This window comes from Oncorhynchus masou, chromosome 20 (genome assembly GCF_036934945.1).
Source record: "Oncorhynchus masou masou isolate Uvic2021 chromosome 20, UVic_Omas_1.1, whole genome shotgun sequence".
NCBI classification, from domain to species: domain Eukaryota; kingdom Metazoa; phylum Chordata; class Actinopteri; order Salmoniformes; family Salmonidae; genus Oncorhynchus; species Oncorhynchus masou.
In genome coordinates, this window is record NC_088231.1 from 16,256,877 (window position 1) to 16,399,970 (window position 143,094).

General features: G+C 43.0%; 10 protein-coding genes across 18 annotated transcripts in view; 7 read left to right on the forward strand and 3 right to left on the reverse strand.

Moving 5' to 3' along the window:
* coro2aa (coronin 2Aa) overlaps positions 1-9,883 on the forward strand; it is a 59,934-nt gene extending 50,051 nt beyond the window's left edge. For 2 of the 3 annotated variants that reach the window (XM_064926543.1, XM_064926545.1), the window contains exons 10-12: positions 3,371-3,461; positions 6,144-6,406; positions 6,629-9,883. In XM_064926543.1, coding sequence (XP_064782615.1) covers positions 3,371-3,461; positions 6,144-6,406; positions 6,629-6,760 — 486 coding nt within the window. In that variant the 3' untranslated portion in view covers positions 6,761-9,883. The remainder of the gene's footprint in view (positions 1-3,370; positions 3,462-6,143; positions 6,407-6,628) is intronic. The other variant, XM_064926546.1, reaches the window with a different exon arrangement.
* Positions 9,884-19,480: 9,597 nt separating this feature from the next.
* LOC135507036 (acidic leucine-rich nuclear phosphoprotein 32 family member B-like) lies at positions 19,481-24,311 on the reverse strand. Of its 2 annotated transcripts, none has more exons than XM_064926547.1 (7): positions 24,081-24,311; positions 21,629-21,778; positions 21,206-21,328; positions 20,762-20,948; positions 20,002-20,102; positions 19,845-19,908; positions 19,481-19,729 (listed from the first exon to the last, which is right to left on the reverse strand). In XM_064926547.1, the coding sequence occupies exons 1-7, from the start codon at positions 24,132-24,134 to the stop codon at positions 19,644-19,646; spliced, it is 765 nt and encodes a 254-aa protein (XP_064782619.1). In that variant the 5' UTR covers positions 24,135-24,311; the 3' UTR covers positions 19,481-19,643. The 2 variants fall into 2 exon arrangements, with proteins under 2 accessions (XP_064782619.1, XP_064782620.1); XM_064926548.1 differs by having other exon boundaries at positions 19,481-19,726; positions 24,081-24,310.
* Positions 24,312-27,900: 3,589 nt separating this feature from the next.
* hemgn (hemogen) lies at positions 27,901-33,287 on the forward strand. 2 transcript variants are annotated; one of them, XM_064926550.1, is made up of 4 exons: positions 27,901-28,055; positions 31,384-31,474; positions 32,082-32,560; positions 32,734-33,287. In XM_064926550.1, exons 1-4 carry the CDS (start codon positions 27,992-27,994, stop codon positions 32,847-32,849), a joined length of 750 nt encoding a protein of 249 aa, XP_064782622.1. In that variant the 5' UTR covers positions 27,901-27,991; the 3' UTR covers positions 32,850-33,287. The 2 variants fall into 2 exon arrangements, with proteins under 2 accessions (XP_064782622.1, XP_064782623.1); XM_064926551.1 differs by having other exon boundaries at positions 31,384-31,462.
* A 293-nt stretch (positions 33,288-33,580) lies between these two features.
* On the forward strand, positions 33,581-41,370 carry trmo (tRNA methyltransferase O). Its single transcript, XM_064926549.1, is given in 7 exon segments — positions 33,581-33,847; positions 33,995-34,140; positions 34,451-34,625; positions 34,893-35,050; positions 36,949-37,713; positions 39,925-40,013; positions 40,015-41,370. Coding segments are annotated over 7 exon segments (1,563 nt in total). The 5' UTR covers positions 33,581-33,761; the 3' UTR covers positions 40,159-41,370.
* A 4,124-nt stretch (positions 41,371-45,494) lies between these two features.
* LOC135507039 (acidic leucine-rich nuclear phosphoprotein 32 family member B-like) lies at positions 45,495-69,632 on the forward strand. 2 transcript variants are annotated; one of them, XM_064926552.1, is made up of 7 exons: positions 45,495-45,978; positions 54,513-54,662; positions 66,843-66,965; positions 67,232-67,403; positions 69,053-69,123; positions 69,207-69,249; positions 69,352-69,632. In XM_064926552.1, exons 1-7 carry the CDS (start codon positions 45,583-45,585, stop codon positions 69,507-69,509), a joined length of 1,113 nt encoding a protein of 370 aa, XP_064782624.1. In that variant the 5' UTR covers positions 45,495-45,582; the 3' UTR covers positions 69,510-69,632. The 2 variants fall into 2 exon arrangements, with proteins under 2 accessions (XP_064782624.1, XP_064782625.1); XM_064926553.1 differs by having other exon boundaries at positions 45,496-45,978; positions 69,355-69,632.
* Positions 69,633-73,718: 4,086 nt separating this feature from the next.
* LOC135507043 (acidic leucine-rich nuclear phosphoprotein 32 family member B-like) lies at positions 73,719-87,595 on the forward strand. The gene is made up of 7 exons (XM_064926556.1): positions 73,719-74,211; positions 82,198-82,347; positions 82,639-82,761; positions 82,876-83,053; positions 83,363-83,469; positions 83,570-83,609; positions 85,682-87,595. The coding sequence occupies exons 1-7, from the start codon at positions 73,816-73,818 to the stop codon at positions 85,828-85,830; spliced, it is 1,143 nt and encodes a 380-aa protein (XP_064782628.1). The 5' UTR covers positions 73,719-73,815; the 3' UTR covers positions 85,831-87,595.
* Positions 87,596-89,214: 1,619 nt separating this feature from the next.
* On the reverse strand, positions 89,215-99,833 carry LOC135507044 (acidic leucine-rich nuclear phosphoprotein 32 family member B-like). 4 transcript variants are annotated; one of them, XM_064926558.1, is made up of 7 exons: positions 99,275-99,829; positions 95,586-95,735; positions 95,153-95,275; positions 91,003-91,174; positions 90,577-90,656; positions 90,438-90,480; positions 89,215-90,332 (listed from the first exon to the last, which is right to left on the reverse strand). In XM_064926558.1, exons 1-7 carry the CDS (start codon positions 99,674-99,676, stop codon positions 90,262-90,264), a joined length of 1,041 nt encoding a protein of 346 aa, XP_064782630.1. In that variant the 5' UTR covers positions 99,677-99,829; the 3' UTR covers positions 89,215-90,261. The 4 variants fall into 4 exon arrangements, 2 of the variants coding, with proteins under 2 accessions (XP_064782630.1, XP_064782629.1); XM_064926557.1 differs by having other exon boundaries at positions 89,215-90,335; positions 99,275-99,828; XR_010450591.1 differs by having other exon boundaries at positions 90,259-90,335; positions 90,956-91,174; positions 99,275-99,833.
* Positions 99,834-105,748: 5,915 nt separating this feature from the next.
* Positions 105,749-109,444, forward strand: LOC135507041 (uncharacterized). The gene is made up of 5 exons (XM_064926554.1): positions 105,749-105,815; positions 106,371-106,431; positions 106,570-106,698; positions 106,798-108,947; positions 109,114-109,444. Exons 2-5 carry the CDS (start codon positions 106,393-106,395, stop codon positions 109,442-109,444), a joined length of 2,649 nt encoding a protein of 882 aa, XP_064782626.1. The 5' UTR covers positions 105,749-105,815; positions 106,371-106,392.
* Positions 109,445-109,460: 16 nt separating this feature from the next.
* LOC135507042 (sperm-associated antigen 5-like) lies at positions 109,461-116,440 on the forward strand. The gene is made up of 17 exons (XM_064926555.1): positions 109,461-109,769; positions 109,883-109,975; positions 110,092-110,226; positions 110,372-110,465; positions 110,609-110,756; positions 110,865-110,915; positions 111,748-111,922; positions 112,135-112,268; positions 112,466-112,784; positions 112,862-113,093; positions 113,302-113,440; positions 113,887-114,019; positions 114,307-114,387; positions 114,551-114,700; positions 115,005-115,079; positions 115,876-115,956; positions 116,279-116,440. Exons 1-17 carry the CDS (start codon positions 109,461-109,463, stop codon positions 116,348-116,350), a joined length of 2,421 nt encoding a protein of 806 aa, XP_064782627.1. The 3' UTR covers positions 116,351-116,440.
* Positions 116,441-122,481: 6,041 nt separating this feature from the next.
* foxe1 (forkhead box E1) lies at positions 122,482-124,618 on the reverse strand. Its single transcript, XM_064925896.1, has one exon. The coding sequence runs from the start codon at positions 124,248-124,250 to the stop codon at positions 123,132-123,134; it is 1,119 nt and encodes a 372-aa protein (XP_064781968.1). The 5' UTR covers positions 124,251-124,618; the 3' UTR covers positions 122,482-123,131.
* Positions 124,619-143,094: the final 18,476 nt, after the last annotated feature.

Below are 143,094 nucleotides of genomic sequence, written 5' to 3' on the forward strand. Positions count from 1 at the left end.
AGTCAATCTACTGAGCACTTTAACAGAATGTAGTCACAATCTACTGACACTAGAGCACAATGTAGTCACAATCTACTGAGCACTTGAACAGAATGTAGTCACAATCTACTGAGCACTAAAACACAATGTAGTCAATCTACTGAGCACTAGAACACAATGTAGTCACAATCTACTGAACACTAGAGCACAATGTAGTCACAATCTACTGAGCACTAGAGCACAATGTAGTCACAATCTACTGAGCACTAGAGCACAATGTAGGGATGAGCACTACAATGAGCACTAACAGCACAATGTAGTCACAATCTACTGAACACTAGAGCACAATGTAGTCACAATCTACTGAGCACTAGAGCACAATGTAGTCACCCTCCACTACTGGTATCACTAGAGCACAATGTAGTCACAATCTACTGAGCACTAGAAGCTCACAATGTTGTCACAATCTACTGAGCACTAGAGCACAATGTAGTCACCTCTACTGAGCACTAGAGCACAATGTAGTCACAATCTACTGAGCACAAGAGCACAATGTAGTCACAATCTACTGAGCACTAGAACACAATGTAGTCAATCTACTGAGCACTTGAACAGAATGTAGTCACAATCTACTGAGCACTAGAGCACAATGTAGTCACAATCTACTGAGCACTAGAGCACAATGTAGTCACAATCTACTGAGCACTAGAGCACAATGTAGAACACAATGTAGTCACAATCTACTGAGCACTAGAGCACAATGTAGTCACAATCTGAGCACTAGAGCACAAGCACTACTGAGAGCACAATGTAGTCACAATCTACTGAGCACTAGAACACAATGTAGTCAATCTACTGAGCACTAGAACACAATGTAGTCACAATCTACTGAGCACTAGAGCACAATGTAGTCACAATCTACTGAGCACTAGACACAGTCACAATGCACAATGTAGTCACAATCTACTGAGCACTAGAGCACAATGTAGTCACAATCTACTGAGCACTAGAGCACAATGTAGTCACAATCTACTGAGCACTAGAACACAATGTAGTCACAATCTACTGAGCACTAGAGCACAATGTAGTCACAATCTACTGAGCACTAGAGCACAATGTAGTCACAATCTACTGAGCACTAGAGCACAATGTAGTCACAATCTACTGAGCACTAGAGCACAATGTAGTCACAATCTACTGAGCACTAGAGCACAATGTAGTCACAATCTACTGAGCACAGAAGAGTCACAATGTAGTCACAATGTAGTCAATCTACTGAGCACTAGAGCACAGTCACAATGTAGTCACAATCTACTGAGCACTAGAACACAATGTAGTCAATCTACTGAGCACTAGAGAACACAATGTAGTCACAATCTACTGAGCACTAGAGCACAATGTAGTCACAATCTACTGAGCACTAGAGCACAATGTAGTCACAATCTACTGAGCACTAGAGCACAATGTAGTCACAATCTACTGAGCACTAGAGCACAATGTAGTCACAATCTACTGAGCACTAGAGCACAATGTAGTCACAATCTACTGAGCACTAGAGCACAATGTAGTCACAATCTACTGAGCACTAGAGCACAATGTAGTCACAATCTACTGAGCACTAGAACACAATGTAGTCACAATCTACTGAGCACTAGAGCACAATGTAGTCACAATCTACTGAGCACTAGAGCACAATGTAGTCACAATCTACTGAGCACTAGAGCACAATGTAGTCACAATCTACTGAGCACTAGAGCACAATGTAGTCACAATCTACTGAGCACTAGAGCACAATGTAGTCACAATATACTGAGCACTAGAGCACAATGTAGTCACAATCTACTGAGCACTAGAACACAATGTTGTCACAATCTACTGAGCACTAGAGCACAATGTAGTCACAATCTACTGAGCACTAGAGCACAATGTAGTCACAATCTACTGAGCACTAGAGCACAATGTAGTCACAATCTACTGAGCACTAGAACACAATGTAGTCAATCTACTGAGCACTTGAACAGAATGTAGTCACAATCTACTGAGCACTAGAGCACAATGTAGTCACAATCTACTGAGCACTTGAACAGAATGTAGTCACAATCTACTGAGCACTAGAACACAATGTAGTCAATCTACTGAGCACTAGAACACAATGTAGTCACAATCTACTGAGCACTAGAACACAATGTAGTCACAATCTACTGAGCACTAGAGCACAATGTAGTCACAATCTACTGAGCACTAGAGCACAATGTAGTCACAATCTACTGAGCACTAGAGCACAATGTAGTCACAATCTACTGAGCACTAGAGCACAATGTAGTCACAATCTACTGAGCACTAGAGCACAATGTAGTCACAATCTACTGAGCACTAGAGCACAATGTAGTCACAATCTACTGAGCACTAGAGCACAATGTAGTCACAATCTACTGAGCACTAGAGCACAATGTAGTCACAATCTACTGAGCACTAGAGCACAATGTAGTCACAATCTACTGAGCACTAGAGCACAATGTAGTCACAATCTACTGAGCACTAGAGCACAATGTAGTCACAATCTACTGAGCACTAGAGCACAATGTAGTCACAATCTACTGAGCACTAGAGCACAATGTAGTCACAATCTACTGAGCACTAGAGCACAATGTAGTCACAATCTACTGAGCACTAGAGCACAATGTAGTCACAATCTACTGAGCACTAGAGCACAATGTAGTCACAATCTACTGAGCACTAGAGCACAATGTAGTCACAATCTACTGAGCACTAGAGCACAATGTAGTCACAATCTACTGAGCACTAGAGCACAATGTAGTCACAATCTACTGAACACTAGAGCACAATGTAGTCACAATCTACTGAGCACTAGAACACAATGTAGTCAATCTACTGAGCACTAGAACACAATGTAGACACAATCTACTGAGCACTAGAACACAATGTAGACACAATCTACTGAGCACTAGAGCACAATGTAGTGACAATCTACTGAGCACTAGAACACAATGTAGTCACAATCTACTGAGCACTTGAACACAATGTAGTCAATCTACTGAGCACTAGAACACAATGTAGTCACAATCTACTGAGCACTAGAACACAATGTAGGTACAATCTACTGAGCACTAGAACACAATGTAGTCAATCTACTGAGCACTAGAACACAATGTAGGTACAATCTACTGAGCACTAGAACACAAATAGTCAATCTACTGAGCACTAGAACACAATGTAGTGATAATCTACTGAGCACTAGAGCACAATATAGTCAATCTACTGAGCACTAGAACACAATATAGTCACAATCTACTGATCCAAATGCTTTATTGCAATGTAGTGAAAACATGACAAACTCGGCATCAACTGTGTGTATTTGCATCCTCTGTAGTCGGAGTCGTACCAGGATGACATCTACCCCATGACGGCGTCGAGCGCGGCCGCCATGTCGGCCGAGGAGTGGCTTAGCGGCATTGACAAAGGTCAGAGGTCACCACCACAGAGAGAGGGTGGTCGTGGGGATAGGCAGGGTTATCGTATGCTGTTTCTCCATAGTTTAAAAACATGAATTATGCAATGGGGAAACTGCAATAGAAAAGCACAAGTAGCTGGCTATACTGAGGAAACGAAGAACTGTATTCAAAAGGGATTTGTACATTATCAGTAATATACGTATATTCAAGGGATATTTATACATTATGTATCAAAAAATGTATTGTGTATTTCAATATGATCAGAATACAGATTATCAGTGTAAGGGGTCAGCCATCAGACATGCAGGCTCTTTCATTTACAGCAAGGTCACATTGCTGTCTCTCAATCCAAGGTCCTAATAGGGCCTAATGCTGATTATTAGTTCTCTGTTTGAGATAACATGGATTCCATTTGCTGCCCCCTACAGTGAAAAGGTCAAAGGAGGATCAAGATGTCCCTTTAGCTGACCATGAAATCTGTTTACCTACAGTAGATGCAGACCTGGGTTCAAATATTATTTAAAATCTTTCAAAAATATGGAGCATTTTGCTTTAGCCTGCCTGGAGTACCAGATGGGCGGGGTTTGCAGTTTTGATACTATTCTATTGGTTCCATTGCCCCTGGCAAACTCAATTTAGCCCAGTTGAAGTATTTCAAATAGTGTTTGAACCCATGTCTGCCTAAAAGCCTCAGCTGCATCCTATTTGCTCCTCTACGAGATGTGATATTCTCATTTGTCATGTGAATGGCCAGGAAGTTGCCAATTATGCACCATTCATACAATATATACTACCCTGCAATGTCCTGTGCAAAGAAGACCCTGTAGAGTTTATATTCCATCGTCCTCTATCATGTCTTTGAACCTTGATTTGGTTATAAATTGTGTTTGTAATTCAAATGTTCTGATGTAAAAGAATATACAGTGCCTTGCGAAAGTATTCGGCCCCCTTGAACTTTGCGACCTTTTGCCACATTTCAGGCTTCAAACATAAAGATATAAAACTGTATTTTTTTGTGAAGAATCAACAAGTGGGACACAATCATGAAGTGGAACGACATTTATTGGATATTTCAAACTTTTTTAACAAATCAAAAACTGAAAAATTGGGCGTGCAAAATTATTCAGCCTCTTTACTTTCAGTGCAGCAAACTCTCTCCAGAAGTTCAGTGAGGATCTCTGAATGATCCAATGTTGACCTAAATGACTAATGATGATAAATACAATCCACCTGTGTGTAATCAAGTCTCCGTATAAATGCACCTGCACTGTGATAGTCTCAGAGGTCCGTTAAAAGCGCAGAGAGCATCATGAAGAACAAGGAACACACCAGGCAGGTCCGAGATACTGTTGTGAAGAAGTTTAAAGCCAGATTTGGATACAAAAATATTTCCCAAGCTTTAAACATCCCAAGGAGCACTGTGCAAGCGATAATATTGAAATGGAAGGTGTATCAGACCACTGCAAATCTACCAAGACCTGGCCCGTCCCTCTAAACTTTCAGCTAATACAAGGAGAAGACTGATCAGAGATGCAGCCAAGAGGCCCATGATCACTCTGGATGAACTGCAGAGATCTACAGCTGAGGTGGGAGACTCTGTCCATAGGACAACAATCAGTCGTATATTGCACAAATCTGGCCTTTATGGAAGAGTGGCAAGAAGAAAGCCATTTCTTAAAGATATCCATAAAAAGTGTTGTTTAAAGTTTGCCACAAGCCACCTGGGAGACACACCAAACATGTGGAAGAAGGTGCTCTGGTCAGATGAAACCAAAATTGAACTTTTTGGCAACAATGCAAAACGTTATGTTTGGCGTAAAAGCAACACAGCTCATCACGCTGAACACACCATCCCCACTGTCAAACATGGTGGTGGCAGCATCATGGTTTGGGCCTGCTTTTCTTCAGCAGGGACAGGGAAAATGGTTAAAATTGATGGGAAGATGGATGGAGCCAAATACAGGACCATTCTGGAAGAAAACCTGATGGAGTCTGCAAAAGACCTGAGACTGGGACGGAGATTTGTCTTCCAACAAGACAATGATCCAAAACATAAAGCAAAATCTACAATGGAATGGTTCAAAAAATAAACATATCCAGGTGTTAGAATGGCCAAGTCAAAGTCCAGACCTGAATCCAATCTCGAATCTGTGGAAAGAACTGAAAACTGCTGTTCACAAATGCTCTCCATCCAACCTCACTGAGCTCGAGCTGTTTGCAAGGAGGAATGGGAAAAAATGTCAGTCTCTCGCTGTGCAAAACTGATAGAGACATACCCCAAGCGACTTACAGCTGTAATTTCAGCAAAAGGTGGCGCTACAGTGTATTAACTTAAGGGGGCTGAATAATTTTGAACGCCCAATTTTTCAGTTTTTGATTTGTTAAAAAAAGTTTAAAATATCCAATAAATGTCGTTCCACTTCATGATTGTGTCCCACTTGTTGTTGATTCTTCACAAAAAAATACAGTTTTATATCTTTATGTTTGAAGCCTGAAATGTGGCAAAAGGTCGCAAAGTTCAAGGGGGCCGAATACTTTCGCAAGGCACTGTATATATGTGTTGACCTTCAAAGAAATCTCGACAATGATAGCATTGTGTTGTGTTATCATCAACCAACCATATGTGAGACAGTAAGAAGGTAATCATTATATTAACATCATGTTTGCTCTCTCACCTTCCACCTCCACTAGGCCCGGTGCTCCAGTCTCTGAAGCCTGGAAGTCGAGTACCGGACTCCTACCCGGAGCTGAGCTCCGGCCTGGGCAGTAAGGGGCTGGGCAACTCCCTGGGCACTCGGAGGTCCCAGAGCCGACCAGGCCAACTGCAGCTGGCGTACATCCAGGACCAGCTTGGCAACAAGGAGTGCAGGAGTAAGACGTCTGTCAGCAACGGACAGGACCCCACACTCTGCTCGCCTCCCAAAACAGAGAACGAGGTATGGGGCGGTTTTGATGTGAGTTACCCAGCTTGGCTGTATACCATTCTACCGTGGGCTGGGGAAGGTTTAGTCTATGGAGGCTGTACTGACTGTATCCCATCATGGGTAGGGTAGGAGTTTTGTAGGTGACTATATAGGGTCAGAAAATATGCTGGCCCTAGTCTTGCACTCACCAACATTCTTTCTCAATGTGTGTTCCGTGTGTGTGTGTGTGTGTGTGTGTGTGTGGGTGTGCAGCTGCGTCTGAAGTTCCACAAGCAGCAGGAGGAGATCCGGCGTCTGCGGGAGATGCTCAACCAGAGGGACGTACGCATCAAGCAGCTGGAGCTGGAGATCAACAACGTGAGGAATTCCCAGGACTCGCACTGAGAAGAGGCTCCTCTTGCCCCCCCCCGTCGTACCAAGCCACCCTCACCTCTCCCTGGATTACTCTCTGACCACCCCCTCCCCCGCTCTCTCACCCTGGGGGTCTCACTGTAATTAACACCCCTCGACCCCCACCTTCCTTACCCTAAAGACAAGGGCCCTTCCCAGGGGCCTCGCTGTCTCATAGCAGAACACTATCTGTCTCTGTGGATGGGTCAAAGCCTCACCAGGGCTTCTCATGTCCCCCATATATGTACATACACCCATAGACTCTCAGTCACTCCTCAATATGTATCATATTTTAATGCTACTGCATCAACATACATGTAAGCCGCTTGTCCCTCTCCCTGCTCCTCTCCCCAAAGTCAGTTTTCATTTTTCCTTTTCTACACTTCAGAGCTATGCAAGTTTGATGTATTTTAGTTTTGTTTTTGTGGTAAAAAAACAAAAACATGTTTATGCCCTTTTTATTTGAAAACGAATGAAAATAAGATGTACGTGCCTGTCTTTAAAAGATGCTGTGGTTGTCTGCTGGTTATATTTGAATGTTGTCCGGATGGGAGCAGATGTCACACATGATTGTAAGATACACTAAATTGATTTCCTATGCTTTGTGATTTTGCATATTTAAACAACTGTACATGGATGGATGCTGGTAGAGATGTCTGCGGTGGTCTACATCTAGAATGACAGTATATGTGTGGGTGAGAGAGAGAGGGGGAAAGAGACGTGCGTCATTTTGTATATATTGAGTCAATTTGTCTCTTTTCCATTTAAAGGTAGACTCAGCGATATGACGTAGATGCAGAAAGTAAACATAGTGGGTCAATTTCCACAACAACTAAGGGCGTTGAAGCGCGAGGCGAAACTTCTCCGCTTAATTTTGTCCCGCTACCGTTGTGTGAACAGCGTGAAGCGAACCCGTGCACATGCGCAGATAGTGTGTGACTGTGTGAGAACGAAGTCTTGCATCTCACTCGTCACAATATCTGCGGTGCTGCTCGTGGCAACGTCATTTCACTGAGTCCAACTTTAATGAAGCTGCGTTTTGTTTTAATGACTGGTGAACTGGTGAAAGATCAATCAACTGAAAGAACAATCGTTGCCCAGCAGCTTTTAAATACACCATTTATTTTTCACGAAAGCAGCACAGGGAATCTCACTTGTCGTTTTTAAAATTGCATTTATTTATTCTGTTTTTTTAATTTGTTGACAAAAAAAGGTAGTATGGAATGATGACCAATTACAGAGGCATGTTTTCACACCAGTGGTCACAGCCATGCTTCAGGCACATCATTGAGTATGTCTAACACTATCAGATAACACACACACCACATCATGTAGGGAGTAGGTTGGTAGGGCACACAAAGTTTTACTGTTTGGTGCTGGTCCATCTGTTTTCATTGTTCCGAAGCCACTGTGTAAAAGTAGGAATGATTGTTTTAAAAAAGGGATTGAATGAACCTCAAAAAGCCATTGTGTAATATATGACTTAACAGGGAACTTGATAACTGTGTTGTTAATTTGTAAGTGCTGACCCAAGTGATTGGGTTGTCTCTTGAAAACAACAGAGGAAACTGTAAAAGGGAATATATGTGTTTGGAGCAGGCTCATTTGGAACGTTCAGGATAACACTAAGCCTTTGTTTTTGATATGATGTCCATTGCTTTTGTGATGCACTACAGAGGAGGCTGGTTGGAGGATCTGTAGGAGGACATGCTCATTTTAATGGCTGGAATGGAATGAATGTAACAGAGTCAAACATGTGTTTGATATCATTCCATTTATTCCATTCCAGCCATTTACAATGAGCCCATCCTCCTATAGCACCTCCCGCCAGCCTCCTCTGCAAGTACTTACTTGGTGGTTCATAAATTTTGAAATGGAAATACTATGGCAAGAAATGGGATCGGAACTGCTCTGTAATTGTGCATCATAATATGTTAGTTAGACAATCAGAGACCCACTGCCCCTGTCCAAAGAAAAGCAAGAGGCCAACGTTTGACTGTATTTGAATATCGACATTTTACACAAGCACGGCACACATACGCCAAAATATAATTGTGAGCTATTCAACACTTGTGAGGAGGCATCTAGAGAACACATCCCCTATCCCCATAGAGAACCGTGGTCAAAGAGCAGCATGAGGGCAAGCCAACCATTGTCACCGCTAGTATAGATGTATTAATAAAACATTAACATGTAACTGCGTATGCTTGGATAATATTGCACTAAGTGGGCACCTGCAATGGGTTTGGTTTTAGCCTTATTTGTCAGCTCATAAATGCTGTTGTATGTAGGCCAATGTAGCTCAGTCAGAGTATTGCCATTTGAAGGGTAATACTTCTAAATGGTACTTGACTGAATGGAGTCACTACTTAGCTAATGGCACCTTAGGGAAGACAGTCTCAGAAACAATCCGAAAAGTGACTGTTATTGTAATCCAGATGGTCATTGTGGAGTGCATGTAGTCTATCTTGTCTAGCCAGCTTGGCATGTGTACTTTAGCAATAAGTCTCTAGGTCTTTTGTAGGCCTTTTGCATTTACTGCCAACTACAATGGCTAGATATCTGGCAATCACATCCCTGTACTACTACTTTGGTGCTTGGGCCTCTTTAAGCATTGTAGACTTCACCGACTGCTGTATCCCATTTTTCTTCAGAAAAGATACGTTCAAGACCAAATCACAAAGTCCATTCCAGGGACTTGATGGCATTTTAAATCCCCAAACTGTGTGTGTCCCATTTACATTTTTACAGAAGCAATATTTTAGCAGTAGAAAGAGCAGTAGTTTGAGGGACATACACTACGATCACTAGCATTATCTTGCTCATTGGAAACAATGACATCTGTATAAATAAGTTGAAAATGGAGGGTTTCTGCTGGGCAATATCATGACTGAGCCTTACTGTGCCTAAGAATCAAGCTGCAATTTGAGTTTTCTTTTGTATAGGTATTATGATGTCTTTCAGAACGAATATTATTATTGGTGTTCACACAACTCACAAATACAGTGAACAATTTATGAAATGATTCTAATTTTGTTCCTGTTATGTTTAATATTGTTTTTATATATATCAAGAACTACATCAGGTGTAGAGAATAAAAAATAGGTGAAAACATTACTTTGGATAATTTACGTCTTTTTTCAAGTCTTTTGATACACATTTGAAGTCCCACCCAGTTGACTACTTCAAAATTGTGAAAGTCCTCAATGGCACTTCCCATGCTAAAACAGGCTTGTGTGCACTAGTCCTCCATCTATCTCTATGGTTCAGGTGCATTATGACAAAGAGGAAGAGGGAGATCCAACTACCGGAAAATCTGAATCCCTCCAGCTGGTGGCATTTTTTGTTGTTGTTTAAGCACACCAAGCAAGGAGTTTTTGTATGGAGGTCAATGAGAAAGTGTCACATTTTGTCAACAAAACAATGAATGGCTTATTTGCTATGTTTGTTTTAAAATACGTTTTCGTAATGCTTAGGTGGTTGCAAGTGTAATGATATAAGACACGTGACATCCCGGCTACTTTATATCGGTGTTGTCTCGAGATGGCTATGCACATTCATGGCATGAGGCTAGTAGCATAGCATCTTTCTCCATTAAATACAGGTGGTTGACGTCAACATAATGAGATGTATCTACCAATCCAAAGAAAGGATAGGCGGGAGCTAGACACCACCGGGAGCTAGACACCCAAGCTTTGTGGACGAAGACTCCCATTGTTAGGGCGGACAGACAACTATCTTATCCATACTCTTTAAAAAAACATTGTACCCCTTTTTCTCCCCAATTGGTAGTTACAGTCAGAGGCGAAGGCCGAGAGCCGTGCATCCTCCGAAACACTTCTTGATGCAATGCCCACTTAACCCGGAAGCCAGTCACACCAATGTGTCGGACAAAACACTGTACACCTGGTGACCCATGTCAGCGTGCTCTGCACCTGGCCCACCACAGGAGTCACTAGTGCGCGATGGGACAAGGACATCCCTCCCGGCCAAACCCTCCCCTAACCCGGATGACGCTGGGCCAATTGCGTGCCGCCCCATGGGTCTCCTGGTCGCGGCCGGCTGGGACAGAGCCTGGACTCGAACCCAGAATCTCTAACAGCACAGCTAGCGATGCAGTGCCTTAGACCACTGCGCCACTCGGGAAGCACCCTGTATATCCATAATCTTTTATGAGGAAGGGGAGGGCCTTGCATTCAGGAAGTTGTGGGGACAAACCATAGAGATTAATAGGGGACACATTATTTGATTTGATTTATTAGGATCCCCATTAGCTAACGCCAATGGTGACATCTAGTCTTACTGGGGTCCGGCACATAACGAAAAAGACATTACAGACAAAATACTTGACAATTTACATACATTAACATGCAGTGTGTGTGTGTGTGTGTGTTTGTACATACATGTCAGTACATACACACAACAAGTAGGTCACATGGGGGAGAGGTGTTGTGCCGTGAGGTGTTGCTTTATTTGTTTTTTTAAACCAGGTTTTCTGTTCACTTGCTCTATACAAGATGGAACGGAGTTCCATGCACTCAAGGCTGTGTATAATACTGTACGTTTCCTTGAATTTGTTCTGGACCTGGGGACTGTGAAAAGACCCCTGGTAGCATGTCTGGTGGGGTAAGTGTGTGTTTGTCAGTGCTGTGTGTAAGTTGACTATGCAAACGATTTGGAATTTACAACACATTAATGTTTCTAATAAAAACAAGAAGTGAAGCAAGTAAGTATTTCCTTAACTCTTAACCAAGAGAGACTGGCAGCATAGTATTAATATTAGCCCTCTGATTACAATGAAGAGCAAGACGTGGTGCTCTGTTCTGGGCCAGCTGCAGCTTAACTAGGTCTTTCTTTGCAGCACTTGACCATAGAAAATAATCAAGATAAGACTAAACTAGAGCCTGCAGGACTTACTTTGTGAAAAGTGTTGTCAAAAAAGCAGAGCATCTCTTTATTACGGACAGACCTCTCCCCATCTTTGCAACCATTGAATCTATATGTTTTGACCATGACAGTTTACAATCTAAGGTAACATCCAAGTAATTTAGTCTCAACTTGTTCAACAGCCACACCATTCATTCCCAGATTCAGCTGAGGTCTAGAATGTAGGGAATGATTTGTACCAAATATAATGCTCTTAGTTTTAGAGATGTTCAGGACTAGTTTATTACTGGCCACCTATTCCAAAACAGACTGCAACTCTTTGAAAAGGGTTGCAGTGACTTCATCAGCTGTGGTTGCTGATGTGCATAGGGTTAAATCATCAGCATACATGGACACATATGCTTTGTTTAATGCCAGTAGCAGGTCATTGGTAAAAATAGAAAGAGTAGAGGGCCTAGAGAGCTGTCCTGCAGTACACCACACTTTACATGTTTGACATTAGAGATGTTTTCATTAAAGAAAACCCTCTGAGTTAAATTAGATAGCTCTGAATCCACGATATGGCATAGGTTAAAAAGCCATAACACATACAGTACCAAGTTTGGACACACCTACTCATTCCAGGGGTTTTCTTTATTTTCTTCATTGTGGAACATTAGTGAAGACATCAAAACTATGAAATAACACAAATGTAATCATATAGTAACCAAAAAGGTGTTAAAACCTCTCTAGGGTATGTGGGACGCTAGTGTCCCATCTGGCCAACATCCAGTGAGATTTCAGAGTGCCAAATTCAAATACAGAAATACTCATTATAAAACACATTTTACATAGGTTTAAAGATTAACTTCTTATGAATCCAACCATGGTGTCAGATTTTTTTAAATGCTTTATGGCAAAAGCATACCTTATGATTAATTTGAGAACATAGCCCAGTTGACAAATTATTACAAACAGTAACCAGCCAAGCAGAAGTGTTACAAAACTCAGAAATAGAGATAAAATTAATCCCTTACCTTTGATGATCTTCATATGGTTGCACTCAGAAGACATTCATTTACTCAATAAATGTTCCTTTTGTTCGATAAAGTCTCTTTATATCCAAAAACCTCAGTTTTGTTTGCGCGTTTTCTTCAGTAATCCACAGGCTCAAACGCCGTCAAAACAGGCAGACAAAAAAATCTAAATTGTATCCATAAAGTTCATAGAAACATGTCAAACGATGTTTATATTCAATCCTCAGGTTGTTTTTAGCCTAAATGATCTATTATATTTCAACCGGACAATAACGTTGTCAATATAAAAGGTAAACAAGAAATGCACTCTCTCGGGATTGCGCATGAAAAAGCTCTGTGACACGTCAGGGTCCACTCATTCAGACTGGTCTTACTCCCTCATTTATAAGAATACAATATATAGAATACTGAAACAATTTCTTAAGACTGTTGACCTCTAGTGGAAGGCATAGGAACTGCAAATTGAATCCTAAGTCAATGGATACTGTAATGGCATTGAATAGAAAACTACAAAATCCCCCAAAAATACTTCCTGAATGGATTTGTCTCAGGTTTTCGCTTGCCAAATCAGTTCTGTTATACTCACAGACACTATTTTAACAGTTTTGGAAACTTTAGAGTGTTTTCTATCCAAATCTACCAGTTATATGCATATCATATCTTCTGGGCCCAAGTAGCAGGCCGTTTAATTTGGGCATGCTTTTCATCCAAAATTCTGAATGCTGCCCCCTACCCTAGAGAATTTAAACAAATCAAAATATTTTGGGGTGGTTACAAAATGATTCCATATGTGTTATTTCATAGTTTCGATGTCTTCATTATTAGGTTGCAAGTTCAAATCCCCGAGCTGACAAGGTACAAATCTGTCGTTCTGCCCCTGAACAGGCAGTTAACCCACAATAATAATACAAATAAAATAAAAAATCTAGAAGTTAGAAAATAGTAAAAATCAAGAAAAACCCTTGAATGAGTAGGTGTGTCCAAACTTTTGACTGGTAATATACGTTTTCAAAATACAGGTTATGGTCAATAATATCAAAGGCTGTACTGAAATCTAACAGTACAGCTCCCACAATCTTCTTGTGATCACTTTCTTTCAACCAATCATCAGTCATTTGTGTCAGTGGAGTACATGTTGAATGCCCTTCTCTATAAGCATGCTCAAAGTCTGTTGTTAATTTGTTTACAGAGAAATAGCATTGTATTTGGCATTTGGTGTAACACAATATTTTCCAACAGTTTGCTAAGAGCTTGCAGCTAGCTGATTGGTCTGCTGTTAGAACCAGTAAAGGCCGCTTTTACCACTCTTGGGTAGCGGAATGACTTTGGCTTCCCTCCAGGCCTGAGGACAAAGACTTTCCTTCCTCTAGGCTCAGATTAAAGATATGACAGATAGGAGTGGCTATAGAGTCAGCTACCATCCTCAGTAGCTTCCTGTCTAAGTTGTCAATGCCAGAAGGTTTGTCATTATTGATCAATAACAATAATATTTCCACCTCTCCCACACTAACTTTACAAAATTCTAACTTGCAATGCTTTTCTTTCATTCTTTTTTTAATGCATTAATACGATGGCTCACGGTTCTTTGTCGGCATTTCCTGCTTACGTTTGCCCACTTTGCCAATAAAGTAATCATTAAAATAATTGGCAACATAATCATTTTTGCTCATAATTTTATTTGAAGTATTCCAAAGTTTTTTTTCCATCATTCTTTATGTCATTAATCTTGGATTCATAATACAGTTTCTTCCTGTTGAGTTGAGTCACATAATTTCTCCATTTGCAGTAAGTCAGCCAGTCAGATGTGCAGCCAGACTTATTAGCCACTCCTTTTGTCCCATATCTTTCAACCATAACGTTTTTCAATTCCTCATCAATCTATGGAGCCTTAACAAGTTCTAACAGTCAGTTTCTTAACAGGTGCATGTTTATCAATAATTGGAAGAAGCAATTTCATAAATGCATCAAGTGCAGCGTCTGGATGCTCTTTATTAATCACACCAGACCAACAAATATTTTGAACATCATCCACATAAGAGTCACAGCAAATTCTGTGTACACTATTTTAAGGCCAGTTTTTGGAACTTTGCCTTTCCTGGATACAGCTACTATATTGTGATCACTGCATCCAATGGGTACGGATACAGCTTTACAACAAAGTTCTACAGTGTTAGTACAAATGTGATCAATACATGTGGATGATCTTGTTTCTGTAGTGTTTGTAAACACCCTGGTAGGTTGATTAATAACCTGAACCAGATTACAGGCACTGGTTAAAATGAGAAACTTCCTCTTGAGCAGACAGCTTGATGAAACCAGTCAATATTCAGGTCCTTGAGAAAGTAGACCTGTTTACATCACATACTGTACACTATCAAGCATTTCACACATATGATTTAGATACTGGCTGTTAGCACTTGGTGGCCTAAAGCAAAACCCCAAAAGAAAAGGCTTTAGATGTGCCAAGTGAACCTGCAACCACAACACTTCAATAACACTTGGCATAAGATCTTCTCTAAGCATTACTGGGATATGGCTCTGAATTTATATAGCAACACCTCCCCCATAAGCATTCCTGTCTCTTCTATAGATGTTATATCCTTGCATTGCTACTGTTGTATCATAAAATTGATTATCTAAGAAATGGCTAATATAAATGTTATCTGATGTTATTGATTTCATTAACCTTATTTCTAAGGCTATATATATTAGTACGGGATATTTTCAGCCCTTTCCTGGGTAGTGTTACATTTGGATATGTTACACCCATTTTCCTAACCAGGGAGAAGTCTGGTTGATAGTGGTCTGGGGTCTAACTAAAATGAAATAACCCCAGGTGTGTTCTCATTCTCAGCCCCAGGTGTGTTCTCATGCTGCCTTGGCAGCAGATAATGGGGATCCATAATAAATACAAATACAAATTCCCTATTCAAATAACCTTAGTTTAACCTGACCCGTTATCAGACACACGGAAAGAAAATGCACACAGCAAAATGTCTCATTTCAGAAATGATATGAAGTATGGAAAAGCAACACCTCTCTCAGCAAATAGACATATTCATAAATCGTATAAGATATTCAATTGCGGGTAAACATAAACCAGTCAGTATGGCACCAAGTCAACCAATAGATTAAAACCATATCACTGTCATTCACCATATATGTAAAAACATACACATTCAATAACAGTCAAAACGGCAGCAACCTTTAAAAAACGGGTACCCCTTAACTATCAGAGCTCTGTAATGTAATAACTTTTACTACGTTGCAGGCCTGTGCTTCGTGTTTGTGTGTGTGGCTTCTGGAGCGGGAGTCCCAATGCAGGCGAGAGCGGTCCATATTCAGTGCAGTGTTGAGAAACAGAGGGATCACTTTTCTAATTAGCCAGATGATGTTTCTTCACGAGACTCAGAGGAAACCCTAGTATTTCCTGTAATCTAGTGTCGCTATCTGAGCTCATCCTAAACTACTTTGACACATGGTACTCACTATACAAATGTCTCTGCCCCACCATAGTAGGGGAAGTGTTCCCTTCACTTCCCCTACTATCCCTCTGATTGGCTAAGGCAGCAACAGGGATTACCTCTGGGTTACAGATATGACCTCTTTTCAACATGGACATTGCCATTGAGGGTGTCCACCATTTTAAAGTAGCCAACTGGCTAGGGTTTCCTATAAGTTGGGAGCAATCAGCCAATGCAGAATAAGAAACCCTCTCCTTATTTCCCTATTTCAGCATTTCTTCATATCAAATGGATGCAGAGAACAGTTTGAAGTGTGAATGGGCATCTGACCCTGTGGAAAGGCTGGTCCCCCTGGAGCACAAGGTTGTAGATTCATATAAACTCAGCAAAAAAAGAAATGTCCTCTCACTGTCAACTGCATTTATTTTCAGCAAACTTAACATGTGTAAATATTTGTATGAATACAACAAGATTCAACAACTGAGATAGAAGTTGAACAAGTTCCACAGACATGTGACTAACAGAAATTGAATAATGTGTCCCTGAACAAAGGGGGGGTCAAAATCAAAAGTAACAGTCAGTATCTGGTGTGGCCACCAGCTGCATTAAGTACTACAGTGCATCTCCTCCTCATGGACGGCACCAGATTAGCCAGTTCTTGCTGTGAGATGTTACCCCACTCTTCCACCAAAGCACCTGTAAGTTCCCGGACATTTCTGGGGGGAATGGCCCTAGCCCTCACCCTCCAATCGAACAGGTCCCAGGCATGCTCAATGGGATTGAGATCCGGGCTCTTCGCTGGCCATGGCAGAACACTGACATTCCTGTCTCGTAGGAAATCACACACAGAACGAGCAGTATGGCTGGTGGCATTGTCATGCTGGAGGGTCATGTCAGGATGAGCCTGCAGGAAGGGTACCACATGAGGGAGGAAGATTGCCTGCAATGACAACAAGCTCAGTCCGATGATGCTGTGACACACCGCCCCAGACCATGACAGACCCTCCACCTCCAAATTGACCCCGCTCCAGAGTACAGGCCTTGGTGTAACGCTCATTCCTTCGACGATAAACGAGAATCCGACCATCACCCCTAGTGAGACAAAACCGCGACTCGTCAGTGAAGAGCACTTTTTGCCAGTCCTGTCTGGTCCAACGAAGGTGGGTTTGTGCCCATAGGCAACGTTGTTGCCAGTGATGTCTGGTGAGGACATGCCTTACAACAAGGCCTACAAGCACTCAGTCCAGCCTCTCTCAGCCTATTGCGGACAGTCTGAGCACCGATGGAGGGATTGTGCATTCCTGGTGTAACTCGGGCAGTTGTTGTTGCCATCCTGTACATGTCCCACAGGTGTAATGTTCGGATGTACCGATCCTGTGCAGGTGTTGTTACACGTGGTCTGCCACTGCGAGAACGATCAGCTGTCCATCCTGTCCCCCTGTAGTGCTGTCTTAGGCATCTCACAGTACGGACATTGCTATTTATTGCCCTGGCCACATCTGCAGACCTCATGCCTCCTTGCAGCATGCCTAAGGCACGTTCACGCAGATGAGCAGGGACCCTGGGCATCTTTCTTTTGGTGTTTTTCAGAGTCAGTAGAAAGTTATCTTTAGTGTCCTAAGTTTTCATAACTGTGACCTTAATTGCCTACTGACTGTAAGCTGTTAGTGTCTTAACGTCCGTTCCACAGGTGCATGTACATTAATTGTCTATGGTTCATTGAACAAGCATGGGAAACAGTGTTTAAACCCTTTACAATGAAGATATGTGAAGTTATTTGGATTTTTACAAGTTATCTTTGAAAGACAGGGTCATGAAAATGGGACATTTCTTTTTTTGCTGAGTTTACAAGCAGGGCAATGTGGTGGCATTCACGCTAAAAAAATGGTTATGAATACCTGGGGTCTCCTCTCCTGAGTACAGCAGAGGTCACGGTGGAAAATCCCTGAAAAAAGTAGACTTTGTTCTTAAAAAGAGCGCTTTTTTCATATTAAAACTAAGTGTCAACTTTTTTCCAGGGACTTATCCCCATATCCACTGCTGGTTAGTGTTCAGGCACCACAGGGGGGAAATCGATCATTTATGGCACCCTACCAGCCAACATCACCACTTTCTGGCCATCTTATGTTAAGCAGCCACTCCCAGTGGCCTTGATGTGCTCTGTGGCAGTCCTCAGTGTTAAGGCAGCCCTGCTCCAGAGCCAGGGCTGGGTTCAACTTTAGAATCCCTTGTTTAGGGGGGAGATCCCTATGCCAGAGCCAGACTCCTTTACATTCATTATACTTATTTTCTTAAATTTGACATCTTTAAATATACACTAGAAAACAGGAAATGGGGGTTTGAACACATAACCTCATAGATTGAAGGCACATACTCAACTGCACAGCCATGTTAAGGTTGGCAATTTACTACCATCTTCAGTTATGGAATGTTTCCTCACAAGTCTAATTCATTGGCTGATTCCTCCTGGTGACCTGGATGGAATTATGTGAGCTTTCCTTAAGCCATAGAAAGTCCCGCCCAGTTGACTACTTCAAAATGGTGAAAGTCCTCAGTGGTGCTGCACATGCTAAAACAGGCATATGGGCACTAGAATCCTCAAAACTCTAGGAGCACTCAAAGCAAAACAAATTAGAATTGAACCAATAACCTCTTTTGCAACTCTCAAAGTCAAACATACAAAGAGAAGTGCGAACACATGGCAGCTCTGGGGTTAAAGTGGATTTCACGGCTTCCTATTTTTTCCTTCCCTCCCATTCAAAATATTAAAATGATGAGGTGCAACATGTCATCTTGTAGACTGACTTTGAAGTATCCATTCTGGGGCCTTAGGAAATTAATATTCTATGTAATATAAAAATGAGTGTTACAGAATGTTCCCACTGAGGCAACCTATTGCAATCAGCAGGGGGTGAGACAGACAACTTGCACTTAACTCAGATTCATTCTGGCAGGAAGAGAACAAAGCGCAAAATTGTAACATTTTATTTACAAAGTAGTTTGGTCATACAGGAAGTAAAAATGTAGCTACAACCTTGATTTGTGCAACAGGCGGCCACAAAATCATAGCTCGCTCATCACACAGCTGCTATAGCAATCATTTTATTGGGGCGGGATAAGGAACGGAAAATAAAACAAAGACAAAAGAAGAGGGGGAAGAAATAATAAATCCAACAACATAAAATATAAATTCAGAGTTCATCCAACAAAATATTAAAAGCACAGACCCAAAACTAGATACCAGTCCCAAAGTCCTCACACAGGTATACATAAAGGGGGAGTTGACAGTGAAATTGTGGAATGCGGAGTGGTGCGCTGCTTGAGAACCTTGGGAATGGCTCTCGGTTCCATCGGGAGCAGGCAGCTCCACTCGGACCACCCATCCGGTACAGTCTTTCCCCACACGGGGACTCAAAAGCTGGGGGGGAGAGAGGAGAGGCGTGGCGTAGGCAGGGTGTAAGGGTGGAGAGGGAAGGGGTTGGTAACTTGACAGGCTCTTGTTTTTTGCTCTTAATCGTCGTCCTCGTCGTCATCATCATCGTCATCTTCATCATCGGGTTCTCGCTTTCTCTTCTCGCCTTTGACAGCCTCAACTTCTAGGGGAAATGAGAAAGAGTTATTACACTGTACTTAGTAAAGTATCCGAAAGTTTAACTTTTTAACATGAGTTTCAGACATGAGCTCGTGACAAAAAGTATGACAATGACATACCCTCTTCGTCGTCGTCCTCATCATCCTCATCTTCAACTTCACCTTCAATGCCAAGGTCTTCCTCCTGGAGAGAAGGGACAGAGCAGGTCAGAATCAACAATATGCCCCCTGTTGATCTTTTAAACTATTGAGTCAAACTAACCAAAAAGGGGTTTACCTCCTCATCTCCGCTGACCTCATCTTCCTCCTCTCCTTCTACTCCCTCTTCATCATCATCATCCTCCTCATCCAAGTCTTCCTCCTCTCCCTCCTCATCTTCTAAAAAACAAAATGAATGCATCAGTTTGATTCAGAGCAATTGAATAATTTATCTGAGCAAACCAAAAACCTTTCAATATAGAAATTCAAACAATACGTTAGAACCATGTAGATATAATAAATTGGAAGGTTGTGCAGGACTATGGTAGATGAAGGAATCAATCTCTATTTTCAGACTTAGAGTATTTATCGGGTCAATGTCCGTGTATTATGTCGGTTTGCAACAGTGCGTTATGGGAAAATGTGATAATATTATAAATTGTATTTGAATGTTTAAGGACTCTTGGTAGATTCGTCTAACTGAGGACTAAAAGAGATCCTAATAAAAATCTAATCACATCCATTGTCAGTTATCACACAGTCACATGCCGACAAACAGTACAAATACACAATAAAATTCCCTTGCACGACAAAACACCCACGATATACTATTATGGATTCTAATATATATTGTAATATATGCCATTTAGCAGATGCTTTTATTCAAAGCGACTTAGTCACGGGAGCATACATGTATGGGTGATCCCGGGAATCTAACCTACTATCCTGATGTTGCAAGCGTCATGATCTACCAACTGAGCTACAGAAGACCCCCATTCAACTCACATCTGCACTTCCTCATATTTTTCCCTGAAAACACAAAAAAAATGGATGCCCACCCTCATCATCATCATCGTCCACACCGTCGACCTCTCCGTCCGAGTCGGATGCCTCTCGGTCCTCCACGTCGTACCCGTCCAGGTAGGTGAGCTGAGGGAGCAGCTTGAACACACTCTCCCTGTAGTCGTTCAGGTTGGTCACCTCACAGTTGAACAAGTCGAGAGACTTCAGGCCATCCAGCTTTTTCTGTGGGATCAAATGGGTGGAGGTTAATTAGGGGGTGAAAAAAAACACTGGCCGAATAAATCTCTAATTCGATTTTAGAGCACACCTTTGCCCATATAGGCTAGCAAACTAATTTTGACTAGAGCCACATAGGGAAACAAATCAGAAATGAGTCTAAAACAGTTGCCTGCCAACTATACAAGGAACAGTGTCATTTGAGGCATAGACTGAGACAGTGTCGCACTGTATTGTGCTCTACCAGGAGTTTGTGTACCTACCAAAGGTTCCAACGTGCTGATGTCTTTCAGTTTGTTTCCGCTTAGATTTAGATGTGTGAGGTTGGGGAGTTTCTCTGCTAACACGTCAAGGCCACCAGAGATTCTGTTGTCGCTGAGTTCCAACTGCAACATAATGTGAAGATGTCAGTCACTTCTGTCCACAACAACAAAAAAACTCCCAAGTAAGTAATAGTCTTTCAGAAAACAATGACTATGCCCTAAACGGAACCCTATTCCTTACACAACAGTGCACTACTTTAGACAAGGGCCCTCAATAGTGCACTATATGGGGAATAGGTTGCCATTAGGAACGCACACAATGGCTCTTTCTATACCCCCCAGGCAGAACTTACAGTATCTTTTTTAAGGAGTCAACAAAAAATGTTTATACTGTAAGTAACTTGTGTAAAAAAAAAAAAATACCTTTTTGAGTTTCCCAAGTTTGGGAAGGTTGGAGACTGAGATTAAGCCAACGTTAATCAAACTGAGGAATTCCAGATTGACGAATTCTGCTGTCAGACCTTCGATTTTCCCTTCATTTGATCTGCAGTTATCCAGGACAAGTTCTCGTACCTATAAAAATGTGTAAAATTGTAATCCAAAGAAAAGCATATGTATGCATTGTTTACAGATGCACTACAAACTATAAAATTGAGAATGCACACATATTAAAAAAGCTTTATTTTACGCATATATGCAAAATGATGTGGGAAAATATGTTAAGAATGGTCACATGTTGGCAACAACAACTTGCGGCATCAATACAACAACCAAACTACAATCGAATCTAAACTTTATGATTGAAAAAGGTCAATATACAAAATATGGACCTCAATGACAGGAGTGGTTGTTATTCTGACGTTTTCCTGATTTATGTATGAATACTTGCAACATTTCAATTCCTCACAACAAAATCTCACTGTTTAAAAAGTTCACGTGAGGGAGTCGTTACGCAACCAAAAACTCGATAAAAGGGTTGAAGAAAGTTAACGCTGAACGTCAAATATCATGATTCGCACAGTGGAAAAGTGAAACATTGATGCAAAGTGAAACATTGATAAGGCTGTCGAGTGGAGCCATCAATAAAGGTATTTGGTTGCATGATGTTTTATGTCGAGGCACCGCGGTTGTTTCTTTAAACCAGCTGCCACGAGGAAGAACCGCACAATACAGTTCTACCTTCACTTGCCCGCTGTTCAGTCACTAATGACACATGCAATGCTTTTTGTTAGCAAGCTCGCTACAGGCTAGCCATTGCCCTTTTAAGCGCTGCCGTGCAGTTGAGGACCTGCAAGAGAAGCCTGACTGCCCGCCATTACCTACCCCTACAGCAATGGAAAGGATTGCAAATATACCCTGTAAAGATACACTTTTTTATTTTCAAATCGAATTTATTGGGGAAATGGATCGCCTAGCCGTCGAGCGAACGACCGACATAACAGTTTGTTACATTAGATCACCGTTTCGTAAACAACGTCGAAGGAAATATTCAGAACGGAAATTAGTCAAACAAAGATGGAGCCTCCTTTCTCCAGAGCTTCAAAGACGGCAGAATGACAACATGGCGATTCCTGAGATACAGTATGCAGAGTTCTCTAAACTCTCCGGAGATGGATGACTGTTTACATGCAGTAATTACGTAAAATCATCCCTTAAAATGAACTTTCAATGTAGAATACTTTTATCAATGTTTGCATGAAAACCAGAGAGCGTCAACGTAGAGTTTTAGCAACACACGCACCGAACGCAGTTTCCTCTGTCTCGTGTCATTCAGGCAGGCTATTGCACGAGCCGACGACCAACACGTTATTCGGAGATTGTCGGTAGCCGAAGCATTTGATATTTTAAATGATTAACATACAAAATACCGAATCTGAACGTGGAGGTTAGCCAGTTTCAATAAGTATTTCGTTTGCTTTCGTGGTAGTTGTGGTGAATAATATGGCGGGAACCAAACATTCACTGACTGCTATGAATTAGCAACGTTAACAAATCAGCTTTAATTTGCGGGAAATTATTTAGTTTATGAATCTCAAATCAAACAATAACATTTGACGGAACGCGAGGGTAGGCATGTAACGTTAGATCATCGGCGACATTGTAGCTGGCTAATTTCCTCAACTTCAGTTGATTCTTAGCAAGTAAAGTACTATAACGCGTTTATTGTTAGCTATCGAAAGGGGGGTGTAATAGTAAGTTTTAGCCTACAAGATGTGGATGGCTCGTGAGAACAAACGTTAATGACTAATGTTGTTTGCTTGCTAGCTAGCAAACTAGCTATCTAATGTGTCCCTACCCAATTTGTGGAAAATGTCGAAAAGAAGCCATCCGCGATCTCATGAATGATATCACAAAAGTAGGGGTATGGTATAAACTTAATTTTGGATTATTGTTGTGGATATAAGTGCATTGTAATAAAGGGCGCCCCATTTTAGAATTTATGCTAGCAACAAACATGGCTACCAAGGTCTATATAAAATAAACCATTCCGTCAATGTCTAACGCATCGTGGAAAAACACGTCTCCTACAACACAGATGTAGAAGTTAACAAATAATTGAGACAACGTTGTTGCATTCGAACCGTGTGTGTGCAACATCTACCCAGTGACTGTGAAACTGTTAACACTGCAATAATGCCAGAAAGCACAAATAATCGGCTTTCGAAAGTAACGATTGAATATTGTCTTGTTCCCCCTCACGCCCCAACGGGGACAGTGTAATGTAGCTTGTTACAGTTAAGTCTTTTCCGCTCTATTAATAAATGAGAAACATTAAGCCCATGTGGTCACCATTAGCTACACAGGTCACTTGGAAAGCAAAAAAGTAGCAAGCTAGCCAGAAAACTAAAGGTTTGGTTTAAAAGGCACGACTTACATCAGATGGGGTCCTGTTTCTTAGTTCCAAGTGGATCCTCTTCTTCATGTCCATCTCGCCCTACGAAAGTTGAACTTTTCTCTTGGGTGTCGGTGTAATTTATATTCAGTGCAAAGGCAGAGAGATGCCCTAATGGAGGAAGAATATGGGACTGTATAATGAACTGAGCCAAACGCCAAGTTACCCGCGGAGAGGAGAAACCATGGAGGGAAACGGGACTAAAACAAAATATATTCTCAATAGCGCCATCTCTGGTCAGAAACGCTCACTGCCGTTAAACAGGCATTGCAGTCACAGAACATGACGCTGCCATGAAACAACTGAGGTGCGATTTATTTCTGGGGGGAAAAGTGATGTATTATGTACAATTCTAAGTTCAAACAACTGTTTTTTGTCAGTCTTTATTTGATTATTTTTATGAAAATAACCCGTTTGTAACATTCTGTAATTCGGAGATGATTTGAAACATATTTATTAAATCAATTGATTACATAATCAGAAATCATTGCAAAATTGCTAAAGAAAAAACAAATGAAATCAGGACTATTATTTACTTAATTCAAACATCTACAGCAGAGATGTTTGAGCTCCCCTCCTCCCAGCCTTGACCCCACACTTCGAGGGTGTCTCATGAGGATTTGGGATATGCAAAAAGTACATTTCCATTTCACACGTGTATAATACACACTGGTACATCTGTGTAACAGGTCAAACCCAAGCAACCACCTAATTGTTGTATTTAAAAGGCCTTGTTTTGAAATTAATAAAATACCTGTTGACAAGGCAGCAGCAAATTAATTTCATAGCATTCTTTGTTTATCAGTACATTTCAACGTAACCTAAGCACATGACATTGTTGTCCTAATGTACATATGCTCAATAAACATTACACCCTATTTAATGTGTGTACACTTATTTCATAAGCAGTATGACGATGCCCGATAATCTCATAACATTTGCCCTTTTATTAGAACCGGTAAGTAGAGTGCGTTTATTTGGTTTACAGTGAAGGGAGCATTGTATATGCACACCGTGATGGGGTACTTCTCCCTTAGGCTTCCTGCATAGAGACGCAAGATCCCCGAAGCAGAACACACCAGTGTGCCTCCCGCTACCACCAAAGATCACCTTCTCTCTGTCAGGACAAGAAACACTTACACCTATGGCAATTATGAACCAGCAACAAATTACCTTAGTGACAATTGATATTCATCAACAAGCCTATTTATTTATTTACATTTGTTTCAATGAAAGAGTCTTGCATCTCTAGGTGCATCTCTACAAAAGCCTTTCGTAGGATCTAGTCAGGTCACCAATGTGTGTCCTATTCAAGACTAACGGTACCTATACAATTACTATGCTTGAGATATGTGTTTCTATTTTGGTATGGATTTGAATTAATATGGTGGTAACATTTGTAAAATCGCAATTACAGCTTTTAAATCACAATATATAAAACATGAACGTTTTGTGTGTTGGATATGAATGTAACTATCTTAAAATCAATGTTCTAAAATAAATACCATTACAGGACCTACTGTACTATGCTGTACATTTCAACCATGTTTTGAACATGGTAATCGGTAATAGAAAGTATTTACCAGGAGAGGGCACTGCAATGTCTTTGTACAGCCTCCTCAAACTCATGAGGTTATCATGCATTATGGGTGTGTGTGGGTGCCTTCTCTCTTCTGACTGCTTATCTAATCGATTGCTTAGAAATATGTGCAAGCCTTTAAAGGGGCAATCAGCAGTGGAAACACTGTGTTTTTTCACTGCCCCTGTTTTAGTAAACGGCTGAGGGAGTCATGTAACCATTCTCAATTCATAGACAGAGGTATGGATGCAAGGACTGACCAGCCATGAAATCAAAATTATAATTTTAACCATGTTTTGAGGCTACTTTGTTTACAAACATTGGAGTAAAAAAAGCTTATATTTTGGGTTCTGATGAGGTAGGATAGTTGAACTAAGCTCATGAGGCATTTATAAATTATAATCTTCAAGAATCAATGGGTACATATCATTAATTTCTACATCCAAAAATGGAAAATGGATGTAGCAAGTGCAGATTTCCCCTTAGAGACAGAAGGGGGCACATTATTGTGAACCGACTCAGTATAATATCCACAGAAGTGTTGGTGTGTTCGTTGATTTGATTCTGACAGCAGGATCCTTCTGCAAATTGATTTTCCTCAACACACATTTTTCAAGGTAGTTTTGTGTATATGTGTGTGTCCTCATTTGTTGCACATTGAGTTATTATTTTGGTAACCTACTATTGCTTTGCAAATTGTTCTGCATAAGTGTCATTGTCAAACTCCCCTCCAAAGCTGAAGATGAAAATAGAGGAGGTGTCACATATCTGGTAGTCCATAGATTATTTGTAGGGCAGTACTCTTTGTGGCCTTGCATTGGAAATTGCTAGTGTCCCAGAATGAACTGTTTAGGCTATGGCTTACTTAGTTTTTTCAATGGCTAACAAAGTACTTGGCTGTCTACTAAGTTGATGTACAATTATTGTTTGAGAAAAATTCTATTTGACACAAAATTCCAAAGCCAGAAACTAGGCTAAGTACAGTAATCAAGTATAGGGCCTCTTAGTAGCACTGTGCCTGACTGAAGACTGATAGGCAGTTGAGTCTTATTTGCTCTAGTGAAGCAGCGGCTTCCAGAGAGGCTCACTGGCTCAGACACAGCAGGCTGAGGCTTCAATGTGCAGGGAGAAGATTGAGAACACACCCAGAGAATGAGCAGCTCCCTTGCGATGAGATAAGATGGTTATGCCTCCACTCTACTGTAGAAGACCCTGAGTCGCAGGGTAGGGGTGCTACTTTTGCCGCCTGATTCAAAAACAAAACATGCCGGTATTTCAAGGTTTTTTGGCTATGTTCTTCCTTTGTGAGAAAGAAAAACAACAGCCATAAAGTTATCTTTTTGTCAGACTAAATAGTATTCAGTGAATGGATTGGAGGACATTGTGTTTACTTTCCAACTTATAGGAATGTATACTGTAGTTCCAGTGAATCTGGTATATAGGATATATTTTCTCTGCACTGTAGTTCTCGAAAGAGAAAAATACATGGCCTAAAGTATGTAGACTATGTATTCAGTGTTTGACTTGGGCAGGAGCTCCCCAGAGATGAGTATCGGCACCTCAAATGTTCTACTGCTGGAGCTCCTGTTCCTCTTAAAGAATATTAGCTCAAAAGTATTGTGGAACTCCTGCACCTAAATATAAACAGTACCGTCACCCAAAATGAGTACCGGCGGCACCTTTTTCAGTCCAAGTCAAACACTGTATGTATGTAGGGCCGGTGTGGAGCCTTCCGGAATGTGTGCATGTCTATGGCTATACCCTTCTAACGAGCTGCACACAGTCAATCCCAGAAGCGTTGACTCACAGCTAGCTAGCCTACCTACACTGTCTGCCTCAGTCCCTCTGGGCTTTATTTTCTCTTGTTGAACCCTACTGTGCTCCTTCTCATATCACTGACTGGATATTGCATAACACCAAGAGAGAAATTGCCTGAATTCGGTCATTCTCTCTCCTGAGCACCAGTGACACACTCCGCACCTTTTATTTATACTGTGCTGCTATTCTCAGACACACACATCTGTATAGGCAGCCCCATGACAACTCTCTCTCTGTCTCTCTCTCTTTCTCTCACACACACACACAGCAACATGGCCTGCTTTTTTATGCCCGTTTTGTGCCAACTCCTCCACCTTTACAAATACGATAAGAGCTGAGCCATAAGAACTCTTCCAGGGCTATGGTAATGGTTAACCAGATAAGGATTTTTGTGGGGCGGGACTTGCAATCAGACATCATTTTTTATCAACGTTTTTACTCCTCTCTGCTCGCTTGCCCCTCTCAACAAGTTACATTAATTTCTACAGGAGGCAAAATGGAGGGGACGTTCGATAAAGAGAAACCAGAGTTGGAATATAAAAATCCCAATGATAACCAAGGTAAATGACCTCTGAACATTGTCTCTATTCTGTGTTTTATAGTGAAATATCCAATTATTTCTCAGATGTACCACTGTTCTCTGGAAAAGGTTACAATCTTAGTCCTAGTATTAGTATGTCATACTGTCCTTTTATTTGTTAACATTGGCTCTATTCATGCATATTCCTGCCAATGTACTTTGCTGCAAACTGGGTCACAAAGGACTTACTGATGGTTGATCTGTCCAAACAGATGTACCACTAAGATGATTGCAACTCAATAGGAACATGTATTTGGAAGACAATTTTACTGTAGATGTTCTCTGTTTGAGTCTGTTTCTCTCATACTGTATGTTTGTAGTCCCAGACACCATATACTAATCATCCTATACAATACTGTTTTCAATTAAACTTTTTCTGTCAAAAGCAGCTCAAACAATGTAATAGACATTGAATTCTACCGTGCAAATATAGAGTGAGTTATAAGGGAATAATGCATGCTCTAGAATGCCCTTCAAGCCAATCAGAAAGGAGTATTCAACAATGCCATGGTATAATATGTACTATCATCCTATACTTTGGTATGCTGATGGTTTATACAACTGCTGCTATATAGCTGCATTGGATTTGCAGTCAATTTCTGACACAAATCATACAACAGCATAAACTACTGGAGCACTCAAATATGGAGAGAGTTATGTTACTACAGCATAAACTACTGGAGCACTCAAATATGGAGAGAGTTTTGTTACTACAGCATAAACTACTGGAGCACTCAAATATGGAGAGAGTTTTGTTACTACAGCATAAACTACTGGAGCACTCAAATATGGAGAGAGTTTTGTTACTACAGCATAAACTACTGGAGCACTCAAATATGGAGAGAGTTTTGTTACTACAGCATAAACTACTGGAGCACTCAAATATGGAGAGAGTTTTGTTACTACAGCATAAACTACTGGAGCACTCAAATATGGAGAGAGTTTTGTTACTACGGCATAAACTACTGGAGCACTCAAATATGGAGAGAGTTTTGTTACTACGGCATAAACTACTGGAGCACTCAAATATGGAGAGAGTTTTTTTGCATAAACTACTGGAGCACTCAAATATGGAGAGAGTTTTTTTACTACGGCATAAACTACTGGAGCACTCAAATATGGAGAGAGTTTTGTTACTACGGCATAAACTACTGGAGCACTCAAATATGGAGGGAGTTTTGTTCCTACGGCATAAACTACTGGAGCATTCAAATATGGAGGGAGTTTTGTTACTACAGCATAAACTACTGGAGCACTCAAATATGGAGAGAGTTTTGTTACTACAGCATAAACTACTGGAGCACTCAAATATGGAGAGAGTTTTGTTACTACAGCATAAACTACTGGAGCACTCAAATATGGAGAGAGTTTTGTTACTACAGCATAAACTACTGGAGCATTCAAATATGAGTTTTGTTACTACAGCATAAACTACTGGAGCACTCAAATATGGAGAGAGTTTTGTTACTACAGCATAAAACTGGAGCACTCAAATATGGAGAGAGTTTTGTTACTACAGCATAAACTACTGGAGCATTCAAATATGGAGAGAGTTTTGTTACTACAGCATAAACTACTGGAGCACTCAAATATGGAGAGAGTTTTGTTACTACAGCATAAACTACTGGAGCACTCAAATATGGAGAGAGTTTTGTTACTACAGCATAAACTATGGAGCACTCAAATATGGAGAGAGTTTTGTTACTACAGCATAAACTACTGGAGCACTCAAATATGGAGAGAGTTTTGTTACTACAGCATAAACTACTGGAGCACTCAAATATGGAGAGAGTTTTGTACTGGAGCACTCAAATATGGAGAGAGTTTTGTTACTACAGCATAAACTACTGGAGCATTCAAATATGGAGAGAGTTTTGTTACTACAGCATAAACTACTGGAGCACTCAAATATGGAGAGAGTTTTGTTAAATAAACTACTGGAGCACTCAAATATGGAGAGTTTTGTTACTACAGCATAAACTACTGGAGCACTCAAATATGGAGAGAGTTTTGTTACTACAGCATAAACTACTGGAGCACTCAAATATGGAGAGAGTTTTGTTACTACAGCATAAACTACTGGAGCACTCAAATATGGAGAGAGTTTTGTTACTACAGCATAAACTACTGGAGCACTCAAATATGGAGAGAGTTTTGTTACTACAGCATAAACTACTGGAGCACTCAAATATGGAGAGAGTTTTGTTACTACAGCATAAACTACTGGAGCATTCTGGCATAAACTACTGGAGCACTCAAATATGGAGAGAGTTTTGTTACTACAGCATAAACTACTGGAGCATTCAAATATGGAGAGAGTTTTGTTACTACAGCATAAACTACTGGAGCACTCAAATATGGAGAGAGTTTTGTTACTACAGCATAAACTACTGGAGCACTCAAATATGGAGAGAGTTTTGTTACTACAGCATAAACTACTGGAGCATTCAAATATGGAGAGAGTTTTGTTACTACAGCATAAACTACTGGAGCACTCAAATATGGAGAGAGTTTTGTTACTACAGCATAAAACTACTGAGAATTTTGAGCATAAACTACTGGAGCACTCAAATATGGAGAGAGTTTTGTTACTACAGCATAAACTACTGGAGCATTCAAATATGGAGAGAGTTTTGTTACTACAGCATAAAACTACAAATATGGGAGCACTCAAATATGGAGAGAGTTTTGTTACTACAGCATAAACTACTGGAGCACTCAAATATGGAGAGAGTTTTGTTACTACAGCATAAACTACTGGAGCACTCAAATATTTTGTTACTACAGCATAAACTACTGGAGCATTCAAATATGGAGAGAGTTTTGTTACTACAGCATAAACTACTGGAGCACTCAAATATGGAGAGAGTTTTGTTACTACAGCATAAACTACTGGAGCACTCAAATATGGAGAGAGTTTTGTTACTACAGCATAAACTACTGGAGCATTCACATATGGAGAGAGTTTTGTTACTACAGCATAAACTACTGGAGCACTCAAATATGGAGGGAGTTTTGTTCCTACAGCATAAACTACTGGAGCATTCAAATATGGAGAGAGTTTGGTTACAACAGCATAAACCAGTAATTGATCAAGTACAGAGAGGACATTGAAAAAAATCATAATGAAACAAAGTGCCTAAGTAACCCAATTTCTGTCAGTGTATTACTATATTTACTAAATGTGTCTTACACTCTGACTATTGATGTAATAGAATTCAAATGCGGAATGAGAGTGAAGTGTCCTGTCTGTCGTTGACAGCTGACTGACTGACTGGCTGACTGGTGTATGTTGGTCGGTGTTACAGGTGGGATCCAGCGGCGACTAAGAGACAGAGACCTTCTCAAGAAAAGAAAGGCAGAGGCCGAGGAGAAGGCGATTAACCAGTGGGTTTATGGGTAAATGTAGACATTAAGAAGAGGTGCAGAACTAGTAATGCACACTCATCCTCTAACAAACATGTTAGAGTTAGGAAGAGGCCTAGATTTCAACCACTAATGACGGTTTTCTGCTTCAGCCGACAAATGTGTTTAACTAGAAACTTGAGTGGACTATGTGGGCTTCAATACAGCTGCCAAGCCCTTTGTCCTTATTGGCTTACTCTAGTGCTTACGTGCTAAAATAAGTTTGGCTGAAAAGCCACTTAACATGACTTTATGTTTTTGTATGTTTAAAGAATGTAAGAGCAGAAAATAGTAAAAGATGTGTACATGCATAAATAAAGTTGTGTACATGAAACAGTATATTTGATAATGATCGTATTTGGCTGTCTATCAGTCTTCCAGCCCACATTGTCCAATATGAAGCAAGAGGAAACCAAAGGTTGCTTAGGCGTTTCCAACTATTGGCACCACACATTTAGATCAAGGACTTTGCACTATCAACAATGAATGAATGAATATCGCCAAGCTTATCAACGTAATCAGCTGCAAAGTGTAAACATTCCAGTTGCGAGGAAGTGTATAATGACGACCCACGATTACATTTCCATTTGTGTGACTTCAGGGTAGAGAGCAGGAGGAAGAGAGCGAGGGGAAGAGAGGAGAAGAGTAGCTCGGGAAGACGAGGAAGGCCGAGGAAGACTGATCCAACACCGGAGCTCCCGGCTTCCCAGGAAGAGCCAGAACAGGAGGCTGTCATTGTAAAGGTGGTGTCCAAACCAGTAGAAGTCACCACTGCCCCGACCTTGATCTCGCTATCCCCATTCCTTCCGGTGGACCCTGGCCCGCCAGAATCACTACCGGCGTATGTTCCCCCCGTCTCAGACCCTATCCCTATCCTTGCCCCTGCTCCTGTGGCTGTTGTTGCCCCTTCTCCAATGTATAACCCTGTTACTGTCCCTGCACCATCCCTGTTGGAGACCCTGTACACAGAAGGCAGTGACCAGGGTAGTGACACCCTGGACCAGGTGCTGATTGAGGACTTGGGTCCTGATGAGAAGGAAGACATCCCTCCATCTCAAAACAACTGGGGCACTGATCAAGGTACTAATGGCATCAATTAATGAATGTCTCTTTGCAGTCATGTACTTGACTTCTGAATTTACTGAAGTGTCTGGCCAATGAGCTCATTGGGATGTTATCTAGCTGTGGGGGATATGATATTTGTCACATATAGCATAATCAGAAATGTTAAACTAACCACCTTTCTGTCATAGGGTCAAGTGAGGAGCCGTCTGTCAATGTGCCTGAACAGAATAGAGTGTTCTCTACGTTCCCAAGGTTCTACACTGGTGTTCCTTCACAAGATAATCCACCAAGAAACGTCTTCTGAAATCCACTCAGATTTGGCGTCTGATAACATACAGACAGATTACATGCAATGTAATCTATTCTGTCAACATGTGCATTTGAGAGGTGATGCAGTTTGGCCTTACTGGTTAACTCATCTTTGTAAATTTGAGCCTGATAGAGTATGGATATGAAATGTAATGTACAATGAAATGCATGAATTCCAGCTTTAAACCGACACATGGATTTATTTATTTTTGCTTCATGAATGGTGTCTAAATTTGTTATGTTGCAAGAACTGCATTGTCTGTATTTAATACATGATTTGTACAAGCTAAACATGGCAGCATTTGAAAGTACATTTGTATTTAATCATTTCTGGTAACTGTGTTTTCTAATTGTGATTTTTACATTTTTTATACCAATGGTTTATTTGAGATAAGCGCTATGATAATAAAGGTGTGATGCTTTGTTGATAATATGACTGGCTCCTTGTTATGATCATCTACAAAACAGGAACAAGTCTCAGTTGCTCAATAGTACCCTCTGCTGTCCTCTTACAGTAGTGAAACAATCTCGAAGGAGTCATTATATATATTCAATATTACAGTAAACATGTTGTTTTGGCATTTCTCTAAACTGACAACCATTAAAAAAATAGTTATTTCTACGGGTTTCATCCATAACTCCCAATCAGGACACGTGTTTGAAATGTTAATCATTTGCGCATGCTTGCTACAGCACTCAGTCACCGCTTTCCATTAGTAAGTTGCTGGTTGGCCAGCTAGAAATGACGACACACATGTGCGGAAGCATTTCAGCAGAGATGTGTACTTTTGTTAGGCAGCACAAACAATCTCTGATATTTTACAACATTATCAGATGTTATTGTATGAATTCTGATTATTTAATCTAATCAATGACAAACTAGCAAAGCAATCAAGACACTATCAAAATGTCTGCCACTTGCAACTGTACCGAGCATGTCAGCAAACTCAACCAGCAGATATCTGTCATGCGAAAAGAAATCAAGAATCTCAGGTATGAAATGAATGCAAGATGTAACGCATGGCATCTTGGAAAAAAACTAGCTAAATCTAGCTAAGTCGTTATTCGTATTACATACTGACTATATGCTGCTGACCATAATGTGTCAATACAGATATTAAAATGTTCCCTCCAACCCAGGCAATTGTTGGACAGTGCTGTTCGTTCTCATCGAAAACACATGACATCTCTTCAGTCTGCTTTGACACACATTGGCCAGAGTCGATCTCCAAAGAGTCAGCCAAGGCCACAGGCAGAACTGGAGACACAGAATTCACTTGAGAAAGGTAGCTGGCTAAGGCACTCGATTTCTCGCTTATATCCCTCTCTTATATCTTCCTCGCATGACTTGTCTTGATCATTGTTTAGCTTTAGCTGACTGGCACTTAATTAGAACTTCTATTCAATATAGAATCAATATAGAAATATCGCACACAAAGGATCTTCCGCTTATCAGACTTTCTTCCAATGGGAATCATGTTCTATGAGAATGACATATCTATAGCTTGCATTTCTATCTGAAATATGTTTGGTCTGGTACAAAGCTAGATAATGGACCTTTAATCATTTTTTTAAATGTCAATTTCTCCTTCACAGGGACCATCCAGACAGTCCCCATAGGTTACATCAGCTCCTGTTTCTCAGTGAAGAATGGCACCCCCAGACAGCCAACCATATGTGGGCCCTCCAGGGCCACCCTTCAGATCCAGCAGAGTGTCTTCAACAACCCTGAACACTCACTGGTCGGCCTGGACAACTACTCTCATGTCTGGTACGTACTAGAGACAGGGATAGGGAGCCAAACTTAGTAGAGGGGGTAGCTAGCTAAACTTAAGGCTGTTTAAGGTAGCAATGTCAGTACTACATAAAACAATCTCTATTTTTTTGCAAAGATAGCTCTCATTAGCTAAAGGTATCAAGGATGTCAATCATTTTCTTAGTCATGAACTGTTTTGGTCAACTTACATCCAATTATTCCCAATTTGTCTACACTGGTACAGTAAATACATTATCCTGCTTTCACTCATTCCATTTCCAGGGTCATCTTCCTGTTCCATAAGAACGGCCACCTGAGTTATAAGGCCAAGGTGAAGCCCCCCAGACTGAACGGCCAGAGGGTTGGGGTGTACTCCACACGTAGCCCCCACCGGCCCAACGCCCTGGGTCTGACCCTGGCCAAGCTGGACAGAGTCACAGGTTAGTATCAGTCGCCAAAAACAGCTCGAATTGGTTTGCTCTTCTGCGCAGTGTGACGGTGCTCCGTCTAAAGGTGCATCCCCCAAATACACTGCTCAAAAAAATAAAGGGAACACTTAAACAACACAATGTAACTCCAAGTCAATCACACGTCTGTGAAATCAAACTGTCCACTTAGGAAGCAACACTGATTGACAAATTTCACATGCTGTTGTGCAAATGGAATAGACAACAGGTGGAAATTATAGGCAATTAGCAAGACACCCCCAATAAAGGAGTGGTTCTGTAGGTGGTAACCACAGGTGGTAACCACAGACAACAGTTCCTATGCTTCCTGGCTGATGTTTTGGTCACTTTTGAATGCTGGCGGTGCTTTCACTCTAGTGGTAGCATGAGACGGAGTCTAAAACCCACACAAGTGGCTCAGGTAGTGCAGCTCATCCAGGATGGCACATCAATGCGAGATGTGGCAAGAAGGTTTGCTGTGTCTGTCAGCGTAGTGTCCAGAGCATGGAGGCGCTACCAGGAGACAGGCCAGTACATCAGGAGACGTGGAGGAGGCCGTAGGAGGGCAACAACCCAGCAGCAGGACCGCTACCTCCGCCTTTGTGCAATAGAGGAGCACTGCCAGAGCCCTGCAAAATGACCTCCAGCAGGCCACAAATGTGCATGTGTCTGCTCAAATGGTCAGAAACAGACTCCATGAGGGTGGTATGAGGGCCAGACGTCCACAGGTGGGGGTTGTGCTTACAGCCCAACACAGTACAGGACGTTTGGCATTTGCCAGAGAACACCAAGATTGGCAAATTCGCCATTGGCGCCCTGTGCTCTTCACAGATGGAAGCAGGTTCACACTGAGCACATGTGACAGACATGACAGAGTCTGGAGATGCCGTGGAGAACGTTCTGCTGCCTGCAACATCCTCCAGCATGACCGGTTTGGCGGAGGGTCAGTCATGGTGTGGGGTGGCATTTCTTTGGGGGGCCGCACAGCCCTCCATGTGCTCGCCAGAGGTAGCCTGACTGCCATTAGGTACCGAGATGAGATCCTCAGACCCCTTGTGAGACCATATGCTGGTGCAGTTGGCCCTGGGTTCCTCCTAATGCAAGACAATGCTAGACCTCATGTGGCTGGAGTGTGTCAGCAGTTCCTGCAAGAGGAAGGCATTGATGCTATGGACTGGCCCGCCTGTGCCCCGGACCTGAATCCAATTGAGCAAATCTGGGACATCATGTCTCGCTTCATCCACCAATGCCACGTTGCACCACAGACTGTCCAGGAGTTGGCGGATGCTTTAGTCCAGGTCTGGGAGGAGATCCCTCAGGAGACCATCCGCCACCTCATCAGGAGCATGCCCAGGTGTTGTAGGGAGGTCATACAGGCACGTGTAGGCCACACACACTACTGAGCCTCATTTTGACTTGTTTTAACGACATTACATCAAAGTTGGATCAGCCTGTAGTGTGGTTTTCCACTTTAATTTTGAGTGTGACTCCAAATCCAGACCTCCATAGGTTGATAAATTTGATTTCCATTGATAATTTTTGTGTGACTTTGTTGTCAGCACATTCAACTATGTAAAGAAAAAACTATTTAATAAGAATATTTCATTCATTCAGATCTAGGATGTGTTATTTTGGTGTTCCCTTTATTTCTTCTTTCTGTATATAATCCCCAGAATGTTGCAGAGTCTCATTTCAGATTGAGCAGTACATTGTGTGTGTGAGAGAGAGACAGTTTGCAGGTGTGACCGACATTATTGCAGTTATGCTTAGCCTTATTGTCTCCATAATTGCTAAGCTTGGCATGCCATAGGCACGCTATTGTTCAGTGTCGAACTGCCTGCTATGTGGATTGGTGTATTTTATGAAATAAACAGTTCACTTTCTACTTTAAGGTGACACACTTCATCTGAGTGAGATAGACATGATCGCAGGCACCCCTGTCCTCGATATCAAACCCTACATCTCTGACTATGACTCCCCACACAGTAGAGTGGACATGGACACAGATACTTATGACTGTGGTGTCCAACCTGAGAGCACCAGTGTACCATCAGAAGAGGGGACCACCAGTGTACCATCAGAAGAGGGGACCACCAGTGTACCATCAGAAGAGGGGACCACCAGTGTACCATCAGAAGAGGGGACCACCAGTGTACCATCAGAAGAGGGGACCACCAGTGTGGAGACGCTGCATTCAGACTCAGTAGCTTCGTCCTCCTGTACTGTTGATCCCCAGTTGGACTTGGGGGTTGAGAGACGGGATAGTCACAGACGGGATAGCACAGACCCCAGAATACTCCACTCAAAAGACACATCCAAAGTTCACATCCTCCATCCAGGCGATGCCTCCAGCTCTTCTGCTCCGAAAGCCCTGGACAAAGACATCACCACTGTGCTGGGGGAGCTCAAGGCCTACATCAGCGAGGGACATGACCCCCTCACCCTGGGGAGGTCTGTAGGAAAGTCTCAGGCTTCAGATGGCCCTAAAGCCAAGGCATTGGATCCAGTGGAGGATAGTGCTAGGCCTTGCTATGGGGAAGAGGCCTACAGCACCATCGCTGGCTGGATCAGGGAGCCTCCTGTGACCAGTCTGGAGGTGCGCTTCACACCCCATGCAGAGAGAGAGCTGGGGGAGTTCCTTGCCCCCATCAATACAGGTAAGCCTATGCATTGGGAAAGTATTCAGACCCCTTGACTTTTTCCATATTTTGTTACGTTACAGCCTTATTCTAAAATGGATTACATTTCAAAGAAAATCTTCACACTACCCCATAATGACAAAGCGAAAACGGGTATCTTTTTCTTTTTTTTTTTTTTTACAAATGTATAAAAAAAAAGGTTATTTACATAAATATTCAAACCCTTTGCTATGAGACTCGAAAATGAGCTCAGGTGCATCCTGTTTCCATTTATCATCCTTGAGATGTTTCTACAACTTGATTGGAGTCCCCCTGTGGTAAATTCAATTGATTGGACATGATTTGGAAAGGCACACACCTGTCCATATAAGGTCCCACAGTTGACAGTGCATGTCAGGGATTGTCCGTAGAGCTCCGACACATGATTGTGTCGAGGCACAGACCCGGGGAAGGATACCAAAACATTTCTGCAGCATTGAAGGTCTATACAGTGGCCTCAATCATTCTTAAATGGAAGAAGTTTGGAACCACCAAGACTCTTCCTAGAGCTGGCCACCTGGCCAAACAGCAATTGGGGGAGAAGAGCCTTGGTCAGGTGGGTGACCAAGAGCCCGATGGTCACTCTAACAGACTTCCAGAGTTCCTCTGTGGAGATGGGAGAACCTTGGACACGGCAGACATCACCTGCTGGTTTGGACAGGGCTTTGCTGAGGTGCTCCGGGTCAGACTCGTGGCTGTTGGAAAAGAACTGGCCAGCTGAATGGTTCAGGTTCTGTATGATCCTAATGGTTCTGGTTCTATGGATTGATTTTGGAATCAGCTCTCAATAATTGTTTTACAGGTGAATCTGAGAAAATATGAATATATAACTAAATAAATGCAATGTTATAAACAACTTATTAAAAATGTTTTTTTAAATTTTCCTGTGATGGTAGTGCTTGTTGAAATGGTTGGTTATACCGTATAATCGTAACACTTTATTTTACTAAGTAAGTTACATTATAGAGCATTTATTCCAAGCACCTCTAGGCTGGGAGAGAGCACCTCAGTACACTGCAGTGGGGCGGCAGTGTAGCCTAGTGGTTAGAGCATTGGACTAGTAACCGAAAGGTTGCAAGTTCAAATCCCCGAGCTGACAAGGTACAAAATCTGTCGTTCTGCCCCTGAACAGGCAGTTAACCCACTGTTCCTAGGCCATCATTGAAAATAAGAATTTGTTCTTAACTGACTTGCCTGGTAAAATAAAGGTAAATAAAAAATAAATAATAACCTTCCAGAAGGACAACCATCTCTGCAGCACTCCACCAATCAGGCCTTTATGGTAGAGTGGCCAGACGGAAGCCACTCCTTTGTAAAAGGCACATGATTGCCCGCTTGGAGTTTGCCAAAAGGCACCTAAAGGACTCTCAGACCATGAGAAACCAGATTCTCTGGTCTGATGAAACCAAGATTGAACTCTTTGGCCTGAATGCCAAGTGTCAAATCTGGAGGAAATCTGTCTCCATCCCTAGGTGGTGGCAGCATGCTGTGGGGATGTTTTTCAGCGGCAGGGACTGGGAGAGAACCTGCTCAGGACCTCAAACTGGGGCGAAGGTTCACCTTCCAACAGGAAAATGACCCTAAGCACACAGCCAAGAATAGCTTTGGGACAAGTCTCTGAATGTCCTTGATTGGCCCAGCCAGAGTCCGGACTTGAACCCGATGAAACATCTCTGGAGAGACCTGAAAATAGCTGTGCAGCGATGCTCCCCATCCAACCTGATAGAGCTTGAGGGGATTTGCAGAGAAGAATGGGATAGACTCCCCAAAGGTGCTTCAACAAAGTACCGATTAAAGGGTCTGAATACTTATGTAAATGTCATACACAATTCAATCCATTTTTACAATAAGGCTGTAACGTAACAAAATGTGGAAAAAGTCAAGGGGTCGGAAGTACTTTATGAATTCTCTGTAATTCTCCCCGAGCTGAGTTTGACTTGAGAGCTTTATTGCTTTTTAAAAGGACTGAGTTGTGCATTCATCCACCAGAGAGCTCCATTGTGACGCCAATTGTTTTTGCAGCAGGTTTGTATAGATACCGTTGCATCTCATGCCTAAACTATTCTACTAAACTAAAGTCAACGGTATTTAAAAAAAAGTAATGTTTCTTCATCATCCATCTTGCCATAATTGTTAAAGTAGATATATTTTCACTGGCTTCTTCCTCTATGAATGTCCCCGTTTCTCTAGAATCTTGTGATCGACCCAGGTTCCGGTTCCTGCGTGGTCCGAAAGAGGCTGCTGCCGCCATCAGAGGGGTTCTATCTGCTGACCCCAGGATCAGTGTATCGGAGGAGCCGCTGTAAGGACAGACTCTTCTTCTTCACCTTGGACACGGCAGACATCACCTGCTGGTTCGGACAGGGTTTCGCTGAGGTGCTCCGGGTCAGACTCGTGGCTGTTGGAAAAGAACTGGCCAGCTGAATGGTTCAGGTTCTGTATGATCCTAATGGTTCTGGTTCTATGGATTGATTTTGGAATCAGCTCTCAATAATTGTTTTACAGGTGAATCTGAGAAAATATGAATATTTAACTAAATAAATGCAATGTTATAAACAACTGTTATTAAAAATGTTTTTAAAAATGTTCCTGTGATGGTAGTGCTTGTTGAAATGGTTGGTTATACCGTATAATCGTAACACTTTATTTTACTAAGTAAGTTACATTATAGAGCATTTATTCCAAGCACCTGTAGGCTGGGAGAGAGCACCTCAGTACACTGCACTGCACACTATCACTTATCAGATGGAATCTTTACGGTTGAGTTCTGTTTAGTAATGGTAGTGAACATACCTTTACTATCTAAGTTAGATTGTTGCACAGTTTTAATATCGACTCCGCTATGATAGGATATGGATTCCAAAATTGCTTCCAGTATTTCCCTTGACCTTTGTCAACCTCTCAGTTTTAGTAATCCAATGTCCAGTACAAAGTTTTTTAAACCCAGGGATTTATATTGGGAACTTAATTGCCATCTGTCTATATCCAGTGTGACGACAGTCTGTGGGATTGGTCAACTTGTCATTGTTGGATGGAGTGGAGTGGTGGGCCTTTCATTGTCTGGCATAGATTTACTACTAGAACCACTCCCCTTTCCAATAGCAACAGCAAATCGCTCTTTCACACTACTACTTTGTATTCTTGTGAGAGTGTGAGAGAGAGTTGGAGGCTCGGAGTAACACACACACAGTGGGTATTTTCGTTTGAGGAGACGCTGTTTTTAGGGTCAGCAAATTACAACAAATTAATAGTGTGTTGTTAAATCGGATGTAAAGAGTTCACTGAACAGAGAAAACAACTACGCCTTCACCAGTTGATTTGAATTGCCTAATGGGACCACTGAATCCCCACCGGGCTATGTTAAAGGCTGACTTCATCCTCCAAGCACTGGACTATGACTGTGTCGACAAGCACGATCACATGGTGCTGTGGTACGCGGCTCAGGTAGGTAACGGTCCTATCAATGACCTGTCTGCATTAAAACGTTAATACCAATCATCGAGTGGGACAGATGCATTGAGGTGAGGATTAGATGCAGATGAGACACCTGACATTTCTGTATACAACTTGTCTTGGAATGTTTTGTATTTTGTATTAAAATAAAACAAATACTGTTTTGTGAATAAAATTACTAAAATCAAATTTGGGCTTTACTGTGACTTCCACTGAACTTTGTCTTTGTGAACATGCAGCATCTGAAACGTTTGAAAATAATCCCATACACTAAACAAACACAACAGCAGGTGGTAGTAATTGGTCAAATGCGACCCATAGATTTACGTGAAGGCGTTGGATTTGAAGTTTACGGTTTATAGCCAATAGCAGCGAACCTTCGTGTTTGAAAGAAGAAGTGGTGGTTGACGTTTCCTTCTGCAATATGTTTGTTTACTTCATTCAAAAACATTTGTTTAATGAAATATTTTAAGTATAGCGCGGACTTTTATTTACAGCGCTTTGTAGCCGAATAATTTAAACAGGTTCACGTTTCATAACGTTAGCCAGTAACTCTAGCTACTGTAGCTAACTAGCTAACGGCAATTTACCTAACATTACACACATGTCCCCGTGAAGTTTAAATTCTGTTTTATCTCTGTCCTTTAACACAGTGAATAATATGCCCAATGGTATGTGTATTAACTCATTTTAGTCAGCGTAATGATAACGTTATCTTCCATAGCCCATTAACTAGTTACATACTATACATCGGGGTGTATTAATTCCGGCGATTCTGTTGCAAAACGTTTCTTAAACGGGGCGGGACCTACCTGAATTTGTCACAAAGGAAACTCTCATTTTAGTTGCCAACGAAACTTGTTGCCAATTCGTGGTGGAAGATTACACCCCAGAAGTGAGTTCTTTAGTTGTCCTTAATTGACTTGCCTGGGTAAAGGTTAAATAAATCAAAAATACATTGCAGAACGTTTCGTCTGTTGCAAAATGTTCTACAAGGGAAATCATTTACTCCAAACCAAAACCATTTTGCTCAGTTTTCTGATGGAATCTGACTAATGAATACACCCCAGCACTTTAGTCTAAAAGCTAGCTCGCCAGGCAAGTTGGTAACATGTCTGATATGGCTTCAACAATAATACCAGGTTGTTTGTATTCTGACAGTAGCCCAGCCACTTAAGCTATCATCATCATGTTCACGAGAAGATTACTACCATTGTGCCCTCCAAGCTCATCACTAAGCTAAGGACCCTAAGACTGAACACCTCCCTCTGCAACTGGATCCTGGACTTCCTGGCTGGCTGCCCCTCCAAGTGGTGAGGGTAGGAATCAAAACATCCACCACTGACCCTCACCACGGGGGCTCCTCAGGAGTACGTGCATAGTCCTGCAATTCTACCCGTTTTGCCATAGGGTGGAGGCAAATGTTTGCAGTTTTTAATATGATAACTGATGATCAATGGGCCCCACCCCAGTCGGTAATTTGACCTTGCTTACTACAAGTTTAGATAGCTGGCCGCTAGACTAATTTACCAATCTAAAAATGCTTTGCTGACATGGGCTAATTAAGTGACTGCTGATGCACAACCACATTTTGAAATTGCACCTTCTGTATTCTATTATTCTAACTCTCAACAGTAATTTGAGAGACAAACCTTTTTTTTTTATTAGTCCGCGGGCCTACAAAAGTTGACCATCCCTGGCCCATAGGGAGGAGGTCAGAGACCTGGCAGTGTGGTGCCAGGACAACAACCTCTTCCCCCTACGTCAGCAAGACAAAGGAGCTGATCGTGGACTACAGGAAACGGAGGGACGAGCATGTCCTCATCCACAGGGCAGTAGTGGAGCTGGTCGAGAGCTCAAGTTCCTCGGTGTCATCACTTAAAGCCAATTTATGCCTACTCCGTATTTGCGATCCGGAGGGTTTGACATAATTGCGGAGCCTCCAAATCAAGCTCTGTACCATAATCGCCTTGCATCTCCCAAATGTTGTAACAATGCCTAAGGCTTCGTATAGCTCTGCATTGACATGATTGGTTGATGGGAGGTGCTGGATAAACAGAAACTCACTTCGTTGACAACTTGTTTCACAAGAGCTCTGCTCTATGAAGCGCAAGATTTTTGTAATTTTACCTTTATTTAACCAGGCAAGTCAGTTAAGAACAAATTCTTATTTTCAATGACGGCCTGGGAACAGTGGGTTAACTGCCTGTTCAGGGGCAGAACGACAGATTTGTACCTTGTCAGCTCGGGGGTTTGAACTCGCCCAACGCTCTAACCACTAGGCTACCCTGCCGTATGAACGCTCTGACTTCTGTGGAGGCCACATGGCAGTAAATACTGTACGGCCACTGCAGATGTGTGATTGACCATGCAGAGCCTGTAAAGATCTATCATGGTCTAAACACACCAACACAGTTGTGTAGAGGGCACGACAATGTCTCTTCCCCCTCGGGAGTCTGAAAATATTTGGCAAAGGCCTTCAGATCCTCAAAAGGTTATATAGCGGCACAATTGAGAGCAGCTCCCTGCCATCCAGGACGTCTATACTAGGCGGTCTCAGAGAAAAGCACCCAAAAAATTAAGACTCCTGCCACCCAAGTCAGAATGTTCTTTGGCTACCACATGGAAAGTGGTACCGATGGACCAAGTCTGGAACCAGCAGGACCCTGAACAGCTTCTACCCCCAAGCCATAAGACTGCTAAATAGTTAGTAAAACCTCTTAAGCGTCCGCCCCTTTTTTCCAATTTTCGCCTGAAATTACATACTCAAATCTAACTGCCTATAGCTCAGGCCCTGAAGCAAGGATATGCATATTATTGGTACCATTTAAAAGGAAACACTTTGAAGTTTGTGGAAATGTGAAAGGAATGTAGGAGAATATAACACAATAGATCTGGTAAAAGATCATTCAAAATTCAAAATGCACTTGCACATCTGAGCAATCTTTTTTTGCAGGTGCATGGTAACAGTTGAACAAGATGAATGAAAAAGGAAACCGCACACTGCTCTTGATAGTATCACTGATCTTTAATAAGCTTACCTATCGGCCTCACGGCCTTTGTCAGAGCTTTTGTGAGTTAGTTTTTTTTTTCACCCTTATGTAGACCAAGCCCCACCCACATCCATTCCACGCATCGAAAGGGGTTGAGGCGAAGGAAAAACAAATAAGTGCTCCCAAATATAACAATATGCATTTCATAAATATTTGAATAAAGTGTCTAAATAAGACGTATTAAAGACGTCTGTAAAACCACAATGAGGACATAGACCTACCGAGCAAGTTTTCATTAATCATTGGGTACATCGTACGAAAAACAGTAATCTTAAATAAGGGCATAGTTCATGTTCAAATTCACAACATACATAGGCAAAAGATAATACAAAAAAAAAAACAACATTATTTTGTATTTTATTTGTACCATCATCTTTGAAATGCAAGAAAAAGGCCATAATGTGTTATTCCAGCCCAGGTTCAATATACATTTTGGCCACTAGTTGGCAGCAGTGTATGTGCAAAGTTTACCTGATCCAATGAACCATTGCATTTCTGTTCAAATGTTGTATCAAGACTGCCCAAATATGGCAAATTTGTTTATTAATAACTTTTTGTGTTCAAAATTGTGCACTCTCCTCCTACAATAGTATTGTATTATTTCACTGCTACTGTAAATTGGACAGTGCAGTTAGATTAACAAGAATTTAAGCTTTCTGCCAATATCAGATATGTCTGTTTCCTGGGAAATGTTCTTGTTACTTACAACCTCATGCTAATCGCATTAGCCTACGTTAGCTCAACCCTCCAGTGGAAGGGACACCTTCCAACTGACTTGCCTAGTTAAATAAATACAGATAAATACATTCTAAAGTATAATTTCACCAGGTCATTGAAGTCAGGCATTTCAACAATGGCACGCACAGCATTCTCCCTCAAAATTTGTGACATTGTGTTGTGTGACAAATGTGCATTTTAGTGGCCTTTTATTGTCCCCAGCACAAGGTGCAATGATCATGCTATTTAATCATCTTCTTGATATGCCACACCTGTCAGGTGGATGGATTATCTTGACAAAGGATAAATTGCTCACTAACAGATATGTAAACAAATTTGAGCACACTATTTGAGAGAAATACGCATTTTGTGCATATGAAACATTTCTGGACTCTTGAATTTCAGCTCATGAAACCAACACTTTCCATGTTGTGTTTATATTTTTGTAAAGTCTCATTTTTTTCTCTTCACTTGGCCCGAATACTCTCCTGACTGTAGATTGCTGCATACACCACCCCATTTCCAAAAATGGATTGCTCCTACAGACAGTGAGTCACGTGGCGGTGGCTTGCTTTATAAAGCAGGCAGACGGGCATCCAGCTTAACTATTCGATTTAACGTTAGAATGGGTAAAAAGAGAGATCTAAGGGACTTTGAGCGTGGTATGATCGTCGGTTCCAGGCGCGCAGGGTCCAGTATATCACAAACGGCCGCACTCTTGGGCTTTTCACGCACAGCAGTGTCTGTGGTTTACAGAGAATGGCGCGACAAACAAAAAACATCCAGTCAGCGACAGTCCAGTGGGCGTAAACAGCTCGTTGATAAGAGGGGTCGAATGAGATTGGAAAGAATCGTGCAAACTAACAGGCGGGCTACAATTAGACAAATAACGGCGCAGTACAACAGTGGTGTGCAAAACTGCATCTCTGAATGCACAACTCGCCGATCGTTGTCACGGATGGGCTATAGCAGCAGACGGCGGGCAAATGAGGAGTGGAAAAACACCGCCTGTGTAGATAAGGTAAAGGAGTCAATGGAACACACTGCGTTCCAAAATTTTACCAGATTTTCGCACATTCAACAAATCTGATCTAACAAAGTCGATATTCGTCAAATCAGGTCCGATTTCGATATATTTGGCTGTTTGCGCTGCATAACATTTAAAAGTAGTCCCTTTTCAGACTTAGAACTTAGCATTTAGCAGTCACTTCTAACTCCCGTTCATATAAACTGGTTAGCCTAGCTAGCATACAGAAATCGGTAGGAGCCAGTCGGTTTTAACTAATTACGTTGATTGGTGACGATGACATGAATGTATTGGGGTTGCCATCATAAGTATTATACTCCGATTTGACCTCAATAACAAACAATAGCCTTAAGTTCGATTTACCTCTACCGCATCTGTTGCGAGCGGTCAGCGAATTGTTTGTTATTAAAGCATAGAAATGTTGTTTTCTTTTTCATTCTTCAGGCGTGTTGTCATACATTGGCCCCTTTATTTATATTAGGACCCATACACACAGTGTATATACAAAACAGTAGGAACACCTGCTCTTTCCATGAGACTGACCAGGTGACGTCTATGATCCCATGTCACTTGTTAAATCCACCACAATCAGTGTAGATGAAGGTGAGGAGACCAGTTAAAGAAGGATTGTTGAGCCATGAGACCATTGAGACATGCTGTCTATTTGTGCCATTGAGGGTGAAAGATAAATACAGAAATGTAAGTGCCTTTGAGCTGGGTATGGTAGTAGGTGCCAGGCACATCGGTTTGTGTCAAGAATTGCAACACAGCTGGGTTTTTCATGCTCAAATCAAACTTTATTTGACACGGGCTGAATACAACAAGTGTAGACCTTACTGTGAAATGCTTACTTACTACAAGCCCTTAACCAACAGGTCAGTTCAAGAAGAGTTAAGAAAATATTTACCAAATAAACTAAAGTTAAAAAATAAAAGTAAAAAATTATAAAAAGTAACACAATAACGAGGCTATATACAGGTGGTACTGAGTCGGTGTGCGGGGGTACAGGTTAGTTAAGGTCATTTGTGCATGTTGCTAGGGGTAAAGTGACTGCATAGATAATAAACCGTGAGTACCAGCATTGTACAAAACAAATGGGGGGGGGGGGTGTCAATGTAATAGTCTGGTTTCCATTTGATTAGTTGTTCAGCAGTCTTATGGCTTGGGGGTAGATGCTGTTAAGGAGCCTTTTGGTCCTAGACTCGATGCTCCGGATCAGCTTGCCGTGCGGTAACAGAAAAAACAGTCTATGGGTGACTGTAGTCTGACACCGCCAATTTTCCCAACAGTTTCCCGTGTGTATCAAGAATGATCCAGCCAACTTCACACAACTGTGGGAAGCATTGAAATCAACAAGGGCCATTGTCCCTGGGGCGCTTTCGACATCTTGTAGAGTACATGCCCCTACAAAATTGAGACTGTTCTGAGGGCAAAATGGGGGTGCAACTGAACAAAATGGGGGTGCAACTGAATATTAGGAAGGTGTTAAACTGTGTATATTATGGAATATGAGATGAAACTAACCCAGTAATTACTTGAATTGGCAAATGAGCTGAGTTGGCTCAATTAAAATCATAGATATTCAAATATTGTATATGATCAAATCAAACTTTATTTGTCACGTGTGGAATACAACAAGTGTAGACCTTACCGTGAAATGCTTACTAACAAGCCCTTAACCAACAGTGCAGTTCAAGAAGAGTTAAGAAAATATTTACCAAATAGACTAAAGTAAAAAATAAAACACAATAAGAATAACAAGGCTTATATACAGGTGGTACCGGGACCGAGTCGGTGTGCAGGGGTACAGGTTAGTTGAGGTAATTTGTACATGTAGGTAGGGGTGAAGTGACTATGCATAGATAATAAACAACGAGTAGCAGCAGTGTTCAAAAGGGAGGAGGGGTGGTCAATGTAAATTAGTCCGGTGGCAATTTTATTAATTGTTCAGAAGTCTTATGGCTTGGGGGTAGAAGCTGTTGAGGAGCCTTTTGGTCCTAGACTGGTGCCTCTGGTACCGCTTGCTGTGCGTTAGCAGAAAAACAGTCTAACTTGGGTGACTGGAGTATCTGACAATTTTATGGGCTTTCCTCTGACACCGCCTATTATGTAGGTCCTGGATTGCAGGAAACTTGGCTGCAGTGATGTGCTGGGCCATAGGCACTACCCTCTGTAGCGCCTTACGGTCAGATGCCGAGCAGTTGCCATACCAGGCGGTGATGCAACTGGTCAGGATGCTCTCGATGGTGCAGAACCTTTTGAAGATCTGGGGACCCATGCCAAATCTCTTTGTCTCCTGAGGGGGACAAGGTTTTGTCGTGCCCTCTTCACGACTGTCTTGGTATGTTTGGACCATGATAGTTCATTGGTGACGTGGACACCAAGGAACTAGGAACTCTCGACCCTCGCCACTACAGCCCCATCAATGTTAAAGGGGGGCTGTTCAGCCCACCTTTTCCTGTCGTCCACGATCAGCTCCTTTGTCTTGCTCACATTGAGGGAGAGGTTGTTGTCCTGGCACCACACTGCCAGTTCTCTGACCTGCTCCCTATAGGCCGTCTCATTGTTGTCGGTGATCAGGCCTACTACTGTTGTCGCCAGCAAACTTAATGATGGTGTTGGAGTCGTGTTTGGCCACGCAGTCGTGGTTGAACAGGGAGTAGAGGAGGGGACTAAGTACACCCCTGAGGTGTCCCAGTGTTAAGGATCAGTGTGGCAGATGTGTTGTTGCCTACTCTTACCACCTTGGGGCTGCCCGTCAGGAATTCCAGGATCCAGTTGCAGAGGGAAGTGTTTAGTCCCAGAGTCCTTAGCTTAGTGATGAGCTTTTTAAAATTATTTTTATTTAACCTTTTTTTAACCAGTTAGGCTAGTTGAGAACAAGTTCTCATTTACAACTGCGACCTGGTCAAGGTAAAGCAAAGCATTGCGACACAAACAACAGAGTTAAACATGGACTAAACAAACGTACGGTCAATAACACAATTGAAATAGTGTGTGGAAATGGCTTAAGGTTAAGGAGGTAAGGCAATAAATTTGCCATAGTAGCAAAGTAATTGAAATTTAGCAAATTAACACTGAAGGGATAGATGTGCAGATGATGATGTGCAAGTAGAAATACTGGTGTGATAAAAGTAAATAAAAACAATGAGGTAGGTAGTTGAATGGGCCATTTACAGATGGGCTGTGTACAGCTGCAGCGATCGGAAGCTGCTCAGATAGCTGATGCTTGAAGTTAGTGAGGGAGATATGTCTCCAACTTCTGCAAAAAAAAATATATATACATATTTATTTAATTAATTATTATTTTTCAATTCGTTCCAGTCATTGGCAGCATAGAACTGGAAGGAAAGGCAGCCAAAGAGGTGTTGGCTTTGGGGATGACCCGTGAGATATACCTTCTGGAGCGTGTGCTACGGGTGGCTGTTATGGTGACCAGTGAGCTAAGGCGGAGCTTTACCTAGCAAAGACTTATAGATGACCTGGAGCCAGTGGGTCTGGCGACGAATATGTAGCGAGGGCCAGCCGACGAGAGCATACAGGTCGCAGTGTTGGGTGGGTGGTATATGGGGCTTTGGTGACAAAACGGATGGCACTGTGATAGACTGCATCCAGTTTGTTGAGTAGCGTTTTGGAGGCTGTTTTGTAAATGACATCGCCAAAGTTGAGTATCGGTAGGATAGTCAGTTTGGTATGTTTGGCAGCGTGAGTAAAGGATGCTTTGTTGCGAAATAGGAAGCTGATTCTAGTTTTTATTTTATTTTACTATGAGTCCGAAAGGAGAGTTTAGCCTATCCAGGCACCTAAGTATTTATAGTTGTCCACATATTCTAAGTCAGAACTGTCCAGAGTAGTGATGCTAGTCGGGCGGGCAGCCATCGGTTGAAGAGCATGCATTTAGTTTTATTAGCGTTTAAGAGCAATTGGAGGCCACGGAAGGAGTGTTGTATGGCATTGAAGCTCATTTGGAGGTTTGTTTACACAGTGTCCAAAGAAGGGCCAGATGTATACAGAATGGTGTTGTCTGCGTAGAGGTGGATCAAGGAACCACCCGCAGCAAGAGTGACATCGTTGATGTATACAGAGAAAAGAGTCGGCCCGAGAATTGAACCCTGTGGTATCCCCATTGACTGCCAGAGATCCAGACAACAGGCCCTCCGATTTGACACACTGAATTCTGTCTGAGAAGTAGTTGATGAACCAGGTGAGGCAGTCATTTGAGAAACCAAGGCTGCCGATAAGAATACGGTGTTTGACCGAGTCAAAAGCCTTGGCAAGGTCGATGAAGACGGCTGCACAGTACTATCTTTTTTGATGGCAGTTATGATATCGTTTAGTACCTTGAGCGTGGACGAGGTGCATCTGTGAACCAGCTCGGAAACCGGATTGCACAGCGGAGAAGGTACGGTGGGATTCGAAATGGTCAGTGATCTGTTTAACTTGGCTTTAGAAAGGCAGGGCAGGATGGATATAGGTCTGTAACAGTTTCACCCCCTTTAAAATGGGTGATGACCGCGGTAGCTTTCCAATCTTTAGGAATCTCGGACCATACAAAAGAGAGGTTGAACAGACTGGTAATGGGGGTTGCAACAATGGCGGCGGATAATTTTAGAAAGAGATGGCCCAGATCGTCTAGCCCAGCTGATTTGTACAGGTTTTGTAGCACTTTCAGAAATCTGCTATCTGTATTTGTGTGAAGGAGAAGCTGGGGAGGCTTGGGCAAGTAGCTGCGAGAGGTGTGGAGCTGTTGGCCGGGGTTGGGGTAGCCAGGAGGAAAGCATGACCAGCCGTAGAGAAATGCTTGAAATTCTCAATTATCGTGGATTTATTGGTGGTGACAGTGTTTCCTATCCTCATTGCAGTGGGCAGCTGGGAGGAGGTGCTCTTATTCTCCATGGACTTTAGTGTCCCAAAACTTTTTGGAATTAGAGCTACAGGATGCAAATTTCTGTTAGGAAAGCAAAGGCTAGCTTTTTCAAACTGACTGCGTGTATTGGTTCCTGACTTCCCTGAAAAGTTGCATATCGCAGGGACTATCAAATCAAATTTATTTATATAGCCCTTCGTACATCAGCTGATATTTTTTATTTTTTTACCTTTATTTAACCAGGCAAGTCAGTTAAGATCAAATTCTTATTTTCAATGACGGCCTGGGAACAGTGGGTTAACTGCCTGTTCCGGGGCAGAACGACAGATTTGTACCTTGTCAGCTCGGGGGTTTGAACTCGCAACCTTCCGGTTACTAGTCCAATGCTCTAACCACTAGGCTACCCTGCCGCCCCCAAAGTGCTGTACAGAAACCCAGCCTAAAACCCCAAACAGCAAGCAATGCAGGTGTAGATGCACGGTGGTTAGGAAAAACTCCCTAGAAAGGCCAAAACCTAGGAAGAAACCTAGAGAGGAACCAGGCTATGTGGGGTGGCCAGTCCTCTTCTGGCTGTGCCGGGTAGAGATTATAACAGAACATGGCCAAGATGTTCAAATGTTCATAAATGACCAGCATGGTCGAATAATAATAAGGCAGAACAGTTGAAACTGGAGCAGCAGCACGGCCAGGTGGACTGGGGACAGCAAGGAGTCATCATGTCAGGTAGTCCTGGGGCATGGTCCTAGGGCTCAGGTCCTCCGAGAGAGAGAAGGAGAGAATTAGAGAACGCACACTTAGATTCACACAGGACACCGAATTGGACAGGAGAAGTACTCCAGATATAACAAACTGACCCCAGCCCCCCGACACAAACTACTGCAGCATAAATACTGGAGGCTGAGACAGGAGGGGTCAGGAGACACTGTGGCCCCACCCGATGCTAGTGCAGTCCTCCACAGGATGTTTTTGTGCTGGTCAAGGGCAGTCAGGTCTGGGGTGAACCAAGGGCAAAATCTGTTCTTAGTTCTACATTTTTTGAAAGGGGCATGCTTATTTAAGATGGTGAGGAAATTACTTTTAAAGAACGACCAGGGATCCTCCACTGACGGGATGAAGTCAATATCCTTCCAGGATACCCGGGCCAGGTCGATTAGAAAGGCCTGCTCGCAGAAGTGTTTCAGGGAGCATTTGACAGTGATTAGGGGTGGTCGTTTGACCGTGGACCAATAGCGGATGCAGGCAATGGGGCAGTGATCGCTGAGATTCATATTGAAAACAGCAGAGGTGTATTTGGAGGACAAGTTGGTCAGGATAATATCTGAGGGTGCCCATGTTTACGGATTTATGGTTGTACCTGGTGGGTTCCTTGATCATTTGTGTGAGATTTAGGGCATCTACAGTGGGGAGAACAAGTATTTGATAACCTGCAAAATCGGCAGTGTTTCCTACTTACAAAGCATGTAGAGGTCTGTAATTTTTATCATAGGTACACTTCAACTGTGAGAGACGGAATCTAAAACAAAAATCCAGAAAATCACATGGTATGATTTTTAAGTAATTAATTTGCATTTTATTGCATGACATAATTGGCAGTGTATCAAATACTTGTTCTCCACACTGTATTTTAGATTGTAAGGACTACAGGGGTGTTAAGCATATCCAGTTTAGGTCACCTAACAGAATGAACTCTGAAGATAGATGGGGGGGCAATCAATTCACATATGGTGTCCAGGACACAGCTGGGAGCTGAGGGGGGTCTATAACAAGTGGCAACAGTGCGAGACTTATGAGTGCTACCGCCATGAGTGCTACAGGGTGGTAATAGTTTAGGCAGATTACCTTCGCTTCCTTGGGCACAGGGACTATGGGGGTCTGTTTGAAACATGTAGGTATTACAGACTCAGTCAGGGAAAGGTTGAAAATGTCAGTGAAGACACTTGGTCCGCACATGCTTTGAGTCCACGTCCTGGTAATCCTTCTGGCCCAGCGGCTTTGTGAATGTTGACCTGTTTAAAGGTTTTGTTCAGATTGGATACGGGAGTGTTATCACAGTCATCCAAAACCGTTGGAGCTCTCGTGCATGCTTCAGTGTTGCTTGCTTCGAAGTGAGGCATATTTGACAATGGGTAATTTTTTTTTTATCGAATCATGGCTTTCTTAATCAGAATCGATCTTTTTCTAAAGTGCTTAGATGTTTCTTTGCTGCAAGACTATTTGACCCATTTCATGACATACAAATGCAATCAGTTATGTGGAATCTCAATCTCTAAGGCATGTGCTTCCTCATGTGATGCGTGCTGCTACCGAACCAAAACAAAAGTGTGAATAAAGTCAATACAATTTGCCTCACTTTTTGAATGAAGTTACTGGGTATAAACATATCACAAACAATTCATTGGCGACAATGTTTAGAAGAGGTTCAGAGATCGGAGCATTTCTTCCTATCATGTGTATTCTATGTGAAACCATAATGTGCATGTGCATATTCTACAGCCTGTATAGCTTGACCCGAGGAATTTTGTTTGCAGGATACCTTGACCACATTTTCCATGTTTTACTCATTTCCGTTCTGAATATTTCCCTCAATGTTGTTTACAAAACACTGATATAATGTAACAAACTGCTCTAGCAGTCGTTCGCTCGATGGCGAGGCAATCCATTTCCTCCAATAGATTTGAAGGTAAAAATATTATTTTCTGGGTATATTCACAATTTTTCCTGTTGTGGGGTAGGTAGTCAGGCTTCTTGCACCTCATCAGCTTAAGGGCAATGGCTGGCCTGTAGCGAGCTTGTTAACAAAAAGCATTGCATGTGTCATTAGTGACTGAACAGCGGGCAAGTGAAGGTAGAACTATTGTGCGGTTCTTCCTCGTGGCAGCTGGTTTAAAGTGTGCAAATCATGATCTTTGATATTCCACGTTAACTTTCTTGACCCTTTTTATCAAGACTTTGATTGGGTAACGACTGTCCCTGACTAGTATGCGTGAACTCTGCTCTTTTTAAACAATTAAATTTAATATTTTGTAGCTAGGAACTGGAGTTGCAACTATTCATAAAAACTTCAATGGAATAACAACCATTCCTATCATTGAGGTTCATATTTTTATAAATCTTTCATTATTACGTTTATATTCAATTATTTATATTTTTAATTCCATAAAGTTATTCTTGCCAACAGGTTTGACAACACTTTGGTATATAGCTAGGGCGGCAGGTAGGCTAGCGATTAGCGTGGCCCATGCTATCCAGGATCCTCGATGTCCCAACTCAGATGTTACCCCATTGAAGTTGACATTTTAAAATGGCTACGGTTAGGTTTTGGGTAGGGATGTCCCAAGGATCCCAGATGACACTAACCGTTATTGTTGGGCCAATAACCCGAAAGGTCTTTAGTTCAAATCCCTAAGGCGACAAGGTGAAACATCTGTGGGTGTGCCCTAATTGCTCCAGGGTCGCTGTAGATAATTAGACCCTGGCAGAGACCCCACTCTCCGAGGGTGTCTCAGGACATTTGTAAAATAGAAATAAGCACTCAAATTATTATGTATCATGTATGCATAAAATAAAGTTTGCTTTCTCAATTGAGTTTGTAGTGCAGCTGTAAACAATGTACACATGCATTAAATTGTACACATTCAATTTGTATTTTTTATCCTTATAGGTACGGGAACTTGTCCTGGACAACAGCAGATCAAATGAAGGGAAAATCGAAGGTCTCACAGACGAATTTGTCAATCTGGAATTCCTCAGTTTGATAAATGTTGGCTTATTCTCAGTTTCCAACCTTCCCAGACTTGGGAAACTCAAAAAGGTAATGTTTTGCTTCATTTTATACAAACTCACTCAAAAGTTTTAGAACACCTACTCATTCAACATTTTTTTTCTACATTTTTACTATTTTCTACATTGTAGAAATAACACATGGATATGCATTAACCAAAAACGTGTTAAACAAATCTAAATGGATTTTATGTTTGAGATTCTTCAAATAGCCACCCTTTGCCTTGGTGACAGCTTTGCACACTCTTGGTATTCTCTCAACCAGCTTCACCTGGAATGCTTTTCCAATAGTCTTGGAGTTCCCACAAATGCTGAGCACTTGTTGGCTGCTTTTCCTTCACTCTGAGGTCCAACTCATCCCAAACCATCACAATTTGGTTGAGTTTGGGTGATTGTGGAGGCCAGGTCATCTGATGCAGCACTCCATCACTCTCCATTTTTTACCTTTATTTTATTAGGCAAGTCAGTTAAGAACAAATTCTTATTTTCAATGACTGCCTAGGATTCAGTGCACTACTTTGAGGCTTCTGGTCAAAAGTAGTGCACTACGTAAGGAATAGGGTTCCATTTGGGACATGATCATTGTTTTCTGAAAAGAACTTGACTTGGGCAGGGGTGCTCAAAGTATTTGACTTATTCCACAGTGACTGAATTTAAAATGGATTACAGTGGGTTAACTGCCAGTTCAGGGGCAGAATGACAGATTTGTACCTTGTCAGCTCGGGGATTCGAACTTGCAACCTTTCGATTACTAGTCCAACACTCTAACCACTAGACCCGTAACGTAACTCATGCAATTTATAATAGTGACAAAGTGTGAACGAAATAACCAGGACAACTGAAATCTACCGTCAAACTCAAGGTTTATTTGAAAACACACGGTAATGGGGGGGGGCAGGAAAAGGGGCTGAGCTGGACCCAAGGAAAGAAACAAGTATTCAAAAACACCCCTAAGCTAGACTAGCCTACTTTAACAACAGCTAACTAACCAAAAATACAGTGGGTGGTCCGCCCAGTTCTAACTAGTGTATAAAAGTCTACCTACAGGTTGTGTATGCCCATGGGTGACTTGTCTTGGTTCCCCCTTTTCCCACCAGCAAACAAACACCATAACCAAAAACAATACTCACAGGTGATGACAAAGTGGTATGGAGGTGCTCAAACAAGAGGTTAATACACAAAGAGAGAGTGAAACACAGAGACCTACAGACATGGCATTTACAGAGAGATTGAGCTCTAGAGCAAACAACTGGCAGGGTTTTTAAACCAAGGGAGAGGAACTGTGATAGGGTAGGAAACAGGAGGAGGTGTGTCTTCTGATTGATGATTGGATTGGTGACTGATTGGGGAGTGATGATTTTCACCTGTGAGGGGAGAAGGAGAGAAAAGAACACAGGATACACACACAGGATACTGGTATCCGTAACAATGACATTGAATGTTCCTCAGTGGCCGAGTTACAGAGTTGACTTAAATCTACTTTAAAATCTAGGGCAAGACGTGAAAATGGTTTAGCAAACAATTTGACAGAGCTTGAAGAATTTGGCAAACAATGATGGGCAAATGTTGCACAATCGAAGTGTGGAAAGGTCTTCGACTTACCCAGATAGACTCACAGTTGTAACCACTGCCAAAGGCGCTTATACAAAGTATTGACTCGGGTGTGAATACTTATGTAAATGAGAGATTACTTTATATAATTGAATACATTTGCAAAAATTTCTAAACATGTTTTCATTTTGTGTTTATTCGATGTTGAATTCAGGCTGGAACATAACAAAATGTGGAATAAGTCTAGGAGTATAAATACTTTCTGAAGGCCCTGTATGTGTATTAAAGTAGTAAAAAGTTAATTATTTGGTCCCATATTCATAGCATGCAGTGACTAAATCAGGGTTGTGACTCTATAAATTTGTTTGATACGTTTGCTGTTTGTTTTGGTTGTTTCACATTATTTTGTGGCCAATACAAATTAATGGTTTGTCATTTTGTAGTCACTTTTGTAAATAAGAATATATGTCTCTTGGCCATGTTCTGTTATAATCTCCGGCACAGCCAGAAGAGGACTGGCCACCCCTCATAGCCTCCCTTCTAGGGAGTTTTTCCTAGCCACCTTGCTTCTACACCTGCATTGCTTGCTGGTTGGAGTTTTAGGCTTGGTTTCTGTACAACACTTTGTGACATCAGCTGATGTAAGAAGGGCTTTATTGATTCATTTGATTGATGTTTCTAAACTTATATTAATGTGGATGCTACTAGGGCTGTCCCCATAAAAATATATTGGTCAAACGAGAATCGTCCAGTTCAATCGATTGGTCAATGTTTAAACTTTTTTATCCATAATTGACATACACACCCTATGTGTTTGAATAAAACCAACTACATATGCACTGAGCCTGTCTGACGCTTTAAGCACACTGTTTGATTAAATAATTAAGCCACACAAATGACTCGGTTAAACAGTGTTTTAAAAAAAGAAATGACTGAGTGCCTGTGTGACTGGTGCATGTTGTCTCGCTCACCTCCCTACTGCAGAAAAAGGCACCACAGCAAGTGTTTATTGCACTGTCCCTGCTAAAGCTGTATAGGAGCACACCTTGTGTGAGTATTATGTGTGCCAAACAGTTGCATTAACATTACAAAAAAAAATCTGACCATTTGGAACGGTGTAAACAACACTAAGTGTTGTACCAGAGTCTTATCTAACAAAAATGATATAGCCTTTATTACAGCAGACTAAAAACAGTTGCATGAATTAGTAAATTGTGGTTTATTTATTGTTTAGGTTAATTATTCAAAGCTTCCTTTTTATTTCATTTTAAAACTAAAATGCTTGATTGCGTTTCAAAGCCTGAATGTTTCGTATGCTGTGAAGGCAGGAATGATTGATTGATTTGATACAGTAGCCTATATATTGAAATATAGGCCTAAGTTACGATATTAGAACTTAACAGGACGCGTTCTTAGGTCTACAGCTCTATGGGGGTTATACAAGGATACTATACTATGCCTACAAATGATAATGACTTTACTTATTACAATTATGATCATTATAATAAGAAAAAGGAGTGTATAGGAGCGAGAGCTGCGTGCATATTATGTGTGACAAAGGGGTGCTGTTAGTTTACCATATCATTTTTTCTGCCTGTTTGGAACAGTGTAAACAACCAAATTATAAGTAATCCCAGTCTGTTCTAACGGATAAAAAACATGTAAGGCTTTATTACAGCATAGCAAAAAATTTAAAAACTGCTAAATTCAGTTTTTTTTTTCTTTATTACCTTTATTTAACTAGGCAAGTCAGTTAAGAACAAATTCTTATTTTCAATAACGGCCTAACTGCCTGTTCAGGGGCAGAACAACAGATCTGTACCTTGTCAGCTTGGGGATTTGAACTTGCAACCTTTCAGTTGCTAGTCCAACGCTCTAACCACTAGGCTACCCTGCCGCAGTCTGGTATGAGAACGGTAGCCCCCATCTGCAAAAGCAGGGCGTCTTTTTTTACACAACATTTTAAAGCAAACATCTTACAAGGTAAGCTTTGATTTGTTCTGTGTTTGAGCTATAGCTACATGGCATGGGGGGTATGAAATTAATAATTGGGTTGGTTGGAACAAATCTAGCCAATAGCCAATGTTGTCGGAATCATTTCAGCCACTGGGCTTCTCCATGCATAGCGCCGACAGAGATAAACACCTCTCTGGGAAGAGGAAGGGGCGGGGGTGTATGCTTTATGATTAACGACTCATGGGGTAATCATAACAACATACAGGAACTCAAGTCCTTCTGCTCACCCGACCTAGAATTCCTTACAATCAAATGCTGGCCATATTACCTCACAAGAGAATTCTCGTCAGTTAGTTACAGCTGTGTACATTCCCCCTCAAGCGAACACCAAGATGGCCCTCAAGGAACTTCACTGGACTCTATGTAAACGGGAAACTATATATCCAGAGGCTGCATTTATTGTAGCTGGGGATTTTAACAAAGCAAATTTGAGAACAAGGCTACCTAAATTCTGACAGCATATTGATTGCACGACACGCAGGACTGATACTCTCAACAACTGTTACTCTAACTTCCATGATGCATATAAAGCCCTCCCCCGCCCTCCCTTCGGCAAATCCAAAATCTTGCTCGTTCGGTCTTATAGGCAGAAACTCAAACAGGATGTACCGGGGACAAGAACCATTAAATGCTGGTCTGACCAATCGGACGCTACACTTCAACATTGTTTTGATCACCAGGACTGGAATATGTTCCGGTCAGTCTCCGAGAACAACATTGACTTATATGCTGACTCGGTGAGTGCGTTTTATAATGAAGTGCATTGGAGATGTTGTACCAACTGTGACTATTAAAACCTACTCTAACCAGAAACCATGGTGGAATTTGCGCCAAACTGAAAGCGTGATCCACCGTATTTAACGATGTAAAGAGCTCTGGAAATATGGCTAATAAACAGTGTAGTTATTCTCTGCAAGGCAATCAAACAAGCACAATGCTAGTACAGGGACAAAGTGGAGTCGCAATTCAACGGCTCCGACACGACGTATGTGTCTACAGGAAATCACAGACTACAAAAACAGCCACATCACACTTCCAGACAAACTAAATGCCTTCTTTGCCCACTTTGAAGATAATGCAGTGCCACCGTTGCAGCTCGCTAACACCGACTGCCCCCCTCCTTCTCCGTGGCTGATGTGAGTAAAACATTTGAACGTGTTAACCCTCGCTAGGCTGCTGGCCCAGACGGCATCCCTAGCTGTGTCCTCAGAGCATGCGCAGACCAGCTGGCTAATGTGTTTATGGACATATTCAATCGCTCCCTATCCCAGTCTGTTGTCCCCACATGCTTCAAAATGGCTACCATTGTTCCTGTACCCAAGAAGGCAAAGGTAAGTAAACTAAATGACTACCGCCCCGTAGCACTCACTTCTGTTATCATGAAGTGCTTTGAGGCTAGTCAAGGATCATATCACCGCCACCTTACCGGCCATCCTCGACCCACTTCAGTTTGCATACTGCCCCAACAAGTCCACAGATGACACAATCGCCATCACACTGCACTCTACCCTGTCCCATCTGGACAAAAATAATACCCATGTAAGAATGCTGTTCATTGAATACAGCTCAGCATTCAACACCATAGTACCCTCCAAGCTCATCATCAAGCTGGAGGCCTGGGTCTCAACCCCGCCCTGTGCAACTGGATCCTGGACTGATGGGCCGCCCCCGGGTGGTGAAGGTAGGAAACTACCTCTCCACTTTGCTGACCTTCAACACTGAGGCCCCACAAGTGTGTGCTCAGCCCTCTCCTGTACTCCCTGTTCACCCACGACTGCATGGCCATCCAACTCCATCATCAAGTTTGCAGACGACACAACAGTAGTGGGCGTGATCAATGACAAGACAGCCTACAGCGAGGAGGTGAGGGCACGTGGAGTGTGGCATCAGGAAAACCTCACTCAACAAAACAAAGGAAATGATTGTTGACTTCAGGAAACAGCAGAGAGAGCACCCCCCTATCCACATCGAAGGGACAGCAGTGGAGAAGGTGGAACGTTTTTAAGTTCCTGGGCGTACACATCAGACAAACTGAAATGGTCGACCCACACAGACAGTGTAGTGAAGAAGGTGCAACAGCGCCTCTTCAACATCAGGAGGCTGAAGAAATTGTCTTTTCACCTAAACCCTGACAATTTTACAGATGCACAATCGAGCGCATCCTGTCAGGCTTGCATCACAGTCTGGTACAGCAACTGCACCGCCCTCAACCACAAGGCTCTCCAGAGGGTGGTGCGGTCTGCATAATGTATCACTGGGGGCAAACTACCTGCCCTCCAGGATACCTACAACACCCAATGTCACAGGAAGGCCAAAAAAATCAAGGACAACAACCACCCGAGCCACTGCCTGTTCACACCACTATCATCCTGAAGGCAATGTCAGTACAGGTGCATCAAAGTTGGGACCGAGGGATTAAAAAACAGCTTCTATCTCAAGGCCGTCAGACTGCTAAACAGCAATCACTAACTCAGAGGCTGCTGCCAACATTGAGACCCAATCACTGATCACTTTAATAAATGCATCACTAGTCACTTTAAACAATTCCACTTTAATGTTTACATATCTTACATTACTCATATCACGTGTATATACTGTATTTTATATTAAACCATCTACTGCACCTTCCCTATGCCGCTCGGCCATCGCTCATCCATATACCTATGTACATATTCTCATTCACCCCTTTAGATTTGTGTGTATTAGTTGAGGTTGTTGGGGAATTGTTAGATTACTTGTTAGATATTACTGTACTGTCGGAACCAGAAGCACAAAGCATTTCGCAACACTTGCATTAACATCAGCTAACCATGTGTATGTGACCAATCAAATTTTATTTGGACATCTAAACTCAGCAAAAAAAGAAACGTCCTCTCACTGTCAACTGCGTTTTATTTTAAGCAAACTTAACGTGTAAATATTTGTATGAACATAAGATTCAACAACTGAGACAAACTGAACAAGTTCCACAGACATGTGACTAACAAAAATGGAATAATGTGTCTCTAAACAAAGGGGGGTTTCAAAATCAAAAGTAACAGGCAGTATCTGGTGAGGCCACCAGCTGCATTAAGTACTGCAGTGCATCTCCTTCTCATGGACTGCACCAGATTTGCCAGTTCTTGCTGTGAGATGTTACCCCACTCTTCCACCAAGGCACCTGCAAGTTCCCGAACACTTCTGGGGGGGAATGGCCCTAGCCCTCACCCTCCGATCCAACAGGTCCTGTAGGAAGTGCAATATGACCCCATAGACACTGTATATTCGATAGGCAATGACTTGAAAAACTACAAACCTCAGATTTCCCACTTCCTGGTTGGATTTATTTCTCCGGTTTTTGCCTGCCATATGAGTTTTGTTATACTCACAGATATCATTCAAACAGTTTTAGAAACGTCAGTGTTTTCTATCCAAATCTACTAATTATATGCATATTTTAGCTTTTAGGACTGAGTAGCAGGCAGTTTACTGTGGGCACCTTTTTATCCAAGCTACTCAATACTGCCCCCCAGTCCCAAAGAAGTTAACGGCCGTTCCACAGGTGCATGTTCATTAATTGTTTATGGTTTATTGAACAAGCATGGGAAACAATGTTTAAACTCTTTACAATGAAGATCTGGGAAGTTATTTGGATTTTTACGAATTATCTTTGAAAGACAGGGTCCTGAAAAAGGGACGTTTCTTTTTTTTCTGAGTTTTGCTGAGGCCCCACTCCTCTTCAACTTCCCCCACAGCAGGCCCTGGCACAACTCCCCTCTCTGTAAGTTCACCTGGAGGTGCTGGGGCAGGGAGGAAATCTAGGCCTCAACAAAGAGGCTGTGGAAGCAGCAGAACAGAGGGAGATGAAACTGAGGACCGGTGGCATACAGTCCTTGAAGATGAGGAGCCAGAACAAATGAGGTCTATACCCAAACGACCTGAAGGCCCACAGTTGGTTAGTGATTAAACATACACCCCCTTACAGCTGTTTCAGCTCTACTTTACCACCTCTGTACTGGGAACACTAATTAGTAAGACCAACAAGTATGGGGACAAAAAGCAGCAGGGTGGAAACCTGTCACCATGGGTGACATGCTCAACTACCTTTCCTTGGTGATTTTATATGGGACTGGTAAAGGTATCAATACTAGTTGACAACTGGAGCAAGTCCCCACTCTATCGGTTTGAGTTCCCGCCTCCATGAGTGAACCTATTCTTGGCCATCAACCATACTCGTCACAGGTGTGACCCACAAAAGAATCAGGAGAATGACCAGAAGGGGACTTCAGGGTATGATCGTCTTGCAAGAGTCAAGCCCCTTTATCATGACATGGTGGAGGCATGCAAAACTTACTTCCAGCCTGCTCAAAATCTATCTATAGATGAGCATATGGTTGTCTCAAAGGCTTGAATTGGCTTGATGCAATATATTAAAAATAAGCTGACCAAATGGGGTTACAAGCTCTTTGTGTTAGCCGATTCAGCTTCTGCCTACATGGGCAAATTTTTCATCTATGAAGGCGATCACACCCACTGGTAAGGGCCTTAGTTATGACTCATGCAGCTGATGGACTTCCCCTTCTTTGTGGACAATTGTTATTGTAGTCTCATGCTTTTCATAGACCTCTTGAAAAAGAAAATAGGGGCTTGTGGCACCATTAGTCCTAACAGAATCGATTTCCCCAAGACCAAGATAAACGACATGGCAAAGACTGCAGAGAGTGGGACCATTTTTTGGGGATCAGGACGAACAAGCTGCTTTTTGTGAAATGGAAGGACACTAGGGAAGTAACCATGCTCACCACACAGCATAAGGCATTCAATAATTTCCATGTCTCAAAAATGCCAATGGAGCATGGTTGAGGAAGACTTTCTCTGTCTGTGAAGGACTACAATGCCAGCACGGGGGGGTGTCAACCGATCTGATGCTCTGATAGGTCCACAACCAGGTCCTCCACAGGAAGTGGAATAATAGTTTTTTTCTACCACTTGTGGACATTGACACAGTAAGTTATTTAATTCTCCTCAAGCCGATGGCCAAAGCAAGAGACCAAACCCCTCTCCCAGTTGGCCTTCTGGGAGCAGCTGGTGTTGGAAATAGCTGAATTGGGGTCCAAAAGCAACTTCACAAATATCACCCCCCCCCATTCAAGGTGAGTGTCACTACCCAACACGCATGCCAAAAGATAAAAGGAAGAACTGCAAGCATTGCACAAAACACAAGGGGGAAAAATTGTGAAATGCCAGATCTTCTGTCCAAAATACCAGTTTGCTTTTTGTTTCCTGTCAGAGAGGGACTGCTTCAGACTATCATGACATGCACAAGCTATGGTGAAAGTGAAATCTAGTCATCTACACCTGGGATGTAAAATGAACACGAATGCCATTTGTAAATAGTTCAATTTATTTCTATTTTTGCACCTTGTTTTAGTGAAGGACACGTGTGTAACCAAGTTTGTTTGATAAGCTATTTTATGTATGTCGTGACTAATTTAATTGATTTTATAAAATAAGTCATCACATAACTAATTATTACGTGATTAAATGAATCATGTAACAATTAACTCATTAGTAACTTGAGGTACCATGGAAAAAGTTTGTTTAATGAGTTACCGTTTTCCGAATTAACTCAAGAATATATTATCATACCAGTCATCCATTAATCATTATTACCTCATCATTCTCATTCTGAAGTTCTTGACCTCTTAAATCTGCACGAACCATAGTCTAAATGATTCAGCGACACAAAAATTGGCTTAATTTATTTACTAACTATACACAGAAATACATAAAAACACACATGCACAGTATAGGTTGAATTGATTACTAACAATGCAATGAAAGGTCCCTAGTGGACTAACCCGATTTAAAGGCTTGTTAAACAATGGAAAGGGGTGGGGAGAAAGAGAGCGGGAGAGACAGAGGGAACCCATTGTGTATATACAGTTGGAAAACTATGCTCATGGGAATGTGAATACACACATGAACGACCGCTCATTTGAAAAGAATTGCAATGTATTTATTTACACTTGTCTGTCTTCTCTCTGAAATCGCCTGGTCCATCTAATGCAGGGGTGGGCAACTCCAGTCCTCGAGGGCCTGATTGGTGTCACACTTTTTCTCCGTCCCGAGCAAACACCGCTGTTCAATCAAATTGCATTCTAAACTGAAGATCATGATTCTGTGATTATTGGAGTTAGGTGTGTGTGAGCTGGGGCTGGGGGAAAACTGTGACACCAATCAGGTCACAATGTCCTTTGTGGTTGTAGGCTTCTTTGTCTGTGTTCCTTCCTTCAGATGAACCACTGGTGGTGATGGAGAAATGTTATTTAGTCTTCAGTCGAGTTTCCTAGACTATTTTACATATACAGCTGCAGATTGTGAATGTCTAGTCTTCACCTTCACTTGTCAAAAGTTTGAGGGTCTTACCATTTTCTGGTCTCAATGGTTGATTATTCAGGGTACAGCTTGGACCTCTTTCCACTCCTTCACTTGTGTTGAGAGTTTTTAACCATTCGTAACATTCAGCTCACGCTGTCGGTCACACTGGTCTGTATTTAAATTGCAACGTATTTAGCTCGCTCTGCACGTATACTGGTCTAATGTAAATCTTGTTAGCAGTCCTTTTTATGCACTTTGGAAAAAGGGGCGTTCCATCGTGGGCACGAACTCTGACCTTATTCGGTGCGTGGCCACTGACTGGCACAAGTTTTGCAAGAAAAACAATTCTCATTTAGAAGGCTAAAGTCACATTGCTATCTTTTCACAGCTAGTTTCATATTTAATCATAAGTTTTAGAACATTTAGATGCAAATCTGATATCTACATTGTGAAAGCTCTCATCCATAATGACATCACAAAATGCTAAATGATATGACATGATTGTTTCAATCCCCACCAACCATTTCCCGCATAATTTGTGTTTGGAATGTCTGAGACACTTATTCTCAATACTGAAAAGGCAAGAGAAAGTTTACGACCAGCCTCCTCTCTGGTGGCACTTTGGAGAGCTTGAAAAAACACTTGGATGTCCCCTGACACCAAAACAATATTTGAGTGAGGTTGATATGGTAGAAATTGTGTTTTTATACTGAACAAAAAGCATTTAGGGATTGCAAATATGTAGTGGCACTGGAATTGTCTAATTTACAGACAAATGCCACTTTGGAGAGTTTTAGGGACACTTGGAAATGTCCCGAGACCTCACCTGACACCAATTACTAAAACATTTGCCCATTTCTAGTGGTTAGGTCTTTCAATCCCATTTTTTTTCTGCTATTGTTTACATGTTGTGGAAGCCATCTGATGTGTTTCCAGCTCTGGGCATCAATAATTCACATATAGCTTGTAAATTAAATTACTTTCAAAATAAAAAAACAAAACTTTGAGCTTGATCTTGTGTATTCTGAACTATGTAATTCCTATCGTCTGATCATTTCCTAAATCTCCCAGATGTCTTTCCAAATATACCAAGTTTTGGCATGTCAGAATCATGTAATGACACATGAATAGCAGTTACTTTTGGGTGTGTCTATTTAGGCGTAAATCAACATTTTTCCGTTGCTTCTAAGAGGTTAAACAAACAGGCAACAGAAGCAATATGTAATTTCTGTAGATCTATATGGATGGTTTATATAGCCAGGCACATCTAAGTTAGGCTATTGATTTACAGTATAGACAAAGTTGGTTTGTGCTCTCGATTTTCTTAAACAATTATGCTTAGCCTTATTCGCACAGGACTAGTATTACTAGATAATGTTGGTTATGTAATTATTACCCTAGAATGTCCGTTATTCCAGAGGACGATTTAGAGGGGATTTGTTTTTTCCAAACTGCCCCCTGTAATCATTTTTTCCCAATTAATTGTCAGTTATGACCAGTCGCGGTTCTAGACCATTTCAACTGGGGGGGGGGCAAGCTGGGGCCAGTTGTGCTGTTAGAGGGGCCAGTTACATTAGATGTTATTGTTGTCATATTGTAAAAAATTATTTCATACTCCACATTTAGTGGGGCCACAAGGGGGTCCAACATTGTTGTCACAGGGGCACGCAGAAATATCATAGCCCCCCCCAAAAATGCTAACCTCCTGTTATTGTAATGGTGAGAGGTTAGCATGTCTTGGGGGTATGCTATTTGTGCATCTAACTTTCTCATCATTATTCACAATTTATTCAGGATTATCCGTAATCATGGTTGCATCCACATTAATGTAGACCTGTTTAGAAATGTAATCTGTTCTTATGTACAATAAAAGTGACTCAAATGACACTACATTATTTACCATGCATTTATATTGGGAACAAAATCATCTGAAACAAACAGCAAATGCATCCAACAAGTTTGTGGAGTCACGAGCTTGATGAAGTCATTGCGTGCCATGAATATGGGACCAAATACTCAACTTTTTAACTACTTTAATACACAAGTGAATTTGTCCCAATACTTTAAGTCCCCTAAAATGGGAGAACTACTGTATGTACAAAAAGTGCTGTAATTTCTAAAATGCTCACTTTAAAATACTCTCAAATTTCAAATTGACAGTCTTCACTTTAACCACAGTCATTGTATCATTTCAGATCCAAAGTGCTGGAGTACAGTCAAAACAACAAATGTCACTGGCCAAACACTTTTGGAGCTCACTGTATATCTTCACATTATGTTGCAGTTGGAACTCGGTGACAACAGAATCTCTGGTGGCCTTGACGTGTTAGCAGAGAAACTCCCCAACCTCACACATCTAAATCTAAGCGGAAACAAACTGAAAGACATCAGCACGTTGGAACCTTTGGTAGGTACACTAAACTCCCAGTAGAGCACAATACAGTGCGACACAATCTCATTGTCTCAGGCTATGTCTCAAATGACACTTTTCCCTATGTAGAGTTTTGACCATAGACCTAGTTGGCAGTGTGATGTTTGTTTCCCTATGTGGCTCTGGTCAAAATTAGTTTGCTAGCCTATATGGGGATAAGGTGTGCTCTCAAATCTAATTAGAGATTTATTCAGGCAGTGTTGTTCACCCCCTAATTACCCTACACCCATTTGGTCCCACAGAAAAAGCTGGGCAGCCTGAAGTGTCTGGACTTGTTCAACTGTGAGGTGACCAACCTGAACGACTACAGGGAGAGTGTGTTCAAGCTGCTCCCTCAGCTCACCTACCTGGACGGGTACGACGTGAAGGACCGAGAGGCATCTGACGTGGATGGGGTGGACGACGACGATGAGGGTTGGCAACCATTTAGTTTTTTTCCATGTTTTGAGGAAGTAATATAAAATGAAAATGCAGTTGTAATTTGAGTTGAGAATGTGGGTCTTCTGTAGCTCAGTTGGTAGAGCGTGGCGCTTGCAATGGCATAATAGTGGGTTTGATTCCCGGGACCACCCATATGTAAAATTTATGCACACAATACTGCAAGCAACTTTGGCTAAAAGCATTTACTAAATGGTATATCATTATACACTGAAAAAAATAAACGTAACATGCACCAATTTCTTATATTTTACTGAGTTAATTCATATAAGGAAATCAGCCATTGAAATAAATTCATTAGGCCCTAATCTATGGATTTCACATGACTGGGAATACAGATATGCATCTGTTGGTTACAGATACCTTAATGGTAGGGTCGTTGGATAGAGTTGATCAGGCTGTTGATTGTGGTCTGTGGAATGTTGTCCCACTCATCTTCAATGCCTGTGCGAAGTTGCTGGATATTGGCGGGAACTGGAACGCGCTGTCGTACAAGTTGATCCAGAGCATCCCAAACATGCTCAATGGGTGACATGTCTGAGTATGCAGGCCATGGAAGAACTGTGACATTTTCAGCTTCCAGGAATTGTGTGCAGATTCTTACAACAAGGGGTCCTGCATTATCATGCTGAAAGACGAGACAATGGCGGCAGATAAATGGCATGACAATGGGCCTCAGGATCTCGTCACGGTATCTCTGTGCATTCAAATTGCTATTCATAAAATGCAATTGTGTTCATTGTCCGTAGCTTATGCCTGCCCATACCATAACCCCACCACCACCATGGGCCACTAATGTTCACAACGTTGACATCCACATTCCGCTCGTCCACACAACGCAATACACAAAGGTAAGCATTTGCCCACTGAAGATGGTTATGACGCCAAACTGCAGTCAGGTCAAAACCCTGGTGAGGACGACAAGCATGCAGATGAGCTTCCCTGATACAGTTTGTGCATAAATTCTTCATTTGTGCAAACTCAATATCATTAGTTGTCTGGGTGGCTAGTCTCAGATGATCCCGCAGGTGATGAAGCCAGATGTGGAGGTCATGGCTGGCTTGGTTACACGGTCTGCGGTTGTGAGGCCAGTTGAACGTATTGTCAAATTCTCTAAAACGACGTAGACGGCTTATGGTAGAGCAATGAACATTCAATTATCTGGCAATGGCTCTGGTGGACATTTCAGCAATCAGCATGCAAATTGCATGCTTCCTCAACTTGTGGCATTGTGTTGTGACAACTGCACATTTTAGTGGCCTTTTATTCTCTCCAGCACAATGTGCACCTATGTAATGATCATGCTGTTAAATCAGCTTCTTGACATGCCACACCTGTCAGGTGGATGGATTATCTCGACAAAACAGATGCTCACTCACAGGGATGTAAACAAATTTGACAAGTACACTTTTTGTGCGAATGGGAAAATGATTGGATCTTTTATTTCAGCTCATGAAACATGGGACCAACACTTTATATGTTGCGTTTTATATATATATTTTTTCAGTACATGTTAGAGACCATGTTAGTACATCGTGGATATTGTCATGCAAGGGGATTCTATTGTGTTGGGGTTTTCGACAGTGGGTGTGATGTATTTCTTTGCTTTTTTTTTTAAATGTTAGGAGTGAAGGATGAGGATGGAGAGGAGGAAGACTTTGACGAGGAGGATGATGAAGTCAGCGGCGACGAAGAGGTAAAGCCCGTTTTTTTTGGTTTGTTTGTGACCCAAAAGATCAACGGGGGATATGGTTTGAAATCACTGTGATATCTCCCCAGGAAGAAGACCTTAGTATTGATGATGAGGACGACAATGATGATGGTATGTCATTCTTGTACTTTTTGTCACAAGCTCATGTTAAAAAGTTTAACTTTTTGATACTTTACGAAGTATAATATAATAACCCTTTCCCATTTCCCCCAGAAGTTGAGGCTGTCCAAGGAGAGAAGATGAAGCAAGAGCCTAACGACAATGATGATTATGAGCAAAAAAAGAAAGCCAATCAACTTACTAACCCCTTCCCTCTCCACCCTGACACCCACCCACACCCTGCCTACTCCACGTCTCTCCCCCAGCTTTGAGCCCCCGTGTGGGGAAAGACTGTACCGGACAGGTGGTTCAAGTGGAGCTGCCTCCGCCCCATGGAACCGAGAGCCATCCTCAAGCAGCGCACCACTCCGCATTCCACTTTTTCACTGTCAACTCCCCCTTTATGTATACCTGTGTGAGGACTTTGGGACTGGTACTGTATCTAGTTTTGGGTCTGTGCTTTTTAATATTTTGTTGGATGAATTATGAAGAGAAAGTTGTTGTTGGGTTTATTTCTTCCCTCTTCATCTTTTCTGTTCCTTATTTTTTCACCAATAAAATGTATTGCTATAGCAACTGTGTGAAGAGCGAGATAAGATTTGGTGTGGCCGACTGTTGCACAAATCAAGGTTGTAGCTACAAGTGCCTATCGCTCAACTCCTGCTGAGTGCAATGGGTTGCCTCAGTGGGAAAAGTCGAGAACACTCATCACACAATATGCAGCAAATACCTCAATGGATACTTCAGTCACTCCACGAGATGACATGTTGCAGCTTATTTTATTTTGAATGGGAGGGAAGGTGAAAAGACGGCAATAGGAACACATGAAATCAAAGTTTAGTCGTCACATGCTTTGTAAACAGGTGTAGACTAACAGGGAAAAGCTTACTTTACAGGCCCTTCCCAACAATGCGATGGTGCTGTAGGCCTGGCACTTTCCTATAGAGCTTCCCAGGGCTAGGTGGTCATCTGTCTTTGCCTGGGTATTTAGGAGCATAAGAGCTGGATGCATCGCCTGGATGGAGGATGTGAACTTTGGATGTGTCTTTTGAGTGGAGTATTCTGGGGTCTGTGCTATCCCGTCTGTGACTATCCCGTCTCTCAACCCCCAAGTCCAACTGGGGATCAACAGTACAGGAGGACGAAGCTACTGAGTCTGAATGCAGCGTCTCCACACTGGTGGTCCCCTATTCTGATGGTACACTGGTGGTAGCCTCTTCTGATGGTACACTGGTGGTAGCCTCTTCTGATGGTACACTGGTGGTCCCCTCTTCTGATGGTACACTGGTGCTCTCAGGTTGGACGCCACAGTCATAAGTATCTGTGTCAATGTCCACTCTACTGTGTGGGGAGTCATAGAGATGTAGGGTGCCTGTGATCGTATCACAGAGACAGATCTGAATAGATTAAATAGATCTGAATTCATACATCTGATTACATTGTAAGATATCAGTGATTGTTTATGCCGCCTAACAAAAGTACACATGGGCAAATGTCATAGGTTTCTGTGCATGTCGTAATTTCTAGCTAGCCAACCAGCAACTTACTAACTGCCAACCAGACAGCCTGCCAGGCCTTGTGCCACATTCAAGTGCTGGTCGGAACTCGGAATGCTAACTGGTTCAACGTAGCATGTGTATAACTGAAACCTATTAGCAAGTTTGACATTTCCGATTTGCACATGAATGGGGCATCACTGCCGATTTTTATTTTGCTTGCTGGCATTAGTGCAGTGTTTAACCAATTCACAGCCTCCTAGTGGGTTGCACACACACATGGTTTAATTGCAAAGTTGTCTCAATCATTTAACTTCTACATAGGTGTTGTAGGAGGTCAACGTTTTCACAATGCATTACACAGGCGGAATGGTTTATTTTATATTGACCTTGGTAGCCATGTTTGTTGCTAGCATAAATGCTCAAATGGGGCGCCCTTTATTACAGTGCACTTTATATATCCCCCAGCAATAATACATTGTTTTTACAGTATGTCCAACTATATTTGTGCTAAATGGAGTCCTAGACATTTTTCCTGATTCAGTAGGGACTCAGATATTTAGCTAGGCTAGCTACGCAAACAAATGTTTCACTAGTTCGGGTCATCCATCTTGTAGGCTATAACTATCATTAGCCCCCCCCCCCCCTTAAGCTACCTAGCCATAATGTAACGTCTTATATTTAAGCAATAAGGCACCCCGGGGGTTTGTGATATGGCCAATATACCGCGGCTAAGGGCTGTTCTTATTCTTATACATGACGCAACGTGGAGTGCCTGGATACAGCCCTAAGCTGTGGTATATTGGCCATATCACAAACCCCAAGGTGCCTTATTGCCAACTTTAAAGGGAGAAGGGGGATACCTAGTCAGTTGTACAACAATGCCTTCAACTTAAATGTGTGTTCCGCATTTAAGGGGGCTGCCTTGCTCAGGGGTAGAGCGACAGATTTTTACCTTGTCTGCTCAGGGATTCGATCCAGCAACCTTTTGGTTACTGGGCCAATGCTCTAACCAATAAACTGGTTTCCAATTAAATGAGAGCAGTAAAAATACATGTTTTGTCATAGCCATGTTATACCATGGCTATCAGCCAATCAGCATTCAGGGCTCGAACCACCCAGTTTATAATACTAGCTTGCTAACAGTCGATTGAAGTTATTGAGTGGCCATTTCCATATACAATGTTGCAGATCATCTTCTACTCGCCTCACATCTCAACAAATGTTATATTGTTTGATTTGATATTCATAAACAAATGTATTTTCTGGCAAGTTAAAGCTGATTTGTTACATACTCTGGTCAGTTTTAGGTAGACCCAATGATGTATATAAACCCTGGATTGCTGATGCTATTTATTGGGCATTGAGGCTTTGAAGCCACCGGTTGGCAATATTGGCACTCCAAAGTAGGAGCAGTCCTCCATAGGAATGAATGGGATTCTGCAGTATTTCAATTATGTTTCATGGGGGGGTCAAAATCAAAAGTAACAGTCAGTATCTGGTGTGGCCACCAGCTGCATCTCCTCATGGACTGCACCAGATTTGCCAATTATTGCTGTGAGATGTTATCCCACTCTTCTACCAAAGCACCTGCAAGTTCCCGGTCATTTCTGGGGGGAATGGCCCAAGCCCGCACCCTCCGATCCAACAGGTCCCAGACGTGCTCAATGGGATTGAGATCTGGCTCTTCGCTGGCCATGGCAGAAGCAGCGTTGAGAAGATTGCCTGCAATGACAACAAGCTCAGTCCGATGATGCTGTGACACACCGCCCCCAGACCTTGACTGAACCTCCACCTCCAAATCGATCCCGCTCCAGAGTACAGGCCTCGGTGTAATCCGACCATCAGCGAAGAGCACTTTTTGCCAGTCCTGTCTGGTCCAGTGACGGTGGGTTTGTGCCCATAGGTGACTTTGTTGACCGGGATGTCTGGTGAGGACCTGCCTTACAACAGGCCTACAAGCCCTCAGTCCAGTCTATTTCAGCTCATTGCGGACAGTCTGAGCACTGATGGAGGGATTGTGTGTTCCTGGTGTAACTTGGGCAGTTGTTGTTGCCATGCTGTACATGTCCCGCAGGTGTGATGTTCAGATGTAGCTGTTTAACAGTTTAACTTTAGTCCGTCTCCTCCCCCCTACCCGGGCTCGAACCAGGGACCCTCTGCACACATCAACAACTGACACCCACGAAGCATCGTTACCCATCGCTCCACAAAAGCCGCGGCCCTTGCAGAGCAAGGGAAACACTACTTCAAGGTCTCAGAGCGAGTGACGTCACCGACTAAAACGCTATTAGTGCGCACCACCGCTAACTAGCTAGCCATTTCACATCGGTTAAAATTACACATGGCCTGCCACTGCGAGGACGATCAGCTGTCCATCCTGTATCCGTGTCTTGGGCATCTCACAGTACGGACATTGCAATTTATTTCCCTGGCCACATCTGCAGTCTTCATGCCTCCTTGCACCATGCCTAAGGCACGTTCACACAGATGAGCAGGGATCCTGGGCATCTTTCTTTTGGTGTTTTTCAGAGTCAGTAGAAAGGAGGCCTTTCGTGTCCTAAGTTTTCATAACTGACCTTAATTGCCTACCGTCTATAAACTGTTAGTGTCTTAATGACATTCCAGGTGGATGTTCATTAATTGATTATGGTTCAAGCATGGGAAACAGTGTTTAAACCCTTTACAATGAAGATCTGTGTTACTTGGATTTTTACAAATTATCTTTGAAAGACAGGGTCCTGAAAAGGGGACATTTCTTTTATTTTCTGAGTTTACTTTAAGGAACATTTTTATATTTTATGCTCAGCTCATATAATTTAAAATAATGCATTAAGTTGTCTGTAATAGAATACACGTGTCAAAAACGAATGTAGACACATGCTTTTCTATAGCTTCTAAAATACTGTTTCACAAATGAGTGCCAAGATGGCTGTAATACAGTACCCCACTCCAGGGGTTAAACACATAATTTGGTGCACCACCCCGTTCCCGAAAATGGATCGCTCCTACAGACAGTCACGTGGCCGTGGCTTGCTATATAAAGCATGCAGACAGGCGTCTAGTTATACTGAACATAAGAATGGGCAAAAAGAGTGACTTACGGGACTTTGAGCGTGGTATGATCGTCGGTTCCAGACGCGCCGGATCCAGTATCTCACAAACAGCCGCACTCTTGGGCTTTTCACGCACAGCAGTGTCTGTGGTTTACAGAGAATGGCGCGACAAACAAAAAACATCCAGTCAGCGACAGTCCAGTGGGCGTAAACAGCTCGTTGATAAGAGGGGTCGAAGGAGATTGGAAAGAATCGTGCAAACTAACAGGCGGGCTACAGTTAGACAAATAACGGCGCAGTACAACAGTGGTGTGCAGAACGGCATCTCGGAACGCACAACTCGTCGATCCTTGTCACGGATGGGCTACAGCAGCAAACGCCGGGCAAACGAAGAGTGGAAAAACATCGCCTGTGTAGATACGGTAAAGGAGGCAGTGGAATGCAGACCGTTCCATTGATTAGATAGGTCAGATTTGTTGAATGTGCGCCAAACAAAGTGGATGTATCAAATAAGGGTTTATTTATGTATTGTCACAGGCCCACAATGTGGTTACTTAAACCCGATTGATATGTTTGGCTGTTTTCGCTGTATAATGTTTAGAAGTTGCCCCTTAAGGCTCAGGAGAAGTGACGGCTAAATACTGACTCCCGTTCATATAGCTAAACTTGTTAGGTAGCATACATAAATCGGTGGTAGTCAGTCGTTTTTTTTAAAACTAACACAGTTGATTGGTTACGATGACATGATGTTGACATCCATATAAGCGTTCTACTCCGATTTTTACCTTAACGTGTAAAATACATTGCCTAAATGTAAACCAATTTCGTTGGGGCAATGAAGAAATTCGGAATCTTTCCTCCACAGCCCTTTCCCATATGCGTTTCCATGGCAATTCCATTGTTTTGGTCCAGTTCGATCGACTTCTTTACTGCATCTGTTGCGAGCGGCCAACGAATGTATATTCCCAGCCATATTATTCCTCGCAACTACCACGAAGGAAAACAAAAAACTGACAAACTGGCCAACAAGCTCCACGTTCATTGTCGATATTTTGTACTGTGTGTTAATAATTTCACATTTTATAATGTATAGGAAAGACAATTAACATGTTGGTCGCCGGCCTGAATGACATGAGACCGAGCAAAAGGCGTTGGGTGTGTGGGTTGCTAAAACTCCGTTCGACCCTCTGGCTTTTCATGCATGCACGAATACAAGTATTCAACATTGAATGCATTTTAATTCATATTTTTACGGTACTACTGCGAGTAAACAGTCATTCTTATTTGGAGCGTTTAGATCACTGCATCTCGGGAATCGCCATGTTGTCATTCTGTTTTCTTTGAAGCTCTAGAGGAAGGAACTCCATCTTTGTTTTACTAATTTCCAATAGTGTGCAACTGCAGCCTGCAATTCAGGGCGTTGTTGCATGTGGGCATTCCTGCATCTTTAGGGACGTCCCCTCCTGCATCTGTAGAAACACCCCGATAAGTCAATTGGTTCCCGCATGAATGCACCCCTAGAGCACAACATCTTCATGCTTGTGTGACACCTTTTTGAATGTGGATCAAAAGGGAAATACATGTTTCACCCTCTCCTGCTGTGTACCGGAGTCCTCTTTGTCTGCTAGCGGGACACTGTCTAGTGGTCGCTAGCACAGCAGTCGGGAGGCTGGGGTGACACTGCTAGCTTGTTAGTTAGTTAGCTAGCTAGCACACTTTCCCCCACATACCGGAGAAAACCATGCCTGACAGGCGGGTGCGAAGGACACTGTTTACCGGTCGCCCCCCACCTCCCACTAGCACAACACATGGGAGGCTGGGGTGATACCATGTGCTAACTAGCTAGCTTGCTAGTCAGCGACACTGTTAGCTTATTAGTTAACGCACGGCGTCGCCCCTCCCTGCTGTGTACCAGAGTCCTCTTTGCTAGCTAGCGGGACACTGTACCGGGTCGCTCCCACAGCAGTCGGGAAGCTGGGGAAACACTATGTGCTAGCATGCAAGTTAGCAACACTGTGTGCTAGCTTGCTAGTTAGCTAGCTAGCACACTGTCGCCCCCACGTACCGGAGAAAACCATGCCTGACATGCGGGGGCGAAGGACACTGTCTAACGGTCGCCCCCACGACAGGTGGGAGGCTGGGATGACACCATGTGCTAACTAGCTAGCTTGCTAGTCAGCGACACTGTTAGCTAGCTAACACATGTCATCGCCCCTGCCTGCTGTGTACCGGCGTCAGCCTCAGGACGAGCTGGCTAAGCTAGCACAGTGTCCTCCAACTGCTGCCGTTATTAACAGAACTGCGGGAAAACAGTGTCCGACCGGTGGGGGCGAAGGACACTACTGGTAAAGATTTTTATAACTAACCCAAGAGCACAGAAGGCTGCTGCGGGGAGAACGACTCATAATGGCCGGAAACCACGTGTTTGATGTATTTGACCATGGTTGCCCTTAGTTTGAAGATGTAATCCAGAGACTGGTGTTTTCTCCATCTCCTTAGCTATCATTCTCTAATTCCACTGATTTAAAACTTGGTCCTCCAGAAAGTGGAGAGCAACACTTATGCAGTTCTCCTACGCAATATACTTGTAAAAAAAAAAAAGCAGCGCAAGACAGGATTACCTACACATACTGACCAGCTCAAATGGACAGAAGCGTGCTATATGGCAGACTAATCCGAACTCACCTCTCGGCATGTCCAGTCCACTCATTATCTCAGCCAATCATGGCTAGCGAGAAGGTTGCTGTCTTTCTGTGGCTAAACCAACTAGGCTCAGTATTTAACAATTTTATTTGTATTTACAGAAGGCATAGAAGTTTTATTAAGGCACATGAAAGTTATGTTTCAGAAGACATTTCTGCCAAAATATGCATTTTGATTTAAAAAAAAATATATATTCAAATGGCTCTCCTGTGAAATAGTGACCCGTGACATAGGCAAGGTTTTTTCTGAAACGAGTCACATTTGATACCATTCCACTCCAGTTATTAACACGAGTCCATTCTCCCCAATTAAGGTGCCACCAACCTCCTGTGCCCAAGATAGACCTGAGCCTGTCATTTCCAATGGGAGCAAATGAATCATAGTTGGCAGAACAACCAAGGAGATGGGCAGAGCATGCACGAGCTAGTGAGATCCTATTGGCACGTTCTATCATTTATTGCAGATTTTTCATATGGAAGACGTACATTTAAAAAAAACTTTTTTTACTTTGGCAAAGGGTAAAGTCTACAAAACTCTACTCAAAAGTCTGTTACAGATTCTAGTTTTGGAAACACAATACTGTATGGAGATCAAATGTTTAATAGATGAGAAAATTAGCAGAATGTCGGCCAGAACTCCATCTTCTCCCATTGCTGGCCACTAGGCTTCCTCTCATCACCATATTTAGTATTGCGTGACCAGATGCTAACCAGACACCAACCAGATGCTTCACATTCATACAACTGGTGAAATATCTGTTTGATTGTTCTGTGCTACTGGTGTGAACTAGCTATAACAAAGAGGAAAATCTGAAAATATTTCTCCCTCCAGCAAGTGGGGTTGTTTTGTCAACCAAGCAAGGAGTTTTTGTATGGCGGTCAATGAGTTTTGAATTTGGCCATACATTTTTGTTGACCAATTTGCTACGTGAGGTGTATTTGATCTAATATATGTTTCATAATGTTCAAGTGAAGTGTACTGATATAGGTCACGTGACAGCCAGCAACCTTCGGAAAGTATTCAGACCCCTTGACTTGTCCACGTTTTGTTATCCCATAATGACAAAGTGAAAAAGGTTGTTTAAAAAAAACCGAATACCTTATTTACATATGTATTCAGACCCTTTGCTATGAGACTCAATTGAGCTCAGGTGCATCCTGTTTCCATTGATCATCCTTGAGACACCTGTGGTGAATTCAATTGATAGGATATGATTTGGAAAGGCACACACCTGTCTATTTTAAGGTACCACAGTACACATCCGAGCAAAAACCAAGCCATGAGACAGATTGTGTCAAGGCACAGATCTGGGGAAGGGTACCAAAAAATGTCTGCATCATTGATGGCACACCAAGAACACAGTGGCCTCCATCATTCTTAAATCATTCTTAAGAAGTTTGGAACCACCAAGACTCTTACTGGAGCTGGCCGCCTGGCCAGACTGAGCAATCGGGGGAGGAGGGCCTTGGTCAGGGAGGTGACCAAGACCCTGATGGCTACTCTGACAGAGCTCCAGAGTTCCTCTGTGGAGATGGTTGTCCTTCTGGAAGGTTCTCCCATCTCTGCAGCACTTCACCAATCAGGTCTTCATGCTGGAGTGGGCAGATGAAAGCCACTCCTCAGTAAGGCACATGGCAGCCCAATTGGAGTTTGCCAAAAGGCACCTAAAGGACTCTCGGACCATGGAAAACAAGATTCTCTGGTCTGATGAAACCAAGATTGAAGTCTTTGGCCTGAATGCCAAGCGTCACGTCTGGAGGAAACCTGGCACCATTATGTGCTTCAGCCTGTGCAACGCTCCAGCTACTTTTGAGCGTTTGATGGACAGGGTGCTGGATGGCATCCCCCAACAGCAGTGTCTGGTATACCTCGATGACATCCTGGCCCATGGCAGCTCCTTCCAGTCAGCCCTGGTGGCGCTTCGGCGTGTGCTGGAGCGGGTGGCTGCCGCAGGTCTGAAGCTCCACCCCGAGAAGTGCCACTTCATGAGGAGAGAGGTGTGCTTCTTGGGTCACAGAGTGGGGAAGGAGGGGATCAGCACCATGGAGGACAAGGTGGGGGCTGTCTGAGACTGGCCCACCCCCACCAACCAGCGTCTGCTGAAGAGCTTCCTGGGCCTGGCCTCGTACTACAGGAGGTTTGTACGGGGCTTCTCAAGCATCACTGCTCCCCTGAACCGCCTGCTTCCGAAGGACAAGGCCTTCACTTTGACCGTGGAGTGTGACGAGGCCTTCAACACCCTCCACTGATCGAGGCCCCCCCTGACCTCACTTTGCCCTTTATCCTGGACACAGATGCGAGCAATGTGGACATGGGTGGGGTGCTGGCCCAGGTGGATCAGAGGGGGAGAGAGTGGTGGCGTACTTCAGCAAAACATTTGACAAACATGAGCGCCGCTACTGTGTCACCCGGCGGGAGCTTTTGGCTGTTGTGGCTTCCGTCAAACACTTCAAGCACTACCTGGGTGGCTTGCCCTTTACTGTAAGGACTAACCCCTCTGCTCTCCAGTGGCTCATGTCTTTCAGAGGGCAGGTGGCTCGCTAGTTGGAAGAGCTTCAGCCGTATGACTTCACAGTGGTGCACAGGGCAGGAGCACGCCACTCCAACGCCAAGTCTCGTCGACCCTGTACTACAGACGGCTGCCGCCACTGTGAGCGGAGAGAGGGACGGGAGAGAGAGCTGTGTGCAAAGGAGGGGTCTGTGCCACAGTGTGTCGGGCGAGCGACCTGTCTGCTGTGAGCTGCAGACTGTCGACATGGCTGAATGGGGGCAGCAGCAGGGGCGGGACACAGACCTACAGCCAGTGCTACAGTGGGTAGAGGCGCAGGTGAGGCCACCATGGGAAGAGGTGACAGCGCTCTCACTCGCGACCAAAGGGTTGTGGTCAAAGTTTGAGAGACTGCTGATGGCGTGCTCCAGCGCGCATGGAAGGAGTCTGCTACGGGAGAGGAGAGGTGGCAGGTGGTGGTCCCAAAAGCATTGCGGGAGGCTGTGCTCCAGAGTACTCATGGGGGGGTGGGGACTGGACATTTTGGGGTCACAAAAACACTGCGCCGCCTCTGCCAGGGCTTTTACTGGGGGCAGCACAAGAGGGATGTGGAGGACTTTTGCCGCCACTGTGACCACTGCACAGTGAAAAAGGGACCCCCAGGCCGCTCTCGTGCTCAGCTCCAACAGTTCCCAGTGGGGGCTCCCATGGAGAGGGTGGGAGTGGATGTAGTTGGGCCGTTCCCCACCACAGACAGTGGAAACCGCTGGGTGCTCAAGGCCATGGACTATTTCACAAAATGGCCTGAGGTCTATGCTCTGCCTGACCAGGAGGCAGAGACCATTGTCGACGCCCTGACAGTGGGGATGTTCAGCAGGTTTGGAGCTGCAGAGTCCATCCACAGCGACCAAGGCAGAAACGTTGAGTCCTGTGTGTTTGCCACCATGTGTGAGAGGCTGGGTATTCACAAGACCCGCTCTACTCCTCTCCATCCTCAAAGTGATGGCCTTGTGGAGCGCTTCAACACAATGCTTGGACAGCAGCTGGCCATCGTCTCTTCCAAACACCAGCGTGACTGGGACAAGCACCTGCCTATGGTCCTCATGGCATGCCGCTCCGCTGTCCAAGACTCCACCTCCTGCACGCCTGCCCTCCTCATGCTGGGGAGAGAGATTCGCACCCCTGCGGAGATGGCATTTGGTCGGCCCCTGGATAGCCCTTATGTTTCCCCGGGGCCGGAGTATGCCCGGAGACTCCAGGACCGCCTGGAGACAGCCCACACTTTCGCCAGAGAGCAGCTGGTGAATGCAGGTGTGAGGCAGAAAAGGAACTATGACGTGCACACCTGGGGAAGGCACTTTGTGGCTGGGGAGCTGGTCTGGGTCTACAGCCCCCCAAGAAAAAAAGGCGGATGCCCCAAGTTGGACAGGCACTGGGTGGGACCCTGCAGCGTCCTGGAGAGGGTAGGGGAGGTTGTTTACCGGGTGCAGCTTCCTCCCAGGGGGAGAAAGGTGTCACTGCACCGGGACAGGTTAGCCCCATGCAGAGGGGCCTCTTCTCCCCAAACCCCAGGGACCCCCACAATTTCCCCTCTCTGGCAATGACATTCTCCAGGCACCCACCCCCAGATGCCGCAAACAAGGCTCCAGACAGCCCACTCCCCCTGTCTCCCTCCCTGTGTCACTGCGTTGTTCCCCGGAGCCATGGACTGCATTCCCCATTCCCACTTCCTTGTCCCCCATATCCCTTCCTTCATCCCCTGGGTCCCAGAGGGGCAGCCCCCTGTTTCACATCTGGACACTCTGCGACCATCACGGCCACACAGGCAAAGGAGACCTCCGGGTCGCTTCAGAGACTTTGTTTGTTCCCTCGGGGACGAGGGACTTTGTGGTGGGGGGGCTGTGTAGCGACCCGCACAGACAGCTGTGTGTTATGTGTTAGGCTATAAGTGGGTTGTGTTGTACTTACCAGTGTTCGCGGTGTCCGACATGCCAATCAACCTGCTATCTGCCAATCACGGGAATGCCTGGAATGTTCTGATGCTGGGCATCCTGGTGGTTGGCAGAGTGGCGTGGAGGGGGTTGGGCAGGGGGATGGAGCATTGGAAGTTAAGACCAGGTTTAGCCATTGTTCTCTCTCTTACGTCTGGGCTTCACAAGAGAAGGTCACGGTTGGTTTGTGGGGTATCCTTAATTTATTTGGCGTGGGCTACGGCCAAACAGTAGCCTGTGTAAAGTTGGGTTAATAAACCGTCAATTCGTAAACTTGAGCCTCAGTCTGGACAATTGTTCCTTTATGATCTAGTCAGGTCATTACAATATAGAGGCTCCTGTAGGAACACCCCGATTTGTGGGCTGCAGTTGCAACCTAATTTCTAACAAACTGTCCTATCAGTTGTTCGCTCGACGGCTAGTCAATCAATTTACCTCAATGTTTTCGCTTTAGAGTATATTTGCAATCTTTTCCATTGCTGTAGGGGTAGGTAATGGTGGGCAGTCAGGCTTCTCTTGCAGGTCCTCAACTGCACGGCAGCGCTTAAAAGGGCAATGGCTAGCCTGTAGCATGCTTGCTAACAAAAAGCATTGCATGTGTCATTAGTGACTGAACAGCGGGCAAGTGAAGGTAGAACTGTATTGTGCGGTTCTTCCTCGTGGCAGCTGGTTTAAAGAAACAACCGCGGTGCCTCGACAAAACAATGCAACCAAATGCTTTTGCTGGCTCCACTCGACAGCCTTATCAATGTTTCACTTTGTTAGTGTGCAAATCATGACCTTTGATGTTCAATGTTAACTTTCTTCAACCTTTTTGTTGCACAACGACTGTCCCTGACTATTAAATGTAAACTCTGCTCTTTAAACAATTAAATGTAACATTTTGTAACTAGGAACTGAGCAGTTGCAAGTTCATACAGAAGTCAGGGAAACTGTCAGTGGAATAACAACCACTCCTATCATTGCGGTCCATATTTTGTGTATTGACCTTTTTCATCCTGAAGTTTAGATTAAAAGCTTTTTGTTTTTATCCATGAAAAATATTGATGCAGCAAGTTACTGTTGCCAACATGTGACTATTCTCACATGTTTCCCACAACTTTTATATAAATGCATAAAATGTTTTTCATAAATTATCCATTGAGTGTTTAATGCATCTGAAACAACAATGTAATTTCTTTTGAATTACATGGATTACAATTTAACAAATTATTTTATCCTTATAGGTACGGGAACTTGTCCTGGACAACTGCAGATCAAATGAAGGGAAAATCAAAGGCCTTACAGAAGAATTTGTCAATCTGGAATTCCTCAGTTTGATAAACGTTGGCCTAATCTCAGTCTCCAACCTTCCCAAACTTGGGAAACTGAAAAAGGTGGGGGGGGGGGTTCTCCATTCTTAACACAAGCTTACAGTAACATTTGTGTTAACTCCTTTTGAAAAATACCTTTAAATTCTGCTGGGGGGTGGTATAGAAAGAGCCATTTGTTCGTCCCTAATGGGACCCTATTCCCTATATAGTGCACTTTTGAGGGCCCTGGTCTAAAGTAGTGCTCTATGTAAGGATAGGGTTCCATTTGGGACGTAGTCATTATTTTCTGAAAGGCTGTTACTTGCTTTGGTGTTTTTGGACAGAAGTGACTGATATCTTCACATTATGTTGCAGTTGGAACTCAGTGACAACAGAATCTCTGGTGGCCTTGACGTGTTAGCAGAGAAACTCCCCAACCTCACACATCTAAATCTAAGTGGGAACCACCTGAAAGACATCAGCACGTTGGAACCTTTGGTAGGTACACCAAACTCCCAGTAGAGCACAATACAGTGCGACACCATCTCATTGTCTCAGGCTATGCCTCAAATGTCATTTTCCCATATAGTTTTGACCAATTTGGTCCCACAGAAAAAGCTGGACAGCCTGAAGTCTCTAGACTTGTTCAACTGTGAGGTGACCAACCTGAACGACTACAGGGAGAGTGTGTTCAAGCTGCTCCCTCAGCTTACCTACCTGGACGGGTACGACGTGGAGGACCGGGAGGTGACCGACTCGGACGGAGAGGTGGACGATGACGACGATGAGGGTGGGCAGCCATTTAGTTTGTGTTTCGAGGGAATACAAGGACATTTAAGTGCAGATGTACGTTGACTGGAAGGTCTTCTGTAGCTCAGTTGGTAGAGCATGGCACTTGCAACGGCAGGATACTGGGTTCGATTCCCGGGACCACCTGTTCATAAAATGTATGCTCGCATCACTATAAAACATCTGCTAAATGGAATATTTATATATTGCAATCCATATGTTTTGTCATGGAAGGTAATTCTGTATTTGTAGGGTTTGTCGGCATTTCTCTGTGATGACTGACAATGGAGGTGGTGTATTTGTTTTTTAGGAGAGGATGAGGACGTAGAGGAGGAAGATTTTGACGAGGAGGATGATGACTATGAAGAGGAGGGAGTAGTAGTAGGAGAGGATGATGAGATCAGCGAAGATAAGGAGGTAAAGCCATTTTTGGTTTGTTTGTGACCCAATAGTTTAAAAAGATCAACATGGTTTGAGAGCTCTGTGGATGCTGACCTGCTCTGTCACTTCTCTCCAGGAGGAAGATCTCGGCATTGATGATGAAGTTGACGAAGATGGTATGTCATTCATACTTTGTCACAAGCTCACTTTTGGATACTTTACTAAGTACAGTACCATATAGTATAGGGATGCATGATATATCGGTGAACATATCTGGTTAACGCCAATGTGCAAAACCGATGTCAAAGCTGACATGCATACCTATAAAGTAGGTACATGAGCTAATGACGCCATATAAAAATTTTGCGCTACACGTGCAACACAGCATTCCTAACCTAGCCCACAATGTCTGCTGTGTGGATCGAGTAGTCAACAAGTCGAGCAGTTATTTGAAAGGGTATCAATTTCAACAAGACAACTCAAAAGGCAAAATCCATTAAAGCCAAGATAATGGAATTCATTGCCCTTGACAATCAACCATTCTCTGTCGTGGGTAATGTTGTCTTTCGCCGACTGGTCGAGCACTGGTACACACTACCAATTGCTCTATTTTTCAGAATAGCTCCTACCGGAGTTACACAGTAGTAGCATTATGACATACATACTATGGAACGCCGTTTGGGTCTTTGCGTGTCAAATTATACAGTAGAACTGTCAAAGCTCTACAAAAAAGTCTGCAAACACTGGCCATGAACGATGTTTACAATACCGCGTTTAATAAAGCATCATTTGTTTGACTGCATCTTCTGGGGTAGCTAGCTTTAGGTAGCACCAATACAACCAGCTTGAAAAGCAATAACAGTAGAAACTGCAGTCATTTTCATTATTCTTAGCAATGATTTAGGAATCGTAAGTGCCACTTGTTGTTCACCTATTGAAATTGAACTTCAGTTCATGAAAATAAATAGCTAGCCAGCTACTTAACTCTGTTGCCCAATGCTAACGTTATAAGCAGCCAGTTAACTTAATCTGGCTAGTGATGCTCGACCGGACCGGGTTATGTGTGGTGAAGCTAGCCACAATAAGGATTAGGCACAATAGTGAAATTTGCAGTTTGCCTTCAAAATAAGTGTCATTGACAGTGATGCATATGAATACAAATAGTAGAATTATGCCAAACTTTTATTTTGAAGGCTAACCGCAAAGTCCACTATTGTGGCTAATCCTTATTGTGGCTAGCTTCACATAGATGGGTCCGACCACCATTAATCAAATAAGAACTGTCTTATAAATTAGGGTTATTTTAGATGACACCTAGCTATGCTAATGAAACATGGTGGTTTTGCTATGTTTTTGGGGAAGAACATTGTTTGCATCCATGAGCTAGCAAGCATATTTTTTTATGATCAGCACTGTGCGAGACAACTTTACCAGCATCATAGCATACGTACCGATGAATCGTTGGGACATATGAAATAGGAATGATGGTGTAATCAATAACTACGTAAATTAATGAACATGTTAAATTATTGTGACGTACAGTCATATTCAGGTCCTGATTGGGCAACAAGCTTAAATAAGCTTTGTTGCCCAATCAGGACCTGAATATGACTGCATGTCACAATAATTTAACGCGTTCATACATTTTTTACACTATCACTTGAATTTCATGTCACAACAATTCATCGATATCTATCTTTTTTGCCGTGCAAAGACCCAAACAGCGTTCCATATCAATCCTGGTTGAGAATGAAACGACTGAACAAATGAACGACACAGCAAGTGAAATAAATGCATTTTTATGATGTTTTACTGGTAATGGAGACATGCGTAAGTGCCATCAAAATAACTTTTTGGTCAGCTTGTGTGTAACCTTTTATTTATCTAGGCAAGTCAGTTAAGAACAACAATGACGGCCTACCCCGGCCAAACCGGGACGGCGCTGGGCCAATTGTGCACCGCCCTATGTGACCCACAATCACGGCCGGATGTGATACAGCCTGGATTTGAACCAGAGACTGTAGTGACGCCTCTTGCACGGCGTTGCGGTGCCTTAGACCGCTGCGCTCATGTTTGTGTGTTAACTATTTAACTGTACGAGAATGCTTAAAAGGCTGCTAAAATTTTAAATATTGGTTATCGGTATCAGGTTTTTTGGCAAGGAAAATGTTGCATATCGGTATCGGCCAAAAATGTCATGTCAGTGCATCACTAGTATAGTATAATGACCCTTTCCTATTTCTACCAGAAATCAAGGCTGTCCAAGGAGAGAAGAGAAAGCAAGAGCCTGACAAAGATGATTATGAGCAGAAAACGACAGCCTATCAAGTTACCAACCCCTTCCCTCTCCACCCTGACACCCACCCTGCCTACGCCACGACTCTCTCCCAGCTTTGAGACCGTCTAGGGTAGAGGTCGACCGATTAATCGGAATGGCCGATTTAATTAGGGCCGATTTTTAAGTTCTCAAAAATCTGTATTTTTGGGCACCGATTTGCCAATTTATTAATTTTTTAAATGTTTTTTTTTAAATAAATTTTCATTTTATGAATTAATTTTATACCTTTATGTAACTAGGCAAGTCAGTTAAGAACACATTCTTATTTTCAATGACGACCTAGGAACGGTGGGTTAACTGCCTTGTTCAGGGGCAGAACGACAGATTTTCACCTTGTCAGCTCAGGGGATCCAATCTTGCAACCTTACAGTTAACTAGTCCAACGCAATAACGACCTGCCTCTCTCTCATTGCACTCCACAAGGAGACTGCCTGTTACGCTAATGCAGTAAGCCAAGGTAAGTTGCTAGCTAGCATTAAATTTATCTTCTAAAAAAACGATCAATCATAATCACTAGTTAACTACACATGGTTGATGATATTACTAGATATTATCTAGTGTGTCCTAGGTTGCATATAATCTGACTGAGCATACAAGTATCTAAGTATCTGACTGAGAGGTGGTAGGCAGAAGCAGGCGTGTAAACATTCATTCAAACAGCACTTTCGGGCGTTTTGCCAGCAGCTCTTTGTTGTGCGTCAAGCATTGCGCTGTTTATGACTTCAAGCCTATCAACTCCCGAGATGAGGCTGGTGTAACCGAAGTGAAATGGCTAGCTAGTTAGCGCGCGCTAATAGCATTTCAAACATCACTCGCTCTGAGCCTTCTAGTAGTTGTTCCCCTTGCTCTGCATGGGTAACGCTGCTTCGATGGTGGCTGTTGTTGTTGTGTTGCTGGTTCGAGCCCAGGGAGGAACGAGGAGAAGGATGGAAGCTATACTGTTACACAGGCAATACTAAAGTGCCTATAAGAACATCCAATAGTCAAAGGTTAATGAAATACAAATGATATAGAGGGAAATAGTCCTATAATTCCTATAATAACTACAACCTAAAACTTCTTACCTGGGAATATTGAAGACTCATGTTAAAAGGAACCACTAGCTTTCATATGGTCTCATGTTCTGAGCAAGGAACTGAAACTTTAGCCTTCTTACATGGCACATATTGCACTTTTACTTTCTTCTCCAACACTTTGTTTTTGCATTATTTAAACCAAATTGAACATGTTTCATTATTTACTTGAGGCTAAATAGATTTTATTGATGTGTTAAAATAAATGTTCATTCAGTATTGATGTTATTGTCATTATTACAAATAAATAGAAAATCGTCCGATTTAATCGGTATCGGCTTTTTCGGTCCTCCAATAATCTGTATCGGCGTTGAAAAATCCTAATCGGTCGACCTCTAGTCTAGGGCAAGACTGTACCAGACGGTTGGTCAGAGTGGAGCTGCCTCTGCCCCATGGAATCCAGAGACATTCCCAAGGTTCTCAAGCAGCGCACCACTCCGCATTTCACTGTCAACTCCCCTTTATGTATATACCTGTGTGACGACTTCAGGATTGGGATTTCATTTTGGGTCTGCGCTTTTAATATTTTTGTTGGATGAATTATGAATACATTGTTAGGTTTATTTCTTACCCCTTTGTCTGCATTCTTTATTTTTTTTTTCCCCAAAATAAAATTGCTATAGCAACTGTGCGACAAGCGAGCTGTGATTTTGTGTGGCCGCCTGTTGCACAAATCAAGGTTATAGCCATTTTTTTTCTTACTCTCTGTATGACCAAGCTTTGTAAATAAAATGTTTACGTTTTGCGCTAGTGACAAGTCTAGAACTCATATGTATATCACACAATATGCACCAAATTCCTCAATGGATACTCTAGTCACTCTACGAGATGACCTGTTGCAGTTTATTCTATTTTGAATGAGAGGGAAAGTAAAAAGACTGCAATAGGAACAGGAGTTTCACTGCAACTCAAATTTTATGTCACATGCTTTGTAAAAAGGTGTAGACTGACAGTGAAATGCTTACTTGCAGGCCCTTTCCAACAATACAGAGAAAGGAAATTAAGTAAAGCATGTAATAAAAATAATAGCAGATGTACAATGAATAACGATAGCATGGCTATATACAAGAGGGACCAGTACCAAGTCTGTGCAGGGGTACGAGGTAGATGTGTCCATATAACTAGGAATAAAGTGACTGTAGCAGCAGTGTGGTAAGTCACAGTTCGTGCAAAAAGGGTTATTGCAGATAGACGGGGTAGCTATTTGGTTAACTACTTAAACGTAGAATATGCAGAAATCGCACCGCCATTACATGGTTGCTAAAATTCTAAGTTTGCCTAATTTCAGTTTGTGCCTAAACTCTGGACCACGAAGCCAGTTCCACTGCTTATTTGTCATTGTTCCCCTCTAATCAGGGACTGATTTAGACTTGGGACACCAGGTGGGTGCAATTAATTATCGGGTGGAACAGAAATCCAGCAGGTGCCGGACCTCAGGGTAAGAGATGAATACTACCTGTGTAGAGAATCATTGTACCATCTAAAACGCTGTGAAATATATATTCTCAATAACCAGAGTTTTTTTTTTCCAGCTGTTTGAAGCCGGTGTACAAAACCAAAAGGAAAAGACCACTAAAAACTTAACATGAAGCATAGAAATAGAGCACACATGCTGGGTGCAGAGGAACCAGGCTCTGGGGGGTGGCTAGTCTTCTAGCTGTGCTGGGTGCAGAGGAACCAGGCTCTGGGGGGTGGCTAGTCCTTTCTAGCTGTGCTGGGTGCAGAGGAACCAGGCTCTGGGGGGTGGCTAGTCCTTTCTAGCTGTGCTGGGTGCAGAGGAACCAGGCTCTGAGGGGTGGCTAGTCCTTTCTAGCTGTGCTGGGTGCAGATTTAATAGTACATGTGACCATTGAGGTCTTATCGATATTCAAGATGTTCCAACGTTCATAGATAACCAGGGTTGCTATGAGCAACAGTTCAAACACCTCAGGAGTCTGTCATTTGTCTTCGTAGCCTGGCATAGAGAAAAATAGATCATTCAATATTTCAAATGTGACTCACGTCTGATATTATTTTTAATTGTTAATGATTCCTTGTCAGGTTCATCAATCAAGGACTCGGGTACTAGGGGAACCTGAATAATAGATGATCTATTACATCAACTTATCACAGATGCAACACACAATTTTTGGTGAATTATTCATATGTCATTCTTTCACAACTGTTGCAATACAAAACATTTAAACATTAAATATTTTAAACATTGGTATGTTTAAAGATAGTAGAAAGAGTAATATCACACTATTTACAGTGTTCATTCACCTTGACTTATTCCACATTGTGTTACAGCTTGAATTCAAAATGGATTAAATAATTTTTCCCCTTCACCCATCTACACACAATACCCCATAATGACCAAGTGAAAACAAGTTTAGAAATGCCTGTAAATTTATTGAAAATGAAATACTTGTAGAAACACCCCTGTTGTTGTTGATCGTTGCTAAACAAACATTTTCAGGTATTTACATAAATCAAACAGCCACTCAGAAAAATATAAAACTAAATTGGAGGGGGGCACACTACGTACACTAAGGACCCGGAGAAGAGGTGCAGGGAAGAACGTGCCTGTTTGAAAGCCAGACATTTTTTTGTAGCTCGTAACGTGTCGTTTTTTAAAAGTAGCCCTTCCCTTAAACATGAGCAGCCTGCCAGTCTCAGACTGACCAGCAGCAACCTCTCCTCATTTGGGGGAAAAGCACTCATGAAATGGTACCATCCCATTTCCTTATTGATAGAAATTGCACAGCAGTAAGCCATTTTTCTCCTTTATTTCAATATGGAAGGTATTCTTATACCATTTGTGTGTAACAATAATAGCAGTTTGTTAAATTGAGGGAGGTGAGGAGGCATGGGGGGGGGGGGCTTATTGCCAAATAACACCAGCATGATAATATGGACCAATATATTGTTTGGCTCATTTTTGGATGGGGAAAATTATATTTTCATGGTGTCACCATTTTATTTTCATTAGTTTGGGGGTAGAAATCTCCAGGGCTGCGTTCAGTATGAAAAAAACATATGACAAGGCTGAAGAAATTTGGTTTGACCCCTAATACCCTCACAATCTTCTACAGATGCACCATTGAGAGCATCCTGTCCGACTGCATCACCGCCTGGTACGGCAATTGCACAGTTTGCAACCGCAAGGCTCTCCAGAGGGTGATGAGGTTAGCCCAACACATCACCAGGGGGCACACTGTCTACCCTCCAGGACATTTACAGCACCCAGTGTCACAGGCCAAGAAGATCATCAAGGACCTGAGCCATGGCCTGTTCAACCCGCTACCATCTAGAAGGCAAAGACAGTGCTGGGAACGAGAGACTGAAAAACAACTTCCATCTCCAGACCATCAGACTGTTACTCAGTCACGGCTCATCCTATGTAACTGCTATTGGAGAGGGAAGGAGTTGGTAACGCTATGCTTTCATTTTTTGCTCGTAATCGTCGTCAGGCTCTCGTTTTCTCTTCTCTCCTTGGACAGCCTCGACTTCTGGGAGAAATGGGAAAGGCTTATTATACTATGATGCTGTACTTAGTCAAGTATCCAAACGTGAAACATGAGCTTGTGACAAAAAGTATTAAAATTACATACCATCTTCATCGTTGTCCTCATCATCAATGCCGCGGTCTTCCTCCTGGAGAGAAGTGACAGAGCAGGTCAGCATCCACAGAGCTCTCAAACTATACCCCACATTAAACTATTGAGTCACAAACAAAGCAAAAAAGGTTACCTCCTCCTCCTCTCCTACTACTACTCCCTCTTCATCACAGTCCTTGTCAAAGTGTTCCTCCTTTCCATCCTCATTCCCTTCTAAAATTAAAAAAAATATATATATAAAATATATCACATCCATTGACAGTCACACAGATAGATGCTGACAAACCCTACCAAATAAACAATAGAATTCCCTTGAATGACAAAACACCCACGATGTACTAATCTGGATTGTAATATATAATATGCCATTTAGCAGATGCTTTTATCCAAAGTGACTTAGTCATGCAAGCATACATTATGTATGTGTGGTCCCGCGAATCAAACCCACTATCCTAACTTTGCAAGTGCCATGACCTACCGACTGAGCTACAGAACACCTCCATTCCACTCACATCTGCACTTCCTCGTATTCTCACAAGAAAACTAAATGGCTGCCCACCCTCGTCACCGGCCACCTCTCCGTCCGAGTCGGATGCCTCCCGGTCCTCCACGTCGTACCCGTCCAGGTAGGTGAGCTGAGGGAGCAGCTTGAACACACTCTCCCTGTAGTCGTTCAGGTTGGTCACCTCACAGTTGAACAAGTCTAGAGACTTCAGGCTATCCAGCTTTTTCTGTGGGACCAAATGGGTGTAGGTTAATTAGGGGGTGAACAACACTGCCTGAATAAATCTCTAATTAGATTTTATAGCAGAGTGCCACATCAAATGATCACATATTTAGCAGATGTTATTGCGGGTGTAGTGAAATGCTTGTGTTCCTAGCTCCAACAGTACAGCAGTATCTAACAATTCACAAATCTAAACGTAAAATAATGGAATTAAGAAATCTATAAATATTAGGACGAGCAATGTCGGAGTGGCATCGACTAAAATACAATATACACACACACACGAGATGAGTAAAGCAGTATGTAAACATTATTAAAGTGACTATTTTTCCATTATTAAAGTGGCCAGTGATTTCATGTCTGTATATAGGGCAGCAGCCTCTAAGGTGCAGGGTTGAGTAACCGGGTGGTAACCGGCTAGTAAGCTCAATATCCACATTGAAGGTGAAGGGAGAGGAAACCAACAGCATGTCATTTGCCAACACTGATGGGGAACAGACTAGCAGTGTCGGAAGGTGGGTGAGATTGTTGGCTTCTACTTGGCGGGTCAGGAGGAGTAATTCTCTCTAAGGTTTTAATCAGGCTGTACATCTGATGTTCAAAAAGGCCCTTCCATTGTAGTTTGGAATTCAGTTCATTTATGAGGGCCATGATGTCCACGGTGAAGGCAACAAAATAAATCTGCCAACCATTCTTTATCTTGCAGTTGAGGGAAATCAACATATTTTCCCTTCACTTGCAAAAACTCAGCAATCTCTGACTTCAGGTCCCACACCCTTTTAAGCATCTTGGCCAAACTCAGCCACCTCACATTTGTGTGGTAGGGGAGATCTGCATGACCCTTCCAACAGTGAGACAAACCACCTGTGGTTTAAAGATTTTGTGCTTATGATTTTTGCTCTTACTTTAGTGACTTTATCCACAACATAGCTCATTTTCAGTACACATTTACAGAGCACCTCCTGATGAATAATGCAATGCAGGAAAATAATTTTCTGATCTGGGTTCAGCTCAGCTACTTGATCTTGTATCCTTTTCAAAAGGCCAAAGTTTTCTCCTGTCAAGTTTGGGCACCATCAGTGATCACACTGGATAACTTTTCAAAACGCAGTCCCAGCTTTGCCACACACTTATTAACCTCCCCCAATAAATATTTCCCTGTGGTTGTGCACTTCATTGACTGCACTGAAGCTCCTCTAGTCTGGGGTTATGCCTCGTAAGAATATCAACAACTGAGCCGTGTCACATGCATCACTGCTCTCATCCAGGGCCAAGGAGAAATAGGCAAAATCCTTTACCGTGTCTTTCAACTGTTGTTCCATATTCTCTGTGATGTCCTCAACACGCTGTGTCACTGTTCGTCTTTACAGGGAAACATTTTCAAACAGCTCTTTCTTGTCGGGGCAAAGTATTGCTGCAGAGTCAATTAAACATTCTTTAATGAATTCACCCTCAGCGAATGGCTTGCTATGTTTAGCAATTTTGTGGGACAGTACATAGCTAGCTCTCGCAATTCTGTCATTTGCTGAATGCAGTTTTGTGAAAAGTCCTTGCTGCTTTTACAACTGACAAAGCAACTCTTTCGATGCACTTGCCCTCTGCTCAGAAAACATATTCCTAGATTTCTCTGCATGCTTCATCTGGAAGTGTCGGGACAAGTTGTAGTCTCAGGACAGCGATCCACTCTTTGCATACATCTTTTCCTGATACCTCAATAAATAAATATTTCGATGTCCACTCTTGCTGGAACACCCTACATTCATTGTCTACTTAACCTTTTCTTTGAAAAACAAATTTTTGCACAAATTTCTAGCTAGCTAACAGGACGTGTGTATCAGCCTGTCAGTCACTGTCTGTCCTCGTTCAGTTGTTATTTATACGTGCCTTCAAAATAAATGTCCCACAAGCGGTGGTAGTGAAATCATTACACAAAGGATTGTATTCATTGGGCTTTTAATTTGAATAACAAACACATTTTTCAAAACTTTACTATTGCAAATTCTTTGTGATCCGAACATGATTCCACAGGACGTATTGAATCAGGTTGCGGGCCGCTTACGGCCCCCGGGTCGGCCTTTGCACAGGCCTGGTCTAGGGTGTAAGGTAGAGGTGATATGATCCTTAACCAGCCTCTCAAAGCACTTCATGATGACAGACGTGAGTGCTACGGGTCGATAGTTATTTAGTTCAGTTACCTTCGCTTTCTTGGGTACAGGACCAATGGTGGACATCTTGAAGCAAGTGGGGACAGCAGACTGGGATAGGGAGAGATTGAATGGGTCCGTAAACACTCCAGCCAGCTGCTATGCGCATGCTCTGAGGACGCAGCTCGGGATGCCGTCTGGGCCGACAGCCTTGCCAGGATTAACATGCTTAAATGTCTTACTCACCTCAGCCAACGGAGAAGGAGAGCCCACAATCCTTGGGAGCGAGCCGCGTCGGTGGCACAGTGTTATCCTCAAAGCGGGCGATGGTGGTGTTTAGCTTGTCGGGGAGCATGTCGTCAGTGTCCGAAGTGGGTGGTTTTCCTTTTGTAATCCGTGATTGTCTGTAGACCCTGCCACATATGGCTCGTGTCTGAGCCGTTGAATTGCGACTCCACTGTCTCTGTACTGATGTTTTGCCTGTTTGATTGCCTTACGGAGGGAATAACTACACTGTTTATATTCAACCATATTCCCAATCATCTTGCCATGGTTAAAAAGTCAGTGGTTTGCGCTTTCAGTTTTGCGTGAATGCTGCCATCTATCCACGGTTTCTGGTTAGGGTATGTTTTAATCGTCACCGCGGGAACAACATCCCCAATACACTTAATGATGAACTCCGCCACCGTGTCTGTGTATACGTCAAATGTTATTCTCAGAGGCTACCCGGAACATTTCCCAGTCTGCGTGATCAAAACAATCTTGAAGCTTGGATTCTGATTGGTCTGACCAGCGTTGAATAGACCTTAAAACAGGAACTTCCTGTTTGAGTTTCTGCCTCCGAGGAAGGAATGGAGTCGTGATCTTATTTGCCGAAGGGAGGGCCTTGTAGGCATTGCGAAAGGGCGAGTAGCAGTGGTTTAGTGTTTTTCCTAAGCGAGTACTACAGTCAATGTGTTGATAGAACTTTGGTACCGATTTGCTCAAATTTGCTTTGTTAAAATCCCCAGTTACAATAAATGCGGCCTCAGGATGTGGTTTCCAGTTTGTGGTATCGGCTTGAGGGTGTATATACGCGGCTGTGACTATAACTGAAGAGAATTCTCTTGGGAGGTATTACAGTCGGCATTTGACTGAGGTATTCTAGGTCGGGTGAACAAAAGGACTTACGTATCTATGTTATCTCTTCCCGGAGAGTTCTTTATTCCTGTCTGCGCGATGAACTGAGAACCCAGCTGGCAGTATGGACAGGGACAGTATATCCCAAGAGAGCCATGATTCCGTGAAAGAGTATGTTACAGTCCCTGATGTCTCTCTGGAAGGAGATCTTCACCCTGAGCTCGTCTACTTTATTGTCCAGAGACTGAACATTAGCGAGTAATACTCAGAAGCGGTGAATGGTGTGCACGCCTCATGAGTCGGACGAGAAGTCCACTCTGAATACCTCTTCTCCGCCGGTAGTGTCTTGGAGCAGCCTCTGGGATAACTTAAAATTGCCCTGGTGGGTACGAACAAAGGATCAAATTTGGGAAAGTCGTATTCCTGGTCGTAATGCTGGTGAGTGACCGCTGCACTGTTATCCAAAAGTTATTTCAGGCTGTATGTATTAACACAACTTTCTGCGCTAATAACAAAATACTGCAAAGTTGCTTAGGAGCTAGAAGCAGAGCTGCCGTGTCTGTCAGCATTAACTTTACTATCATAGGGAAACAAAACATCACACTGCCAACTAGGTCTATGGTCAAAACTCTAAATAGGGAAAAGTGTCATTTGAGACAACCTGAGCCAATGAGATTGTGTCGCACTGTATTGTGCTCTACCGGGAGTTGTGTACCTACCAAAGGTTCCAACGTGCTGATGTCTTTCAGTTTGTTTCCGCTTAGATTTAGATGTGTGAGGTTGGGGAGTTTCTCTGCTAACACGTCAAGGCCACCAGAGATTCTGTTGTCACTGAGTTCCAACTGCAACATAATGTGAAGATATCAGTCACTTCTGTCCAAAAACACCAAAGCAAGTAACAGCCTTTCAGAAAATAATGACTACGTCCCAAATGGAACCCTATTCCTTACATAGAGCACTACTTTAGACCAGGGCCCTCAAAAGGTAGTGCATTATACAAGTGCCATTAGAAACGTAGTCAATTGCTTTTTTTACCCCTTCTCCAACAACACAAAAGGTGTAAAAAAAATAAAAAAAAAAAAAAAAAAAGGTACTGTAAATTAAGTGTAAGCTTGTGTAAAAAAATGAATTAATTCTAAAGCAAAACTTTACCTTCTTGAGTTTCTCAAGTTTGGGAAGATTGGAGGCAGAGATTAAACCAACGTTTATCAAACTGAGGAATTCCAGACTGACAAATTCCGCTGTGAGGCCTTCGATTTTTCCTTCATTTGAGCTACAGTTGTCAAGGACAAGTTCCCGTACCTAGAAGGATAAAAAAAAAAATATGTAATTCAAAAGACAGAATAATTGTTTTAAAATTTGCGTACATTGTTTACAGCTGCACTAAACACTCAAAATTGAGAATGCACACATTCAAATTTAATTTTATGCATATATAATAATTTGGTTAGGGCTTATATTTGTCCTATTTTCCACATATTAGTGTGTATTAATACACATGTATGAATGGAATTATTATTATTTTTGCATATCCCCCTCGCCCCGAGACATCCTTGGAGAGTCGGGTCAAGGCCAAGGTCTGCCATCATCAATGTCGACCGTGGAGCAATTGGGGTTAAGTGCCTTGCTCAAGGGCACATCCACAGATTTTTCCCTTTGTCAGCTCGAGGATTCAAACTAGCGGCCTTTGGGTTACTGGCCCAATGCGCTAACAGCTAGACTACCTGCCACCCATTATGCAAAAGTGTTGTGGAAAACATGTTTGGAATGGTCACATTTTGGCAACTATAACTTGCTGCATCAATACTTCTTTATTTGAATCCATAACAAAGCTTGAATCTAAACTTCACAATGAAAAAAAGGTCAATACACAAAATATGGACTTCAATGATGTGGTTATTATTCACTGACGGTTTTCCTGACTTTTGTATGAACAGTTGCAACTCTCAGTTCGCAGCTACAAAATGTTACATCACTAATATTCACAGTCAGTCGTTGCTCAATCAAAAGCTTGATAAAAAGGTTGAAGAAAGTTAACGTTGAACGTCAAGGTCATGATTTGCACACTAACAAAGTGAAACATTGATAAGGCTGTCGAGTGGAGCCAGCAAAAGCATTTGGTTGCATTGTTTTGTCGAGGCACCGCGGTTGTTTCTTTAAACCAGCTGCCACGAGGAAGAACCGCACAATACAGTTCTACCTTCACGTGCCCGCTGTTCAGTCACTAATCACACATGCAATGCTTTTTGTTAACAATCCATTTAAGGGCTTTATTGGCATGGGAAACATGTTAACATTGCCAAAGCAAGTGAAATATATAATAAACAAAAGTGATAAACAATATAAAATGAACAGTAAACATTACTCACAAAAGTTCCAAAGGAATAGAGACATTTCAAACGTCATATTATGGCAATATACAGTGTTGTAGCGATGTGAAAATAGTTAAAGTATCAAAGGGAAAATAAACATAAATATGGGTTGTATTTACAATGGTGTTTGTTCTTCACTGGTTGCCTTTTCTTGTGGCAACAGGTCATAAATTGTGTAACTTTGATGGCACACTGTGGTGTTTCACCCAATAGATATGGGAGTTTTATTTCACCTTTATTTAACCATGTAGGCCAGTTGAGATCAAGTTCTCATTTATAACTGCGACCTGGCCAAGATAAAGCAAAGCAGTGTGACAAAAACAACAGAGTTATACATGGGATAAACAAATGTACAGTCAATAACACAATAGAAAATCTGTATACAGTGAGAGCAAATTAAGTGAGGAGGTAAGGCAAATAAATAGGCCATAGTGGCAAAATATTTACAATTGAGCAATTAAACACTGGAGTGATAGATGTGCAGATGAGGATGTGCAAGTGGAAATACTGGTGTGCAAAAGAGCAGAAAAAAAAATATATACTGCTCAAAAAAATAAAGGGAACATTTAAACAACACAATGTAACTCCAAGTCAATCACACTTCTGTGAAATGAAACTGTCCACTTCGGAAGCAACACTGATTGACAATAAATGTCACATACTGTTGTGCAAATGGAATAGACAACAGGTGGAAATTATAGGCAATAAGCAAGACACACCCAATAAAGGAGTGGTTCTGCAGGTGGAGACCACAAACCACTTCTCAGAACACCAAGATTGGCAAATTCACCACTGGCGCCCTGTGCTCTTCACAGATGAAAGCAGGTTCACACTGAGCATGTGACAGACGTGACAGAGTCTGGAGACACCGTGGAGAACGTTCTGCTGCCTGCAACATCCTCCAGCATGACCGGTTTGGCGGTGGGTCAGTCAAGGTGTGGGGTGGCATTTCTTTGGGGGCCACACAGCCCTCCATGTGCTCGCCAGAGGTAGCCTGACTGCCAGTAGGTACCAAGATGAGATCCTCAGACCCCTTGTGAGACCATATGCTGATGCGGTTGACCCTGGGTTCCTCCTAATGCAAGACAATGCTAGACCTCATGTGGCTGGAGTGTGTCAGCAGTTCCTGCAAGAGGAAGGCATTGATGCTATGGACTGGCCCGCCCGTTCCCCAGACCTGAATCCAATTGAGCACATCTGGGACATCATGTCTCACTCCATCCACCAACGCCACGTTGCACTACAGACTGCCCAGGAGTTGGCGGATGCTTTAGTCCAGGTCTGGGAGGAGATCCCTCAGGAGACCATCCGCCACCTCATCAGGAGCATGCCCAGGCGTTGTAGGGAGGTCATACAGGCACGTGGAGGCCACACACACTGAGCCTCATTTTGACTTGTTTTCAGGACATTGCATCAAAGTTGGATCTGCCTGTAGTGTGGTTTTCCACTTTAATTTAGAGTGTGACTCCAAATCCAGACCTCCATGGGTTGATAAATTTGATTACCATTGATAATTTGTGATTTTGTTGTCAGCACATTCAACTATGTAAAGAAAAGTATTTAATAAGAATTTCATTCATTCAGATCTAGGGTGTGTTATTTTAGTGTTCACTTTACTTCTTTGAGCTATATCTAGATATAGATATAGATGAGGTAGGTAGTTGGGTGGGCTATTTACAGATTGGCTGTGTACAGCTGCAGCGATCGGTAAGCTGCTTTGACAGCCGATGCTTGAAGTTAGTGAGGGAGATAAGTCTCCAACTTCAGTGATTTTTGCAATTCGTTCCAGTCATTGGCAGCAGAGAACTGGAAGGTAAAGGCTAAGATAAGGCTGAGCTTTACCCAGCAAAGACTTGTAGATGACCTGGAGCCAGTAGGTTTGGCGACAAATATGTAGTGAGTACTTTTTACAGCACTGCTGACATCAAACGTGTCTCCTGGAGATTACAGCCAGCTGACGTGGTAGAGGTCAAGCAATCCAACCAAAACAAACAATGCCATTGCCATGGAAACACGTGAGTGAAAGGGCAGTGAAGGAAGATCCCGAATCTCCTCGTCCCCCAGCAAAATAGCATAGATTTAGGATATTATTTATGTGTATTTCACACTATACGGTGTGTCGAGGTAAAACTTGGAGTATAATGCTTGTATGGATGTCAACCAACACATGCATTAGTTTAAAAACGACTGACTACCACGATTTCTGTATACTAACTACGCTACCCAGTTTATAGGACAGGGAGTTAGAATTTGGCAGTCACTTCTAAATCTGAAAAAGGGGCAACTTCTAAATGTTATGCAGCAAAAACAACCAACTATATTAAAATCGGACTTAACCACTGTGGGCCAGTTACAATAAATAAATCATGACGGATTTGACGACTTTCCACTTAGTTAGACCAAATTTATTGAATGTGCGCCAATCTGGTCAATGACAATAGAACCGTCTACATTCTATTGCCTCCTTACCGTATCTACACAGGCGATGTTTTTCCACTCCTCATTTGCACGACGTGGTCGTCTGCTGCTGTAGCCCATCCGTGACAAGGATCGACGAGTTGTGCGTTCCGAGATGCCGTTCTGCGCACCACTGTTGTACTGCGCTGTTATTTGTCTGTTTGTGGCCCGCCTGTTAGCTTTCACGATTCTTTCCATTCTCATTCTACCTCTCTCATCAACTAGTTGTTTTCGCCCACACGACTGCCGCTGACTGGATGTTTTTTGTTTGTCACACCATTCTCGGTAAACCCTAGAAACTGTCGTGCGTGAAAAGCCCAGGAGGGCGGCCGTTTCTGAGACACTTGATCCCGCGCGCCTGGCACCTACGATCATACCACGCTCAAAGTCCCTTAAGTCACTCGTTTTACCCATTGTAACGTTCAATCGAACAGTATAGCTGGTTGCTTGCCTGCTTGTCTGCCTGCTTTATATAGCAGGCCACGTGACTCAGTGTCTGAAGGAGCGATCCATTTTCGGGAATGGGGTGGTGTAACCAGTGTTTGACTTGGGCTGGAGCGGTCTACTTCTTCTTCGATGGGGTTTAAAGGTTTAACCGCGGTTGGCATCCAAAGTTAACGGTGCATTACCGCCACCAGCTGGACGGGGTATTAAATAAGAAACTATATAAACATTCCGGTGTTGTGCCGAAAAGCCCCCCTTGCCAGAATTCTCCACCCCTCTTCGCGTGGACGCGCACGCACTCAATTCTTCATTAGTGCGACTTCCTTGAACGCGCACGCACTCAGTTCTTCATTGCTGCGACTTGCTTGCTCGTTGAGATTTCTGATCACGTTCGGCTCCGTTTCATTTAATGGTTTATGTCGGTTTGATAGCGGAGGAGACACGAGTAATGTCTGCAGTTTTCGGTTTGGTTATTTGTCCACATGAGCTACCAAAATGATTCTGAAGTATGCCAGGCCTTGCAGTCGCAAAATGTTACTTTATTTATTTATTTTTATTTCACCTTTATTTAACCAGGTAGGCCAGTTAAGAACAAGTTCTCATTTACAACTGCGACCTGGCCAAGATAAAGCAACGCAGTGCGACACAAACAACACAGAGTTACACATGGGATAAACAAACATACAGTCAATAACACAATAGAAAAATCCATATGCAGTGTGTGCAAATGTATAAAGATTAGGAAGGTAAGGCAATAATTAGGCCATAGTGATGAAATAATTACAATTTAGCAATTAAACACTGGAGTGATAGATGTGCAGAAGATGAATGTGCAAGTAGAGATACTGGTGTGCAAAGGAGCAAAAATAATAATAATATTGGGATGAGGTAGTTGGGTGGGCTATTTACAGATGGGCTGTGTACAGGTGCAATGATCAGTAAGCTGCTCTGACAGCTGATGCTTAAAGTTAGTGAAGGAGATATAAGACTCCAGCTTCAGTGATTTTTTTTTTCAATTCATTCCAGCCATTGGCAGCAGAGAACTGAAAGGAGAGGCCAAAGGAGGAGTTGGCTTTGGGGGTGACCAGTGAAATATACCTGCTGGAGCGCATAGTACGGGTGAGTGCTGCTATGGTGACCAGTGAGCTGAGATAAGGCAGGGCTTTACCTAGCAAAAACTTATAGATGACATGGAGCCAGTGGGTTTGGCAACGAATATGAAGTGAGGGCCAGCCAACAAGAGCATGCTGAGTAGAATGTCGGAGGCTATTTTGTAAATGACATCGCTGAAGTCAAGGATAGGTAGGATAGTCAGTTTTATGAGGGTATGTTTTGCAGCATGAGTGAAGGATGCTTTGTTGCGAAATAGGAAGTCGATTCTAGATTTAATTTTGGATTGGAGATGCTTAATGTGAGTCTGGAAGGAGAGTTTACAGTCTAACCAGACACCTAGGTATTTGTAGTTGTCCACATATTTTAAGTCAGAACCGTCCAGAGTAGTGATGCTAGACGGGCAGGGCGGGTGCGGGCAGCAATCGGTTGAAAGGCATGCATTTAGTTTTACTTGCATTTAAGAGCAGTTGGAGGCCACGGAAGGAGTGTTTTATGGCGTTGAAGCTCGTCTGGCGGTTTGTTAATTAACACAGTGTCCAAAGAATAAGTGTCCAAAATAGAAGGGGGGGGGTTTCAAATAGCCTTATTTGCCTCAAGTCTGAATCTGTGAGTGACAGTAGGCTGTTGGAGATTAAGCAAACTGAACATGTGCCAGCCTAAATGGCATGATGCGCTGTTCCAAGTTGTCAAATAATTTTAGCATGTAAATCTTGGTGGGGCAAACTCAACCTTTTTGTAGATGCATTCCAGCAAAGCCACTACACAACACAACACTAAACAATACTTAACTCCACTATAACGTTGACAAACGGTGCCCACAAACTGTCCCAACAGCAAAGCTTTCTTTTCAGCACCATGGAGTGAATTAATCCTTACCACTGCTACACCTGCCTATCAACGGAGCCTTGTCTGGTATCGAAACAGTTCATTCAGCCTCATTTACTGCTTTAAAAAAACCTGCTGATATGGCTGCCTTGCTGAACAAATGTGGTTTCTACTGATAATTGAGATGTGCAAACTATGGCATAAGGGAACATTGAGCGGATAAGAGGCAATCTGTAATTTCGATTAAGACATTAATGAGCAAGCTAAAACAGACGTTGTCAAAAATCTATTTGTTCAGCACTTTTGAAATGTACAGCAACAGAATTCAGAACATGGGCCATTCTTATAGTATTTTCCCTGTACACCAAGTCAGAAGGGGGCATATAAGCTGACAATGAAAGCCCTTACAATATTTGATTATTACATTTTTCTAAAACAGTGTATAGGCTAAATGTGCACCACCAAGTCAGAACAGTAGGCTTTGTTTTGAGGGGAAAGGGACCAAATGACTAGGGTGAGGCACATGGGCTACTAACAGCTTACTACACAACATACACTTAGTATTACTTTCTTAGCTACAGTATACTTATCCCCCTGGCATAATACATAATTTATGCAGCAGTATACAATACATTTTTGGACTCACCGTTGTGCTGTGCTCACTTGAACAGGAAGGTGGCACTGGGGTCCTTCTTGTGGGAAGAATCTGTCATGAAACTTTCACCAAAGTCTGGCATTCTCTGGATTTATGGTGCTTTCAAGATAACTGGGAACTTGGAAAAGAGGAAGGTTGAATCATGACGTCAGGGATCTTCATGTCGGAGCTCTAGAAAGAGGCCAGAGTTCCCAACTTGGAATTCCAATTTGGAGCTCGTTTTTTCCCCGATCAGGGAGCCTCCTGTGACCAGTCTGGAGGTGCACTTCACCCCCCATGCAGAGAGAGAGCTGGGGGAGTTCCTTTTACCCCATCAGTGCAGGTAAGCCTATAGAATTCTCCCGAGCTGAGGTTGACTTGAGAGCTTTATTGCTTTTTAAAAGGACTGAGTTGTGCATTCATCCACCAGAGAGCTCCATTGTGGCGCCAATTGTTTTTGCAGCAGGTTTGTATAGATACCATTGCATCTCATGCCTAAACTATTCTACCAAATTAAAGTCAACGGTATTTAAAAAAAAGTAATGTTTCTCCGTCATCCATCTTGCCACAATTGTTAAAGTAGATCTATTTTCACTGGCTTCTTCCTCTATGAATGTCCCCGTTTCTCTAGAATCTCGTGACCAACCCAGGTTCCGGTTCCTGCGCGATCCATAGGAGACTGCGGCCGCCATTAAGGGGGGGTCCTATCTGCTGACCCCAGGTCAGTGTATTGGAGGAGCCGCTGTAAGAACAGACTCTTCTTCTTCACATTGGATATAGGCCAATATCAACAGTCTGATCAACTCTATGCGAAGAAGATGTGTTACGCTGCGTGAGGCAAATGGTCACACCAGATACTGACTGGTTTTCTGATCCACACCCCTACTTCTTTTTTAAAGTTATCTGTGACCAGCAGATGCATATCTGTATTCCCAGGAATGTCAAATCCATCAGATTAGGGCCTAATTTATTTATTTCAATTGACTGATTTCCATATATGAACTGTAACTCAGTAAAATCCTTGAAATTGTTATATGTTTTGATTTATATTTGTTTTAAAATTGTTTAATTAAAACATTGTTTTATTTTCCCTGTAAAGATAGAGTGCTTGTTGAAATGTTTGGTTATACCGTATGATCGTAACACTTTATTTTACTAAGTAAGTTACATTATAGAGCATTTATTCCAAGCACCTCTAGGCTGGGAGAGAGCACCTCAGTACACTGCAGTGCACACTATCACTTATCAGATGGAATCTTTACGGTTGAGTTCTGTTTAGTAATGGTAGTGAACACGCCTTTACTATCTAAGTTAGATTGTTGCACAGTTTTAATATCGACTCCGCTATGATAGGATATGGATTCCAAAATTGCTTCCAGTATTTCCCTTGACCTTTGTCAACCTCTCAGTTTTAGTAATCCAATGTCCAGTACAAAGTCTTTTAAACTCAGGGATTTATATTGGGAACTTAATTGCCATCTGTCTATATCCAGTGTGACAACAGTCTGTGGGATTGGTCAACTTGTCATTGTTGGATGGAGTGGAGTGGTGGGCCTTTCATTGTCTGGCATAGATTTACTACTAGAACCACTCCCCTTTCCAATAGCAACAGCAAATCGCTCTTTCACACTACTACTTTGTATTCTTGTGAGAGAGTGAGAGAGAGTTAGAGGCTCGGAGTAACACACACACAGTGGGTATTTTCGTTTGAGGAGACGCTGTTTTTAGGGTCAGCAAATTACAACAAATTAATTATGTGTTGTTAAATTGGATGTAAATAGTTCACTGAACAGAGAGAAAACAACTACGACTTCACCAGTTGACTTGAATTGCCCAGGAAGCAATGGGACCACTGAATCTCCACCAGGCTATATTAAAGGCTGACTTCATCCTAGCTAGAAGGCTAATCGAGGCTGGGGATAACGTCAACAGCAGGGATGAGGAGAGGAGGACCCCTTTAATGCTCTGCTGCCTCCATGATGGGGAGTCTTGGTCCCTCGGTGTAGCACGCATGCTCCTGATTCACAGAGGCCATGTGGGGCTCTGTGACCGCCACGGTCGAACCGCTCTGGTGTATGCGGTCTTGTACGGGCGTCTGGGTTTGGTTCGGCTGTTCCTCCAAGCGCTGGACTATGACCTGAACCACGTCGACAAGCACGGTCACATGGCTCTGTGGTACTCAGCTCAGGTAGGTAACGGTCCTATCAATGACCTGCTGCTGAAAACCATGAAGAAGTACTGTCTGAGCACTGACATATCTGAGGCCACAGTCCCCAGGCTTTGTGGTCATGATAAACCTGGTCAAGTTCTGGTCAAACACCAGACAGCAGTCCAGCAGAATGCCATTAATTGTGCCATTGACCACAAGGTCACAGGTCACCCGAAGCCACAGCCAGAGAAAGGTCTGCCTCCATTGTTCCGAAAGGACTTGCCTTACAAGCCCCTTCCAGAAACCCTATGGACAAAGAGGGAGAACTTCTATAAAACAGTGAAGCCACCAGAGGCAAAACCTGAGACAAAGAAGGCCTTGACTGGAGGGTCTAAGCAGAGGAAGGAAGGGAAGACAACCACCCCCTCCCCATCTAAGGACTGGAAGTTAGACATGAGGAGTCTAACCGAGGCCTTACTGGGTCAGATCAGCCTTTCCTACCGGCCCCAGGCCCAGCCCCGGCCTCCTTCCTCTCTCCTCCACCGCAGGAGGACACCTCGCTTGGGGGCCAGCCCCACTGTGGGGACCCTGCTCCACCAGCGCCGGGGGAAGGGAAGGAAGATGTCCCTGGACGCCATCAGCGATAGCCTGCTGAAAGAGAGGACGGCCATTGGCTCGTTCCGCCGCCAGTGCAGTGTGACCGTGATACCCATGATCAGGATGGGGCTGACAAGCAGGAGCTCCAGCACCACAGAGCTAGAGGGTAGGGGGAAGACAAGGGTCACTTCTAAACCACTGGTCAGGATCCAGGAGCTGAAAAAGTTCAGCTTCTCAGACAGAAATGAATGTATATTTTGCTTATCTGAAGGTTTATTGATGATGATGGAATATGGATGGTCATTTTTGTGTGATGGATTATTGTGCAGTATTCAATATATTGAAGTTTGCTGTGTCTGTATTAAAAAGTTAATATCAATCATCGAGTGGGACAGATGCAATGAGGGTTAGATGCAGTTGATACATCTGGCATTTCTGTAATCTCCCTAAAAGTTTGTTTTTGTATACAACTTGATTTGGAATGTTTGAATGTTAAGTCTTTTTTATGAAAATAAAATACAGTCTTATGAATAAAATTACTAAAATCCAGTATGGGCAGGACTGTGACTTCCATTGAATTTTGTCTTTGTGAACATGCAGCATATGAAACCTTTGAAAATAATACCATACACGAAACAAACACAACAGCAGGTGTCAGTAATGGGTAAAAGGCGACCCATAGATTTACGTCAAGGCGTTGGAGAGTTTACGTTTACGGTTTACAGCCAATAGCAGCGAACCTACTCATGTTTGAATGAAGAACAGGCGGTTGACGTTTACTCTTACAGCAGGTTTGTTTACTTCATTCAAAAACATTTTATTTAGCAAATATTTTAAGTAGCTGTTAATAATAACCATATGAAATAGCTCTGACTTTTATTTACAGCGCTTTGTAGCCGAATATTTTAAATCGGGTCACGACTCATAACGTTAGCCAGCTAACGTTATGGGATAACTCTAGCTAACGAACGTTACACAAATGTCCCCTTGAAACTCAAATTCTGCATGAGCTCTGTCATTTAACACAATGGATAATATGCTCAATGGTAGGCCTATTAGCTAATTTCAGTCAACGTTAATAACGTTATAGTTTCCATAGTTAACGTTAGTTACATAGTTACCTACATCAGGGGTGTATTAATTCCAGCGATTCTGTTGAAAAACGTTTATTAAACGGAACGAAACTGGGAGGGACTTACTTGAATTAGTCCAATAGACGTTTTGCAACTGAATCCGACCAATGAATACACCCCATCACTTTTATCTGAACGCTAACTAGCCAGGCAAGTTGGTAACAGTTCTGATATGGCTCCAACAATAATGCCAGGTTGTTTGTATTCTGACAGTAGCCCAGCCACGCAAGCCCTCATGTCCACGAGAAGATCGCATACATTTGGAGAGACCATGGTAAGATTTACATTTCACACATGTATTATGAAGTTACTGAACAGAACTTTCCACCATAATTGTGGATAGCAGTCACTAACATTAACTAGCTAAGTTGTTTATCAATAACTGGATGTTGGCTTCTCTCAATGCACCCAGCCTTCAAAAAGATCTGGAGAACGCACCCCATTGAGGTGTGTCCAGAATGAAATGCGCCATGTCTCAACCCCATCTTCTAGACTCAAATCGAGATCAGGGTCGGGCAGCAATATCCTCAAAACACCCAAGGTATGACGAACAGCCAAGCTATGGGCCTATGAATCCTGTTCACTGAACTGTTGTTTGAAATTTAAACTTCACCTTATACTTCTCCCATTCTCCCTACAGAATGATGCTGTGTTCATCTACACAGACCCGTTAACACATTGCCCTCCACCAGCTGAGGTCCTATGCTCTCCTAGTGTTCCAAAGCCCAGTGATAAAACTACTACCAGTGATACAGCTCCTACCACTGAGGGGACAGCTGTTGATACAAGCAGTGGACTTGGAGACATTACCTTCAAGTCCTTCATCTGTGCTGGGGGTGAGGTTGAGGTTTCAGAGCCCTCAAGGGTTGTAGACGAAACCATCCGGCTACCCAAGAATCAACTGAACATCTCTTCTCTTCCTGGCTATGACGATGAAAACACATGTCTCTCTGACAGTATGGTTACTCAATGCTGCGACAACCATGTGGATCACGTCTATTGTGATTTGGAAAGCGATTTGTCCACAACTAAAGCTGACCTGTCCTTTAATGGGGGTTCAAACGCCAGTCTTAGTGTTCCACAGTTCACCGATATAGCCCACATCACTGAGACTGTTACTGGCGGACAGGGAGATGTAACGTTTAAGTCTTTCATCTGCACCGGAGGGGAGGTGGAAGTTTCAGAGGCTTCCAGGGTGGCACTTGAGACTATACTCCTACCAACGGATCAGCCTGCAAACCACCATCAGCCATACAACGACAGTATATATCAAAGTGTAATAGTAGATGAGTTGGACATGCAGTCCATCGAAGATCACGCAGATCACCTCTATTGTAATGTGGCCTCTAGTGCACACCTTTCCTTCAAAGAACCTACACATTGTAGTACTATGAAATCCATAGAGATGGCACATACCAATGAAGAGTCAACTGGTGTTCAAAATGCCACTGGCGGACAAGGACATGTGACATTCAAATCCTTCATCTGCACTGGGCTTGAGGTTGAAGTCTCAGAGTCCACCAGAGTGTCTGAAGACACTATCCTCCTACCTGAGAATCAGACTGTGACCAGTCATCTACCGTACAACGACAGGGTCAACCCAAACATCATAGAGGAGCAGTCCTCCGATCATGCAAAACACCCTTACAGCCATGTGGAAAGTGAAGGTGCCGTGTGGAAAGCGGACACCGCTGCCATCAGTGAACCCTCAATGGGAAATGCATCCTTAAGGTCATTGAAGGACCTGGATGATGTCACCTGTCAGCTTTTCCCTGAAGGCCCCAAACAGGGTTCTTCTCCTCAGGATGAAGACAGCGCCGTGGTTCCAGCTATACAGTTGGAAACTGACCGCTCCCATTGCAATGAGTTTGGAGCCTCGGCCAGGAGCTCCACACCTGTAGATGAGGACAACCCATCGATAGTCTCTCACTCCCATTCTCATGGTTCAATGCAGGAGTCCAGTGGGGCCACAGACAGCGCGCTGGGTTCAAGCAGTAACGCTCCTCTTCTCTCCAACACTACAGACAAAGCGAGCTCTGAGAACATTGCTGACATGTTGACTGAGCTACCCAAGATCCCCTCTGTAGTGACGTGTGCCGGTGGTGGTGATGCTTTACAGTTTGAGATCTTCAGCCCCGTTCTTAGCACTACCCCCATGACCAGAAGAAGGGGCATTCAGAAATCGTCTTTCGCCCAAATGGAGGATTCCGCTCTGGAAAACGGTAGGGGTTGTGTCCTCAACTCTGCTGAGGGTAGCTCCGTTGTCCCCGCCAACCCAGACAGCCGACTCTGGGCGGCCGTCCTGGAGAGCCCCATGCCTCTGCCCAAGTTCAACTCGACGGCAGTGGGTGCTGCATCGACCTGCAAGCCCCCTCCTCCTCCAGACCCAGTCACAGAGACTGTGGAGACGAGGCCAGAAGTGGATGTACCTCAAGTAAAATCCCAACCCAAGGTGGAGAAAGTAAAGATGGGTCTTTTTGATCATTTACCAAGGTTGGTTTGTGAGGAGCCCTTTCAGCAGCAACTCATCCAGATGGCCCAATTCCTTATCCTGGCATCGGGCAAGATGGACCCTGTTAGCAACCCTGCCCTAGCCCCTACACCCGCTCCCGCCCCTCCTGTAGTGGAAACTACAGCGGGGACCGTGGCTGTGGAGTGCCACAGCATGTGTGTTGGGACCACTCCAGTGAGGCGGGCAGACCGCAGTGCCAACACCTCTGGTCAGTTTGAGAGGAAGAGGGAGTTCCTTGTGTCTGACGCCTGCACCAGCACCGAGACTCTGCTCTGGAAGTGAGTAATGGCCTGTGTGTTTTTGTGAGTGAGAACTCTGTCAAATGTTCTGTGTTTATGTAATATGAACCATGTAAATATTGTTTTTTGGTGTTTGTCTGAGAGAAGTGTTCACAAGTATTTCCCGTGTGTGGTATGAGAACTGACTATTTTCTCTCTGTGTCAGTCTGGCCCCTGGGAGCCTGTGTGGGGTCCCCAGACAGGAGCTGGAGCAGAGGCTGACCTCCACTCTCATCATGGTGGAGGCCCTGGTGCAGCAGCTGTGCACAGCCAGGGGACAGAGCCACTCTAGGGGCCCCGGGCCCTCAGAATTCAGGGACAAGCTGGTCCAGACCGACCACACTGAACTCAGCCAGACGGTAACCTACAAAGACCTGTATGTGACGGCCCTGGAGAGGATCAAGGAGCTAGAACTGGACCCGACCACTCTACAGAATCTGCTCCACAGCATGCAGGACACCAGGAGCACCATGACAGCCCTTGAATGGAGACACTGAGGCTGCTCTCAGCAGCATGAGGCAGATAAGAGACCTGGTTAAAGAGGACCAGGAGAGCCTGGTTACACGGTATGGTCAAATGAAGTCCCTTTATGAGAAGTGCAAGGAGACCCAGGGCAGGATGGTGCAGAAGGTCAGAGACACCCTGCAGCAGAGAGAGGACATGAGGAGACGGATGGAGGAGGCTTTTACCGCCAAGGACGCAGCCTTCAGTGTAACTGAGCAGCTAAGGGCTCACTGTGCCGTGCGTATCTCTGAGCTGGAGGAGAGTGTGGGATCTCACCAGGAGCTGATGGCTGCCCTGAACAAGACCTACCCAGAACAGGTACCCCACACAGTCTGAGGTCAGGGCTCGAGGCAATCGCCTGGTTCCCGGCTTCTGCTTATTTTGGTGCTGTGTATTTGTTTTCCCGTGCTCATGTGTGTGTCCTTACTCAGATTGCATTGAACAAGGCCTACGTGGAATCCCTCAACTCTGCATCTGAGCTCTTGAGAGGAACCATGAGCGATAACGACAGTCTGCATCAAGAGGTATGTCTTAACCTGGAGGCTACATTGTCTTGTCAGGAAAGAAAAGACATCCAAACAGTTGCAATGTGTTGTTTTGTTCTGTACGACGTGTGTGTAAGATGTCATATTCTCCCCAGCTGAAAACAGCCAGGCGTCTCCTCCAGAGGACAACTCCTATACTGGTGAAGCTGAATGAGAAAGCAGCCAACGCTATAGGAGAGAGAGACCAGCACCTCTCAGAGAGAGACCAAGCTGTGGAGGAGAGAGAGCAGGTCTGACCTCCCTATTCTCTCTCTCATCTCCCACAACTCAATGTCTCTACTGCCTGTTCTATTTGCTCTGTTCTCTGTTATCTTCTGCAACTCGTCTCTCCACAATGTTATGGCTTCATTCCAATGGCTCACTTCTACATGACAGATCCAAGAGGAACTGGACCAAACCAACGTGAGTCTCCAAGATGCCAGACAGGAGGTTGGGGACATGAATCTGCAGGCCACCATCATCAATTCAGGTAGGGATTGAAACAAACCATTGAAAATAGCATTTGAGTTTCAAGTGTTATTGTGGTAAGTTTAAAAATAAGTGCTGATATGTTTATAATCTAGCATTGTCATTCTCTCTCCCTCTTGCTCTCCCGCCTTCTCCCTCTCTCAGAGTTGGGTGTTCTGCGTCAGAAGCTGAGTGAGGGAGAAGAGGAGCGAGTTCAGCTGGAGAGGAAGGTCACGGAGCTGTCTGCCACCGTCTCATCTACCCTGGCCTCCTATGCCTTCCTAGAGCAGGCCCTGGCTGCAGAGTCCACCAAGTCAGTTCAAAGTTCACTCTAAGCTGTTATGGTGCTTAAACTATGGCAGTTGTCAATTAAACATATTTTTATATATATAGAAAAATAACCTTAACTTTCTTATTTCAGGTTGCAACAGTCATGGCAAGAAGTCCAGCAAGCTACCGACAGGGCCAACCAGTAAGTGAACTCCGTTACCTCATTTCTCTGATCATCACTACTATTTAAACCTGTATTTTACCATTGAAATGGGCTATTTGGATGTATTTTTCTGTTTAGCCCCATCACATTGCAGCTATAAAGATGATTTAACATGAACTAAGACACACATACCTTTTGCTATTTGTAATCAATAATGCACATTGGTTTAACTATTAAGGCATGTTTAGCCATTATATATATTTTTTCATTAAACATTATTTTGAACGGGTAAATTTGTTTTTGTGTTCTGGTCATTAGTTATTTTCTCATGTTTTGATCCAGTCGTTAATTAGAATCATTCTTTTCATTCCGCGATGCTATGCTAAACAAATCATTGGCATGTAGCTAGCTAGTAGAGATTCAATGATGAGATACAAGAACTGAAATAAATAATGATTTATTAAATATCCAATAGGCCTACATAGGCAGCACTGCACTGGTTAAGGAATGAATGGAATTCTGACTGTTTCCATGGTGAATTATTAGTTTTGTGTTCAAGCCTACTGGCACAGGAGAAATCCATGTTTAAAATGATACATTGTTGCAAGGTCATAGAGGCAGACAGGTCGTTTTATACAACCCCTAACTGTTGCAAACCAAATAGTAGCATGGAAAACTAATGTGGAGATGCTTTTTTTACCCCGAGTGATATAAAGTTTATGGATTTCCCGCCTGGGCTGCAGGACAGTGGAATTAGCACATGCTATTTTGTGGGAGGAGTTGTCCAACAACTCTCGCATAGCAACCAATCAGCATCCAGGATCCAAACAACCCGTTTTATAACATTTCATTGAACCCCTCCTGTGTCCAGGTTGGAGGGTGCGTTGGTCCAGTCAGAGCAGCGTGTATGTGAGCTGTCCCAGGCTCTGGCCCACAGCGAGGAGCAGCTGAGCCAGCTGCAGAGCCACTCCCACAGCCAGAGCCTGCAGCTGCAGAAGCTCCATGAAGTGCACGTGCAGCTCAACAGCATGATGGAGATGAACGAGGTCGGTGGACCTCTGGATATCTCTACAGTACTGTATGTGGTGGTGCTCTCTCTTGCTTTGAGTTCCTCTACCTTTTTGTATCTTTCTCTGTTCCTTACCAGTCTCTCTCTTTCTTTTACTCTGTAGAGCTCCCTCTCTTCCTGTGTGCTGATCCTAAACTCAGCTGTGGTGAGTGCTGTGTGTAACAGCTCTGTTCCTCCTCCCCTGTGTAGTTCCTACAGATGGAGAATGATATGGCCAGGGAGCAGGTGGTGGAGAGTGAGAGGACCCTCCGGGCTAACCTACAGGGGCTCAGGGAGAGGAACATCCAGTGTGAGGACCTGAAAGGGGCCCTCAGCCACCTCCAGTAAGACCCAGTACCACTCACTGTGGAGTCATAGTACATTTAGTTATTAGACGTTATTTATTTTTAATGAGTTGAGCTGTGATGAGTTCTGGGGTGTGTGTGTGGGAGTGGGGATGTCTCATATGACTACATGGGACGTGGTTATTACAAACAATTGAACAATTGTCTTTAGCTGATTTTGTGTGTGTGTGTGTCAGGGCTGAGAGGGAGGCTTTGCAGGCAGAGCTGGAGGACAGTCAGGCCAGAGCCCAGTCAGTCCAATTGGACCTGGTAGAGCAGCTAGCCCAGGCTGTTACTGACGTCACCCTGCTACACCACACACTGAGACGACTGACCAACGATGTTCACACTGCTCTGACCACCAAGGTAATCACACACACCCTGTTACACCACACACTGAGACGACTGACCAACGATGTTCACACTGCTCTGACCACCAAGGTAATCACACACACCCTGTTACACCACACACTGAGACGACTGACCAACGATGTTCACACTGCTCTGACCACCAAGGTAATCACACACACTGCACACACCCTGTACCAGTCCATAGAAGACTCAGTCTGTTGTGATGTGTGGCGTTATTTCAGAAGCCAGAGGTCTGTGGTAAAGATGAGGTGTTCCAGCCCTCCCTCCATGTTGAGCGTCATCCCTCCACCTCCTTCGTGGACAGCATCATGGTGGCCATCACCACTGACCTGGCCCAGGTCAATGACACACATCCCCCCTTAGACATGACAGATGAACCACAAGCTGAAGGGTTGGGCAGCGAGACCAGCGCCTTCACTCGCCTCGCACCCATCACTCCTAAGAAGTGTCAGGGTGAGGCCTCCATCGCATCTCCCCAGGGGGGTTGCTGGTAGCCCCAGGGGCTATCTGGGTTCTGTAAAGTCTGTGTTCTTATTGAACAAGTTCGTAGCACCTTCACTGTTTCAAAACGTTTAGTACCTACTGGACACAACCCATTTGTTTGTCTGTATTGATGTGTCCTGGGACCAGTCACTAAATGCTCTCCCTTTCTGGTCTCCAGTGGTGCCTCCAGGGGAGGAGCAGAGTAGCGTGGTGGAGCTGCTAGCAGACCTGGCTAACACAGTCTCTGAGCTCAGCTCCACCATCACACAGCTACGACAGAGCAAGGACACCGAGCAGGAGGCACTGAACAACACCATGTAAGCACTGTGACGTGTGTGGCATTTATTTTGTGTTGAGATGTGAAGCTTACAATTTCTTCTTTAAGCATTCAATTATTTACTGTTTTATTTACCTTTCTGGTCACCATAAGTCAGTGTTTCCCAACTCCAGCCCTCCAGTAACCCCAACTCCACACATTGTTGTAGCCCCGGGCAAACACACCTGAACTCGTTGAGGGCTTGATGATTAGTTGAAGTTGAATCCAGTGTGGGAAACACTGCCTGCCCTATGTCAAGTTCCATCATATTAGGGTTAAACCCATTGTTTCCCAAACTCTGTCCTCGGGACCCTAAGGGGGGCACATTTTGGTTTTTGCCTTAACACTACACAGTTGATTCAAATAATCAACTAATCATCACACTTTGGTGCACAGGGTTTGGGATACGCTGAGTAAACCTAACCAATAATTGTGTTGCGATACCAGCTGTGGGCTGCAGGGGGAGCAGCAGGCCCAGGCCCACAGACACAGGGCTGAGGTATCCGAGCTGAGGGGCCAGCTGAGCCGCCTCCAGACCCAGCTAGGCCGGGACCAGGTGGCTCTACAGAACAAGGCCCAGGTGAGACATTACACTGCTCTCAGATCAGACCATACAGCTAAAAACACCAGTTTTAGTTACATTTAACTTCTTACCTGTGTTAACCTCTGTATTTATGAGCATATTGGCAAAGTGCTGCCAATACATGCGCATTATAGAATATTTTACTGAGCAATCTACACATTTTTTATTACTTTCTTGGCTACAGGACATGAGACATGTCCGATTACTTGACTGACATGGTATTTTGGTGAATAGTGGTCTGTGTTACTGAGGCTGAACCCAGGTCATTTGTTCTGTTTTACCAGGAGGTAGACACTATGAAGAGGATCTGCAGCGAAGTGAATGAGGCCAGGGAGTTTCTTTACAAGCACAAATCTGAGAAGAAAGTAAGGGACTATCAGTTTTTCGACCAAAAAATACTGTCTGCATTCGATTTATTTCATCTTCCTATAAGTTCTTAGGCAACATTTTATTCTCGTGTGAATTGTCACCTATATGCCATGATGTGCTTCCATTTAGCCTATATTACATTGCTGCTATGTTCTGTAGGAGCTGCGTAGGGAGGTGGCAGACCTGCGCCGTTCACTGCACCAATCACAGGTGGAGTCCCAGGCTCTAAGGGACGAGCTAAAAAAGACCGGTAACCAATCAGCACACAGCATGCATTCCATGGATGACAAGATCCGCCTACTGAAAGAGGTACAATCCAGACCCTAGGTTGCCTGTTATCCCTGTAAGAACTGCTAGAGCTACCCTACGGTGTCCATGTCTCTGCTGTCCCCACAGCTAGACACTGGGCATTCTGCGCAGAATATTTAGATCTGAACGCGCCACAGCGCCCCTACATGACCCAACCTTGGCTTGTTTTAAATTGGCCACAATTAAATCTCAAATACATCCCCTCACACCAACCCTGCAGCCTTGAAAGACCAAGCAATCCTCTCCCTCCAACACTAGTTGTCTTTGACAGGCAGTAGGACCTTAAACACTGTCTTCACCACAGGTGGAAAGACTAAAGAGGACTCTGTTGGAAGCTGAGGAAGGAAGAGCAAAGCTTCTGGAGAGAGCCAAGAGACATGTAAGTGTCTATACGATCTATACACAAGTGTGTCACCCCGCCTCTGATTTGGTCAACATTTGAGGGATGGACCTAGAGAAATGGAACCACTCTCAAATTCCTATGCAGAGCTATGGATGCATCTCCATATATTATATCAAAATTATAGTTGTAACCATGTTATGGGGCTATAAAGTGTTGTACATTTACAATGTTTACAAACATTGGAGTAAAACAAGCTTATATTCTGGGTTCTGATTGGGTGTGACAGTTGAACTAAGCTCATGAGTCATTTATATAAGTTATATTCTTCAAGAATCAATGGGTGTGTATAATTAATTTATAAGTCCAAAAATGGATGTTGCAACTAAGGATTCCAGCTTTAAGGAAAGCACTTCAAGTCGGAAGTTTACTTACACTTAGGTTGGAGTCATTTAAAACTAATTTTTCAACCACTCCACAAATTTCTTGTTGTTTTGGCAAGTCGGTTAGGACATCTACTTTGCATGACACCAAGTAATGTTTCCAACAATTGTTTACAGACAGATTATTTCACCCACTGGGAATGTAATGAAAGAAATAAAAGCTGAAATAAATAATTGTCTCTACTATTATTCTGACATTTCACATTTTTAAAATAAAGTGGTGATTCTAACTGACATAAGACAGGGAATTTTTACTAGGATTAAATGTCAGGAATTGTGAAGAACTGAGTTTAAATGTATTTGCCTAAGGTGTATGTAAACTTCCGACTTCAACTGTAAGTGGTATCCAATGCACAAGTCACCATCTTCAATGTTCCCCTCTATCTCTGCAGCAAATGATCCACGACACCAACCAGAAGAAAGTGGAGAAGGAACTTCGAGTCCTTGACGATATGATTGAGACGGTCAGAAAGGTGAGTACAGGGATATACCTTTTTCTGTTTGAAATTTAACGGTAGAGTCAGCGATATGACATAGATGTTGAAAGTAAACATTTCCACAATAACTAAGAGCACTAAAGAGCGAGGCTCCACTTCTGCCAAGTTGTAAAAGTGTGATGCGATTCCGTGCACATGCGCAAATACTGTGTGAGAGTGAAGTCTTGCAATTTGCTCATCTCAGTATCTGCAGTGCTGCTCGTGGCAACCTTTAATAAAAATGGTCATATTCATATGTGTTACTTGGTGTATATTGATAGTTTGGCATTAAACCTTTTTTCCTTTTCTTTCTATACAGACATTGTCTTCTGTTCCTGACGTTGTCAAGAACTGCAAAGAACTCAAGACTCTCGTCGAATATCTTGGTTAATGTCATATTATAAACTAGTTTTAATCAGTTCTGTTTTTTAAAATGTTTTCTTAAACCTATTTGTACAAATAAAAAAATCTGGTAACACGTCTAAGTAGTTTTGATGGAATTTATTTATGTTAACTGTATTGTAAACGTTTACAGCATTACAATTTACAGCCGAACACTTCTGTAATTGCAAACGGTATCAAATTTAGTCATCTTAATATTATAGAGCGTTCTGGTTTGATAGACTTGGAACACTCAATGAAATGATTCCAACTGCTCTCCACTAAGTTTTTTTTGTTATTTTAAAAATCTAAACTTCCCTGATCCACCTCTACGCAGACGACACTATTCTATATACTTTCGGCCCGTCATTGGACACTGTGCTATCTAACCTCCAAACGAGCTTCAATGCCATACAACACTCCTTCCGTGGCCTCCAACTGCTCTTAAACGCTAGTAAAACCAAATGCATGCTTTTCAACCGATCGCTGCCTGCACCCGCATGCCCGACTAGCATCACCACACTGGATGGTTCCGACCTTGAATATGTGGACACCTATAAGTACCTAGGTGTCTGGCTAGACTGCAAACTCTCCTTCCAGACCCATATCAAACATCTCCAATCGAAAATCAAATCAAGAGTCGGCTTTCTATTCCGTAACAAAGCCTCCTTCACTCATGCTGCCAAGCTTACCCTAGTAAAACTGACTATCCTACCGATCCTCGACTTCGGCGATGTCATCTACAAAATTGCTTCCAACACTCTTCTCAGCAAACTGGATGCAGTTTATCACAGTGCCATCCGTTTTGTCACTAAAGCACCTTATACTACCCACCACTGCGACTTGTATGCTCTAGTCGGCTGGCCCTCGCTACATATTCGTCGCAAGACCCACTGGCTCCAGGTCATCTACAAGGCCATGCTAGGTAAAGCTCCGCCTTATCTCAGTTCACTGGTCACGATGGCAACACCCACCCGTAGCACGCGCTCCAGCAGGTGTATCTCACTGATCATCCCTAAAGCCAACACCTCATTCGGCCGCCTTTCGTTCCAGTACTCTGCTGCCTGTGACTGGAACGAATTGCAAAAATCGCTGAAGTTGGAGACTTTTATCTCCCTCACCAACTTCAAACATCAGCTATCTGAGCAGCTAACCGATCGCTGCAGCTATACATAATCTATTGGTAAATAGCCCACCCATTTTCACCTACCTCATCCCCACAGTTTTTATTTATTTACTTTTCTGCTCTTTTGCACACCAATATCTCTACCTGTACATGATCATCTGATCATTTATCACTCCAGTGTTAATCTGCAATATTGTAATTATTCGCCTACCTCCTCATTGTATATAGACTCCCCTTTTTTTCTACTGTGTTATTGACTTGTTAATTGTTTACTCCATGTGTAACTCTGTGTTGTCTGTTCACACTGCTATGCTTTATCTTGGCCAGGTCGCAGTTGCAAATGAGAACTTGTTCTCAACTAGCCTACCTGGTTAAATAAAGGTGAAATAAAAAAAGAATGGAGTTGGTTTGAAATGTTTCTGGGTTTTCCATGAAAGTACATTCACACATTGTATTTATGTACAGTTTACAAGTATGGCTACATCAATGTTTCTCTCACTTTTCTACATTACTGGATTGATGGATTGACATTACAATGATGTAAAGTGGAATTCATTTTGGGTGTTAAAAAAACGAACATCGCCAAAGATCTACTTTTCAATGCTTTATAATTTGTTATCCCACTGACAACGACAGAGGCTTCCTTGTTAAGTGTTGACAGAGCATGCAGTTATAGCCTAATTGGTGGTTGGCAAAATCGACGTATTACAACGGTTTCATAAATCTTTAGACAAGTAAAATCATATTTGACAATTAGGTCATTTCTTGATGTTGCACTCTGAAATGTCATCTAAATCATTCCTGTCTGCCATGCTCCTCGTCGTTTCTGCTTGGCTGCTTTTCAATACGACTAATTTCCTTTGATATACACCGTCTCTAAATCACGTGCTGTCCGACACTGTTCTCAATTAGATGTAACAAATACCTAAGACGTGAGTTGCTGTCGGCTCCAAGGAACGTATCCCACAGTCTATCCAGATGGATTTGTGATATTCACTTTATATTTGATTACCAGTAGGATATTAGAATTTGTATTGTCAAAAGGACTTGATATTTGAGAAGTTTCACTAATTTAAGTTATCTGCAGATTTATTTTGACTAACTTCACCCATTTAGATTCACTTAATGCATGACGAATATAGTCAATGTGTCTATCAACAACTACATGTCGGTACAGAGCCTTCAAAGTATTCGTACCCCTTGACATTTTCCACATTTTGTTGTGTTAGTCTGAATTTAAAATGGATTACGTTGGGATGTTTCACTGGCCTACACACAATACCCCATAATGGCAAAGTGGAATTATGTTTTTAGAAATGTTTACAAATTAAAATGACAAGCTGAAATGTCTTGAGTCAATAAGTATTCAAGACCTTTGTTAGGGCAAGCTTAAATACGTTCAGGAGTAAATATTTGCTTAACAAGTCTTAAGTTGCATGGACTCACTCTGTGTGCAGTAATAGTGTTTAACATATTTTTTAATGAATACATCTCTGTACCCCATACATAGAATTATCTGTAAGGTCCCTCAGTCAAGCATGAATTTCAAACATGGATTGAACCACACACACCAGGGAGGTTTTCCAATGCCTCACAAAGAAGGGAACCTATTGGACGATGGGTAAAAAAACAGGAAGCAGAATATCCCTTTGAACATGGTGAACGTATTAATTACACTTTGGATGGTGTATCCATACACTCAGTCACTACAAAGATACAGGTGTCCTTCCTTACTCAGTTGCAGGAGAGGAAAGAAACCGCTCAAGGATTTCGTCATGAGGCTAATTGTGACTTTAAAACAGTTTAATGGCTGTGATAGGAGAAAATTGAGGCTGGGTCAACATTGTAGTTACTCCACAATACTAACCTAAATGACAGAGTGAAAAGAAGGAAGCCTGTAAAGAATATAATATTCCAAAACATGCATCCTGTTTGCAATAAGGCACTAAAAGTAAAACTGCAAGAAATGCTGAATTTTGTCCTGAATGTAAAGGGTTATGTTTGTGGCAAATCCAACAACACATTACTGAATACCACACTTATTTTTTTCAAGCATGGTGGTGGCTGCATTATGTTATGTGTATGCGTGTCTGCAAGAACTAGGGAGTTTTTTTTAGGATAAAAAGAAACAGAGCTAAGCACAGGCAAAATCCTAGAGGAAAACCTGGTTCTGTCTGCTTTCCAACAGACACTGGGAGACCAATTCACCTTAAAACAGGACAATAACCTAAAACACAAGGCCAAATATACACTGGAGTTGCTTACCAAGACAACATTGAATGTTCCTGAGTGGCCTAGTTACAATATTGACTTATCGCCTTGAAAATCTATGGCAAGATTGAAAATGGCTGTCGAGCAATGATCAACAACCAACTTGACAGAGCTTGAAGAATTTTAAAAAGAATAATGTGCAAATATTGTACAATCCAGGTGTGAAAAGCTCTTAGACTTACCCAGAAAGACTCACAGCTGTAATCGCTGCCAAAGATGATTCAAACATGTATTGACTCATATATTGACTTTGTTGTATTTCTTTTTCAATACATTTTCCAAAATGTCTAAAAACATTGTCATTTTGGGGTATATTGAATTCAGGCTGTCATGGCTTTAGAAGCTTCTGATAGGCTAATTGACATCATTTGAGTCAATTGGAGGTGTACCTGTGGATATATTTCAAGGCCTACCTTCATCCTTAGTGCCTCTTTGCTTGACATCATGGGAGAATCAAAAGAAATCAGCCAAGACCTCAGAAAAATAATTGTAGACTTCCACAAGTCTGGTTCATCCTTGGGAGCAATTTCCAAATGCCTGAAGATACCACGTTCATCTGTACAAAGAATAGTACACAAGTATAAACACCATGGGACCACACAGCCGTCAAACTGCTCAGCGAGGAGACGCGTTCTGTCTCCTAGAGATGAACATACTTTGGTGCGAAAAGTGCAAACTGCACATGGGGACAAAGATCGTACTTTTTGAGAAATGTCCTCTGGTCTGATAAAACAAAAATATAACTGTTTGGCCAAAATGACCATCGTTATGTTTGGAGGAAAAAGGAGGAGGCTTGCAAGCCGAAGAACACCATCCTAACCGTGAAGCACGGGGGTGGCAGCCTCATGTTGTGGGGGTGCTTTGCTGCAGGAGGAACTGGTGCACTTCACTAAATAGATGGAATCATGAGGAAAGAAAATTATGGGGATATATTGAAGCAACATCTCAAGACATCAGTCAGGAAGTTAAAGCTTGGTCGCAAATGGGTCTTCCAAATGGACGATGACCCCAAGCATACTTCCAAAGTTGTGGCAAAATGGCTTAATTAAGGACAACAAAGTCAAGGTATTGGAGTGGCCATCACAAAGCCCTGACCTCAATCCTACAGAAAATTTGTGGGCAGAACTGAAAAAGCGTGTGCGAGCAAGGAAGCCTCCAAACCTGACTCAGTTACACCAGCTCTGTCAGGAGGAATGGGCCAAAATTCATCCAACTTATTGTGGGAAGCTTGTGGAAGGCTACCCAAAACGTTTGACCCAAGTCAAACAATTTAAAGGCAATGCTACCAAATACTAATTGAGAGTATGTAAACTTTTGACCCACTGGGAATGTGATGAAAGAAATAAAAGCTGAAATAAATAATTCTCTCTACTATTATTTTACACTCCTAAAATAAATTGGTGATCTTAACTGACCTAAGACAGGACATTTTTACTAGGATTAAATGTCAGGAATTTGAAAAAGTTTAAATGTATTTGGCTAAGGTGTAAGTAAACTTCCGACTTCAAATGTAGCTGATCTGAAACGATCTCATAACGATGGCATAAAACAGTTTTTTCCTTCTCTTCCTCCCTTTTAAGTCTTGTTGATTGTAAAGTATATTTAAACAATAGACTGTCTGAGCCACACACATGTTTAACCTGACACCACTGAACACGTAGTGTGCTGAGTTAAAATATCAGGTTCCAAGTGAATTAATTTGCTGATTGCTGGTTCCTTAGCAAAGATTAGGCCAGGCTTTCTGTCTGAGTGTGTGCTACAGATGTAGGATCCTAATTTATGCCAGGTTGCTAGAGCAGGAAAATAATCTTGCAGCAACAGGAAATGTGAATTATTATGTGGATTGTAATTCATGAATATTTTTGTAGGGGTTAATAAGACATTTTTTGCAAGTCTGTAATATCCGCTTTGAAATGTCAGACTTCAGAAGCATTTTAAAACCTCAAATACACCACAAGTTTTAGTTCTCCTGCAACAGGGTGATCAAATTAAGATCCTACATCTGTACACTGATGTCTGGACATGGCACTTGTGCCTGCCATTCACAGTGACTGATAATTCTATGGCTCCAGACACACTTCATGTCCAACTGAGCTGAAATGATGGAGGGGAGGAATGGGCTGCACAAAAGATGCAGTCTGAAATGTCTTAAGTGCCTGTTTCTGGCAAGGAATGAAGGAAGCAGGCTTTTTGTTAATGTCATGAAGCATGAAGTGTATGTGTTGAAGAGCTCTTTTACTTTAGCTCTTCTCTAAGCTGTATGCATTTCTACTACATTCCTTTAGCTGTAAATCTACAGAATTATGGACTTTTCAGTGACACATTCTATTACTATGCTTCTGCTAAAATGTTTATTCTATTCTACTGAGCCATTTACTTTATATTCGTGTTCTTATCTTTTGTTTCTTATAGTTGTTGCATTGTCGAGAAGGAACCTGACAGTAAGCATTTCATTTTGTGTATCCTGACCTGCAGATGCGAATAATAAAAACATGAAACATTCCCATAACTCCTTGCGCGACCATTTCCAATTGTTGCACTTTAATTACAACAATTATTATAGTGTTAAGTGGATCCAAATCAAGAGTTTTGATTTCTACCATTGAAACTCCTTTTGTCACAACTTGCACTACAGGCATCTGCATATTCTATTCAATGATACATTTATCTTTGAAGTAATTATGTTGTTTTGCTTAAATGAATGTAAATCAACTCTGATTCCTTCTTTTGATAAAGGCACAAAATACTTAAGCATTTTTTTCAAAAAGATCTTTATCAAATGCACAAAATGAAACAATAATTTACACAGTTTAAATTCCATTACAAATATATTTTGACATTTACATAAAAAAAGACCCTGCACACATTCAACTCATGAAAATTGAGCTTTTGCAACCACAGATTTTCACCACAGTAAAGAAAACTAACTGCAAAACCTCATTCAGGCTTTTGAGATACACTCGATGAAGCTACAAAGTGATACAAGTCCAGACACATACTTTAACCTTTAAACTCAAATCTCAACTGTACACACATTATGGTGTATCATGATATGGATTTAAACAATGTATATTTAACAATGTAGTGTCCTGAGCATTGCACTTGATACTTGAGCGTGTTTACATTGTATTGCAGTCCATATCATATTTGTCACAGCCACTGAATTAATGACATTTTATATCTCAAAACATGCACATTGATTCAAGTCAAAATAACACACCAAAACATGACGGAAGAATCCTGTTCATCTTATGTCCTTTAGTCTTTTCTTTTTGAGTCATGCCATCCCACTATCACCAGTGTCTCTCACAGCCGCCAACTGAAACGGAAAAGTCCACTGCAACTGTTCTTTCCTAAAAACCAACCCAATGCATAATTCTTTGAAGACAGTTCCTCAGATGGCAGACACGAACCTATCCATGTTCCCCGAGTACGTGGGGTGTCTTAGGTAGGCTCCAGTGCTGGTGGTACCTGCACCATTATACTGGACCAGCGAGCCCAACTGACCCGGGGACACTCTCCCATAATGCTCCACAGCATCTCCTGCCATGTGGGGTGAGGAGTGGGAGTGGAGACGCCCTGAACCTCCATACCCCTGGCTGTGTCCCTGGCTGTAGGAGCCCTGAGGTGAGTGGTGGTGTGGGTGGTGGTGGTGTCCATTGGGGCCCGAGTAGGGAAACCCCACATGGGCCGAGGAGCGGGACAGCATGGCCCCTCCACATGACTGGGCCTGGAAGGCTGGGGCTCCGAGGTTACAGTGGCTGGGGCCCCCAGCGTGGCCTCCCTCTGGACTGAAGCTCCGGGTGGGCTGCTGCATCATCTCGGGCCCCTGACCCCCGGAGGGGTGCCCTATGATTGTGTTGATGCTGAACATGCGGGAGTGGGACTGGCAGTGAGGACCAAACCCGGGGGGCGAGGGGGATGGGTAGTAGGCAGAGGGTAGTTGACCATGCTGGCCGTACGGGGGACTCACCGCCATATTGGAGCCGTAGACGGAGCTGGAGTAGGTCGAGCGAGCGATCTGGACAGGCGAGAAGACAGGGGACTCATGTACATATGACGTGTAGGTCGTAAAGTCACAGCGCTTGAACCTCTTCCTGCGCCGGAGGAAGCTGCCGCTCTCGAACATGTCCTCTGCGTTGGGGTCCAGGGCCCAGTAGTTACCCTTCCCGGGCCTCCCTGGCTCCCTAGGGATCTTGATGAAGCAGTCGTTGAGGGTGAGGTTGTGGCGGATGGAGTTCTGCCACTTCTTGGAGTTGTCTTGGTAGAAGGGGAACCGCTCCGTGATGAACTTGTAGATGCCGCCCAGGGTCAGCTTATGGTTGGGCGAGTTGGCTATCGCCATGGAGATGAGGGCGATGTAGCTGTAGGGGGGCTTTCCTCGCTGGAGGGGTCTCTTCCTGCGACGGCCCCTTGACGGTTCATCCGATACTGTTGTGGTCGTATGAGGAGGGGTGGGAGCAGGCAGGGAGATCTCAGAAGGACTGTCTTTCTCCACTTTGACCACCGGCATGGTTGAGTGTAGTTTGTAAATGTCCAAAACCAGAACGGACTAACTTGCAAAGTTAATGGTCTAGGTCGTTCTAAGGTTGTCCAAAAGTGCAGTATGTCATCGACAGGAACAGTAGAAGACGCAAGGAGAGAAGAGCAATAAAATATTTACTAGAAAGGAAGGTTTCAACATTCCTTCTTCAAAAACTCACAGTCCTCAAAAACTCAGTCCTCGAGTCCAAAAAAGCAGCAGTTCAACAAATAAAGAAGGTTTTGCATTCCCAGTGTTCTCTATATCCAGGATCGTCTCGTCAGGTAGAGATGAGAGAACACAGGGACTGTAAACACGTTCTTCCAGTTGTGTGTGTGAGAGTGTCAGTGAGTTACCTGAGGTCTCGACTACCACCTCTGCAGCACACCTGAGCCACACCCCCACCCAGGGACTGACTCACCTCAGTAAAATGGATAAGGGTTTATTGTTCATGTGTTTTAAAACGTATGTAATGCCACTGGCAGTTTTTTTAAAGTGTAGATTTAGGATTTTGTTGTTGTTGTTGTAAATATTGGATGTAGAGTAGCACTGACTTTTTAGTAACATGTACAAGACAGTAAACGATTGACATTACGAAAACATATAAAAAGTATATTCTCTGTTTTTAGTTCCTTCCATTTGAACCAGATTTCAGTAAATAAATGAATCTGATGATCTCAGTACCGCACTACAGCTGTCCAATATGTTCTATTAAGGTACTTTTCAAACCCTGTGACCAATGAACAAACTGTCTTTCCTTCCAACCGTTCAAATACAGCTCTAAAGTTACACCTCAAGTTGATTTGAAAAGGTCCAAAATGGAGCCTTGTTGTTTTGATGTTGAACACTAAAAGGCCTCTTTAGTGGTGATTTAACCTAGGGATTGTTGTTCTTCTGCGTTTCCTTGTTTGTTTTGGCCCAGTGGTGAGCCGGGCCCAGCTGTGTTAAGAGATGTAAATGTTGTCCAGACTGAACTTGCCCTGTGATTTTATGCATGCAAAGCAAGGCCATGCAGGCAGCACACTCCTGGACATAACCTGAGAATGAGGGACAAATATCAAATCAGAATTACAAGTCATTTTTAAACATGTACAATGTTGCTAATTCATTGTCGTGAATATATGGCAGCATCATTATTTGAAGATAATTTCACTATTCTTCCTTTGTTTGTATGGTAGAGCTTTTACAAGTATTTTTGTGTTTGTACAATATGACCATGTGTTATGACCATAATATTGATTGGCCTTTTACTTCACTGAAATACACGTGCTATTAGATACGCTTGTCATCAATTTGATGACAAAACATTTTGCCATTTGACCAGCGCCAACAACAGTACCTCACCCACTCCTCTCAACAGCCCTTTTGGTATGTGATGATGAGTCACAGTCTACTCCAGAGTGCTGGGGTTAACTAACTCAATCCTTTAAGCAAACAGAATGGGGAAACCCCTGCTGCACTCTCCCAGCACTCAACACTAACAGAGTTGCACAAAGTGCTAGTGTCAGATCCAGAGAGGTGGAGGGAGGGAGGCTTCCCCCAGACAACAGCCCGATGAAAGGCCCTGCTTCCTGGGGTGGGCTGGGGCTGTGGGTGCCCTGGTCTGTAGGCTCTGGAGCTAAGGGCCTTACACCATGAGGTGTCATCACCACAGAGGTGAATACGCCCTGGGTTCCCGTAAGACTCCACATAGCTGTCATTTCCAGGTAATCCCTAGCGCCCGAAGGAATTATCCGGGGCATCTCACATTGGCCGCTTCTTGGCCCCGTGTCAGCATTGAGGCAAGGCTCCTGTGATGACAGACATTCATAACCTGCGTATTGATGGGTTCAATATGATATAATTCTATTGAATATACAATATTTGTATTTTATTTCACTAGGGAAGTCAGAGATATTGATGTCACATTTTTCAAGTCCTAGTGAGCCTCAAGTGAAATGACTGGTCTATGGAAGAACTTATTTGGTCCTTTTCTATTTATATGGAGAATGGACTGTACATGGTACATGGTACAATGTTTAATTCAATATTCAAAAGCTGTGTCAGTTAACAACAACTGTTTATGTATCTACCATATGTGAGTGATGCTTTATGGGTAAAAGAAAATAGGCCAGCTGGTGTCATAAATATTCCATGATCATCTGATCAACATAGCTTATTGTTGTCATTGTCTACAATGATAGAAATAGAATTTAGATTATAAAAAGCACTGCACGTTTAGTGATAATCTAAGGCAAGTTGTAAGATGCCACATACTGGCCCCAGGGTCCTCCATTGAAGCTGTATGTAAAACGGGGGTGTGTGTGTTTAGTGCATGCAAAGCCGGCTGACACCCCCGTCTGGATACCCATTGAGAGGAGATCGTGACATGCAAATACACCATCCACTCACTCCCTGTTGGGCTGTTTGTGTGTGTCAGTCATAGCCATTCATAGATAGGGAGAGAATAGTTTGATCATGTGATGCAAATTCTGGAAAGATCAGGTGTTTTTAATGATGCAAATTAATTCTGTACTCTATGCATAATGGCCTATTTTGAATTTTAATGGACCTTTAACATTTTGAAAATAGATTCAAACATGGATGACAGTATGGGTTTGCCCAGCACTAACTTTCAATAGTGTTGCATTTAGTGTAAAGATCTTCATATTTTAGAAATTCAAAAAAGTCGATTTTCATTCCTAATGGATATGTTAGATGTATGAGCCAGTATAGATTGATCTAACAAGATGCCTTGTTGTTGTACATGGTTAATGACACATACTGATGACAGGTGAACAAGTTAAACAGTATCTGCATTGGACCTCACCTTTTTCCACATAAGCCTGTACCTCATGCTCCACGGTCGTGAACAATAGGATCGACTCATTTAAGAGACATTCACTGTGAGGGATGAGCACAAGCTCATATTTTCCATCGTTTATGAACGCCTCAATCCTTAGCACTCACGCACAATTGCCCCAGTTGTTTTAATATTTGATTCAAATCTTGTTTATGATTGAGAATTATGATAGGATTTAGTAGTATCAACATTTTCTACTAAATCTGAAAGCTGAAACCTTGGCCTCTCATGTTTTAACGATTAAACTAAATGATAGGGACATGACAAGGAAAGGAAAGGTGAGGTTTTAGTGGGCAAGAGTGATTCTCAATTGACAATATCAAAACTAGACCAAGTGGTTTTCGGTCTGCTTTCAAGTTATTGTTACAGAAGTGAAGTGTATTTAGATAGGAACTTGTTTCTCAAGGTGGCTTACAGATTTTTGCAGTTTGCTACAGCAGGAAAATAATCCTGCAGCAACAGGAAATGTGAATTGTTATGTCGATTATAATTCATGTTTATTTCTATGCAAATAGTTATTTTAAAAACAAACTTTAGTTTTAAACCTATTCCTCATGTCAAATTTGAAGGGTGATTTAGTTCAGCATGAGTGGACACATAAAGGACCCCACAGCAAAGAGGCCTGTAGCTACGCATTGGTGCAACTTCGAGAGGATGTGGCCGCCATCTGCGTCCAGTTAGCGCATCACTGCAACCCAGAGAGGAATATGACCACTGTCTGGTCGTGGAAGGAATCTGTCCAGCTGTGCCGCGTCGCAGTAACCATCCAACGCAAATGAAGAGCGCAAGGCACAGTCTCTATACTAGCACTCCGGCTGACAGGGAGAAACGGCTCTCTGCAAACAAAGAGAAACAAATCAAGCGATTTGAATGTCAGCGCTTTGCTTTAACCATTTGCTGGCCGTGTACCGGTGGGTTATTTGGGGTTGGTGTTTGCCACGCTAATGGTTGGGAACAATGGCCATGGTCAGGGACTGGGTGAGGACCTCTTCAGTCTGGTCTCCATGGTGGTTAGGGTCCCTGAGGTTGGAGGAGAGAGTTCTCATGTGATCACTGAGGTGAAGTTTCTGTAAGATGTGCCACAGTTTAACGTGCAACTGACAGTGTTGTAAAACCTACTTTGCAGATATGAAACAGTCAAATCAGTCAAAAATATAAAAATCCCAGTTTATGCTTCAAAACCAACTTTATAAGAGGTTTTGAAAATAGTTTATATTTTACAAAAATATATACAGTAAGACATTGTTGGCAGAATAGATGGATGCAGTATTAATATAATTCACCAATATATTTCTAGGTAGTCCAAAAATATTGCTATCACAGCTGGCCTGGTAGGGACATGACAATGCCTCCAGCCATTTCGGTATGCACTACTTCAATATGTTTAACAAAAACGGATGACTGTAACTACGTCTGGGAATGTCAATTCAATCAAACTAGCAAGGGCAATGATCACAAATCAGTCATAACGTGGCTAGCACACATGTGTCAAACACAAGTCCCCGCGGGCCAAATAGTACAGACAAGCGAGAATAAACGAGTCAACCGTTGAGTCATCTACTTACCATTACAGCCCGATGCGCTCTCATCGGTGAATTTAACTTTTTTAATTGAATGCTTTCGTGTGTCCCATTTACGGCGCGCAGCGGAAGGAAAGTGTACAGACACATGCCACAATTCTAGCTCGGCTACTAAAATGTTGTAGTCTGGCTTCGGTTTTTAAAGCTCGACAATGAATAACTCAAAAACAAAACCTGAAACAAAACAACACGCAACGGAGATAGATGTAGGCCTATTACAATACATTTTAAGTGCACCATACAGCAATGCTGCATTCAAACGCACCGGTGATCCATGCAGTGCAAAAAAGTGTTTTAAGTTGAAATGTTGCAACAACATACGTTTTGTTATTTTGAGATATTAAATACTTTTTGATTAGGGTCGCAGCATATTATGCACAATAAAAAACAAGATAACTAACTATACATTAGCAGACACCAGTTCTGATGTTACTTCATTAAAATGTAATACATACATTTAATACATTTTTATTCAGGAATTAGCCTAATATTTAAATATAAACTTTTTAAATCTAAAAATATTTTTTTTTTAAATAGATTTAAATATTAGGCTAATTCCTGACTAGGCAATTTATTCCACTTATTCCACTTATGGCTATCTTGTTTGTTTAGATATCAGAATTGATATTCGGTTGGTTCTACTTTTCGTATGAGGTAACTATTTGTATCTGTCATCTCTGTGCTTATGTCTATTAGTGTGTGTATTTGATTGAATTATGTTCACATACTCCGCATACAGTGTGTGTTTGCCCACATGTGTCTGTTGTTCACCCTGTGTGTGTTTGTGTGTTGATGCAACCAGTACACCCAGGAGCAGTATGGCTTCAGTCTTGTTTGCATTGCAGCTGGATGGGGCCTGGTCTTGATGCAAAGTCCCGTGGACGGTTGACTGGCTCCCAGCCTGGATCGGTTTACATAACTGAAGCTGCGTGCTGCCCAGGGCCCGCCACCGCCGTTAATTCACTGTGTGAGTATCCCTTGGACAGAAAATACAGCCAGGGATAGAGGCAATTGTCACTTTGACAGTCTCACCTTTTTATTTTACCTTTATTTTACTAGGCAAGTCAGTTAAGAACAAATTCTTATTTTCAATGACGGCCTAGGAACAGTGGGTTAACTGCCTGTTCAGGGGCAGAACGACAGATTTGTACCTTGTCAGCTCGGGGACATGAACTTGCAACCTTCTGGTTACTAGTCCAACGCTCTAACCACTAGGCTACAGTCTCACCTAATATGAAGAGTTTTATGCAATGTTGCTCTCCCATGACAATTTGTGATTGTAGTGTGATTACATTTCTGCATCGCTGGAGTTTTTAAAGCTCTGCTTGTACTCTGTCACCGTCCTAATAATATAAAAAACATACATTCCTTCTTGCCTTTCTCTTTGTTGGTCTCTATCTCTCTCTCTCTCTCTCTCTCTCTCTCTCGATCTCTCTCTCTGAGTTCAACTCCGACCCTATAGAGACAGTATATCCAGCTCTCTTTAACTATCTCATGGTGTAGCCCACAATTAAGGCCATGCCTGATTGCAGATGTCAGTCCGTGCTTCACTGACGCCTCTGTTTGGATCCATGTGTGTCAACACCTTGTTAATGCCTCCGCTTGCCACAACCACAGGGACTGGCTCGGGCTCCCCACCCTCACATCAGCATTTGTCCCCTGACCTGCTCCTGAATGGAGGCTCATGTTTCACAATAGAGACACATGTAAATGTTTAGCACCGGAGAAGCTGTAACGCACTCCTTATTTTGTTCTAGTTCATTAGGACGGATTTATCTCTTCATCGTCTGGGTTTCTGACAGGGCAGAGCAGACGGTGGGGATGGAGGGAGGGGTGAGCGAGGGAGGAAGGAGAGGAAGAGTGGCTTCCCATGAAATTGAGTCTCTGCCTTATTTTTCGTGGAAGTACAATTACGTGGAAACCACGTTGATTCCAACCAGTTTTTGCCCAGTGAGTTGGCAATACATGGGTCCTTCAAACACCTGATATGATATGCTTCATGTTTAATAAGATGTAACCAAACAAATATTTCAGCTGCTTGGTGATAAGACATCATCTCTTATCACCACAACTTAACATACAGTACCTGTCAAAGTTCAGACACACCTACTCATTCAAGGGGTTTTCTTTATTTGTACTATTTTCTACATTGTAGAATAATAGTGAAGACATCAAAACTATGAAATAACACATATGGAGTCATAAATAGTCAAATAAAGGAACACTCTTGAATCAGTCGGTGTGTCTAAACGTTTGACTGCTACTGTATGTGAACATTTTTATTACAATGGTATAAACTACTAACACAACCCGTAATTGGTTCTTTGGTCAAAAGTGTTGCAACTCTCTGGTTGTGTACAATTACATCTTTGTTTGTCAGTCCCTGACAAGCTTTTCAACCGCTACTTAAATCCCCACAATTCCTAAGCAGGAAGATACAGGTATTCATCAGGTTTCCATTTAGATCTGTGAACACAGTGCTGTGTTTTCACAGCTGTCAAACCTTGACATGTCTTTAAAGCCCTACAGACCTGAGGAAAGGACTCTGGCTTCGTATTCACACATCTGTCATGATGATCCGATGTTGAAATTGTTCAATTATTTGATATCACAACATGTTTGTATAATAAGCCCCACTGGTAAGTATTGCTTAGAAAAACAGATAGGTCCTATGAGAAATATAACACTCATTCAATGATATATAAACTGTTAATCAACAGGTGTTTATGTGCAAACTAATGCCAATTCTCAGTCACAGTAAGACACTCATAATTATCTTCTTAAAAAAGTCAATAGCAGTGATAACAAACCTCTATGTTTATTCAGATTACAGGTAGGCTATGCAGATGTAGGATCCTAATTTGATCACTATTTTGTTGCTGAGAAATTTCCTGCACCACTGGAAACGCAGATGAGCTTGATTTACACAAATTCACTGAAAACTCGCAATAACCCATGGTCATATTGACAGTATTGCACTCTTCATGTAGCCTAATTTTGGCCACCGATCAAGCAACATTATGGACTAAAGGTTCAAATCCTGTTGCTGCAGGATTATTTTGCTGCGACAATACTATTCAAATTAAGATCATACACCTGTAGTTTATTGCTCTTGCAATGGCTTCTTGTAGCCTTTCTTTCTTTGACTTTGCCAAAGTAGGGACCTGAGTAGGTTTGCTGTTGTTGTCTGCCATTACTTCAGATGCTTCCTCACAGCAAGACTTGTGTTTTGATAGCAACACACTTGACAAGACACACTGTCAAAACATTTACTGTAGCTTTTGAGGTTTCAGTTCCTCGAGATCAACCATCGGTGTATGATATCTACTGCATCTTTATACTGATCTCAGAACAGACTCTAAGGTAGCCTGAGGTTACATAAAGCAATTTATTGTCGTAATAAACATGATTATAATCTGATCTAATGTCAGGCATCAAATCCCATTGTTGCATGTTTCACTGCACCTATCTTGTGTCTGTGACCAATAAAACACTTTTTTGGGGGGTGTGAAGACTTGTTGTGAGTCATAATGTATAGTCTCTAGATACATCCTCAAACTCTCACCAGGACTGATGCATCTATCTCTGCAACTAGCTCTCACAGTGTCACGTCCGAATTAGACGTTCATCCATGTTTCTCAAACGTCTAATTTCGATGTTGTTGCAAAAGTCAAATTTCAATGGGTTTAAGGTTAAGGTTAGGCATTAACTCCACATTTTTAAGGTTTGGCATTAACTCTGAAATCTTAAGGTTAGGCATTAACTCCGAATGGTTAAGGTTAGGCATTAACTCCGAATGGTTAAGGTTAGGCATTAACTCCGAATGGTTAAGGTTAGGCATTAACTCCGAATGGTTAAGGTTAGGCATTAACTCCGAATGGTTAAGGTTAGGGATTAACTCTGAATGGTTAAGGTTAGGCATTAACTCCGAATGGTTAAGGTTAGGCATTAACTCCGAATGGTTAAGGTTAGGCATTAACTCCGAATGGTTAAGGTTAGGCATTAACTCTGAAATCTTAAGGTTAGGCATTACCTCCGAATGGTTAAGGTAAGGCTTAAGGTTTGGGATAAGCTTAAAACAACCTTTGGATTCAGAGGCAGATGCTTATGCTACTGGGGCGGCAGGTATTCTAGTGGTTAGAGCATTGGGCTAGTGACCAAAAGGTTGCTGGATCAAATCCCTGAGCTGACAAGGTAAAAATCTGGTGTTCTGCTCCTGAACAAGGCAGTTAACCCACTGTTCCCCGGTAGGCTGTCATTGTAAATATGAAATTGTTCCTAACTGACTTGCCTAGTTAAATAAAGGTTTATTTTCTTTAATGCCCATCAAGCATCCCCATCCACAACTCCCGAGCAAAACCGAAACCTACTTGAAGGTAACAGCGCTCACTGTTGCCCCTAGAGGCTGATTTCCACGTCAGCCCCCAACGTGCTCAGACATGGATGGATGTTGAATACTGACTTGTGTCACGGGTGACCTGATCTCTGTGACGTGGCTGGGAGTTCGCCATGACCATTCAAACAGGATGCACTGCAAAACAGTCTACAGTGGCAAAAACATGACCTGTGTATGTGTGTATTTGCGTGCCTGTGTCTTCAAATGTGTGTGTTATGCATTAGCAGCTTGTCAGTCTCAAATTCCTCTGCAGCTCGGTTTGTCAGGGGGAGCTCGCTCTGGTCTGTGGCTCTGCATTCTGAATGGTAAGTATTTGAAGGGAAAGAGGTCTTAAACAAAGCTCCTGGTATGACGTTTCTTTCCCGTGCCACCTGCAACGTCTGTTGCTGTGGGATTTGAACCTCCTCAATCACTGACACTTGTGGATTATCTGTACTTAGGGCAAAGAGCCAACACAAGCCACATCTTGTGTGCATGCATTCAGGTACTCGTATGCTGCATTTTATTCTCATTGTGGGCAGGTTTCCCTAAAGATCACTGCTGGAGGCATAACGCGGCTAATTACACCACCATTTGGATCCCGTGTTGTTTTGAATTAATTTAATGTGACTCTTTCCAAACATAGATTAACCCATTTAAAACAGACAGATAGAACGTATATTGTTTCATTGATAACTGTTACATTAACATCATACATACATGACATAATTACGGATTCCTCAGGCACTTTGTAAGACGACTACTATGGGGCCTTCCTAAGTGGTCGGAGGTGCCTTGGGCTTGTGTCTGGCAAGGATATCTGCACCAGGGGTGAAAAGGTGAGCCCATTGTGGAGGAAACACACATACAGTAGGAAGTGACCCAACAATGTGGATAATCTCCCTCAACAGGCACCAACCCATTACTCTTTGCTTGCAGGTGCAGGTGTATTATCCTTTTTCTATTGATACATAGTTGAGTTGTCTGGCTACTCCATTTGTTACCTTCCAGGTCTTTGTGTGGTTTTATATGGGAGTTTATGGACTATTTAGATTGCGGGGTCCTTTATATGACTTATATAATCAAACTCTTGCCATAAATGTAAACCACGGGAGTGCAACTGTGACCAACTGGGTTTCAAACCTGGGTCTCCGTCACACCATAACACTGTCTTAGCCCACTGAGCTAAAGCCTAAGCCTTAGTTCAGGGAGCTGATGCAGGTTTTCAGGACTCAGGTAAGGTGGATGATGTTACAAACATAATCATCACTGTTTTGACACAAAATGAACGACTGAGGAGTTCCCGTCTTGTCGGTCAACATGTCATTATGAATCACCACTCCACATGTCACAATGCTGACCTCTGACCCAGGAAGGACTAACCTCCAGCTTTACATGTGGCCCCGCCTGCTAAGATGTGGTGGTGTTTTGGTTGGTTGGGGGCTTGAGGTAAGTACTTAGATGCTCGACCTGCTGTATTTGAATAACCTGACAACTAAAGTAACCTTTCCTTCCTCTGGTTCCTATGGTTGTGTTAGACATAAAGGACCGGGCAAAACCATGTGTGAGTGTGTGTATGTGCGTGTCTGATAGTCTGGATGTGTGTGTGTTCGATCCGACGGATCGGTCATGTGTAGAGGGAGTTTTCAGCACAGCACAATGCTTCTCTATGGGTGTGACTCCCTGTTGGATTACCGTAGGAGAATGAGACCCAGCAGAGGACTGGTTCCACTAGCTAGCTCTGAGGGGAAACGTCCCTGTACTTTCTCACCGAAACTCATGGCTGGGCTCAGCCCCGAAACACTAAAGCCTTGTTCAAACTGCAGGCCTTAATGTTCAAATCAGTTTTGCTTTTCAAATCCGTTTTCACATAATCCAACTTTCAAAACAAGTCCCTTTTGGCTAGCCACAGCAGTCAACTAGCTAGCTAGGTAGATGTTTAGCGTTCTAATCAAATCAAATCAAATTGTATTTGTCACATGCGCTGAATACAACAGGTGTAGACCTTACAGTGAAATGCTTACTTACAAGCCCTTAACCAACAATGCAGTTTTAAGAAAAATAAGTGTTAAATAGAAAAATTGATAAGTAAAAAATAGAAAATTAAAGTAACACATAATTAAACAGCAGCAGTAAAATAACAATAGCGAGGCTATATACAGGGGGTATCGGTACAGAGTCAATGTGCGAGGTAATTGAGGTAATATGTACATGTAGGTAGAGTTAAAGTGACTATGCATAGATAATAAACAGAGTAGCAGCAGCGTAAAAGAGGGGTCTGGGTAGCCCTTTGATTAGCTGTTCAGGAGTCTTATGGCTTAAAGATAGAAGCTGTTAAGAAGCTTTTTGGACCTAGACCTGGCGCTCCGGTACCGCTTGCTTTGCAATAGTGGAGAGAACAGTCTATGACTGGGGTAGCTGTAGTCTTTGACAAATTTTAGGGCTTTCCTCTGACACCGCCTGGTATAGAGGTCCTGGATGGCAGGAAGCTTGGCCCCAGTGATGTTCTGGGCCGTACACACTACCCTCTGTGGTGCCTTGGGGTCAGAGTCCGAGCAGTTGCCATACCAGGCAGTGATACAACCAGTCAGTCTCCTGAGGGGGAATTGGCTTTGTCGTGCCCTCTTCACGACTGTCTTGGTGTGTTTGGACCATTCTAGTTTGTTGTTGATGTGGACACCAAGGAACACAAAGCTCTCAACTTGCTCCCCTACAGCCCTGTCGATGAGAATAGGGGCGTGCTCGGTCCTCCTTTTCCTGTAGTCCACAATCATCTCGTTTGTCTTGATCACGTTGAGGGAGAGGTTGTTGTCCTGGCACCAAATTTTCTCCCTATTGGATGTGTCATCGTTGTCAGTGATCAGGCCTATCACTGTTGTTCCATCGGCAAACTTGATGATGGTGTTGGAGTCGTGGCCATGCAGTCATGAGTGAACAAGGAGTACACATTCACAAATTTGTTTGTAAACAATTAACAAGCTAGTAGCTACCACATGTTCTTGTCAAACTGTCAACAGAGCAGCTATATGAATGTGACTACAAACCACCTACGAAGGTGGTTTGAAGTGTGGCTTGAAATATCTAATTCTATGTGCTTTTTGGCTTTTCAGACTGCAGAAAAAAGAACAGATTCGAATCAGAGAGGCAAATAAATAGGATTTGAGTTACTTCAAACTGCCAATTTGAACAAGCCTTTAGTGACATTTCACTGTAGCTTGACAAATTAGGCCAATGTCAAGGTCTTTGCCATCAGCAAAAGATGACTGAGTTGAGTCACTGACTAACTGTGCCATTGAAATCTGGTCTCAACTCGTTATTCAAGCCAAGGGCCTTACAGTCCAACCGGTTGATTGTTTAGCGGCAAAACCGATGCTTGCACAACTATGGGGAAAAACAGGCTTGGCTTAGATTGTTGACAACATGTAAACTATATTTAGACTCCAAATGTTTATTGAAAACATACATATATTTGCACAATGAGCATTTGTTGTCTCAAATACATTGTTACAGTTGTTGGTTAGCTAAGCTAGCTAATTTTAGCCATATTAGCATTGACATGAAATCAGTCAAAACACCTCAAAACAAGACATGGCATCAGGAACAAGACAAAACTAGCTGAAACAAACGATCCGCCTACGATTCCGTACGTGGCAGCTTGTCATTGCTGCTAGCTTTCTGACCATTCAGAATCATAACAACGCACAGCTTCTGGCCCCATCGATGCGCACATCATTTTCCTGACTTTGTCTGCCAACCCCTCTATGGGTGATCTGTCGACCTGTATGGAGGTAGATACAAACAAACAGAAAGGTCAGAGGGAAGGTAAGTAGTAATACATGTTCAAATATGAACATGATGGCTATGTTTGTAAAACTGAAATGTTGACATTTTCAAATCTTCAAAGACCTAAGATGAGCGATCATTATAGGCCTTAAGACTAGAGTTTTGTACGAACGGCCCATGTGTGTTCTGTACAGTACAATATCAATGGAAGATAGGCATGTCCATTCTACATGACATATTTCACGTTGTGCCCTGCTGAACGCAGCCCTGAATTGGTCTTCCACCACGCCCCTCAGCTGATTGGTTAATTAGGTGAATTAGCTTGATTGACCCCAGGTGGGGCTACTTAGCATATTAGACAAGACTCTATATAAAAGGATGGTTGATGCATGGTATGATAACCTGATTCTCTGTGAGGCTGTCCACTTTATGTGTGTTTGCTACTGACTGTATTTGAATTGAGTTTGTATTTGCACTCCAGATGCTCTCCCACTGAGCTCCTTTGCATGCTGTGCGGTGGCCCTTAACCCAGCAGCAGGAGAGCTCTGTTTGATCTGCCCTTCCACCAAGTACACATCTAACTTGTGTGAGCTTGGAAATGTGTAGCTTTTATTGTATTTAAACACATTTCAATAAATCAAATGTATTTATAAAGCTCTTTTTACATCACCTTTTTACAGGCCAGATATGTAAACTGAAGGACCTACCATTTTAAAATAAGTCGTCCTAATAAGGTGACTAACTGCCAACGGAAATCTAATTCGTATGGATGTATATTGGTATTCATATTACAACCACAGCATAGTATGAGGTTTTTGTGTTTTCTTGAGTCCTCTACAGGACAGCACCTCAGGGTGCCTCTTTCCTTCTGTCCCCCTCCCCCATCCTCCTACCTCCCCCCGCCAGATTCCTGTGTAAGCCTGACTGACGGCATCACAGGGAGACAGGACACATGTTGAGATCTGAATCCCGATCCGGAAACACCAGCCAGGGAACGTCCACTATCTTGAAGGGCTGCCAGACGTAGCGTGGTGTCAGACACCCTGCATGCTGCACCCCCGTGGTGTTGTTAGCACACACACATACAGACATGGAACACACATGTGAACACACACAGCCACAGAGCATGTACACGTGCCAAGACACACACACACACATCAACTTTCCTGAGAACCAGCTGCCAAGGCCTCCTATAACACCCACGGTCTCTCTCTCCCTCCCTTTCTCCCTTCTTCTCTCTTCCCTGTAGCCGTCTGACCCGTCTTACTGCCTCATTTGTCATCTCCCTTCGCTGGCTGTGTGAGCGGTAGCTGACAGACGGTGTATAAGCCTGTCTGGTGTTGAGAGCTGGGCTTTCCATGCTGAATGGAGAAACTATGCACCAACGCCGGAGGGAAGCATGTAACGACACACACTGGCACACTCCCCCACTGAGAGCTGCCTTAGTCTTTTTCTCTCTATATTGGGTAGTCTAGCTCTCTCTCTCTCTCTCTTTGTCTCTCTCTTTCTCTATTTTTCTCTCTCAATTCAATTCAAGGGCTTTATTGGCATGGGAAACATACGTTAACATTGCTGAAGCAAGTGAAAGAGATAATAAACAGAAGTGAAACAAACAATATAAAATGAACAGTAAACATTACACTCACAAAAGTTCCAATGGAATAGAGACATTTCAAATGTCATATTATGGCAATATACAGTGTTGTAAAGATGTGCAAATAGTTAAAGTGCAAAAGGGAAAATAATTAAACAGATATGGTAGTTTATCACAATAGGATTTGTTTTCAAATTATTTTGGGGTCTGTTTAATCTGAGGGAAATATGTGTCTCTAATATGGTTACACATTTGGCAGGAGGTTAGGAAGTGCAACGCAGTTTCCACCTCATTTTGTGGGCAGCCTGCACATAGCCTGTCTTCTCTTGAGAGCCAAGTCTGCCAATTGCGGCCTCTCTCAATAGCAAGGCTATGCTCACTGAGTCTGTACATCTCTCTCTCTCTCTCTCTCTCTCTCACTCTCTCTCTCTCACTCTTTCTCTCTCTCTCTCTCTCTCTCACTCTTTCTCTTGCTCTGTCTCTCTCTCACTCTTTCTCTCGCTCTGTCTCTCTCTCACTCTTTCTCTTGCTCTGTCTCTGTCTCTCTCTCTCTCTTACACTTACTTCCCTTTTATCTGACTACCTCTCCTGTCTTGGTGCCCCTCCCGCCTCATTTTACTTCACTAGAACAAGAGAATGGCCTTTGATTTATACTGGTGTGTGTGCTTGCGTGTGTATGCGGTGTGCATGTGTATGGCTGATGGGTGGGCATTATTGAGCATGTAGAAAAATGTTGGACATGTCTGCAGGTGGTTTGGACGGCAGTCTTGCGGTCTACTGTGATCTGGGGTTGCACAGTGTGAAAAGCAGGCTGCCACCGTGTGTGATTCAGATGCCAAATATGATGAAGTGTTATAGCGTGCTCTGCTTGCCGTAGCTGGCTGGGCCACCGCATAATATTGTCTCTTAAAGGCCCAGTCCGTTATTTTACAGTCGTTTTTGATCATCCAAATTAATGCTGTTTGTTTTCAAATGAAGGAGTAGGCCTTTAATGCAGAAAGCTAGATACATTAATATTGTTGTTTTTCAAATGGAGTAGGCCTTTAATACAGACAAAGTGCCAGGCAGCTTCCTCGTCTGTAGTTTCATAGCCATTGCAAAACACAGCCATTGCTCCTGGTTGTTTTTCCAACTTCAACTGTTTTACGAATTCCATTTAAATCAAAACGCCTCATTTCTGGATGCAAGAGTAGAGTCAGCAAACTATCATTTCTGTGATTTATACTGAACGGTTGGGCCTTGGAGGGCATAAGCCCACTCACTTGGCAGCCAGGCCCACCTATTGATGAGCCAGGCACAGTTAATCAGAAATAGTTTTTCCCAACAAAAGGGTTTCATTACAGACAAAAATACTCCTCAGTGGGTGGGCCGGATGTGGAGGTCCTGGGCTGGCGTGGTTACATGGGGTCTGCGGTTGTGAGGCCGGTTAGACGTATTGCCAAATTCTCTAAAATGATATTCGAGGCAGTTTATGGTAGAGAAATTAACAATTAAGTTCTCTGGCAACAGCTCTGGTGGACATTCCTGCATTCAGCATTCAAATTACATGCTCCCTCAAAACGTTGGCATTATGTGGTGTGACAAAACTGCACATTTTAAATGGGTCTTTTATTCTCCCCAGCACAAGGTGCATCTGTGTAATGATCATGCTGTTTAATCAGCTTCTTGATATGCCACACCTGTCAGGTGGATGGATTATCTTGGCAAATAAGAAATTCTCACTAACAGGGATGTAAGCAAATTTGTGCATAAAATTTGAGAGAAATACGTTTTTTTTAGTGGAACATTTCTGGGATCTTTTATTTCAGCTCATGAAACATGGGACCAACACTTTACATGTTGCACTTATATTTTTGTTCAGTGTAATATTTAAGTGAGTTCAACCGTAAAGTAAATTCTGTGGTTGTTTGGCAGTTTGAACTTTCTTTTACAAAATGTCCGACACTCCATATACATCAAGGGATGCATTAAACACCTGAATGAGTTTCCTGGTTCCCCATGGTCTTTTGAGGTAAATCATCATTATTTGAACGAGTCGGTGGCCTGTAAATATTTAATGAGGCTCTTGTGAAAGACATGTCTGAAGAACCAATGAAATGCGTTCAGTAATTGTAACATATTTTCTGACATTTAAATACCACAAGCCATCATATCTCATCTCTCGTCATGGTTTTGAATAGCAGGCCCTGCTGCATGTCGTCGACATCCACTGAAGATCTGCATGGGTAGAGACAAATGCAGAAGAGCCGGGCCTCTTGTAAAGGTAGCTGAGCTGTCTCTACGGCGATTGGTCCAATACAGGGGCCTGGACCACCCACCAAGAGGACTAGTGGGCCTGTGGAATGCTTTATACTGGATTGCCTGTCTGTCTGTGTCCCCCCTATCACATCTCCTCCTGTGGCCGGCTCACAGCTGGGATGGTGGTTGGGGGGTGGCGCTAGCGTCGTCACTACCTAGGAGAGTGAGAGGGTGTGTGTGTGTGTGCTTGTGGAGTCTGTGTGTTTATGAGAGAAATGTGTGTGTGGTAAAGCTCTTAGATGTGTGTGAGCCAGTGAAAACTAGGCCTACCACAGGAGGCTTCTGAGGGAAGGACGGCTCATTATAATGGCTGGAATGGAGCAAATGAAACGGCATCAAACACATTCGATACCATTCAATTGAATCTGTTCCAGGCATTACGATGAGCCTGCCCTCCCATCTCACAGTTGTTCCAGGCATTACGATGAGCCTGCCCTCCCCATTTAAGGTGCCACCAACCTCCGGTGATGCCTATACCCAGGACCTTTTTTCTGGTCAGTTCAGTTGGTCATGGATCCCCTCATGACTCATACATGGGTAGGGTCCATTAGACTAGATCAATGGAACAACTCTGATAGATTACAGCTGAGCAATAGAACGGAGATCTTTGAACTTCTAAACGGTAGGCGAGTGTACAAACACAGTCCATGTAGATCCCTAACAAATCCTCCACCTGTATCCAAAGAACCCTCTAGACAAACATACAACAGGCTACATGTTGACATTCCTGCTTGGATAAGCTCCCGCTCCAATAGGACAACAGTGTTGGTTATGCCGTTGCCCAATGTGTATCAGTGTTTGCAGATCAGGTCAAACAGTGGTGTGCCACAGTACCAGGCTGTGTCTATATTTACGGTGATCAGCTCTGTGACAGACTGACAGAACACCTGGCAGAGGGCCAGGACATACTGAGAGGTGTGTGGGTGTGTGTGGTGATATGCTTCAGTGACATTGAAAGACTAGAGCAAGGTGACTCAGTGCTGTAGGGTAGGCCTACTGTTTGGATGGGTCTGTGTCAAGGGTGTGTGTGTGTGTGTGTGTGTGTGTGTGTGTGTGTGTGTGTGTGTGTGTGTGTGTGTGTGTGTGTGTGTGTGTGTGTGTGTGTGTGTGTGTGTGTGTGTGTGTGTGTGTGTGTGTGTGTGTGTGTGTGTGTGTGTGTGTGTGTGTGTGTGTGTGTGTGTGTGTGTGTGTGTGTGTGTGTGTGTGTGTGTGTGCGTGTATGGGTAGTTACATGTACATGTATGTGTATGGGTGTGTGTTTGAGGTTGGAGAGGGTGTGTATTTGCTTGAGCGACATGGAGACCTGGAAACTTCCAGATGGAAAGAAGAAGAGGGAGAGCCTGGCGGACTGATGACAGACTCTGGGTGGGGACCATAGCGATGCCACACACTACAACGACAACTATCAATCATCTGGTTGCTATAACCCCCCAAACACATATGCCAATACACTGTAGATCAAACAATCTCACATGTTGCTCACCTGTCACTGACATTGGCTGTGATTGGCTGTGGCCTGAAACTGAGCAGCTGGCTTCAATAGAAAACAGGAGTAGCCTACACGTTACCGTGAAAACATATTTTGGAGTTCCATGTGTGTTTAATGTGGTGTTAGTGACAAGCCTCTGATCTTTCATCACTTTTGTCATTCTGTCAGGTATCCTATATCTCTTTGCCCTGAGGCCTGATACTGTACCTCCAGAAGACAACCTGAGGCCTGCTACTTCCAGAAGACAACCTGAAACCTGATACTTCCAGAAGACAACCAACCTGAGGCCTGATACTTCCAGAAGACAACCAACCTGAGGCCTGATACTTCCAGAAGACAACCAACCTGAGGCCTGATACTTCCAGAAGACAACCAACCTGAGGCCTGATACCTCCAGAAGACAACCAACCTGAGTTCTGATACTTCCAGAAGACAACCAACCTGAGGCCTGATAATTCCAGAAGACAACCAACCTGAGGCCTGATACTTCCAGAAGACAACCAACCTGAGGCCTGATACTTCCAGAAGACAACCAACCTGAGGCCTGATAATTCCAGAAGACAACCAACCTGGGTTCTGATACCTCCAGAAGACAACCAACCTGGGTTCTGATACTTCCAGAAGACAACCAACCTGGGTTCTGATACTTCCAGAAGACAACCAACCTGGGTTCTGATACTTCCAGAAGACAACCAACCTGAGGCCTGATAATTCCAGAAGACAACCAACCTTAGGCCTGATACTTCCAGAAGACAACCGACCTGAGGCCTGATAATTCCAGAAGACAACCAACCTGGGTTCTGATACTTCCAGAAAACAACCAACCTGGGTTCTGATACCTCCAGAAGACAACCAACCTGAGGCCTGATACCTC

Bases quoted from the DNA above. Each gene is read 5' to 3' on its own strand.
- foxe1 (XM_064925896.1), bottom strand. From the start codon at position 124,250: ATGCCGGTGGTCAAAGTGGAGAAAGACAGTCCTTCTGAGATCTCCCTG.
- LOC135507043 (XM_064926556.1), top strand. From the start codon at position 73,816: ATGGGCAAAAAGAGTGACTTACGGGACTTTGAGCGTGGTATGATCGTC. The intron at 82,348-82,638 runs GTGGGGGGGGGG...ATTATGTTGCAG, and splicing joins AACTTGGGAAACTGAAAAAG to TTGGAACTCAGTGACAACAG. The intron at 82,762-82,875 runs GTAGGTACACCA...TTGGTCCCACAG, and splicing joins TCAGCACGTTGGAACCTTTG to AAAAAGCTGGACAGCCTGAA.
- LOC135507042 (XM_064926555.1), top strand. From the start codon at position 109,461: ATGAGGCAGATAAGAGACCTGGTTAAAGAGGACCAGGAGAGCCTGGTT. The intron at 109,976-110,091 runs GTATGTCTTAAC...TATTCTCCCCAG, and splicing joins ACGACAGTCTGCATCAAGAG to CTGAAAACAGCCAGGCGTCT. The intron at 112,785-112,861 runs GTAATCACACAC...GCGTTATTTCAG, and splicing joins ACACTGCTCTGACCACCAAG to AAGCCAGAGGTCTGTGGTAA.
- LOC135507041 (XM_064926554.1), top strand. From the start codon at position 106,393: ATGTCCACGAGAAGATCGCATACATTTGGAGAGACCATG. The intron at 106,432-106,569 runs GTAAGATTTACA...CAATGCACCCAG, and splicing joins ATACATTTGGAGAGACCATG to CCTTCAAAAAGATCTGGAGA. The intron at 108,948-109,113 runs GTGAGTAATGGC...TCTCTGTGTCAG, and splicing joins ACCGAGACTCTGCTCTGGAA to TCTGGCCCCTGGGAGCCTGT.
- LOC135507036 (XM_064926547.1), bottom strand. From the start codon at position 24,134: ATGGACATGAAGAAGAGGATCCACTTGGAACTAAGAAACAGGACCCCA. The intron at 21,329-21,628 runs GTATTTTTTTTT...ATTATGTTGCAG, and splicing joins AACTTGGGAAACTCAAAAAG to TTGGAACTCAGCGACAACAG. The intron at 19,909-20,001 runs GTAAACCCCTTT...CCTTCTCTCCAG, and splicing joins AGGTCAGCGGAGATGAGGAG to GAGGAAGACCTTGGCATTGA.
- hemgn (XM_064926550.1), top strand. From the start codon at position 27,992: ATGGAGGGGACGTTCGATAAAGAGAAACCAGAGTTGGAATATAAAAAT. The intron at 28,056-31,383 runs GTAAATGACCTC...TCGGTGTTACAG, and splicing joins AAATCCCAATGATAACCAAG to GTGGGATCCAGCGGCGACTA. The intron at 31,475-32,081 runs GTAAATGTAGAC...GTGTGACTTCAG, and splicing joins ATTAACCAGTGGGTTTATGG to GGTAGAGAGCAGGAGGAAGA.
- LOC135507039 (XM_064926552.1), top strand. From the start codon at position 45,583: ATGGGTAAAAAGAGAGATCTAAGGGACTTTGAGCGTGGTATGATCGTC. The intron at 45,979-54,512 runs GTAAAGGAGTCA...TTATCCTTATAG, and splicing joins ACACCGCCTGTGTAGATAAG to GTACGGGAACTTGTCCTGGA. The intron at 54,663-66,842 runs GTAATGTTTTGC...ATTATGTTGCAG, and splicing joins GACTTGGGAAACTCAAAAAG to TTGGAACTCGGTGACAACAG.
- LOC135507044 (XM_064926557.1), bottom strand. From the start codon at position 99,676: ATGGGTAAAACGAGTGACTTAAGGGACTTTGAGCGTGGTATGATCGTA. The intron at 90,657-91,002 runs GTGGGCAGCCAT...TTTTAATTTTAG, and splicing joins AGAGGTGGCCGGTGACGAGG to AAGGGAATGAGGATGGAAAG. The intron at 90,481-90,576 runs GTAACCTTTTTT...ACTTCTCTCCAG, and splicing joins TAGTAGGAGAGGAGGAGGAG to GAGGAAGACCGCGGCATTGA.